The 143079-nt window shown below is 40.0% G+C and overlaps 3 protein-coding genes across 9 annotated transcripts; all 3 read right to left on the bottom strand.

Moving 5' to 3' along the window:
* Nucleotides 1-439: 439 nt before the first annotated feature.
* LOC131086376 (cytochrome P450 26A1) lies at nt 440-3049 on the bottom strand. The gene is made up of 7 exons (XM_058029365.1): nt 2861-3049; nt 2447-2671; nt 2070-2357; nt 1812-1961; nt 1352-1486; nt 983-1135; nt 440-790 (listed from the first exon to the last, which is right to left on the bottom strand). The coding sequence occupies exons 1-7, from the start codon at nt 3047-3049 to the stop codon at nt 449-451; spliced, it is 1482 nt and encodes a 493-aa protein (XP_057885348.1). The 3' UTR covers nt 440-448.
* Nucleotides 3050-6765: 3716 nt separating this feature from the next.
* LOC131086398 (cytochrome P450 26C1) lies at nt 6766-13991 on the bottom strand. Its single transcript, XM_058029393.1, has 6 exons — nt 13800-13991; nt 13501-13725; nt 13105-13380; nt 11317-11472; nt 7400-7906; nt 6766-7128 (listed from the first exon to the last, which is right to left on the bottom strand). Exons 1-6 carry the CDS (start codon nt 13989-13991, stop codon nt 6766-6768), a joined length of 1719 nt encoding a protein of 572 aa, XP_057885376.1.
* A 697-nt stretch (nt 13992-14688) lies between these two features.
* On the bottom strand, nt 14689-102215 carry EXOC6 (exocyst complex component 6). Of its 7 annotated transcripts, XM_058028772.1 has the most exons (24): nt 102094-102215; nt 81218-81389; nt 79883-79930; nt 79679-79769; nt 78730-78775; nt 72432-72636; nt 71207-71362; nt 70496-70564; nt 67052-67135; nt 66912-66958; nt 66401-66521; nt 64427-64498; nt 63731-63828; nt 62527-62632; nt 60564-60673; nt 59411-59522; nt 58472-58606; nt 55333-55512; nt 52234-52263; nt 46528-46669; nt 38733-38806; nt 16655-16767; nt 16301-16312; nt 14689-15821 (listed from the first exon to the last, which is right to left on the bottom strand). In XM_058028772.1, the coding sequence occupies exons 1-24, from the start codon at nt 102213-102215 to the stop codon at nt 15689-15691; spliced, it is 2478 nt and encodes an 825-aa protein (XP_057884755.1). In that variant the 3' UTR covers nt 14689-15688. The 7 variants fall into 7 exon arrangements, with proteins under 7 accessions (XP_057884755.1, XP_057884757.1, XP_057884756.1 ...); XM_058028774.1 differs by lacking the exons at nt 52234-52263; nt 102094-102215 and adding an exon at nt 99889-99982; XM_058028773.1 differs by lacking the exons at nt 16301-16312; nt 102094-102215 and adding an exon at nt 99889-99982.
* Between the last annotated feature and the right edge of the window lie 40864 nt (nt 102216-143079).

The raw sequence follows: 143079 nt of genomic DNA on the forward strand, positions 1-143079 counted from the left end.
TCAAAAATAAACTTTATTGTCCAACTTAAAATTCACACATTAAACATACAATCTAGACACAAATAATACTGAAAACATTCTCAAACAATAACCATTTCAGATAATTTGGATGAGTAGCTAGTTACCATAGTTTTGAATGCTTTTTGGATATTTCTTATACATACACCATCCTGAAATGTCTTCAAATGCTTAGCTGGCCAGCTCTCAGTGATAGTTTTAAATAGGGGAAAATTTATTTCTATAGAAATAACATTATCTAATTATGAATCAGAGACCCATAATTGTAGTGCTTGGGGGAAAAAATATCATAGCCTCTTGAAATACTTAGAAGACATAAATAACTATTGTACATTTAAAAGTTTTAAATATTTAAAGGCCTTTGTTACTATAAAAAGTTACTATGTACATATTAAATGCTATATAGGAATCCATTTGGAGGGTTGAGCTCTCAGATTTGGCCACTGAAACCGATGAATTTGGTAGGCAGATTGTCCACAGGGTACACTATGGGGCCTGTTTTCATTGTAGGAGGTCCATTCAGCAGCTGCCAGTCACAGCTCCGAGCCAACTCCACTGTAAATATTTTTAGAAGGACTTTTGCAAACTCTTTGCCCACGCAGCTCCTCAAGCCCCCACCAAAAGGAATGAAACTGAACCTAGAGGAATCCTCTGGAGATGGAGACATGAAGCGATCTGGGTTAAATTCTTCCTTGTTGGTAAAGAGGTCTGCCACATCATGTGTATCACAGATACTGTAAATAACATTCCAACCTTTAGGGATTTGATAACCCTATAAAAAAAGAACAGAAAGGAGATGTGGAGCACCTTGCTGTGTTAAATAATGTGAAGTGACAGAACAGGACACATCAGTGCACCCCACCTCCCCTCCTGGCTTCCTGCAGGTCACTCTGAGGCAGACAGGCTACATGAACACAAAATACTTTGCAGCTGCTCTGAGGAGTCCTGCCCAAACCTTGCTTACATTTAGCTCAAGGGTCTTGAGTGCAATCCGAAATCCTCCAGGAACAGGCGGGCTCAGCCTGAGGGTCTCTTTGATGACACAGCCTGTGTACTTCAGCTGCTCCAAGACCTCCATGTCCAGCTGCTTCTCTTGGTTGGAACTGCACAGTAACCCCTAGAAAGGAAAATGCTGCCATGACATTCATGAACCACACAGCCAGGGCTCCTGGCACTGCAAAGCAGCTGCCCCTCAGCTACAAGCAGTATTTTTCTGCCACCCCTAAAACAGAGCACCACCTGGATCAAAGGGAGCCCTGTCTGGATATCTGTCCTGGAGGTACCTTCCTCCCACTGCCCCCTCCTGTGAAATGCCTCTGGGGAAGACACAAACCTTGACCTGCAGCTCTTTCCTCACTTTCTGCAGGACTTCATGGTGGAGCCCGAGGAAGGCGATCAGTGACGTGGCAGCACTAGCAGTGGTTTCATGGCCCCCGAACAGCAGCTCTGTGGCAGACTCCTTCAGCTCCTTACACAAAGGATAGAAGAGGCTTAAACCAGGCCTTGAACACAGTACCAGGCCCACTCAACCACTGCAATGCTGTACATCATTCCCAAACTGGAACAGACACCCAGGGGTCTGGATGGAGGTGGTTGGTGGTGCTCACGCTCCCTGTAGACATGTCTCCCCATCCAACAGCCTGACTGCAGCCTCTGCATCCTAGTGCTCAACACTAGCAGGTTTATTTCATGGAGAAAGAGAGCATCTCCTGCTCTCCTTTTTATTATCCACAAGGTAAGTGTGACATTCTTAGGGGGCATGAGAGAAAGAGATTAATCCGGGGGGACCTTACCTGCATGTTGAGCTGCTCGCCGTTACCCTGTGTGTGTTCCATCAGCAGCTGCAGCGCGTCCTTGTAGCCCCCCTCAGGATCCTTGCGGGCCATCTTGGCACGGATGTTCTCCTCGATCTTGGCATGGATGATGTTGCGTGCCCGCAAGCCCTGACCAAGCAGGAGGGAGAGCAGGTTGGGCCTCAGACAGTACTGCCATCCCTGCCCCCGATTCCCGCGCCCTGGCCGCCTATCCTGCTGGCCCGCCGTGAGCCTTACCCGGTAGAGCCCACTGAAGGGCACGTCAATGGGCAGGGAGAAGAGGTTGCGGATCATCTCCTCGAAGGCCTCGACCAGCTGCTGCTCGCCGTCGGGGCTGGCCTGGCGGGGCTGGAAGCCCAGCAGGATTCTCATGGCAATGCGAAACATGAGGCGTTTCACCTCGGGGTACACGAGCAGGCAGGGCCCGGCGGCGCCCAGCCACCGCGCCAGGCAGGCGCTCACCTCCTCCTGGATGACGGGCACGTAGTGCTGCAGGGCGTCCCGGGAGAAGGCCCGCATGATCACCTGCCCGAGGGGACGAGGAGCAACGGGACAGAGGCTCAGCCGCCGCCCCGAGGCGCCGCGCCCGCTCCCCGCCCGCCGTCGGCCCGTACCTTTTTGCGGTGCTTGTGCTGCCCGTTGTGGAGGTTGGAGAGGCAGCCCGAGCCCAGGATGGTCCGCACCGAGGCGGGCCACTGCACGGAGACGAGCCGGTGCTCGCCCAGCAGGATGTGCCGCACGTTCTCGGCGCCCATCACCCGTACCGTGGGCCGCCCAAAGAGGTGAGTCTTGTAGATGAAGCCGTATTTCCTGCGTTTCATCTGCAGGAATTTCCGCCTCTAGACAGGAGATGAGAGGGGGGAAACGATAAAATAAATTTTAGAAAGTATGAGAGGAAGAGGCAGGGAGAGCAGCTCTTTCCCACGGGAGCCTGTCAAAGTTGTCGCTCCTCTCCCTCCCCTGCAGCCCGAGGAGCTCTGGCTCCAGAGGGGCGCCTCTCCGCTCCCCGCGCCATCGCCTGGCCTTACCTGCAGCACCAGCTGCAGCGTCTCCCCGAAGAAGGGGAGCCCCATGGTGCCGGGGGGCAGCGGGAGCGGGCAGCTGGGGTCGCGGCTGCTCACGCAGTACAGGTTCCAGAGCTTGACGGCAGCCAGAAAGAGTAGCAGGGGCAGCAGAAAGGTGCACAGGGCGCTGGCGACCAGGGCGGAGAAGCCCATGACTGGGGAGCGACTCCCGCCCAGCCCCCCGGGAGCTCCGAGTGCGCGGGCTGGGCTCGCCGCGGGCCGCCTTTTATACCCTTCCCAGGTTGCTGCCCACCCCTACCTTGGTCCGATAAATTAGTTCACCCAAAGTTCATCTTTAATTGCGGATTGCGGCCTGGCTCCTCCCCTCGAAATCTTTAACTATTTGCTTTGCGTAGCGCATCCTACCCGCCGCAGACCGCTGCCGGGGAAGGAAAGGTGCTGTCGGGGGCCGGGCTCGCTGACCCTGCACCACGCTCGGTGAGTGGGCTGCGGGACGCCGCCGACAGCTGACAGCCGGTGGTCGGCCACCACCGCCTCCTCGTCTCGGATTTATCGCCGATGCTCGTTCGAGACCAGCGGCTGCAACCAGAAATTCCCGCGCCGGCACCCGGCGGTCCTGCTGTCCGGTCACCTACCCCGCGGCGCTGCCGCCCGGCGCCGATGCGCTCTGCGGAGCTCCTTCGTCCACCCGCCACCGCTGTCGGCTGGGAACGGCGATGTAGCGGCCGGACCCGGGAGACAGCGGGCCGGGACCGTGGGGCAGCCGGAGCGGACGGTGCCCCGTGCTGGGGCAGCCCGGAGACCCCCTGAGCAGAGCTGCCGGGGCATCGGCGGAGGAGCCTCCGCTGTCCCCTGGTTCACCTCGAAAGGCATGGCTTGTATTTCTGCCGGCCGTGGAGGAAGGAGCCGCCGGCAGCAGTCCGTCTCAGACTCCCGATGCAGGTTCAAGCGCGGGTCACCGAGGGAAAAGGAGGTGAGCGCGGAAAGGAAACACCAAACTCGCCGTTCCCAGCTCCTCTCCCCGGGATCCAGTGCCCACCCTCGCCTGAGGCTCTCCGGCATCCCGTCGGGGCTGCCGCGGCCGGGAAGAGGCGCTCGGCACGGCCGGGCACCCCGCCTGCAGCGCGGCGCGGAGGGGCGGGCGGGCACCGGCGCTGCTCTCCGGACGGGAGCGGCGGCTCCGGGCGGGAGGAGCGGGGCAGCGGGAGCGGGGCAGCGGGAGGGCAGCGCTGGCTGGGGCTGCTGCTGCTGCTGCTGCCGGCGCAGGAGCCGCTGGGGAAGGGGCGCCCGGCGCGGACGGCGGCTGCGAAGCGCGGAGCTCTCCGCCGACCACGGTTGCGGCCAATACACTTTTTTTTCTTTACCGTTTTTATCTTTTCCCTCCCTGTTACTTTTGCTTTCTTGTTCCAGACAAGCTCAATAAACGCTGGAAGTTTTGTATGTGTGTCTGTGTAGGGGAGAGGGAGATGTCGCTTTTAATTATTATTTTTCTAACAATCAACGCATCACACGAGACCCGCCCTCCTCTTACGATGCCTTGTTGGAGCGGGGCTGCCCGCCTGCGCAGCCCCTTGCCCAGGAGGGAGCCCCCCGGAGGGTGCTGACTGCCCGGTAGCCCCTCGGGGTTCGCCGCGGGCCCGGCCGGCGCTGGCCGGGAGCGGCGGCCGCGCCCTGACCCGGCGCTCTCCCCTTGCCGGGCGCTGACCTGCTTGTGACCTACAACACGGACCGTGACATCTGCGTGAACCCGGCCGGCAACCGCGCCAAGTTCACTGTCTATCAAAATAACGAGATACGGTGGCCTGAGCACCGATAATTGCCACAGGAAGGCTTTATTATCTTCCCAGCTGTGTATTCCCCAGCCATCGTCTTGAAAAGAATCAAATGGTAAAGAGTGAAAGGGATAATTAAAAACATCTTGGAAGGGGGTCAAGAAATTAACAGCCTAATATGAACAAACTTTGATTACAAGTAACAATTATTACACTTCATTTGTTAAATGCTCGTGTTTATCTGCAAACAAAATCGGTTTATCAGTTTCTTTTTGTTTCTTTTTTTTTTTTTTTTTTTTTAAACTAGATTCATGTTACATTTTTCAGCGGGCTTGCTGGCGCTCAGGGTAATTTTTAAGTGCGCTGCTGGAGGAGCCCTGACCTTCCTGCCCGGGGTGCCGGACGCTGCAGGCCCAGCCCTGCCCAAGTCCTGCCCGCAGTGAGACCCGGAGTCGCCTGCGGTCTCAGCCAGCCAGTAGCTCCTGCTAATTAACGTTAGTCATTGCCACTTGCAGCCACCATCTACTGATTTCACCTCTGATAGGCAAAAAGATTCACCTTTCAGGACAAGGTCAGGAGGGCCAGAGGCTCTGGTTCACTACACGGTCGACTTGCCAATAGCACTTAACTCAGCCCTGCAGTTCAACTTCTTCCAGATTTGACCTGTCAGGTTTGGGAGCCAGGTTTCTGTCCGAGGTAGCGTGGTGGTCGCTGCAGTGCCCCAGCACGGCCAGGCAAGGGGGATTGGCCAGGGCAAGGCCATCTCTAGCACCCAAGCAGACTGATGATAAGAGTTTCAGGAGCCTGGAGAGCTCCCCAGAGCCTTTCCAAAGGGACATTGTCTTTGTGCCATGTTTTGGCCCTCACAGGGCAAGCTGGTTCTTCACACAGAGCACACGGACACCACCAGGCATGGGGTGCTCTGGAGGGACAAGCAGGATTATTTTCCCACTGCATTCACACAGAATGCATGACAGTGGGGAGTAGAAGTGAAGCTGAAAGAAATTTATACACGTGTTGTTGTGGATCAAGGACCTGTGCCCAGCTCTGTTCTCAGTACACAAACAACAGGACTCAGTTAATTTTATTTTACATGGGAGAGAAATACCCTGTAGGGGTACTCAAAAGCCATCTACAAGGGTGCCCTCAGCACCCACGTTTAGCCTTGGGTATCACCCCCTGGATAGATGCATGGAACTGCTGTCCTGACACTTTTCCTGGCAGAGCTGGGCTGACAGAGGTGACAGTCAGTCTGGCCAGTCAGCCAGCTACCACAGGGCCCTGTGGCACCTTGCAAATGTCCCCTCTGCAATGTGAACAGCATCATCAGGAACAAGGGACTTCGTACCACAAATCAGACACATTCAGAAATGTCAGTTTTCTAAACATTTGTTCCCCAAAGCCCCCTCCCCCTGCGTCAGTCCAATCCCATGGCAGGCTGTGGCTGGGGAGGATATCCTGGCGGGACCTCAGAGATGGTTTCATGGCAGACCCCAAACAGCAGCTATGATGTGCAAAAGCACAACATACACAGCTGCTACTAGTGGGTGAATGAGACATATCCTCCTTGTGCCAGCTCTAATGGGAAGTGCATGAATGAGATTAAATATTTACAATAAAAACCACTTTACACCCTATTATTCTAGCTAGAGTTGATGCTGGGTATTGGGCAACTCTGGCTTGTGTTTTCCTGCAGAGCCCTCCGCCTCCCTCTTTTTTCATCTAAAAAGCTACAATGTGCAGGATGTTTCTCCTGCCTCTCCTATAACACACCTACAGGAGATAACCCTGGGAGTCTTAGCTGTGGGTCTGGGAGTTTTGCTCTCCATCCCTGGTAGCTGGAGGCCTGTATGGGGCAGGGGCTGACTGAGCCCCCATGGCACAGGCAGGCACCCTGCCAGCATCCTCAGCAGGTTTTGCCCCAGTGCTCAGGAGTGCTCTGCAGGACACCCTGCTGCAGCACCCTGCACACCCTACCAGCCTGTACACCAGGAGAAGAAAATAGAAAGACCTTTAAGGTTTTGTTGAGCAGTAACCCAGCAGCATTCCCAGCCTGGGGCAGCAGGGACCTGCTCCTGGCAGCTGTGGAGGGGCATCGGCCCCAGGGCTGAGGGGAGCAGTGCACCCCTCACCGGCTCAGGCCTCGTGGCCTCGGCTGGGCTGCAGGGGGTGGAAGTAGAGCTGCAGCCCATCATTGACAGGGTGCACGATGGGCACGGTCTGCATGCGGGGGTAGCCAGGGCTGGCCAGCTCCCAGCGGGCCGTGCTGACCAGCTCGATGGCCAGCAGCTTGAGGATGGCCTGGGCCAGCTCCTTCCCGATGCAGCTGCGGGCCCCTCCGCCGAAGGGGATGTAGTGGAAGCGGCCCGCAGCCTCCGGCCGGCCGGCGCCGAAGCGCTCGGGGTCAAAGCTGCCGGGGGCGCTCTGGTACACAGCTGCTGTCTCATGGGTGTCACGGATGCTGTACATGACGCTCCAGCCCTTGGGGATCTGGTAGCCCTGGGGAAGGCAGAGAAGAGAGAGGAGAGGGCTGTTACATACCTGTGCTACTGGAGGGTGAGCAGAGGGTGCCTGCAGACAGCCCCACTGCACTGCCCACCTGCTCTACAGTTCCTTTTCTCCCCAGCCCACCTGGGACTCACAGAGGCTGCTGGGTGACATTTCCCCTTGAGCTACACTGCCAAGCGCCACCACTGCGCGGGACACAGGGTGCTTGCTCACAAGGCAGGCAGCAGCTCTTTAGCAGCCTGCTGGAGTGCGGGACACTTACATCGAGCTCAAAAGTCTGCAGTGCCGTCCTGTAGCCTCCGGAGACTGGGGGCAGCACTCGCAGCACCTCCTTAATCACACAGTCCAGGTAGCGCAGGCGGCTCAGCTTCTCCAGGCTGATGTCTGCGGGGCAGTGACAGCTTTGCCCCGGCGGTGCCGGGAGCTGGGGGCCGGGGCAGGGGCTGCTCCGGGGCACAGCGGGCTCCAGCACGGCACTGGGCTGGAGGGAATCTTCCTCCACTGGGGCTGGGGGCTGGCTCTGCTCCTTGTGAATGTCGTTGGCCATGGGGCGGGAATGTGGTTTCTCTCTGTCCCTGCTCTGGATGGTCAGGGTGTCCAGGCAGGGTCCTGCAGGGCAGCACTCACTCTGCTGGTACCACTCATGGGACATCAGCTCCTGCCTTATTTTTTCAATCACTGAGGGGTGCTTCAATAGCAGGAGGATCAGAGAGGTGCTAGCACTAGCCGTGGTGAAAAAAGCAGCAAATATGAGCTCAATTGCTGATTCCTGGGAGAGGAGTGAAAATTACAAGTTTGAATAACATTTCAAAGAGATTGTGTCTCAGACTGTTCTCACCTTTTGCAGTTTTCGCCCCTGTGCAGGGGGTCCTGGCCCCCACTCTGCTCTCCCCAAACCCACACCCATCCTGGGTTGGCAGGGACCAATGCATTTCTGTATGAACTGGACATCCACTTGCCAAGGCACTGCTGCAGAACCACAGCTGGAATGAGTACACATTACCTCCAATCCAGCTCTTCTGAGCTTTCCTCAAAAGATTTACCAATTTTAAGGCAGCACTTTACCATGTACTATAGCACATTGAGTGAAGTACATTTCAAGTATTATGCTTTTTATCATCATCTGCCAATTCCCCTCTGCACCCAACTTTTACTTTTCTGTCCAGGCAGTGGATATGGGCAGTGGTTTATGCACAAATTTTAGATGTGCTGGCAGCTAAATGGGTTGTATTTGATCCATCTCCAGTTGTGACTGATCTTACCTGGGAGGGGACTCAAGGCAAGAGTCAAAAGCATGAAGGCCTCTGCTAGAGCAGGTCAGCCTGGGAAGTGCTGTAGCCAGCAGGGAGCACACACCAGGCAAAGGACTTGCTTGCTTTTCAAGCTGTACAGCCTGAAGCACAGCAGAGTTCCCAAAAGCTCCACAGCAGAGGTATCCATAACAAGTTAGGAAGTTCCTCAGCTCAGATACAGCACAGCACAGCCAAATCTGCAATGCGTGCCTTGTCCAAGGTCAGGAGTCCCCTCGCAGCCCCCCAGTCTTTGTGGGGCTGTCTGCAGGGTCTGTATGGAACAGCACTTGCCAGGCTGCTGGGGGCTGTTTGCAGCACCCTCTGACCAACTTTTGCAAATGGTTTCCCAAATGTTAAGGGTTGCCCATGGCATGACACATCTCTGACAGCAAACATAATGCTCAAACCTACAGCACCATCTGAAGGTGCCAGTGGCTCCACAGCACAGGGCTGGGAGTGCTGAGGCCAGAGACAAAAGCCAAGGAGAAGCCAAAGGGAGGAGTACCGGGAACTGTCCCCCTGGAAGGCCTGGGACCTGACTGGTATTACAGAGCACTAATGGCTCCAGCCCAGGGGCAAAATCCCACAGGGACACAGAGCAGTTCCCTTCCACATGACTGTGTCTGGACTTCAAATTGTTCTGACACAATCGGTTCTAAAGAGGTGAAGCCACAAACACAGAGAAGAACACTTGAAGGCTGAAGGTACTTGGATTCAAATCTGATAAAGTTAAGGATAATGTAACAAAGATGACTCTCTGCTACCATCCCTAGTGCCATATATTGGCTGGTCTAGATGCTTTGCCAAAGTGCAGCTCTCAAGGGCATCTTTCAGCTGAAATAAAACCCCTGGAACAACAGATCCCTGTCAGCCCCTATCACACCTCCTGCGGGCATTAGCAGGAATTTTTACATTCACAAGTAACAGACACAGATGAAAAGAAACCTCTCAGTTCCACCACATGCAATTAAACCCCAAGACATTTCAATAGCATGCAAGGAATTTAGGGCAAGCTCTTAGGTTTGAAATAACAGCCCTTATGCTCTTTGCATCAACCTCTGACAGTGCTGCTGCAGAACGTGTGTCACAGCTGCTGTCACAGCTTTCCCTCCCTGCCTCTGCAAGGCCAGCAGAACCAGTGACTGGAAGGCAGGATATTCCCAAGCTGCTTCATCAGTACGGTGCCTGTCCTGCGAGGCAGAATGGGCAGCATTACACCCAGCCAGTGACAGCATTATTATACAGGATGGGTTTTTTAAATGTTCGCAAGGTTTAAAATATTTTAAAACAGTATTGTTGGCAAAGCAACATCTTTTTAATGACCTTTACGTTTCAAGGGCCCTGGTGAGTTCATAGCAGCAGTACAAATCACAGTGTATTTAACAAAATTTCTGGGAAAAGTCTCTTTCCAGATCATTTGAACAAAAAGCAGATTAGTGACTAGTTTGTGCCAGTGTCTGAAGTGTTTGTCAAAGACAGATATATCCACAACTCTGAGACAGCTTTGGACTTTTTATCCAATTACACTGTTTCATTAAATGAGACCTCTACTACTGTTTTATTAGGGTGGAGAATATTGCCATAATTGCAAGCATAGGCAGTTCAGTCTGAAATTAATTTTGTTAAATACAGAAATTTTCTAACCATGAAGGTACATTACAACAAATGAATATGTTATAATTTGAATCAGCTGGCCCAAGGTTGCTGCCATGTCACTCAATCTATGTTACATTTAATATCTTCTTATTCCATTTGTGGTCAGAGTCAGGGATATGATGAGAGATCCTGAAATTATTCTTGCATAATATTAATGTGAATACTAACAGAGATTAATTCATCTTAATCAATCACATTTTGAATCTGTCAATTATTTTTTAAAATCACATTATAATAAAACATTGTTAGATTAAATAATGTAATAAATAATTGTAATAAAATTTATTTAGTAATATATACTAGTTCTAATTATATCTAATAGTTGCTCAAAGTTTTTCAAATATTTTAGATTTAGCGATTGCATTTTTACAAAATATTTATAAAACATTAGTCTTTGGATGGTTATCCTGACATACTTAAACAAATAGTAAAACTACCTTTAAACTATACTCAAATACTTTAAAATCATATCCAGCTGCTGTACCCATGCAAAACTGCTTCAAAACTTCTTGTTTAAATGCAATGCCATCTATCATTCACTGATACCATGTGATCTGGAACTATGAATGATGCAGTACTAAAGACAAATTTTTTTCCTAAGATCTTTGGCAAAACACTCACTTGGTGGTTTTGGCTCATTAAGGGCTCATACTGGGCTCATCCCTATGTCACAGCCATACATCACATTCTTCACAGCAATCCACAAGCTACATGATCGGATGAATGAGGAGGTGATAGGGAATGACCTGGAATCCATCGCTGCATCCCTAGACCTATTCTGGTTAATCACCTCAGAAATTTCTGGGCTCACAGCCCTGAGGAGTCCAGTGATGTGATCTACACCGTGCCCTAGGCTGGGTGCTGGGCTGTGTTTGAGAAGCACACTAGTAGCTCTGAATACTTCCAAGAGAGTGTCCTGGAGGTTACTGAGTGCACAGACATGCAGAGCCTTAACACAGCCACATAACCCTACCAGCACCCTACATCAGGCTAAGGCTGGTGGCCCTGAAGAGGAAAGGTAGAAGGGCATTCATTCCCTTTTAAAAGGTCCCTTCTATGGCAGAGACATAAGACTACAAGGGCATAAGAGTGTGCTGAGTGCAGGAGCTGGTGTCCTCAGCAGCTGGGGGTGGTCCCCAGCTCCCCACAAGCCTCCTCCTGGCCCTCAGCCCACATCTCTCAAACAGCCACTGAGTCAGGAGTGGCACTGCAAGGCAGAGGCTCTCCTTACCTTTAGCTCCTGCATGGTAAATTCTTTGCCATGCTCCTTGGCACTGTTCATTATGAAATCCAGAGCATCGCTGTGGTCTTCTGGGTTGTTTCTCTGCAGTTTTTCCTGTATAGCCTTCTCCATAAACTTATGTAGTATGTCCCGTGCTTTGATTCCCTGTGAGAGGCACACACAGTTCAGGAGAACCTTAGGAACTGTCCCCCATTCTAGAGAGACCAGGGGAACCCAAGTGTAGCAATCCTTAATCCCAGGACCTGTAACAGCAAGAACTGTTTAATCTGCTGCCCAGCTCCAGAGCTTTGCAAGAGGCAGCAGTCTGGGGGGAAATGCTGCACCTTCTGTTGCCTTGCTATTGTGAATCAAATGCAACAAGTCCCAAGAAACTCTCTGGGAGGAAAAGACAACAGTAAACCCATGCTACAAAGTTCAGAGGCATCTGCACTGGGCAAATCTACAGTTGTGTCAGGTCCAAAGGAAGCTTATTCCAAGGGAAAAGAAAAGGTAACAAGAAAACTGAGTCCAAACAGCAAGGCACAAATGGTTTTACATGGGAATAGTGGATAGACACATTAATCACAGTCAGCTCAGTTATGTTGCACTCCAGTGCAGCAAAACATTCCTGTAAGATCTCAGCAAGTCAAGTGATCAGCAATGCCTTTGCAACGTGGGATGATGGAGTCACACTGTATAACTCTCTATAAAAACGTCTCCTGCAAAAGCCACAAGGACCAGAAATTTGAAGTTAAAAATGGCCATGGCCAGATATTGGGAAGAAGATACAAAAGCTTAGATTTGAGGTGGGAAGGATTGGACAAAGTAAACAGGGCAGGGAGCAAGGTGAACGACAAGGGGACCTAAAGGCAAGTTGAAGATGTTGGTCGGGGGCCAGACAGGCTTTGGCTGACCTGAGAGAGGGCAGGGGGATGAAAGCTCCTACTGGTGACAACCTGCAAAGGGAAACTGGACAGGGAAAACAAGAGCTTTGATGAAGAGTAGCAGGGAGGATGGGGGAGAACTGAGATTGTTTGGGTAAGGTGATCCAAAAGGACAGAGCTCACAGTGGAAATAAGAGATGAGGGAAGACCTGTCTAAAGCAGACAGGAGACTTCAGCTGTGGTAAGAATGGAAAACCCAAAGCTAGAGGAGGGAGGAATGTGAGAGGAAGAATGGTACACAGGACCTATACCTAGAGCAGGAGTGTGGAGAGGCAGGCAAAGAGGGACAGAGCAAAGACAGGCAAAGAGGGACAGAGCAGCAGGGAAGAAACTGCAGGTTGAAAGAGGTGGAGGAGACTGTCCCTCTCCCTGGGCTGCCTCTGGGCTGCTGGACTACAAGGGACTGAGGACCATAAGCGGGCCTTAAGTTCTCAGCCTGCCTGACTTTCAGAGGAGGTGCTAAGCTGAGGTGTGCTGTGCCCACCTGTCCTTGTGCTTATGCCCACAGACGCCTCTGCCGTGGGCTGACATGAGTTCAGATCGGTTAGGGTCAGACATGATGGACTCACCAGAGGCAATATGTGGGATGAGGGAGAAGAGGAGCCCTATGCTGAATAATGAGCTGGAGCCAGTGCCCAGAGGCGTTGGAAGCCAGCCAAAAGCAGGTGAGAAGTGCAGAGAGAAGGGGATATGGCTGGGGTAGGTAAGACACCAAGCCCTCAGACCTAGAATGGGGTGTTGCAGATGTCCTGGCCCATCAGAAATGTCCCTTGGTGGACCTAAGGACAGGGGGTCTGTGCCGCCAGGGCCCAGGCGCTGCCCCGGGCAGAGGGAGCAGTGCAGGCGGCAGTACCTTGCGCAGCCCACTGAAGGGTATGTTCAGGGGCAGGGAGAAGAGGTTCTCCACCAGCTGCTCAAAAGTTTTGGCCAGATCCTTGAACTGCTTTTCCTCCAGGCGGAGCCCCAGCAGAATCCGAGCTGCAATGCGGAAAGTTAAGGTTTTAGCGGAGGAATAAACTGCGATAGAGCCTGGCTCCATGCACCAGCCCCGCAGCTCCCAGCTCACAACCTTCTGGATCCGCGGCAGGTAGCTCTCCAGGGCGGCACGGCTGAACACTCTGGCCAGGATCTAGGAGGAGAAGGGGGAAGAGAGGCAGGTAGTTAAAGCGGGGGGGGCACACACGCCACCGAGGCCAGGCGTGGGCGCTGCCTGGGCTGGGTGCCCTGTCAGGGTGGCTGTGAGGCTCACCTTGCGGCGCTGGCGGTGCAGGTCACCCGTGGAGCTGAGCAGAGTGTGGGAGCCCAGGATGATATGGGTGCTTTGGGGCCACTGTGCGCTGACCAACGTGTGCTCACCCAGCAGGATCTTGCGGATGTTCTCAGCGCCTGTCACCCGCACCACAGGCCGGCCCAGGAGGTGGGTCTTGAAGACATTTCCGTACCGCTCCCGCCGAGAGCTGTGGAAGCGGGAGCCCTGGGGACGAGCTGCGGGTCAGCCCGTGGCTCCCGCCAGCCCCTTCCACCCCGCCCCGTCCCCCGGCGCCTCACCTGGAGCAGCCAGTGCAGAGTCTCCCCGAAGAAAGGCCAGCCCATGGAGCCCTTGGGCAAGGGCAAGGCGCTGGCGCGGTCCCGGCTGAGGCTCCAGCGCAGCGCCCACAGGTGCCGGCACAGGGTGATCAGCAGAGCCAGGGCCAGCAGCACCAGCGCCGCCGCCTCGGGCCAGGAGTGCCCGGCCGGCATCCTGCTCCGGCGGCGGGGACGGGCCGGGTGCGGCTGTCAGGCACGGGGGGCCGGCGCCCCGCGACTCGGCTACGGGCGCTGCGCGACGGGCCCTGCCGGCTGCTGCCCGCCCGGCCCCGCTCGCCTCCTGCTGCCGGTTCGCCCCTCGGCCACATTTATATAGATATTGGCCACTTACGCCCGATCCACCTTCGGAGATGACGTATCCGCTGCATATTTAAGCAGCGCGGCCAAGTGCGGTGATTGGCGCGGGAGGGCCGGGGACAGCGGCCGAGGGGCTCGGGGCAGCCCTCGGGGCTGGGGGCCGGCGCCCCTCCCGCCCCCGCCCGGCCCCTCGGGGCGCCCCGAGCCGGAGGCGGGACGGCCGCTCCTGGTGCGGGGCACCCTCTCCGCCCCGCCGGCAGCTCCCGGCGCCCCCTCGGGCCGGCCTGCCCAGGTAGCGAGTCCCGTCCCGGGCTCCCCCGACCAGGGAGCGCCCCAGCCCTGCTCCGCAGCCCCACCGCCCCCGGCTCCCCGGCCTGCAGCGGCAGTCGGGGCAGCCCTGCAGCGCTCCCGGCCCGCACCCCGCCGTCAGGGCCGCGCGGATCCCCGGCCGCCTTCCCCGGGGGAAAATCACCAGTGAGTCGGGACGCGCACAGGTCCCGCGAAACCGGCTCCGAGGTGTGCTCCCGTGTGTGAAATTAAGCAGGAATACGGGTGAGGTTTATATTACTGTATTTAGACCGTCAATAACTTAAAAATACAGCGAAATGTACATTATTTTTACACGTTCCATTTGGTTTGTATTTGTTAGACATTCTCTTAAGTGTCTAAAATAGCCAGGAGGGGACAGTGCAAAGAGACCGGTAGTGGGACAAAATGCCAATCGCTGGGATGGGGCTGGCAGGAGAAAGCGCAAACTAACAAACAGATGCGGCACGAAAACAACAGCGGCAAACCTATTCCTTACTGCAACCTGGGATAAAGAACCCGAGATCTTACAAAAGTACAGTTAGAAATAGTAACCCTGAGGAACAAAACCAAAACGAAACAACATGTCACATTATAAAGAAATCAAATGGTTATTTACATTCACAACCTCAAGATTAAACCCTTTTGGAGAACAAAGCCTGTAAGTCCTAATGCTAAATGGATATCAAGTCTAGTTCTCCGGTAGTTTTCAAAGGTACTAAAAATCAGAAGACCTTTTCATACCTCCAGACTACAAAACCTGGTATACAAAATTATGTCCAATCACTTTAGGGCTAATATACATTTAATGCAGGAAAACAGTAAGCGGCATCTGAAACACAAGTATCTCAAGCTTAAAAACTTTAAATTAGGATTCAACTAGAAAACGGCAACTAAGGGATCATTTCTCAAATAATTCCTACTCGGAGCAAAATTTTGGACACCATATCTGCAGATATTTAAATAACATATTTACAGTTGAGCAGTTCCATGTACAATACGACTGTGCTGGTTTTTATTGTACAACCTCATTTTTCACCATTTGTTTACAATATACAAAATAGTATTCGACCCATTAAAAATACGTACAAAGAATTGTTTGTTGAAGACTACATGTACAATCTATCTACTGCATTTTTCCTTTTCTCGGTCAAACAAAAGTCCTAACTGGTATCACCATTTGCTTAGTAGAAATAGTGGATAAGAAACACCTCTTGGTGTGATGAGATACTGTCGACTTAAGAGGCCTATGTGTGCTGGGACATACCATTCACTAAACTCCTAAGTTGTTTTACTACAGTCTCTATTAGCTTCTGCTTGTCACGGTCATTCTTCCTGAACTGAGCAAAAATGTTGTTCTTTTTGCTGGAGTCCTTCATTCTAGAGAAATAAAAAAGCAAATGACAAACACATCAGAAACATAAATTGAAAAGGAAAAATCTGAGTATTTAGACTGGTTTACTAATGTTCTTCTTTTGATCTTTCTGCTAATAAGAACTGAAAGATTACAAAACCTGTTCACTATGTGTTCTTAAATTAAACTTCTGCAATGCAGAAGCGCAGAATGTGTTTGTTTCAACAAATACTACTTCACAAATAACCTGTAAGTGTTAAGCAAATACCCCTTCAGCAGGACCCTGATCCTACCAATTGCCTTAGGAGAGAAGCAAGTCAGAAAGCCCGTTAGTATCATCTGCTTCCATGGTAAATTTAGACTCAGCGAATGGGTGAATTTTGTTCACCGTCAATAAGGGGCATCTATATTGCTGATTTCCCGTACCAACGGATACAAAAACGAAATTCGGGAAATTAGGCAAGTTACAGAAACAATATTTTGTAACAATATAGGCGATACATACCCTCTGTGAACTCTGCAAAAGACATTTTCATCGCAGGCAGGAGAGGGGAGAAAACACTGTTAGAAAGCGTATTTAAACCACAACGTGTTTTGTTTGATGCGGTGTTTACAGGAGGTTGGTACCGCGCTGCCGGTAACGCGCCCTGCCCTCCCTGCCCGCCCGCCAGACCGGCCGAGACGCCCGCACCGGCTTCACCACGGCCAAAGCTCAGCGTCTCCCCTGCCCCGAGAGGCAATCCGGGAGCCGCCGGCTGCTCCCGCGGCCCGGCCCCGCCGCTCCCGGCAGGGCGGCTCCGGCCCCGGCCCCGGCCCCGCTCCGCATCCCCGCGCCGGCAGCTCCGGCCCCCGCACTTACTTCTCCAGGAGCGTGAGGGCCGTGCTGGGGTTGACCCGCAGGTACTTGGAGGTGGCCTGCCCGTAGTCCGCCAGGTAGGTGGACCAGTCCCACACCATGAAGAGGTCCAGGAGCTGCGGGGGGAGAGGCGGGTGACGGAGTGCGGGAGGCTCTGCGGAGAGAGGCCGGCGCAGCCCCCGCCGAGCCCAGCCACCACCCCCCTTCACCTGCCCATTTTTTCTTTAACGTCTCTCACCTCCCTCAATGTGCAGGGAGGCGGGAGTGCAGGTTTGGCCCTAGAAGGGGATGCTGACGGCTTCACGATTTAGTATTTAGGAACTTGCTTTACCGGGGGGAGCAAGACAGGGATGCTAGTATCTGCTGCTTCTCACACTAATTTAAACGAGGTTCAGGTAGTCCAATTAAATGAATTAAACACCTCCTGGCTGCAGTCTCTATTATAACTGATCCCTGAAACTCAGAGCCAAGCCCTGGGCACACTTCTGGCCCAAACAAACCCAAACACTTCAGTGGAGGAACAAAAAGTCTCCAACCACAATACTACGCTTGGCTGCAGTTTCAAATCATGTCTTGGACTCATGATCTGAGAGCTGCTGTTCAACAATAAACCAGCCTGCTTTTACAATCAGACGCGATACTGAACCTCCAGCACCCTCACGGCCCTCAAAGCCTGATCGCCCCTCCACCATCACGGGGTGCAGGCCAGGCACTGCTGGGCACCCTGCCCAGGCTGCCAGGGGCCAGGGCACAGGCAGCCCTGCTCGGGGATGCCTTTCCCACGGCTACCTGCGCACCAGTGGGCCCCACTGCCATTGACGTCAATGGCGGGGCGCCCCAGCTTCCCCCTGCGTCTGGGGCCTGGCCTTGTCCTGCTGCTGAGGGCTAACAAGGGCTTGTTCTCAGGCTGTCCCGTGTTAGCCAAACCTACTGTTAAAAAAAGCCTTGGGAACCATTAACAACACTTCGCCCCAGCGCGCAGGGCCCAAGGCTGCTCTGCTGAGCTGGGTCCTCAGTGTAACCTAGAGCCCTGCTTGCCCTCAATCAGTAATGCTGGAAAGGTGGGCTGGAACAGGATTTTGTGCAACAAAACTACTTGAAAAAAATGTAACAGACTACTGCAAGTCACATCATTTTGCTATTTCAAGGAAGAACTGTTCACTTCAAACATTTGTTTCTGCTACGCCTGATCAGAGCTGTTAGAGCTGGGACACAACAGTGGCAGCCCCTGCTCCCACAGGCAGAGGTGCAGCAGGTGCTCACCCCTCTGACTTCTCAGGCTACACTAAGAGGAGGGCTGCACCCCAGAGAACCTTACCTTGCCTTAAACTTCTCAGCGTGACAAACTGTCAGAAGAGTCCAGCAATGCTCATGCCCAAAATCATAACACCAATTCATTTACAGAAAAGTCTACATCCAGTCTTCCCAGATTCAAATTTCAATGCCTCTCTTTTGCAAAGTTTTCCACTTCCAAACCACTTTCTTATGTTGCTTTCAAATATAGCGTCTAATTTAAATACATATTTTTCTAATTAATTACTTCTTCCTTATTTGTAGTGTAATTTTTTAGGACTAGGTAGCAACATTTCCTGGCATTATAACGGACCTCTGACACACCTACTCACATTTTAAATTTAACTATTTCATAGAGGTGAAAGGATCTAAAACCCAAGGAGGCAATTTCACTCTCTGCTAACTAGATATCCATTATAAGCACCAAGATCAAATTCAAACAGTTCTTTCCCATAATGCCCTTTCTCAAGATGGTGTCCACAACTCAATTTTACTGAGTTGCTGAGAACATGCCTTCACTCACCACGCAAACAGACTTGGGAAGGCTTGATAACTCAGTTGTGAAACTCACAGCCTCAGTTGCATGTTACTCATCACTTGTTATTACCTGTGTTACACAGTTCGGGTGCCAGTCCTCACAGAGGTAATTTAAAACACAACCAAAAGAGTGGAAAGATAGGACAGGCAGATGCACAAGGCAAGGTGAGGATAAAGCTGACAGGAACCCAAATGATATAATCTGGTGATTAATAACTTATTGCTACTTACAGTGCTACTTGTCATGGGCTTCACACGGGACATGGTCCTTAAGGATGGACCCATGTTCCAGCAGTTGTATTCAGTGAGTAAGAAGTGAAAGATTTCATTTCTTATACCTATTGTACCACTGAAATAGAGGATTCTGGGTAAATCTTAAAGAACCCTGAAGCTCATATGGGTGAAAGGTACCTAAAGTATCCTGCTAGCAATGTGCAGCCAAAGCCATTGATGACTGACACAATTACAGTGCTGACAAGTTCAAAGAAACTTCCCTGACAATATTGCATGAGTGAGTTTCATACAATGCTTTCAAGGGTTGACTCAACTGATTGTGCCATGGCTCTGGGAAATCTCAGTGATAGCGATGACTGGAAGATTACACCTCATTTGTCACCTGGCCAAACACAAGTAAGCATGTAGGGCTCTAAACAGACCATGAAGCCTGTTGTTTTTTAACACAAGGTAAAAAAATGTCACATAGAACATGAAGCATATTCTGTGCACTCCAACACAGTCCTGGCCCTCAAGAATGAACACCTAAAGAGACACTATTGGCAAGGGTGATGTACCCAGAGCTCCTTCCCTGCTCCATGCATGGTCAAAGAGTTGCACACAACCAACCTCATGCTAATAAATCTCTTAAGTTCAAGCAGCTGTCATGACACGAGGCAGGTAGCTCAAAGGCCCAGACATGCAATCAAATGACACATGCCAGTCAGTCACAGCCCCCTTCCCTCCTTCTGTTCATCTCTTCAGGGGCTGTAGTGTGACAATCATGTCCTGGATCAGGATTAAATGTGGCAGGGAGCTGCAGACACTGCTGGAGCCCAGACTGCTGCTGTGCACAATTTTGTCCCCTCACAGCTGCAGTTCTGCAGCGTGGCACACTGCTGTACACAGTGGGCTTGGACAGCAAATACTGCATGCTGTGGGGTGGGAAGAGCTGTCTGGTGTGCAGCTCTTGGGCTCTGTGTCCTGGCCATTCCTATCACCTACATCTGCCCTGGCAGCCAGGCTCAGTGGTTGCACAGCCCAATGCTAGTTGTGTGACAGTAGTTTTTACTGCAGCATCTAGGATCAAATCAAGGCCAAGTTAAAGCAACATTTCCCTACTACTGTTTTATTTATTAAAGCTTTCACTATTACTGAGACAATAACTGAAAATGAAATGTATTGTCTAACAAGGAATGCCCCACACTGGCATACACGGTCAAATATGGGCAAACAGTAGGTCCTGGCAATAAGCATTTCCCAGCCTCAAAAATCAGCCAAAGGCAAGAGAGTTTTATCACATCATACCCGTGCTACTTTAGGTTAGACTGTGCACAACTTGCCTTGAAATTACAATACGAAAAATCTTTATTTTGCACATCCATCTTTCCTAAGTTAACATGTGTGGAAAAAACCTGACAGAAAGGCAGTCTCAGCCCCACATAAGGAGCCACCCAAGGGTGTTTAGTCAGAACCAGCTTATCATGCAGCAAAAACACTGTGAAGCACCAAATAAACTAAATATATGTACTCTGCTACCCAAGAACAATGGCACTGCTGTGCTCTTCATCCCATAATAACCATGAAAAATAAGAATAAGCTCAGACAGGCAATACTATACCGAAGTATTTTATAATGAATATGCTTTTCTAGGAGCAAGGAGCAATTATTCCCTTCTGACTAGGAACAATTTGCAGAGATGTGTGTCTGAGTCATTGTGGAAAAAAAAAGGAACAAGGGAAAAAAGAAGAACAAGCTTCACCCTTTCCTGTACACCGCCAAGAACATCCTATATATTGTCCACTTACTTACATTTACAAGATACAGTTCACACTTCCACCTTATTTAGAAGATTTTGCTTTTTCTAAAGGTGATATAAGGGGAACCTTCATCCAACATCTTGGAACCATCAGGGCTGATGATCAGAGAGCAGCACTTTTCTTCTACTGTACGTGCAACAGTGTTGCTTTCCCAAACCATTACATTATTAGTCACATATATACTTCTAACATTATAGGTAACTTAAGCCTCTGGTTGCTGTACTGCACTTTTATTTTGAATTATACTCTACATTGCTTTGATTCTGTAATTTTCCCTTCATGTGTAGGTATTTTCTAGATGCCTTTTATGTGTAAACATTAGGTGTCTTTGTAGAAATAAACATCACTAGGAAAAGAAAAGGTGTTTATGTGTATTTACGTAAAAGTTTATAGTAATTTCTGACATTACACAGGTAACACTGCTATTTTTAATTGGAAGACTTATTTTAAAAGATACTAAACTATGTTTTGGTTAAAAGGTTTGGTTACTCCTACTGTAAGACCTTGTTAGCTAACAGGATCAGTTAAGACGAAACATTGTAATACTGATGCTATGAGAGAAAGATCTTAAACTTTTAGGGACAGAATTCTGATTTCAAATAGGGCACTTGCACCTATTCCTCAAAGTTAGTTCTCTAGCGTTTTCCCAGTATCTAGGTGATATGGCCGTGTTTGAATAGAAATTACTCTTTATCATTGCTCACTAAAGCTTTGCATTGTATTACCTAAAGTTCAGAGCAGCTCAGCCATAGTCCTGTATTTAGGCCATCTTGTAATTACGTGAGAATTTTGTGCACTGGGAACTGCTGGAATCGACCATCCGGCCCTTTCAATGACATCTGAGCCTCTTGTCACATCCTCAGATATCATACAGATGCCCTTTCCTTTTTACTTTTGGGCAACTGTCAGGAATAATCTTGGAAGAGAATGCAACTTTGGGAAATAGCTATGCACAGAGTGAGCACAGCAACAGACAGAAGAAGGAGACATGAGCTTTGCAGATGGAAATGGGGGCAGTGTCCATTACACCCTGTGCTGGCTATACTACAAAAATCCTAATTGTAAATTATAAAGGTAGCTTAATGCAAGATGGAATGGTGCAAGTTGCAATCTCTTCTGAAGCAGCATGAGCATCAGCAAATAGCTTTGGTTGTACAAATGGCACCAGTGATTCAGGAGCTGGAGATAAAACTGAGTTGTACACTTAATTTCCTACTTACCTTTCAGTAAAGTCAAATATTCCATCCAATGAAAAGTAATTCTTTTAATATATCACTGTCAGTTATGTCAGTTCTGGCCCACTCTCCTTGCTCACAGTATTTCTTATGCTAAACAGTTTATTAACCCCTAATCACCCAGTTACTTCTGGACTTGATTGCATGTGTAATTACCTTTTGTCAGGTACAATTTGCCTGATAAACATGTCAGAACACTTGCTGCTTAGTCTGTTGAAACAGATAAATGCTGTCTTTCCACAGCCTTGGGGCATAATTAACAGGGAAAAAAAAGACAGTTATAAAAACACACAGAAGCTGATTCAGAGAGGCAGGAGTTCACAGCGTGCAGCCCGCCAAGGCCCATCGCCCGGCCCGCTACGCTTGCCTGAGTTCTTATTGAGTTCCAGCCTGCTGTGACAGGGCAAAGGGGGCAGCCCTCAAAAACTGAGATTTAAAGTAGGTTTCCACGTGAACTTCAAAAAAGAGCGGGATGATGCCTGTTTGGGGAAAAAAAAAAAAAAAAGAAGAAGAAGAAAAAGTGAAGCAGATAATGAAATTGGTAGAGTCCCTCTAGGTCATCATTGTGTGTTATACACTCAGATTCTCGGGGATGGGACCAAGAACGGAAAAACTAAAAGAAAGCAGAAGAAAAAAAAAAAATCAGGAAAAGCAAACAGGTCAGGATTAACTAAAAATGCTTTGTGGCATCCTTAGGCTCAATTACTTCTGATTTCTGCCCTGTAGTGTTTGCAGGTTATGTACCCGTGCGCTACGGGGAGTGCGAAAAAAGAAATCCTTACCTGACCTCTGGATAACCCAAACAGGAGATTAGCCCATTTCCAAGCAAAGCAGGTTGTCACACTGTTAGGCCAATTGCTTCTATTGACACTTTGCATAAACATCTTACACAGGGTGATCAGAAAGGACTGTTACGCCATTAATGCTCTTTTTATTTTTTTATACCTAAGTCTTACAGAATAAAGGCCTTTCTGAGTAAGGGATAACAAAAGGGTCAAAAGGTCACAAACATTCTTTTAAGTAGGCAAAAATAAGGGAAGTTTAGATTCATTCAAAAGTGCAAATTGGAAATTTTTTGCATCCTAAACATTCCAGCACGCTCAGCTTTTTCTAATTTCACTTCTAGTAAATTCATTATCTACTTAACTGTGCGTTTTTACTTTTACTTTTAAATAAGGAAAATGCTAAAGTCTTCATTTTAGGAAATAGCAAGCTGTCTAGCCTTCTCAGCTAATCAGTAATCTAAACAGACTTAGACATTACCATTGAAATCCTCGCGAGGATCAGTGTGAAAATATACAGAACCTTTTCTTGAAGTGGGATGACTGAACAGTCTCTCATGTACAGTTTTCACATAATTTACACAGCATGTGGTTTGCACTGTGTACAGCAAAATATTCTATATTTTCTTTTGTTTTGCTTTCGCTTTGATCAGAGATGGAAACAATCTCCCTTTAATAGTATAAAAGCCACCTGCTGGGCATCACAGACTACAGCTAATTGGCAAATTCTTTGAAATTTTGATATAATGGATTTTGACCTCTTTAATTAAAAAAACCCAAAGCCTAGAATACAGTGAACTCTTCTGGGAAATGAATAGTGCCAGGCATATACAACTGCAAGCTACACCTAATCTTTTCTTACGAAAAAACACAGAAGTAACATTACAATTTTTCCCTTGAGGATGCATGGCTTTTGGCCTAGGGAAAAAAAAAGGACTTTTTTCCCTTGAGGATGCATGGCTTTTGGCCTAGGGAAAAAAAAAGACTATTGCTAGCTATGTATCATTTCGGCCCCTAAGACAGAGCAAACACATTAATATTTCAATTATTTATACTTTTATTGGGCTTTGGAGCAAGCAAAGCACCAAACATGAAGGCGACTTTTTAATTTTAAACATAGTAAACTCTCAAAAGCCACTCACAAATGTTCCAGTCCGAAACATTTCCTACTCCAAGGAGCTCACACTGTACCAACCCACCCTGCCTTGTTTTAAGGACAAATGGGTTTCAGGACCCAAAAGGAAGCCTGTCAACCAGAACTGTTGCTGTTTCATAATCTCTGACATAACGTTAACCTTTCAGTGGAGCTATAATCTCATTGCTTTGGGAACTCTGAGGCAGCACTGTCTTTCTTTTGTTAAAACACTTATTTATATTCTGCCCCGCATAATGGGGCCATGGTCCATGACTGGGACTCATGGGCACTGCAGTAACACAGCTACACAACAACAACAACACTGTTTTAATCTTTGCTTAGGTTTTGTGCACAAGTATACATGAACAGGTTACACAGGTATACACTTATTTCCAACAAAAACCATCTGCAAGACCATGAAGATAATACCATCATTATTCACCAAGTTATGTTCCTGTTAATTAAAGCTCCATGAGAACACTTACTAAATTGGAAAACAAAAGATAAAGGACCAGGATCAGAATCAAAACTGGACAAAGACAAGTCTTGTTTACTCTGAACATTTCTTGTTGCAAAGGAACAACAGAACTACTTAAAATGTAGATACCTAAGTCCAGCTTGAAAGAAAAAAAGAGAGTTTGCTAACTGTAGAATAACACCATACCAACCAAACACAATTATCACTTAATCAGTAGGTGTTCATTACTGCTGACAAACATCTTGTTAGCCTGGTTAGCAAGTCTGCCTGCCACTTGCCAAAATATTTTGTTTTATTTAGACCTGGTGACTTATTTTGTGAACGTGGTGAATTTCAGAATCCCTTCTACTGATCACATAACTGGAATAACACAAATTGGTCTTGTATTTCAAAGTGTACATTGCTCTCTTGATTTGTGAATGTCCCCCGTAGTTTATGTCATTTTTCTGAATTGGTACAACAAATGGATTTTCAAAGTGATGTTATGGGGACTTAGCTATGCAATTCCCATTAGTGTCAATGGGGGTCGCACGCTAAATTCCTAGACAATGCTTTGAAAACTGAGCCCTGGATTTTCAAAGGAAGGATAGTCTGTGTTAGAAAGGCAGTGTCTTTCAGTTTTTAAGCCACTGCATTAAAACCTGCCTTTTTCTTTTAAGCACCATACATTTAGAAATTGTGTCCAAATTTGGGACGTTGAAATGTTCACAAGAATGAAATGATTTTGTATTTAAATGCTACCATCTGTTTCAAATTTATAAGTGAAATTGTATCTGTCACTATCTTGAATGTTGGGATACAATCTTCAACACATTCATAAATGTACAATGTATAATGTTATGACAGATGAACCATTGGGATTTGTTGCTATGCTAAGAGAAAACAGAAGTTATTTGTGTTCATATACTTTTATAAGAAAAAATCCTTGCAAGGGACAGAATTCTTTCCTAAAATGTGGATCGTGAATTATGTTTTAAGAAATGCCTGGTCTTGTTACATTCATGATTTTTTTTTTTATTCTTTGGCACTTCAAATGAACTTAGGCCTGCCTATAAAATAGAATACTTGCTGCTGAAGCCACGTGAACAAGCTTGTTGCTGTTACCACAACCAGAAAAACACTCACAACATATAATTTTTACAAATCCCATTAAAACTTCAAGCAGCCCAAGATATAACATCAGAAGACACGGAAAAATAGCTTCTGAGACAAATATAAACAGCTAGGCCCTATGAAACAGGCAGTACAGCAACAAGTAATACCTCTTCAAAGAAGATTTGTTTAATTACAGTGAAAATGTTTATTATGTAGTGTGGTGCTCTTCATCATTAAAGAATAAGCTGGACTAGTAGCAAAAGAACCATTTTTGAGTCTAGAAGCAGAGAAGAGTTTGAAAAGCAGGAGCCTGGCAGACAGTCAGGCTCCAGAGGGCACAGGCTCCGGCCAAATTGCTCCTGTCAAGCGTGTTAGTCCGTACACAAAGTCCCTTCAGACAAAGCATAAAACTATGTCAATGGCAAAATCTGTGTGGATTAAAAATTGTGTATTATGCAATGGTCAGGTCATTCACCATTTTTTCTGGTTTTGAGCTCCTGATGCAGAGGTGTACACATTCAAACAGCACACAGGGGTGACAAGTGCAGCCCCCCAAACAGGCCATCTGCCTCTCACCTGGACAAGACTTTGAAAAGACAATTTCAACTGTTCAAATTATGAAGGATTTAATACAGCAGAGGTAAATCTCAGCTGGCATTTCCACTTGGCATCTGGTTGTTTTTCCAAACACAGGTTTGCCAGTAGTACTTAAATATTGACATCTACTAAAAAGAAATTTTATAGTTTAGTTTATTTGATCTTTAATTTTCTATAGGCACTACTTTTTAAATTGCACTAGACTCACAACAGGTTTGCTTTAAACTATTCACTTGTCTATGAAATAATGCCATAAATAGCATATGATGAGGAACACTGTCCTAAAGTAAACTTCTCAGGGATTAAAACTGTACCATTTGTCTCAATCCTTCCCGTAAAAATCCATCTGAGATGATTCACTATAAAAATGTTGTCAAAAAGTTAAAAATCTAAAGTTAAAATATAACTACCTTCTCTGGTTTAGAGGTGGATCTAATTAAAATTAATTTAATTTGGTGTAACTAGAATAAAATTTAAATACAAAACACACTCACTCCCACTTCCATACTGTGTTCTGGAATTGAACACTCTTGTCCCATCTGCCACATTTAACATTTAGCACTATCCATAAGAGTAACTCCAGATGCCTACAGTCTTACAAGTGTGCATATACACCATACCACAGGAAGTCATTATCTGACAAATGCTGGTTCTAATGACTCCAAAACTGTCCTTGTATACCCACACACCTAATCTAGACAGGCTGCTGTACCCTAGAACTAATCATCTGCAGAGGTCTGCCCAAGTATGCATCTCCAAGTTTAAACTTCAGTCCAGTTACTTCTAGAATTTAAGGAAGGAGCTTTAGATACACAGCCCTGGCATGCAAATGCAAACTGATGCCTATGGGAAGGCAAGTGAACATGGCACAGCTCCATGGCATCAGCTTTGTGCTTACAGAGGAAGAGAAGACTTCAGCTCTTTGTGTGAAGCTGCAGCTCAAGAACAGACCCAGGGCACCACCAGTGCAGGCACTGCTGGGAACTAGGGATTCAGTGAACAGGGCATTTCCCTCTCCCAACTTTCCAGCCATTTCTTGTCATATTCTGACTTGGAAAAAACACCAGAGAAAACTACATCCATGAAATATGCTGAAATTACACTGCTACAGAGATTGATTCAACTTAACAGGAGGGTATACAACAGGTCTACAAGGTTTATGAGCCCTCTTGAATCTGCAGCACTTAAATCTCCACAGAAGTCCATGATCTACAGTGTGTACTATGAATCACATCACTTCCACTGCGATAACCTGAGGTTCTACAGCAGGTAAGGGGAAATAGTTTGGTTCAACACAACAGAGTAATTATTTTTTAATTAACAACTTTCTTTTGGTTTAGTTTCTTTTAGCATCTGTGCATTTCTCAAAAGCTGCACATCTAAAGTAAAAAATTACAGCCACAGTGTGCTAGATTCCTCTCTTAGGCAGCCATTAGAACACTTAGAATTTTATATACGAAGTGTCTGTTTGAAATGCTTCTTCAGAAAGCAGATACAAATACAGTAACTGCTCAATAAAGCATCTCAGCTGATTGTGGGTGCTGAGCCAGAATACGTGAAAAGCCACTGAAATTCAAGACATAACAGGCCACAAACCAGCATAATTTTGTTTGCATCCAGAAACAAAAATCTAGTGCAATCCATAAGGCACACATACTTAGAGATGTGGCCATTGTAAGTTTACTGTAAACAGATAGTTATTTCTTCCAAAGAAGTTCACTCAGGGTATGGCTGCATAACCACCCCTTATAGCAGATGAAGTTACATCCCTTAGGGAAAGCTATGCTAGACCTGAGAACCTATGGACAAGGAATTCAGCAGTCAGTAGCTCAGGAATGTAAATACAGACGACTTAAAAGGAAAGCCAAAATCACTAGGAAAAAATTCTCGTATTCTTTCATGGACAATCTTCACTTTCCTCTTCAGCTACAAGAAAACATTTACTTCCCTATTTATATCTATCAAATGACTCTCAAACCACTTTAGCAAATACTATAGCCCATATAAAATCCTGGTTTTGTTTTGTTAACTTGTCTAGATAACTTGGTTTAACAAAGGCTTCCAAATCCAGCAAGTTGCAACCTGGATACCTCGAAATTTCCTTTTCTAAATTGGGTTTTTGCAAAAAAATCTTCTCCTCGGGCTGTGGTTTGCAAACACATTAGGGAAAACCCCATTTTGCTTAAAGGCAATAATCCAATACAATTTCTTTTCTAAGAAATACACCTTCAAGAAATTATTCTCTTTAGAAGATGCTGTTTTTCCCCTTTAGGTTATGCATTTTCTCCTCAATCCTATGGATAGTATTTTCTTTAAATGTTTTAGCTAAAAAATGATTTCTTATGATTTCCCTGGAAGACCAAATAATTATAAATTATTTTATATGTAATTTGCAATAATTACTCTTAATATTTTAGCTCCAACAGATCCCAGTACACATGGAACTTCTGCTGAGTAATGATGGCAAAATTCAGCCTCTAATGCCTCCTGCAATTTGAAAACATCTTCCCCCGATTTTACTTGCCACTTTGAAATGTTATCCCTTTCTAGGGAGTAATCCTGTGCTAGATTCTTTTGCTTCTTAAACGAACATTATTCTCACCCTTTATTGACTGACCAGATCTATTATCACATGTAAGCAGTGTTAATCCTCTAGTAATTAACACCCTTATTAAAGTAATTTTAACTCAAAGAAGTTTAAATCGCATTATTGGTTTTATTTAATTAAGCTATGAGGGCCGTTTTACAGTGTCACTTGAGTTTTCAGCTTGTGCCTTTCTATATCAGTTACACAGGTCCCCCCGGCAGCCACCTCATCCTGACACGCACAAACCACCCCCACCATCCCACCCAGTTACCAGGGCATTTCTGTCTAGGAGTTATTCAACATTATTCCATTTCACTGTGAACTCTTTCAACTACTCTGCATGTTAATGGATGCAAGATGTAGACACTATACTGAGCATTTTACCATTCCCAGAACTATCATTTGGATGTGCACTGGAATGACAGTATCACATTCACCCTTCCAGAAGACTCAGTATCTTGTTGGTGCCTGAAGTGAAAGAGCCACTTCTCTCCTTTTCATACATCCTAAGCAAGGGCAAACATATTTCTTTAAACTTCAGACTGGCAAAAAGAAACAGAATCTCAATGCATTGGGTTGTGCCACTTACAATGGCCACTTTTTCTGTTACTTTGAAAATAAGTAAGTTTTAAACGTTTAATAAATAAGTTTTAAAATTGTGAGTTTGTGTGTGTCCTACTGCATGTTCCTTTCTATGGGAAAATATCTGATGGCCTATGTTGTCTTACAGATCTCAGGTAAGCTACTCAACTGACACATTTGACACAGGATCAAAAGATAAAAACTGTCTTCTGGTTTAACTGCATCAAGTTACACTTTGCACTCTGGAAAGTGTGGGCTAATTATGTGTCCTTCTGAATGATTTCCTGGAGGCACACTACTAAAACTGGGAAAGCTTGAGTTCTCCTGGGAATAAGGCAAGCCCATGGTTTTAGGGACTTTAAACACCATTAACTGTGTACTGAAAGTCCTTTCTTTTCTTTGGATAAAAACATCTCTTCAAATTTCTACTGTTTAAAAATAGATGTTCTTACTGGGTCTCAGCATAAACCATGGAAAATTATGAACACAGAAAGAGAAAGGTAAGAATAACAAAGTACATTTACAGACACAAATTGACTTTTAATCTTTTTATCACCTCATCCCATCTTTTTAAGTTTTCTCCCCATCATTTAGTGCTTCCATCTACTCATATTTTGATTTATTTCTGCATTTCTGTTATTATTCACTCTTTATTCACACTTTCTGTAACTGCAGGGTCTTTAAGTTGCACTGTTCCTTTGCTACTAATGCTCTAGATAAAGTCCTCTGCAAGGAGGACACAATCTATATGTGAACCTTCCATGTGAACTTTGTTATTCCACTCTTCTTTAAAATAGCACAATTTGTGAACGTATAAATTGCTCCAAACCTGACACACCCATAAGAGCCATAAATGGTAACATATATGACAAGCTGTGCCTAAGAACATGCTGGTTCAGTCATACTGCTTACAGTACAACTAGTGCACTTCATTCAGAAACCAGTTATAACAAACCAGGATGAAATTCAATGATTCTTTTGCCAGCTATTGGTATCTTTGTAATAACTTCATCTCCCAAATTTCACTGACTGACTGAAGGCAGTTTAGCTAGACAGAGTAATACTTTTAAATTTGTATTTCTGCAGTTCTAAGACAGCCAATTGCAAATCAGTGTCTCGTTATGGTACACCCTATATAAACACTTTTGAACATACGATCTTTTTTCTTAAGATACTATGATCCAAATGAATAAACATTCATTAACTACATTTCACCAATTCAAGTCACTGCCTTACTATGTCCATGCAATTCCTTCATTGTGTTGTTATTGTTCTGAAGCTGAGAAAAAGTCTTGTTTTCCTGATGTAAAACACTCCTTTGATTTTACTGGATTTTATATTTGCACCACAGTGACTCACAAAGATGAGATGGACTTTCTTTTTCACAGAAGAAACTAGCAAAAGGAAAAAAATTGGGTATTCTGTCTGCTGCATGTGATTGACAGATAATTTAGAAAAGGAATGAAACCTAAGTATGTTGATTGATGCAACTGAAAAAAATACTGAAGGCAAATCTGTAGGGTTAAAGGGTTAGTAGTGCTGCTCAGTACATACTACATACCAGTGGTACCTCCAGTTTATATAAGGCTGGAGAATGTAAGTAATTTTGGGGCAGAAATTACCTAATACACTAACACAGCTGCCAGTTCTGTGGCTCCCCAATGGGAGAGCAGAACTTAGAAACATTAAGAGAATTCAAATAACATGTAACTTGAAGGAAACCAATAATTTTCTTCTCTTGTCTTGCTCAATTAACAATGTTTCTTCATTACTCATAGGAACCACATATTACTCACAGAATTCAGAGGAAGTACTGGGGAGATGGAGCTCCAAAACTGAACTCCATCCATAATTCAGGGCTACAGAAGGGCCCAGACACAAAAGTGGAGATCTTGCAGCAACTGGCTGTCAGCAGGAAGACAACAGCTTGATATAATGTATTCACAAACTTTGGAAAGTTGTGCACCCAAATCTTTCTTCCTTGCATATACATCATTTATTACATGACAAAGGCAAGGACTGGATGAGAGCAAAACTGCTAGAGAAGAATAACTAAAGAGAATCTTCATTTCATTTAATAACTTCCACTGAATAGAATGCATGTCAGTGATTCGAAGTGTAAGGATTTTGCAAACATAACAGGCACACAGATCAGCTTCTAATTGAAGGAAGATATTTGTTAATTGAGAAATGATCTGGAAGTGAACCTTCTGAAACTTTCCAACAAACAGGTCCTTCTGCAAAAGAATAAAACCTTCTCCAGATAAAGTTTATTTAGTGCCTTCTCTCATAATGTCATTGGAAGTGGCTGCCTCACAAAGTGTTCCACAGCATGCCAGTTATTAAAGAAATTAAGTGTCATGCCCAAGGAAACAGAAGCCTTTGCGTTCTAACATTACATGCAGAGTATTCTAGGGATTTCACTTCAACTACCAAGGATAAAATTTAGGTCCCAGTCTTATATGAATTTCCTCTGTAACTATGGGATGAGCTTTCTTGAATGGAAAGGTTTTCCAGATTATGTGAAGTTTTCATCATAACAACAGCTCTGTAGGTTTTGAATTAATTGATTAACTATTTCTAAACTGTGACTTGCAAAAGTAATGATGACCAAGAAGAGCTTAAAGCTGATTAAATGTGACAGTTGGTAGTATTCAGACAGAGATTCAGATATGTCCATCTAAATAGTCTTGACAGCAGCTTTTGCCAAATTTTTCTTTTCTTCTTTTTTTTTTTTTTTCCTTCATATCTGCTTTGATCAACCTTTCCAGTGAAACTTTTAGTGATTTCCATGATGGTACCATTTAGAAGATGAAACTGCTCTGCACAGTTCTAAGTCAAGTGTTTCACCCACACAAACCAGATCAATATATGTGATTTCCTGTCTCAGTTCCAAAATTATAAAATCACCAAACAACAAAATAAAATGCCCTAAGTGAGGCTTATTCAAAGGGCATTCATCTTATTCAAAGACTGGTATCTGCAGGTCTCCAAGTCAAGCTGAGTCAATGCTTCCCAAGTTCTGTGTAGTTTCTGAATACATAGTACAGATTTCTTGTTGGCTCATTTAGTTCTTGTGTGTATCTCATTAAGTAAGAGGAGAACTCAAAAAATTGTATCCCTTAAATTAACTAAAAGAAACAATAAGGAATTGTCTTATTTTTTATAATTTCCATGATTTAGGTACCTATGCCATTCCTTACTGTTGATGAAGAGATGGCATTCTGCTTACACATTAATACCTCACAGCCTTTTGTGCAATATCCTATACTTTCCTTTGGAGAAACTACTAAGTAGGTTTTTGTCATAGATGGAATGGGGTATCTTGTAGTTAAACACCCATATGTATATCATATTTTTGTTAATTTTGAGGTATTGATAGAGCTAGAGAAGTAACAGCATTTGTACATCGAGGTTTTCAAACCTGTTTTCAAGTATGGCCCCTCATTGTTAGTACACCATGATCTAGAGCAAAAACCTGGTACATGATCAGCATGTTATTGACACTTCTCTGCTGAAGAAAGGAGTATTTACATGAACTGGATACAATCTGTTTCACACTGAATTTGATGAATGATTTAATGTCCCAAAGAATACACAGGCACCTAATACCTAGCATGTGTGCTTTTAGTTTCTGGCACTTACAGGGTAGGAATACTTACTACCAGGAAATTACTAACTTGCCATTCTGCTTTGATTCTGCAAATCCTTATCAAGATAGTGAATCCAAAGCCATGCTTGTTTTTGACCCCCTGCTGCTAATTTCTGTGCATTTGTTTCCCAAGCTTCCTAATTCTTACCAGCTGGCAGGTATAAATCCCATCCCAGTGATGAGCCAGCTTGTTTCTGTGTACAGAGCACTGATTGAGATCTTCCTCACAAATATCTATACACCCAGCTTGTGATCTGAGCCTACTGTGATTAACTACAGGCTTTGCAGAACACAGCTGAGAAGGAGAAATCAAAAGAGATTCCACCGGGGAATATAAGTACTTACAAACAAGTTGTCACATTTGTGTGAAGAATTCCTGTTTACTTGGAAGAATATAGTACTCTGAAGAAATATTGTGTCTTCCCTGCAAGGCAGGTAATGCACATTTTGCCTGCAGTCATACTCAAATAACTTTTGTCATTTTAAACCCAGAGATGCATATGCATGCTACCACTGTATGATGCAAATACATGAGATATTGAACGTCGACTTGTGCCTGCTCTGCTCAGTGTGCCTCAAGCCCTCCTGCCTTAGTAACAAGTCAATTTATGGAGAAAGGAAAGTCCAGGAAGAATTGCCTTCCTCTTCCAGCAAAGTGAGGGTCCATACTCTGAAATCCAGGGAGATGCAACTCCTGCTTTGTTGCTGTCTGAAACCTGAGCTCCTTCATTTAGCTAAATAAGCAGCATTGCACTGAAAACTAGAGAAGCACAAATCCCATTACATAGCAGCCTGAGGCTGGGCTTCACATTACAGATGTAACATGCTCCTCTGCTTCTTCAGAGAAGCTGGGGAGTGCATAACAGGGGGAAAGGGATCAGTAAGCATTGTGAAAGAGCCTCTGTGAAGATGAAAATCTCAGCAACCATTTCCCTCGGGAAGCAAAAGATGAAATGCTCTACACTACTTTCTAATTAAAAATTCAAACTGTTGCCTTATGAAAAATGTCTTACTTTTATCTTCAAACTCTGAAGTTTTTAAGACTTACTCCTGAACATACTGTTGGGGATTTCTCCCTCTTGAAAACTTCTGATGTTTATTCAGTTCAAGACTCAGAACAGAGGTCAGGGTGGGTGTACCCCACTAATTTCAAAGCCTAGGCACTCTGTGGGCTGGCAGCGTGTAAAGGAAGCCAGAGCACACCTTGTGAGCCCTCAGCCTCCAAGACTTATGGCCAACAGGTTTGGGAACAAGCTGCAACTTATTCTCTGAAGGGCTCAAGAGCACTCTCCACAGGGAATACAGATGGCAAGAGCTTTGGCAGGCTGCACGTTTGGGAATCGGAGACAAGCCAGAGCTGAAACGTAGTTACTGCCGCAGGAAATTAATTCAACTTAAACACTGCAAGCATAACAGTGGGGAAGACTGATCTGTCACCCTGCCTTCAGTGTCAGAAAATCCTGTACCAAGGATTGAAGCCCAGTGGTCTGTTACATACTTCCTACCTACCTACCTACCTACCTACCTACCTACCTACCTACCTACCTACCTACCTCAGAGTTACCTCTGAGTTACTTCAGAATGACAATGCTATGTCTCAGTAATGAATGGGAAGAAAGAGGAGGACTATATTAAGTAGTAATAACAACTTCCTCTTTCAAATAAATTTACATTACATTTTTTGCATGGAACAGTACAGTTCACAAGGTTAGCAGTATTTCTCACCAGAAAATACATTCCAGTATAAATGGACAAGCAACCAAATAAACTATCAATGATTCAGAATTAGAAGAAAATGTATTATACTTCTAAATATCAGGATTTGCTGATGGATACATGTTGCATACTACCAATAACTTCAGTTCCTAGAAGTGACACATACTTATGTACACACATCATGAGCAAAAGTCTGACAAAAATGTATCTTCTAATGTTTCTATGATAAATTACTCTCTATATTAATCATATTGATTGTGTCATGACTTTGCGTCCAATTTATCTCTAACATTGAGAAAATACAAAACTGCTGAAAATCTTCTAAAATTTTCCCCCACACTTAAGCAGAGCTTATGGACATTGTGGATCACAGCCCTTGGTCTTCCATCTGAAGGACACCACCATCAGACTGTAAACTCTGTTTGCCATGTGGGTGGAGATACTGTGGTTGCTTAACTCTGCAGTTACTAACAGCCTATGATTATTTTCACTTGAGACTGCTGCCTGATGCAGGACCAACACTGACAGCAGCTGGAAGGTGTTAACAACATGTACTTAAGTGCCAAAAGAACATAGATAAGACACAGTTCTCCTCAACCCAGCAACACAAGGAAATTCCACAAATCATCAAGCTAGATGAGTACTTGTCTGAGATGAGACAGAGGAAGAAGCCACTAAGAAGCAGTGCTGATGGTGGGCAGAAACATGAAGAACAACTTGTCAAGTCAAAAGTGAAACAAAGTCAAGCTGTGTTGGCAGCCTAGTTATATCTCTGCAGGAAATAATTTGATTTGAAGAATAGGTATCTGTTAGCACGCACTCAGTTAAGAATCAGGACATTTGGCCTAGGACAGCAACTGCTGAACTCTCAGCCTACCACAAGGTTATTGTTCTTGTCCACTACATACTACACTGGCTCTCCAAAGAATAACACACAAATTATAATATTCATGTCTTATCCTCACAGTACTTAAGTGTACAGGACATACAAGGAACTGCCTCACGTTCCAGAACTGTAACCCTAGTCTTTAGGCAGTAAAGAACAGATCATAACCAGGAAGAAACTCATTCATGTCAGAGCCTGTGCTTCCTCCTCAGAGACAATTCAAGTAAGACAAACGAAGACTTGTTTACTTTGGAAGGTTAATTCCAATTGACCTAGGATCTGAATTGGTAGCAAAATCCCCAAAGTTTATTCTTCCCTACTTTGGGGAATAAACTGCACTATTTACCCAGGTTCCCTGTACAGACAGTAGCAAGAAATGATTGTCAGAGAGCAAGTTGCAGTGCAAGTTGCAGGAGAGCTGGGTCATCTCCACAAGATGCCAGAGACAGGCTCTGTAAAGCAGCACATGCCACTTTGATAATTGCCTTACTGAGATGGCCCCTCAATGGCTTTAAGTGGGGTCAAAGGGTGCACCTAGGTGTGACCTCAGGTCATATGCTAAGACAAGTGGCATAAGGCATGACACAATTACTGCAGCTGCACAGATCCATGAATCTGCCCCAATTTTCTGCCTGCTAAATTAGCTGGAACTGCAAGTTTCTTTCTAGATGATCAAGTGGGATCAGCTAACCCCACCAAGTCACTTGCATAAGATGCTGAGATACTGTGGTGATAAAAATAGCACAAAAATCTTTATTGACTTGGGTTTCTTCAGGTTACAGAGATCTTTAAAGAGCATGTTAAGTATGACAAAAGTCCTGAGTGGAGAATAGCATAAAGAGACCAAGGTGGCCCAAATGGGACATTGGTTAGTGCTTGCTCCTTTGTGATTTCTGTCCTCTTAGAGCTTCCTGCTACTAACTACTGCTGTCTTCTTAGACACAACTCTTTCTTGTGCCAGCTGTTTCTGTTTGCTCTTCTATGTCTGTGGAAGGAAGAAGGAAAGTGGGCTTGCTGGGGGCAACATGCTGCCTACACACTGTCTCCAGGGAAAGACAGAGGATCAAGAATTGGTTAGGTTGAAAATACCTATGGCAATTCTTCTCAAAGCTGGTCCTCCCTACATGGTAATCATTCAGGTGTAGCTCCTCTCTCTGTCTTCCAAGCTGGCTCCCTGTAAGTCACTTTACTTTGTTAGTAAAACGTGCTAGAATATGCTACTGCCCAATCCTCATTAATCTTACCCACTGCACTGGTACAGCACAGAGGGAGTAGCTGTTGTTGAGATAACTGGCTTCCATTAGCAACCATGTGATTGGCAGGACGATAAAGTCTTTTCCCTTGCAGGTCAGCTGCTTTTCAAGAAGAGGGCAATCCCGCTGATCCATCTTTTAGCTACAGTCTCTCACTGAGTCCCAAATCTCCTGCCTTTTAGCTTTGATATGGTTCAAGCTTTCCCCCTTGTATCAGCCCCTACCTGTCATCAGCTCCTCTGTACCAAACAGCCAATATCAGGAGTTTGACCTCAGGGCACAGTCCGGGTGGGCAGGTAAAACCTGACCACTGGACCTACTTCCTTATCTTTCATATCCTGCAATTCATGAAGAAGTATCAAATTCAAACTAAAAAACAGAAGCATGACCTTTTATAAGAACCTTCTGAAAAAGGCTCTGTTGCCTTTCTAAGTATTCTTGAAAAGAACTGTCATCTACCCTATTAAGACAGAAATGCATCACAAATAAGGAGAAGAGGGAAAGCACTGAAAATCCTTACTAAATGGTAGAAGTTTTTGATGTGTGCTTGAAATACCTTTTGGTGATGCACACAAAAATATAGTAAAGACTAAACCAAATCAAATATGCTAGAGCTGTTCTACATCTGCAAGCTCCAGCTGCAAGCCAATAGAGAGTTGCTCACACTTTTCCTGTTTACAAATTATATTAAGTCAATCAAATTCACATGACCTACAGAGCATCCTCTGTAAAGTGCTTGAGAGAATTCTAAATATAATTGCTAACATAAATGAAGAGCTATCATAAACAACATAATACTTACTTAAGTAACATACTCCCCAGTTAGTGCTTAAAACATACGAAAATCTTTACTTCCTGTAGCCAGGATGTACACACCCCTCTGCATATATGGAAATCATGTTTTCCCTTGAAACAAACATAGGCTCTGCAAGGACTCCACTTAGGCAAATGACAGAAATGGTGCCAAAATCTCAACATCCTTTCCCTTCAAATGAAATGATCTAAGTACAAATTGGAAGCTGTTTAGTTCTTTTAACACTGACAATAAAAACAGAGTTAAAAGAGAATCCAAAAGAGGAAGTCAAGATTTGTGGCATGAACAAGTCTTGTAGCCATAATCCTGTATCCTTCTCACATTGTACACACCTACCCACTGTAGATATTGTTCATTATTATATTACTGTGAGAATGTAACAGACAACCCTAGCTTTTAGTTTTTTCATTTAAAAAGACACAATATTTTACTAAGTCCTTTCTAACTACCACGAGAAATCTAAATACTTTTGCCTCAAGAAGCTTCCCTTCTGAAATGCCCTTTAATAATCTTGTTGTGAAAAAACTACTAAACTATTAAAAGCAAAAATATTCTTACTATATAGACCATTTGGTATTTGGTATAGAATTCTTTCTACTTTCTCTTATTTTTTAATGACTTTGATAGGCTCATAATGGCACTGAAAAATATCACCAACACCTGCAGAAGGGTAAAGATCTCCCATGTGCAGTAAATTATTCATTTCACTATTTATATGATACTTACAATTCTGTGAAATAATAAATCCTTTGTAAAAGCTAACTTCAAGCATGAAAATGTTTTGAAGATTCTTTATAATGGTGGTTGTAAGTCCAAATTGACAAGATTTTAGTAGATTTTAGTCTGGGAAAGCTTTCCTTTTGGCAAGGTCTGTAGAAAAGTGCCTCCAATATTACAGCATTTAAAATATAATTAAATTAAATTTCATGTAGAATAAAGATCATTCAGTTGGAATAAAGCTGTTTCCAACAGTTTAAAAGAATTCTACGCAACAAATTCAGGAAAGGAAATGTTAAATAATACGACGCCTGATTCTGCTATCCAGAGAGTAGTTTTGTAGACAGGAGCAAATGCTCACAATGGAATCAGACCAGCACACACCAGGATGACATGTACACTCTTGCAAAAAGACATCACAGGATCTTCACAAAATTGTCAGGACCAAAATTCAATCCAGTATTCCTGTAACAGTACTACCAGTAGCACAGTGCCCCCTAACCACACATTGGAGAAACAGTTTTATACTAAATTACAGGGAATAGTGCCACTAACAACAATTCAAATAACTGCTTTTCACAACTAATTACATGGGAATGCAAAACCATGAAAGGTTCTTGAATTTAATAACTTCAGCATTGGTCAGAAGGGGAAATTAGAAGGATAAAAAACACCAACTAGTGTCTTACTTGTCTGAGGTCGATGAAAGCTAACTGCAGGGTGTCTCCCTGGAATCCTGGCACAGGCTCAGAACTAGCAAACACTGCAAAGAAAAGGTTAAAATATTACGGATGTAGATTTTTTTAGTCTAACAGAAAAATCAAGCTCTATGCAATATAAATGCTAAGTAGCATAGTTTCATAGGAATAGTTAAACAACTCACAGTGATTTAAACCAAACAAATCAACAAACAACCTTTTGACAGTTTTTCCCATAATCCTAAATAATAATACTTGTAGGAGTATTATTAGAAATTTTGCTTCAAGTTCTAACCCAGTAGTAATGCTACAACCACGGAAACCAAGATGTTTTTTAGCCTGAGGTGCATGATTACTGAAGAATTTCAAAATAATACCAATTCCATGGCTGTCAATGTATTTTCAGACATCTGCCTTTGTTACAGCAAATCTTCACCTCCAGCCAAACAACATTAAAAGACAAGGTGAGAGTTGGTTTCATGTGTAGACAACAGGTAGAAAGCCCTACATGCCATGGTCAGTGCAGAGCTGAAATGCCTGCTCATGCCTTTTAGCCTGCTTATCCGTAATGAACTTCTGCTCATTCTGAACCCAAAATTGGCTGTCAAAATTGCCAAGCAAAATTATATTCATAATACAAAAATGGCAACACTGAAAGTGAAAGAAAGTCAACTACTTGTATAAACCAGGAAAAGATCAATAGTTGTTAAACTTAAGAATAAATGCACTTTTTGTTGTTATTATCCCAGTCACAAGTTAGCAACAAAGACAAACAACAACTGCCTCAGATCCTCACTCAGTTTAGATATCTTATTTCAAAAGAACTTGAGAGTATTTTTCTTATGCCCTTCAGGTAGAACTCTCAACAAAACAAAGTAGATACTACTGCAACAGCTTTAGAGAAGAGCATCCAAGGCAGTGAAAGGTAATATTTTTTTCCAAGTTTGAGAAACAGGTCATTCAATTGTAGAGGAAACAAAACAAATGTATCCAATTTCCAGATCCAGTAACTCTAGTGCTCTTAACATTTAGAAGTTATATGAAATCATTAATATATTTTCTTAAATGGCTAGTTAGAAAACATGGATTATGTTGGAGGTAAAATTCAGAAAACCACTGCTGTCTGAGCTAAGATGATGGTAAAATAATGGCCTCAAACATTTACTTCTGAATGTATGGTTTCAACCTAAAGCAGACTAATGAATTCAGATGGACTATTTCACAAGTCTAAAAATGACTACATGGAACACAATTTTAGACACTTACTTAAATGGTACACGAAACTACTAGGACCATCTCAGAATACTTAAAAATAGCTTAGTAATAGATGGATATGGTATTAGAGAAGCAGCTTTACCAGTAGAAACAGAATTTATTACATGTATTACACTAGTGCAAAAGTTATTTTATGAGAGTCATGTAATAGGAGAATGAATTCAACTGCAATAGAACTTTATTCTTTATCAACTAAAGAAAAAAATAACAATCAAATGCCTTAGGGAGACCATTGTAATGTCACAGACAAGTTCTGATAACATTGGCAAATGCTCACTGATTACTGTATTCAAGTGTGAATTTTAAATTGTCTGGTCTTCCTACTTTATAAGTAACACCAACTTTCTGGAGGTGTTTTAATGGAATTTTAATTGACCACAAACATGCCCTTAAAAAAAAAAAAGAAAGAAAACAGTAGAAAAACATACCTTACATTCAGTATTTTATAGGGAGAGTTTTCTCATAATAAACTCTTTAAATCAGGAAAGACAAAACAGCTTGTACAATCACCAGCCTTCAGAATTACAAAGATGCCTAAGCCTAGGAACCTTAGACACCCTACTGCACAGCCTAGGCTGAAGCCTGTATGTCTGTCTACATGGCTGTCCTCTGCAGGTATCTCATAGCCACTAGGAACACCCTTTCTAAGGACAGCAAAGCTGAGCTCTGAGGCCAGCCAAACCCAGAGTTTAAAACACAACACCACACTCCAGCACGGAATCCTAAGCAAAGCTCCACAGCAAAGAGATGAGAAGAGATACATGAGTTGTGAGCTATGGTAGCACATTAATAAGGAGGATATGCATGGTGGTAAAAAGGAGTCTTTTCTACACCCCTTAAAGCAGAAAGGTAAGGCCCACCACATCATCTGATCTGATCCTAACTTTCTGTTCTTACACAATACACTGTCATCAGCTTCCCCCACCAGAACCTCAGCTCTTCCAGCTACTCCACAATTATAGCTAGCACTGGGAGAAAGAAGATCAATGGCAAAAAAAGGGTTACAGAACTGAAAAATAAATATAACTGAAAACTGTGACCTTTGGAAAGTCTTTTCAGTTAGCTTTTGGCACTTTACACTCCGGGAGATATCTTCCTACAGCAGAATACTCTTACATGCCACAGGGCAAATATTTGCATCTTTTATGTGCTCATCAAGCTAAGAGAGTTTGGAATTTATCCCAATGCATTAAATAATACAGAATAATTACATTTCTCTACTTAATACCTAGCAGCATGGCAGCTGTAGAACAAGAAGTACATAATGTACCAAACCTAATTGTTGTACAAGCTTTGTTCTCTTAAACTACAATTTTATACTACGAATGCATTTACAACATTAGGGACACTCATTATAGCACAAACATTTATTCTCACATTTGGAACATTCTGACAGGTGACTACAATAGAATTTGCCTCATTATTATAATTTCATGAGTTCAGAGGGCAAAAAGATAATCTACTTATGGTAACAGTCAGACAGTTCCCCCTCCACCCTCAGCAAAGGGCTTTTAAGTTTTGCTAACAATTTTACAAAGCTAATTAAATATTTTCTACTGCACAGCATATTAGGGAGATATAAGAACAGGATTAACATTCTTAATGTCTTTGTCCTAAGGGCCCTTTTCTAGATAGTAATGAAACACTGTCATATATACATCTTTTAAAATATTCACCCCCTACAATCATTCTAGGCTTAAAGAGGATTTGCAGGGGTAGGGGGCTGGTTGTTGTTTGGCTTAATATGCATAAAAGCATTCTGGAATTTTATAATATAGGAGAATTAAATGCAAAGATCACTATTAAACTGTCACTCTTAGGGGCAAACAACTGGCTGTTTAGCAGTTTGAATCAAAAACTCAAATATTTGGGAAAAATCAGTTGAAAATATACATTATATGAATCTGGTATTCACAAGGTTTTTGCTAACATCTTCTCTTCCTCTGCTTTGCTGATACTGTGTATTTAGAACAGGAACAATGTGGGTCCTCAGTATGTTAAATCTCAACATACTTCCTTGTAACAGAGAGTTTAGAAATATAAAAAAGATAGGATCAAATGAAACAAATATACAAAAACAGGCTGGGAGGTAACACATAAATTATAATGATTAATATAAATGTTGCAAAGATTACTTCAGTCCATTTTCTTTTTAATATTGTGCTTTGATCTTATAATTACATTTTGTATACAGGATATATGAGAATAGACATATATACATATATGTATTAATGGAGATCTTAAGATAAAGGCTGTATCTACTAAATGGAATTTAAGATATCTTTAACTGTAGATTGCACTGAATTTCTACACAATTCTAGATTTATTAACAGGTCTTCTAATTTTATTGGCTCAAAATCCCATCTTTTAGGCATCATCTGGTTGTGCCTCTCTGTTGGTCTGGGAATTCAGAACCTAATTCTTGACAAATAGTTTTGTTGTTCAGTGGAAGAAATGAAAAACCAAAGTCCAGACTTTGAATCAAAAGCTAAATGAGGACAGTTTAACTCCAGCCTCATAGCATTGGTTCACAGGCGGGACAGCAAAGCTACAGAAGTATTTTTAAAGGAAGAGTAGAGAATCAGGCAACTATCTCAGCCACTTTGCAGCCCTGTTGGATGCTCCAGCTGTTCAAACAGGCCTGGAGGGAGCCTTGCTGAGGGAGCTGCCAGCTGGCCAGGCAGCAGCCCCCGGTGCCAGCAAGGTCTCTGTGCTTCCTGTGCCCCCGCGCTGCCACATGCGGGAGGCAGATGAAGGATGGCCCCCAGCCAGGGAGGTTAACCTGACTGCCCAGAGGGGACAGGAGGCACGTAAAGCAAGGGGCCTCCAGAGAAGAGTATGTGCCTTTTCAAGGAAATACAGTGTCTGAGCTCCCCAGCTTCTGGTATGCCCACCTGGAGACCACTTTTGGTGCTCCGCAGAGAGAGAACACCTTGGTCAGGATGTCACTTGCTCTTGGACACTGCCACTCTCCACGCAGTGGGGGAAAGGAAGGACTGCCAGGAAGGCACACAGAGGGCTGATCAGGAAAATACAGAGTACTTTGCACTAACTCTCCACTAACCCTTGCTTGCTTATAGGCAAGACCCAAAACCTTTTCACCCGTTCATATCTGGGTGAAGAAGGATGCTCACTCACCCATATTTCATTCTGTTAACTAATCCTGCCTCACAATTCATACATAAATAAGAAAAAACAAAAACACTTAGCTCTTCCAACATTTACAACTTTAGATAAGTTTGAATTCCTTAATAAGAACCTGATGTAAGCTAAGCAGATCTGGATGGTGCCTCTGAAAAGCTAATGTTTTATTATGCACACCTTTCTTCCTGTAAAGTGAAATGCAGTAACCCACATTTGAATTTCATCTTCAAGAAACAGAAACACCCCCTTCCCAACCCATTTCCTTCCTTGGGGAACCAAAATGTAATATTCAAGAAAAAGACCACTGTTTGGATTTTATTCAATGGGACTCAGTACATTCTATTTTCTAAACAGTGCTTCACTAATCTCAATCATCCTAGTGAAAATAACCACTAAGAAAGAATGGTACAAAATACAGGGGTAAAACACTGCTCTAGGTTATAAAATTTGCAGAGGAAGTAGAGAAATACTTTCATTAGAACAGGAAAAATTAAAATAAAACTCAAATCTTTTTGGAATGTTTGGAAGGAAACAAAAAACATGCCAGAAGAAGCGTGAGATGATGATGACTTTTTTTTTTAAGAAGAGAACTTACTGACTTTAACAGATTGCTGGATTGTTGTTTGGACTGTTCATTGTTTTTAAACAGAAAAGAAAACAACCTAACAACTTACCATATTTTTCTGATTTTATTTAGATCTCTCCAGTTCATATTAGAAAGAGTAAAATTATGTTTAAGATCAGAAAAAAAATTCTACAATATTGGCAAGAACTTTTAAAACTTTGCCTTCAGATATTAATAATTTTCTACGTGTCATCTAAATTCTTAGTTCAAAATTCATCTGAGTATACTCCATTGTAAATACAATGTCAAACCCATTAATACAATACAGTAGAAAAGTCCCAACAGTTGTGAATTATTCGCCCACTCTAAGCACTAATTGAAATGTCACTGTCGTATCCATTAATCCCACAGCATCAAAGAATAAAGCTGGGGGAGGGTGATGAGCAAGAACATAAATCACAGGCATCACAGTGAGGCATGGAATGTGCCTGTGATGGACCTTATGAATGAAACCACATCAGCAAAGCAGTCTGAGTAAAACCTTGTGTCACTCCTTTATTCCACAGACTGCAAAATGTGGTTTGTTGCAACACACTATTCTGACAAGCTTCCATAATTGTATTTAAGGTGCTCAAAGGGTTTCTGTGCAAAATAATTTTTCCTAACATGCTTTAAAGGCTTTTCACATGGGAAGAAATTAAGTTCATTCTATTAGCCTTGTACAGCCCATGCTAGAAATTACACAGTGGTGGAAGAATGTATTTTCCAGTTTTTAAGTTACTAGCTTTATGAAACTTTCTTATTTTGGCCAAAGCTTTGGTATATCCTGTCCATGCCATATACTCAGAATAACAGCTACATATGAAAAACCATGCAGTCTTACAGTTATATTACCTTTTTATTTTAAAATAATGAAATGTTATCATGTTAGACTAAATAAAACTCTACTAAGATTTCTTCACTGATGAAGTTTCTGCTGTGCATCAACCAAAGATGGTAGACAGAATGGCAACAGAAATTAGGATGACACAAATTAGGGCACATATCAGCCTTTGCCTGAGAAGGAAACGGTCTGAAAACAAGCCAAACACCAGATGACAGCTGGAAACAGTGGAATTTCTCCCTTCTTTGCTGTGAATATATTGCACATACTGTGAAAGTCAACTGCAAGACATGCATTTTATCCCTGTACTGCTAGAAATCCCAGGGTGAAACATGGCATTAGTCATCTACAGAGACTAGTGAAGTACTGTGCTGTTCACAGCTGATATTTTAAATATTAGAAACAGAATAATACTGTAATGGACAAGTTTTCTTCACTGTTACACCATGTGTTCAGAAGGTACTTGATGGTTTAGTGCTTCCATTAATTCAGCTTGTTAAGATGAATGATTATGATGTCAGTGCTACGAATACTGTGTAATTTCTCTTTTAACAACTGGTATCTTTTTTACATATAGGAAGCTACACAAATGCACAAACACACTCCCATGTACCTACCTGAAAAGTACACTGAAAAATTTGCAACATCAAGCATACTAAAAGTAAGAAAAGTCAAACCGTGATCTGCTTGGTTAACGTGTACAATCACAGAATTTTAATGTCACAATTACAAATATTCTATCAATTTGACCCTGATAGTCCTGTCAGTTTGTTCCACGCCCTGAAAGGCCTTAAGGCTGGACAGTGAGGGACTGTCAGAAAGATGCCTGCTCTGCCTGTTACTGAGTTCAGCTGGAATGCAACAAATAAAGCAGGAGAAGGAAAGACAAGTATATGGTTAAAATGTCAAAAACACCCCTAAGTCTGTCCCACAAGAACCTTTTGCGATACTAACCAAATTGCTTGAAATTATATTTTCAGTTTCCCATAGGTGGCTGCTAATGGAGTAGTCACCAAATTTTTTCATGTATCCAAACTAAAAACCTCAGGATATGACTTGAATAACTGCCCCATTTCACAGTTGTCACCAAAATCATTGAGTTCTGTGCTTCAAATACATAACAGCAAAGATACTTTGGGAAAAAAAAAAACCACCAACAAAAAACAACAGAGCAGAAGAATCTGAAAACACACATTGAAAAAATCTCTAGTGAGCCTTTCCACTGTATCTCAGCCACCAACTATACAACCAGTCCTAACACCTATTCATGGAACTTCCTTCCTACAGATACACAGCTCACCCTGAGCCACGAGCTCCATGCAAAACACAAGGTAATTAATCCCGCCTTCAGTGCTGTATTGAACCAGTTTATAAAATAATTCTAATATCATATTTTGAACAGTGACAGCAAAAAAACATCTAATGTTTACTAAATGAGTACTATTATTCTGCATAGTAAAGCAGTAGCAGTTCTAGGAGTGAGGAAATCCTACATAACAGCACATTTAAATATCTGTATCATAATAGATGAACTCAAGAGAAAACATTGGAATTTTATAGACATTCGACTTTTTTTCCTAACCATTAAAACTTAATATTTATGTAGTAGTTTTGGGCAATTTTGCACTAAACTAAATCTTTACTGGATACAGTGGTTATGATCCCATTAGGAGTAACAACAATGTATGTTTCAATTTAGATACTGAAAAAGAAAAAAGAAAAAGAAATGTTGCATTAAAAAAATTTCCCAGGAATGCCAACATACTTACTTATAAATACTTTCACAAGAAGATGTACTGTTAAATTACTTTCAATAAAAGACAAAGTTTTAGTAGATTATGGAAAAGGATCACGATATAGCTTACACTAAATAACTTTTTTCAATATTAAGACAAATATAGATGGGAATATATACTTACATTCACACTGTATCACATCTAAATTAAACTGCTGAATTGCTCCCATGCTTATTTGTTTTAATTCACTGTCCAGTAGCATCTGCATTAGGGACATTGAAAGATGCTGGCAGGCTGACATGCAAGCTGTCTGGGCCACTTTTCCCTAGTAGAAAAAGCAACAAGTTTTACAATAGAAACAAATGATACGTCACTAAAGAACTGCTCATCTGATTGGATTTTAATATACATTCTAAGTCTTAATGATACAAAACTTAGATTAGAAGGAGAGAGATCACACTTCCTGTTATTTCTTTGACCTATTAGATTTGTTTCTATTAGATCAAACAGAGAATTAGATTAAATAGATGTTAAAGCAATTATTGATATTTCTTCCAGCAATCCAACAGTCTTCACGAATACAAGGACATTTCCAAAACAATGGCAATTAAAGTTGCTGAAGCATATGAACAGCTTTGTGGATTTATTTAAATATTTTTAACCCAAACAGAATGAAAGCAAGAATGTACTGAAAATCAACATCAACATGCAGCATATTTTTAACAATAGCAAATTAAATAACCCCCCAACTTCACATAAACCAAAATGACTGCAATTGGTTGAGGCATTTCTTGTAAGAGCTTGTGGTAATTGTTGGTAGTTTAACTACTCAGATTCCATATCAAAGTTTGTTGCTGAATTACTTTAAAAATTCATGCTTATCCATCATCTCAGGTGCTTAATAAATCAGTGCTGTCAGTGATCAACTGCTTACAAAATGAAATGTAGCCCTCTGCTACATTTCAAAATAGAAATAATAGTACAAAATAGAAATAATTTCCCAATCACAGTCTGGCTGGCAATATTGCTCTCCCCATCATCTACATGTAACTGAGACAATTTTCCCAACATGAGGTCAAAGAACAAAACACAAAGTCAGACATTAACCTGAATAAATTATTTAAAATTTAAAGATAACAAAATTCTACCTTAAAGTTAAGAAAACCACTTGAGACCAGATACCAAACCAGATGTCACTATTCTATTCACAGCACTGCCATCTCTTAAAACAGAGTGATCTTGGGTGTCAAATGCAACTACAAGAATCTCTGTAGATTAATGTACTGAAACCACTGCTTTCAACTGATGTGTGTGTTACAATGAAATTGAAACAAAGGTAACAACACATTTACACAAAAGAAATCATAATAACATAACAGAGCTACTGGAGCACATGGCACTATTGTTTTACTTCTATCCATCAGTACAGTGATGTCACCTGCTTCTCTAAAGTAATGGTTCCCTAGCTGTTTTCTGTAAAGTCAGGTTGATCAATTCACTGTTGACTCCCAGAAACACATATAAGTAATGAACAACTATAACGGACAGTTCACAGTCTCAAAAAGTTTGGAAAATTCTGCTCCAGCATCTGAAGAGCCAGATCTTGTCCTTAATATGTCAACTTGCTAAGATGACTGAATTTTCACGTGCAGATAATTTTCATAACAGAAAGCAAATTTGGCCCCAAATATTTCATGCTTTAAAAATCCATTAGTTGTTAAAAGGTAATTAAAATATAATGAATACAATAGAAAGCCTTCAACTCTCCTCACATTCACACTGAAACATTAAATGGCTGCTGCTGATTTTTTTCTAGCATTAGGACACCTTGAACTGTAAGGAGCTTTTTGTCTAAAATGACATGTCAGTTTCTTAATTGAAAATCTCAGAAAAGCAAATAACATATTTGAGCAAAATAGATGAACTGACAACAAAGAATGTAGGAAACAATACAAGAACAGCATGCTTAAAAGTCTCCCAAACCCAACAGCAATTATACTGGGAGACATGCAGCTCTATTCCCCAAGCAGAACAATATCAATATGAATGGGGGGGGGGGGGGGAGAAGAAAAAAAGAATAGGCAAAAAAGGGAGGTGAGAAGGGGACTAAATGGGCCACAGTTCATGTAATTACAGTGTAGTGCATTTGAAATACTTAATGGAAATGTCATTTTGATTTAATGGAACAACTAGTGCATCTCTGTTTAATGTACTGCTCCATCAAATCAGCTCCATGTCCTATTTATGCTGCCACTGTAATGTAATAAAAGTTCAACCAGATTAATAGGTTGTCATGAAAAATTTTAACATTCAGTTTATTTCATATGGAAACAATGTGTACTCATCTGTTATCTTAAATAAATGACAGAATTTTATATTTCTAACAAGCATGTGTAGTTAATTGTTACATTCTGGCAAATATCAATAGTACTGGAGCACAAGATAATGGTTACAATACAGAAATGACACAGCTAAAGCCACTAAGACTTTAAATAAGTATCAATACATGTACATGTAATGTTGGTTTTGAAGTTTCATAAAATGGAAACATCCTAACATATAAACTATTTCCAACTATGTAACTTGAACTACAGGCTTATTGTTCAAATGACACATCAACAAATACTACAAGTTTACTATACACAGTAGATACTTACTAAAAAACACTTAATAGTCTCAAATTTAGAGAAAAAATTAAGCTACGCATATTTATCAAAATGCTGAATTTTAACTAAGAGAAATGTGAACTATACTATGTTATCCTCTTCAAAATTCAGCACTTCCCAGTTCAAATTACATTGGATGTATGATACCCAGAAAAGAATAAAATTAACATTCGTGTTTGAAAAATAGAATCTAGTTAAAAATTCATCTCCAAATTTCCAACATCTACCACATCATCAAATCCTTGCCAAATTTTCATAAAGCATTTTGAAGAGGAAATATAAGGATTTGTGAACATAGTAATAACATTTATTTTTCAGGATTGAACAAATATCAGCTAATTTTAAAACAGTCTTGATGTTTGGGTTTTTTGCCTTTTAAAATTACTATTATTATTTAAGGGGGTGGGGGTGGCCATGGTTATCTAGCTATTAAATACCTATATTCAACAGCATGCAGAGATTCAGCAGGCTTCTCACATTTGCCCCAGTTGCCACCCATTTGGAGACACTACTATTGTCTCTGCTGTGCCTATGCTAATTGCTCCTATCTACAAAACCTATTCTTCCACTCAATCAGTGTAAAGTTTAGGAAACAAGGACCCTATTCTATACTCAAAAACACCTGCTAACAGTGTTAAAGGCAACTTTTTTTTCACCCAGCCTCCACATTTTGCTGAAATACAAGTTTGTAAAAAGAGAAAACCCTTAGACAAACTTCTTATATTTCAAAGGAGCTTGTAAAGAGAATCTGCTGACATATTAAATCCTTTTTTATAGGACCCAAAAGCTTTTCTCCTAAGAACAATTGTAGTAAAGAGACATTTGGCTCCTAGGAAATTCCCAAAGGGTCAGCCATATGCATCCTTCCCCGGCACCTTCGCGGTGCTGCTTTCTAAAGCCCATGCTAGCTGTCTCAAAAGCAGCTTTCATCATTCACTATGGTGTCAGTCAATATGATTTATGGACTGCATTCAACAAAGTCAAAGCATATAGAATGAGAAATATGACTACAATCTGCTAATTTGTTTTGTATTGAGCCACTTAGGAGTCAAAGACCTGATGTCAGGCTGAGACCAGCAACACAATTAACCAGCCAGTGACAGATTCATCCATCCTCCCTGCCAGGCTGTGCCAATCAAAGACAGCATGAAGCAGCAGTTGGAGAAGTCAGTAAGAAAATCCATTCTCTAAGTAGCCTATGGAGGATGTTGATTGACAGTTTTTGAATATAGCTGCAGAAAACCACCACCCCTTCACCCTCACTGCAAGCTGTGAAATTAGGCTTTTGCTGCCAATCACAGAAACAATAAAATAACACAAACTGCCATCCTCAGCATAAAAAGAAAATAAAAAACTTACCCGTTAACTCTAAGATGCTAAGGTGGAGAATTATTATAGCAATATGAAATAACATAATGTTATTCTTTCTGAAAATGCAAATAAATTAAACATACAAATTTTATCACTCAAGGTCAAACACTCCAACTTTTGAACTACTGATAGAATACAAGTACGATAAAAACATGAATGGAAATTTTAAGAATCAATTTTACTTCCAGTCTCTGCCCCAAATGCTACCAAAACAATTAAAAATACCTAACTGAAAGTAATTTGCAACAGTCTTTTTTCAATAGCCACTCTTTTCCAACTTTGTATTGACAGGGCACATATCAAGAATAAAATTTCAGCTAATTCTAAACTTAGATTAAACCACTTACATATAGGCCCACATAATTTCGAGTTAACTGATCTGGAAATACAAAGAAACATTTTTCCCTAACTCTTCAAAACAAAACTAAAAAAGGTAGTTTCTTAATAACAAATTCGATCATCCATTTTATTTCATGAGATTAATGGCTGTATAATGAAGCTTTAATTTGCTTTTTGATTCAAAGCATCTAATGGAACTATCAACTGCAAGACTAACTTAAAATGGGACATAAACGTAATCCCAAAAGACTAAATTCTTCTGAATTCAGAAAACAGAACCATTAAAAACTGCATGACTTTCCAATTATAACCTTCCCAAAGCCACACAGCTTCTGTGTTCTATATTGCTGGAATTCCGCTAGCCCTCAATCATGAAATAACCATCAGCCTGAGACCTACACAATACTAACAGGAAACATTTCTACACAAAACACAGAGCTCATGACACCTATTAGCTTGACAGTTCACCAGCACACTGAGTATCCAGATGATGGAAGTGTTGATTGGAATGAACCAACATTGTCATCTAGTCCAACCTTCTACTTGGAGCACTGCTGCCAACACTACTTCAGGTCCATAGATCTTTTTTCTTAGACCCTTCAAAGTAGCAGAGGATGGGAATTCAGCAGCCTCTTTGTGCAATCTCCTTCAACACTGCACTACTCTCTTTAAGAACACCTTCCCTCTAATATCAAAGCTCCACCTCCCAAGCTTCAACCTGTGACCACAGCTACATCTGAATTTGTCAGTCCAACCAAGAAGTTTGGCTCCACCAGTTCTGTATTTCTTCTTCAAGTTGTAGGCTGCCACTGGATTTCTCCTCAGCCTTCTCTTTAACAGACTATGTACTCCACCTCCCTACAGCTCCACTAATAACTTGTGCTGTAGGCTCTGAACAACTTGGGAGCCCACTGCTAGATTCATTCTCCAGGTTTTAATTATTTAGTAAAATTAACCTCATCACTTTCATTATCATGACAATGTTTATGCCGTATGAAAAAAAATTACAATGCGAAAATAACCAGGGGATAGGAGAATTCTTAAATTCATCAGCTTCTATAAAAAAATTGGAAAAGCAAATAAAGAACACCAGTACACACATTCCCCTGACCCCAGACAAATGTAGCAGAGGAACGATAGAACTTTCACTGATTACTTTATTCAGTTATATCAGTCTATCCTAATTCTGTATGCATGTCTCATAGCTGTATTTTGATACCTGACCTCTCTTTCACAAGGTCTCAGTCTCTAAATTACCTCATTTGGGATGCAAGGCATACCCCATCAACCTTCTGCAAGGTTTTTAGGACTCCTGCTGTCTGTCCCAGTGTATGAAAGCCCAATGTTAGTCATTAACCTGATCCCTGCATGCATCCACACAAGGTACACAGCAAGTTATCAGCAAAACAGAAAGGGTCTTTTTATTAAATGATTAAAAATTGAAGCAATAAGCCTGCAGGCAGTTCATAGTTTTTCTGTTCACATGCTTTTTCTTCACCTTGCATCTACTTACCGACATAGCTGCATGGTCATTGTTGTTATGCTGAGAAGGAAACCAGTAAGGCAGTCAAAACAAAAAAATTAAGATGTACTGTCAACTTCAAAAAAAAAAGAATAAAAAAATTGGTAGCAATAAAAGATAAGAAAAAGCGTACAAAAAGAACAATTATAGCTACATAATAGTGTTTTCTAAACCTCTGAATTTATATAGTATTTTGTTGAAATGTAACAAAGAGATTATAACTTAAATAATACTAATTTGGTGATAACATGTTTTTCTGTAATAAGGAACTGTATGCCAAAATATCAAACTTCAAAGTGTCTGTTGAAATGCCTTTTAAGAACTTTTCATTACAAGAAAGAATATACTTCAAAAGTCTTAGGTTGAAAAATAAATGCTATGTTTACCATTATGGCTTAAAGAGGCTATCTCTGTGTTATTAACATACTTTGTTCAAGCAATATTTAAAATGGCTCAGGATAGTAAGAATCTAAATATAACATGACCCATTAATAAATTTTAACATTAAACTTATGGCTTTATAACTCTGTAGGGTTGAAGAAAGCTGTTTTCTTTTCCAAAATGGTTTCTTAAGTACAGTAAACAAGCACAGAGGAGAAAACTAACACGTAAAACTTGAGACGGGAAAAAAGCTTTGGAGACACAAGACATTTCCAGGGATTCAACAGAGATATCAGACCCCAACTAACTTCTATCACTTTGTGTGCAGATTCAGTACAGTTCATGATCTACCTGATTTAGAGTTCTAATATTCCAATGAAAAGAATAAAAATTGCAAAATCCAGATATACAATGTAAGATGCATTTTTGAAAAGTTATGTCTACATTGGTACAGCAACACTTCAGTACAGCCCCACATAAAAGCACAAAGGGAGACACATCCCTGTGCATTTACACAGCTTATACATACAACAAAAATAAAACAAGATTCTAATGAGAGGAACCCACTAACTGCAACAAAAAAAAAAGTTAAAGAACATATTATAACGCTTCTACAGGCAGACTAGCATTTGAAACAATACCAAAGAGAGAGTCACTGACCCTGGAGTGTGACAACAAAGAACTACTGTGGCCAACTAGGGTCCTTAGTCCTAGCCCAATGCCCTCTAACACAATTGGGTGTGTAAAGGCAGAAGAGAAGAGACCTCTCTAGTTGTTCCACTCTTTTCCTTATTAGAATTATGGCCAGTGTGCTAGGGATTTGGTCTTTGACTGCTAATTACAGAAAAAGTTCTGATAAACTATTTTGAGCAGTGGAATGTTTCTGCCATACAATTACTACGGAAATGACACTGTGACATGATTGGAATAATTCATTAACGAAAATTAATTCTAAAAGTATTCCAAACCTTAATTACAGCATGTGAAAAATCTAGCTCAGTTTATCATTCCAAAAGCACTTACTATTTTAACGAGTTATAGAACCTGGTTCTGGGCTAATCTTGGAAAATACTTTTACTGTATCTTTTTTTTTTTTTTTTTTAACAGAAATAGCTTACTAGTACAAATCTAACTAGAATCACCATAGTGTGCACACATTTTCATATAAACTCCACAGGTCACACACAACATTCACAGGACTGTATATTTCTACAATTGGTCAAGATAGGACAGGGAATGAGATGCAGGATAAGTAAAACATTACAAGATACCTCTTGCCACAGCAGACTACTTATCCATACAGTTCTTCATCCTGCCTGTTACCTGACCAGAGTCTGAAATTACAGGATAACCTCTCTACAGAAACTAGCTTTCTCCAAAGGCTGACTTGTACCCCCAGGCACATAATTCTATACCTTCCACACTTCTTAAGTCTGAATGCCACAGCTGCTTCTTTGCATTCCCTTAACACATTACCTAATTTTGTCTGTGGCTCATTTCTGAACAGCCATTTAGCAGCATACATTCATGACAGACTTCTATACATCTTGCTCTGCAAATTTCACATCCCTTAACTGCCATATCCATATGGCCACTGAGGAGCAGTGCCATTTGTTCACACTGCTTTGTACACTAAGTTACAATGAATTACACTATCTAACAAACTTGCTATTCTTTATCAAAAAACGCTCCACTGATTTGGCACAGAAGCACATGCCTCACATGACACATTCACATCAGTATCACATGATACAGTTGGAGTGGTCTTTGTCTTTGAGTCAGTTAAAAGAACGGGAGACAGAAAAATCACAGCCTCTGTGTAATATCTGGAAGACAAGATCAGCCTGCTATGCCAGCAACTTCAACATCTTGCTGTGCACATAAAGAAATTGTTTCTTTCAGTCTGAAGCCTCAAAACATTCTATGCATTGTGGACTTATTCTTTCTAAGCATTGCAGGTGGGCAAAGCACTCAGACATCAGTGTGACTGTAACAACCAAGGACAAGCTGATAAAAGCAGATGCAGCTTGAATTACTTACTGAAGTTACTCCAGAACTATAAACCTATAAACCATTACGATGGTAAGCCAAATTAGAAATAGTCTTTTTTATCTAAAAGCAAGGGGAAATCAGACAACACAATGTAACAATTCATACATAAGACAGGTTAACAGAACCCTTTTTCCTGACACAAAATAACACAGGATATTTGAATATGAGCAAGAATTCGTTCAATGAAGGTCGGCTAACCAGAATCAAGTAACTTTTTATGATCAAAAATATTTAGCTAAAAACCTTGGAGAACACAACACAATCTTATGCACAAATGGAGGATTTACACCAATTCTGCATTTTTTGAACCAATGCATGTGCACACAAAACGAACATGGTACACCAAAAAGGCTCTAGAAAACTGCATGAGTTCTTACACTATGTAAACTAGTTGCTGGTAACAATATTTAGACTAAAGTATTCGAAAGTATTTTTTAAGTATTCTGATGGGTGAGCTCCAACATAGTGATATACATTTGACAATATTTCTCTACTGAGAAAAGCTTAAAAATACATCTTTCTCTGCTGAGAAAAGCTTAAAAATACATGTCAGCATGTGCACAAATAAAAAACCAGAACCTTTTGTTCAATCCTTACTGTTTTAAAACAAAATGATGATCAAATAGTTTGAAATTAAACTTAATTTTGAACACTTACAGGTAAATGAGTAAAAACTTGAAACGTGCTTCTTAAGAAGTTAATTAGGTCCATTAAGTATCCACTGGCTCTTCCATCTGACTCAGACATTGTCCAATCATAATCAGCAATCTGAATAAATTCATCTATTTTTTGGTTAAGTTTTGTATATATTTCTCCTTCTGCAGCATGCCTTGCATCCTGAAAAAAAAAGTATGCAATGCTTGTCAGAATTCTAAAATATTATTAAATGAAGATAAAATTATATCCATCAATGAAACTGAAGTCTTGTGTTTTTCTTAGATTAAAAAATATTTTATTGGATTTGGTACTTTAATGTACTTCAAAAAACACCTTTAATTCTGCCTTACAAATTTATCAATCCTGACACAAAGTTGATTTTTCTTTTATGAAGAAAATAATAAAAGAATCTAATAATTTTGTCTTTTATTGACTGAGCTCAAGCAATCACATGTTTTTTATGCAATTATTGTCTTAAAGCTGCACACCTGGAGAATACTCATAATTTTTCATCCTCCTTTAGATATCCTGATCATCACATACCATGATGCAGAGCACTCCCCTACTCGCTCCTACTTTGCCACACCCCGGATTCTACTTTTTGGAACAGCAAATCCTGCATTTAGTGAGAGCTGAGTTTACAATGCTGTCTCTGCCTCTTTTGTACAGGGGACTTCCTCAGAGATCCAACAGGACCTATGAGCACGTGCTTGTGTGTGTGCTGCTGGAAAGTTGCACTTTTGCCAGCCTGGAGTTTAAAGATATTGAGATCTTTCTAATTTGGTCTCAACATAAAATTTTCTTAACTGATATGGAGAAATAATTCAAGTAAGACATCTGATTTAAACCAAATGGATTGGCTGCTTAAGGTTTTTAGAGGGTAAAAATAGTCTGGATACACTGAAGTAACCAAAAAGCAGATGAAACTCCCATTGCTACTTTCCTCTAGAAGAAAGCAATCCAAAAAACATGGCATTTGAGAAAAGCATAAATAAGAAATGCAAAAAGAAAAAATAAAAATTTATGAGCTTAAAGGTGTCCTCACATTGAGTGTGCCAGATTTAGTCTTCAATCAGGCCCTGGGCTGAGACGCACTTCAGGAGTAAACAAGAAAGTACGCAGCCCTGCCATAAATAAATATCAAAGTATGATTCCCTAAAAATAGCATTTTTACTGTCAAATCAACTTGAGAAAGGCTCCACTGAACAGCTCTCCAAATCCAACATGCAAGAATCTGGCAACCTGTCATCATGTCAAAGGAGTATGTGGATACCCACAATTTTGTAGACGGTAATGACTAAGAAAGTTTCAATTAAAGTCAAGTCTACATTTAAAGTTTCTGATTAACAACAAAACCTCAGTTGCAACAATTTATAATGATGGGACTTGCAAATGTATCTGCCTAGGCTTAGAGCAAAATTTCTTAATTTTTTTTGTTTGGGTTTGGATTTTTTTTTTTTATTTTAAAGCAAAGTCATTCATGGAGTGGTCGTATCACCTTTAACAATTAAAATTATTTTCTGGCAATGGCAAGACTAGTCCTTCTGCTTTTGTCTTCCATTAAAAAATACAGTGTAGATGTAAAAGCTCATCTCATGGAATGTGAACCTGACCAATGCTGCTAACAAAAGGAGATTTTTGACCACTCTGAAAGAATGGAGGTGACACAATTTGCCACTAGGAGATGAATTTAATAACAGCAGAACATACCAAACTCTGTGAGGGCCCAGTTGGGGAACTGTGAGCAGTTTTTCATTACAATAGAAAATGGAAGAAAGAGGGATTAAAAGAAAAGAATTTTCCACTATAATTGGAGAACATCGTGCTAACAAGATCTCCAGGCAAGTAGACAGGAAGGAAACCACACACACAAAAAAGCCCTTCTGTTTGTCAGCATTTGTCCCATATTTTTCCAAAGTGCAAACTCACTAAGAACGGACACAGTATTGGATCCCTCCAACAGAACTTAGTTTGTAGGAGTGTTAAACATAACTGCTAAACAGCATAAGCAACCTACAAAGAATGTAGCTCAACTTGCAAATGCACTTCTTAAATGAAATTCAAAGATAAAGAATATTTCACCTCTTACTGAAATCAAAGACTATGGCTGTATTAAGTGGTTTTGAATGCATGTTTGATTGGTAAAAAGATAATGAATTACCCTTAGAGGAAAATAGCTATAGATACACAAATTCTAAGACACAACAAGCAAACTAGACACCCTAGACCAAAATTAGGGAAACTGCTGGGAGGGCAATAGTAACCAAGTATGGTTGCTAGGCCACATCCCTTCTGTTTTGCCTTATGCACTAATCATTAGCAAAACAAGCAACAGCCAATGGGAGAATCGTTAGCTATCAACTGGAAATATGAAGTGTCTTGCAATTATTCCACCTCACCCACCTTTTAACATCTATGCCAGAGGGTATATTACAGTAGGATAGACCACATATTGCATCAAGAGATAAAATGAATTGCAGAAAACAGAACTCTCTCAATAGGATTAATTCTTTATCCCATAAATACAAGAAATCACTCTCCTTTGTTTCAGTGTGCATGGAAAAAATACCAAATACCTAAAGTTCAAGTTGCAGCTGCTGTAGAATCCCTGATGACTTTTACTTTGGTTTTGTGGCTTAAATTACAAAAATATCCTAGAATCATTTTAGTTCAAGCACTAGTTGCTAATACTTCTTTTATACCAATACTTACACCCTTTGAAAATACATCAAAAAATAATTCTATTGTAGAATAAAAAATAGACACAAACATTTTAGATCAAGGTAGCTGTTTTGCTTGATTGCATTCAGAAAACAGGAGAAGTTCCACAAACTGGAGCTTAATTTAGTAAAAGCTTCTGGGAAGTTAAGCTTTAACTGTCACTTCACAACTTAATAAAAAATGCACTTGAAAGATAATATTGAGGTTTCTCATGTACTAACATATTCTACCTCATACTAGTAACATAAAAATCCACTGTTTAACTACTCAGTGTTCAACTGAATGCTTAAGAGTTTGGAATTATTTTAGAGACAAAGATGAGAAGACAAGCAGCTTTGCTCTTACCCTTCTTGTTTTAAAATGCTTCATTCACATAAATTTTCAGACATAGTCATATAATGGATGAGATATACCATACCTTAAATGTAGAAAGTCCATAAAGTCTTGCAGTGTGAACAGTCAATTGTGAAATATTTGTAATGTTAGATATAAAATCCTCAAGGTATTTACAGGCTTGCTCCAAGTGTGTTGTGTTTATGATTATTTGAACAAGCTACAAGAGACAAAAATTCTTGTAAAAATCTTTTTATATCACCTATTGTCATTTAATTTTGTAAATGGTTACTTCTTTCAGGAAGAATGCTACTAGAAATTCATTTCAGTATTTCAGGTTACCACCTATTTCCTGTTAGTTTTCAAGTTTGCTTTTAAATACCACTAAGGAGTAATAATGTAGCTTAAATACAAATTATGCCATTTCAAAAACGATTTCAGTGAAATCTACCTACCCAGTGAAATAAATCAAATTGATAGTTTAGAATTAAAAAAGGGACAATAAAGGAAAATATATTGCTGAAATAAAATCACTAATTTGTACCATTTGATTTTTTTAAATTTACTGCTCTTAAATAGTCATAACACTGTCTGCAGAATTATACATTCAAGTATATCTTATATTCCATTCCACTCTATTTTTTATAGAAAGAAGCTCAACATTAGTGGTATTAACTGATAGACAGAACACACAAATCATGCTCTGCATGTGAACAAAAGTATAAATGTCTTTGGCTTATTTCCTGCAACTCTCAGTTTATCATAAAAAACACAAAATTCTTTCATTCTCATGTCTCTCTCAAAAGGCATCCCTGGGCCCAACTAGACCCAACACTGTATTGTTCTTATGTATGTAACAGATATTGATGCTTTTTATACTTATTCTCATTTTTAATTGTTAAACAAACAGTACTTGATTTTCTCATACTGCGGTGTCAATGTCTGTGTATCTACATTTACCAAATTAGTTTTAGCATGGATTGTTTTAAAACCCATAGTTTTGAATATGTGTTTCAAAACTTACCTCTGTTAAACCTATATGAGGTTTTTTAATTAGGTTCTGTAAACAACTACTTAGAGTTCTTGTAAGCAGCAAATTTGTAGATTTTCTGAGCATATCATCTATTTCTGTTGAACTGAAAAAAAATATTATTTTTATAATTATGCTGCATGTAGCAATACTTTGACAGCAATACTTAACTTAAATTTCTTCCCTGTTAAGGGTACTTTCAATGCTAAGAATTCTCTGTGTGCATTTAAATTCTGGCTGCTCCAAGTTTTCCGTGGTCTAGCAGATAGAACACCTCTTTCACCTACCAAATTATCCATTAACTGCAATTCAACACTGAAGCAAAATCTGTTATTTTTAGATTTTGGACATGTTTATTGACACAGATGTTAGTAAAGAGTAATTTGTGGGTTTTAATGAGTTACTAAGGAGGTCAACATGTGCTCATTAGTACGTGTAAATTATAAACAGTATCAATTAAGAATGTGTGAAAGAGAGTAATTTACATCTTTAACAGTGCAGAAATGGGTGACAAGGCCACAAATCCCTTCCAGATTTCAGATCTCTGAATTCTATTTTGTCCAATTAAAACTAAGCTTTTGAAGGCCAGAAGAGGAAAGGAAATGGGTGAATTGTGAATTGTGTTTTCCCTCAGAACAAGGGGGGATAGGAAAGGGAATGAACATGGAGACAGCACATTTTTTTTGCAGGAGAAATCATTGCTAAGGAAACTCAAAGGATTGAGTAATGAAACACAAGGAAGTAGTCAGGGATACTAAACAATTACTTCTGAAATGGTCAGTATCAAAGTATTCTTTTCAATCTTTACATGCTTTGTTAAATAAATAAATTCTCTAGATTATTCTAACTGGTCAATTCTGTTTAAGGAACCTCAGCAGTGTTTTAAACTGTTTACCCCATCAAGCTACACTCACCAATGCACATGTTGCATAGTATCTACATACCCACATATGGATAAATACATGCTACAGCATTGGGAATCATAGACTAAATATATATGAAGAATTATATATGTAAATTATTAAACAAGCACAGCGAGAAAGTACACAACAAAATGAAAAAAATTTTCATTTTAGTATATGTATTTTTAGGCCACCTGAAAAGTACAAGGTACTTTGCAGCCACACTCCTGACAGTTCAAGCTTACCTGCGGTGAAGTGACTCTGAAAACTTAAGGCTTGCATAAATAAATTCCTTCACCTGCATATAAATCTGAGGCACTGACTGAGACATTGGAAGCTTCTTTGGAAAGGATTGCTGAGGAAATAAGAGATCATACTGATTCCAACAAGAACTTGGAACTAAACCCAACAACTAGAAAGCCATTTAACATTATCAACATTTTAATCTAACTAAACCTTTTCTGATCTCCATCAAATACAAAGCTGCATGTGTTGAGCTGACTTCTAAATCTGTTTAAATAGCTTATAAGCAGAAGAGAATTTTATCACTTTAAATTACAATAAAGTTTGGAGATTTTATGTAGTTCAAGATGCCCCTGGAGAAAGCAATTTACAAATATACATTAAAAAGCAGGTCTCAAACTGCTTTTAATCTGAATGAATAATGTATATGTAAACAGGATAATAGGTTCAAAAATACAAACTTTTCTTTCACAAACAAAACAGTGCAAAAAAAAAAAAAGTTTGAGAAGTTCAACACTTCTGGGATTCTCAAAGTAGCTTGAGAATGCTTAGACTATTTTTTAAAATTCACAAAACCAAGGCAGTTTGAATTATTTTCAGGAATTTGGATTAACATGTGGGAAATAGTAATATGTTTATAATAATAAAATCATGCTTCTTACTTGAATCTTAAAGCTGATACTGTATTTGGGAGAACAAAAGTGAATAAATTCACTTAAACCTACACAGACTAAATAGGTATTTCTGCACTGAACACATAATTTTTGCCACTTACAAAAAAACTATTTTTCTGTTTATGACTAATGCATGAGAAAAATAATTAACACCTGGTATCATCCATGAATAATTCAATTTATCTTTAGGAAAAACGCATCCATCAACAGCAGCCAAAGCTTTGTAGTAATCATACATATATGTACAGCAGATAAAACTATTCAGTAGAAATTAAAAATTTCTGCACTTTATTAGCAAAATATTCCCTGCTAAATAGTATCCAGGGTATAGTATATTTCCAATACTGTAAGGGATTTCCATTCTATTTAACTTATTTTAGTACTATAATGGATAAGTAATTTAATTTGATGGAGGAATGCACCCAGAAAGCACTCTGGAATCTCATTCAAAAATCAGCATAAAAACCTCCTTTAATTTTTCATTTTCATTGCAGCACTGTATTAATGACACGCAGCTGTTACAATTGCTGGCAAATCCCTGCTGAACCACAGAATTAAAACAGCTTTTCACTTTTGCAGGTATTTGTAGCAATGGATCTTGTATAAAACAGTTTCCCCCTACAGCAGCTACTCCCACTGTCATGTGGTTCTTAGACTCAGTGCTCCTCTATAGATTCCATCACGAGCCTCTTACTTCTCCATTGGTGTTTCTAAAATCATACTTGAATAGCAGAACAGGTTAATCATCTTTCTGTGAACACAATCTGTAGTGAAAGAATGGCTGAGGCTACAAAAGGACATCCTACTGCAGTGCTATTACAGTAGAATTATTCACAGTCCCTTCACGTTTATTTTGCCCCACATGCTCAAACACAAATATTTAAATTAAAAGTGAAATACAGAAATCATTGTCTCCAACCAATCTCTATTTTACATGTATTTTTGCAATACAACAGTTATACTGAGTAATTAAACATGAGTTGCAACAAAATTTAGCTACAGACAGATTGCATTATAATTACATAAGGACTTTATCAATTAAACTCTATTATTAATTTGTTTACAAAACAATGGGTTTCATTATTCACTCAAACATCTGAGCAAATGAACTCAACCTTTCATTTTTATACTTACTTATGACAAGATAATTACACACAGAGAAGGTGATTAAGCCTCTTAATAGACCTAGCTTTTCAAATTTTAATTGTTTTTTAATTATAGAAATCATTACTGTCCCTAGTGTCTTCAACTGGATTTCCACAAACTTTAATAACATAAAAGTTTCCCTTACCTTATCAAGTTCTGGATCTTGAAAAGGAAATTTGCTAATAACAATTCTGTATTCCTCTTCATTTGCTACAGGGATAGGGCTGTAGTTGTCTGCTTCAAAAATATCCCTGGTGAGCAAGTGAAGTGAAAAAAATGTGGACATGTAACTTATAGTATTTTCTGGTGTTAAAATGTGTAAATAAATATCAATTTTCTCACCACACTTAGGTCTGCAACTTCAAAAATTTTTAAGAACTTTACACATCCCAAGTATTATTGATTACTTTGGAAATACATCATATATTTTAACTCTTTACAGCATGTCTAATCATAGAGGACAAAAATACCCAGAAGTGTTTTCATATGTGCTTAATACAGCAAAGGAACCTTACAGCAACTAATTCACTCCAGAATAAACCATAATATACCTACTGATTAAGGAAACCTGCACTTTTCCTACACTAAAGCTGATATTCAGAGTGTCTCACTCTGGCACCAGAGCTACATATGGTCAATGGAGATGACTGAGACAGCTTCAAACAGGAGATGGCCACCTTGTTTGGGCACCCTCTGCACTTCTGTACTAGTCAAATGTCTGTAACAGAATCACAGAGAACTGGAGAATATTAAATGGTCAATTTAATAGTAAGGTTTTGTGTAATAAAATATTTTATAGCAAACAATTTTTGCACATTGAGACATCACACCCTATCTGCAAGGAGGCTTTGGAGGCCAGTCTCAGGCTGATCTATTCCTGAGTTTAAGTTTTTTTCAATCAAATGATCCCAAGGAAGTGGTGGAAAACATCCTTCATTAAAAAAACACGAAGACATAGTGGCAATGTCAGTAGCTTGTCAGGCAGATGTGCATATCAGCCAACAGCAGATATTAAGACAACCTAAATCAGGAAACTAAAGCCCTACTGCAATAACCTGGAATTATCAGATTCCTAAAGAAGAGAAACAGATGTCTCTCTCCTGCTTGTCTCTCTGATAATGTCCCTTTGGAGACCTTCCCTCTTTCCATTAACTAGAGAAGCAGTACTTGATGTCTCTCCTTCTAATTAGTAGTCACATGTGATGAGTATCTTAGTCCTAACCAACCTGAGATTCATACACAACAACACCTGAGTTCACAAATTCTTTCTGAATTACATCATAAAAACTTGAGCTCTGACAAAAACAATAAATGCAATACAAAAGGCACAACTATTTTGATTTACTAACCTGAACAATCCAGACCACTTTTTAAGAAGTGTTTCATTGTATTGGTCTCTAATTTCAAATAAAAGATCAAATAGTCGGTTCACAGGAAAACCATAGCCCTAAAGGATGAAAATGAAGAGGAGATAGTTCAAGAACCAATACACTTAATTCCTCTCACAACACCTCACAAGTCTGAGGTAAGACTTATATTCAATCTTATAATCTCTATAACACAAATTACAGTACTTTTAGCACACTACTACATGTTGATTTATTAAAATTTTACCAAAGTATTTATCCTATGCACTGGAAAATTTGCCCCATTTCTCCTTGTTTGTTAAAAACTGCAAGAATACTTTCTAATGATGCTCACTTAGTCTTTCAGCTAAAGAGTTAATGACTACTGGAATGGTGTTAATTTTTATGATGAGAAGTAAAGCATTTTTAAAAGACAAGAGCATACACAAATTACAAAACTAACACTAATTTTGCACAGAGATGAATAACTGATGCTTGCTGGATAGCCCAGAACACATATGTTCAGTTCATAATAATGAAAATAAGGACCTAAGGCAAGAAATAATTTTTTTTAATATTAATATGTGCAATTTTGGGTTTGATTTGTATATATGATTTATGAAAACACAAACATTGCAGTCACCTAAAGGTAAAACCTGTCTACAAGAATTTCAGGTAAATTAGTAATACAGTGTGTACCTGCAAAGTATCAGCAAATACTACAATGAGATTCTTCAGTTCCAGAACAAGGTCAGGATCACTGCAATATGACTGAAAGTGAGAAATTCTGATTTTATTAAAAGAATTTAAAATATGGGACATACATTTTCAAAGAATAGTATCATAGGTTAAACTCTCCAGCCTTAGTGAAAAACAATTTAGACTCGTTTGTCTTTACTTAGTCCAGCTACATAAAAGTATTTGTTAAATTTTTATATAACTATCAATGGTGTAATAGTTCAGAAAAAGTCAACTAAAATATGTGATTCAGTAAGTACTAGCAAGGTGTACTGAGATTGAAAATCAACAAACTACATTTATTTTAGTGGAACACTAAAATAAGCACATTTGGTGGAGTCAGTGTCAAAGAGGTTCCACAGGACATTCTTTTGACCACCAAGCTTAGGTCTAACTAATGCTGCACCACCTCAGACAGTTTTTTCCAGTTGTATGGGTGAAACTTAATACAATATTTTCTAAATAATTTCAAATTTAAATTGGATTAATTGGATGATAAAAGGTCAAGACATGAAGTTATTTACTAGGTGACTGAAACTGAAATTTGATTTTTAGAGGAGTAGAGTCATACAACTAAGGCTTTCACCTCAGCTTCACTATTTGAAATACTGGATAAAGTTAAAAAATTCTATTAAAATAATTTAAAGCTGCATGAGAATAAGTATTGGTTGAAGACAATATACACCTGTTTCACCTTTCTTGAAGTTTTGCTCTTGGTATACTTTATTAAAAGGAAGAGTATGGTTTATTTATCTAAACATTAGTCTTCAGCAGGATGATGTTAGAGAGATTCTGATTGAATTGAGTTTGATGGGAGTTATGTATATAGAGAAGAAATAGTGACCAAGAACATGACAAGACTTTGAAGAGTTCTTTAGAGGCTACATTATTTTCAACCTTTAAATTATCATATTCTTATATAAGTTTATAAATCCACATGGAGATAATTAACTAGCAAAGTATTTAGCTTTTAAAATTGCTGGATGAATATATCTCAATAATCCTCTCAAAAGAAGTAAAAAACTATGAGAACATCTCACGTACCACTAATGCTAATAAATGATAACTATGGTTGTAATCTCAACTTTTTCCCCATTTTTCCCCAGGATATATGAAATATAAAATGCTTCTGGAATTAAAAATCATTTTTAATAAAAATAAAAAACAACACTGCATAAAGAAAATGCTGCTGGCAAACCTTCAAAGGGGAAAGATAAAGTTCTTGTATTTTTTCTGACAGTAAAAGTTACACCAATAGTAAACATGGAAGCAATTTATTATCAGTCAGTCTGAGTGAACAATGTGTACTCCAGTGGTTTTTCACAGAGGAATAAGAAAGAGCATCCAGCATCACTGCAGCTAAGGTAGGAATATAACTTTAGGAGACACACTTGAATGCACTGAAATACCCAAGTGATACAGAATTTCTCTAATACCTTTACTTCAACATAAACATAACACGACTAGAGCATTGAAGAGAGAGCTGCAAGGGTTTTGCTGCTGGAGTTTATTTTGGAAACACAGCATTTGGAATGATAATTAGGAACTATTTCCTGGTGGTGCTTTCAGTGCTGAACTATTCAATCTGATCTAATGAAGAGGTCAGTTGAGACTAATGAGGAAGGATTGCAATAATAACAGCAGATTAACTCTGCATATTCTAAACTGCTGGACTAAGAGAAGGTTTGGAAGACCCAGTGAGTTGTAAATCAGTGGAGGATTATGCAAATAGCCCATGGCTGTGGATCACAGCCTGATACTGTTGGGAAAAACAAAAGCTTGGCAGGCTCCCTCCCAAATCTGAGCAATTTTTAATCACAAGAAGAAGAAAACATGAGGTGTAATTTTTCACTCTGTTGCTATCCCAGCTTTAAACACACAGAGCTCTGAAGTAAGAGGATTTAAACTGCAATACTGATAAGGCTTCTCACTTACTGAATGTGTTCTAAGAACAGCAATGATCTTGGAAAGGGCCATGTTCCAGAGTTCATCAGTGTATGTCCTGGTTACCAATCCTTGGGTTACATGTAAAATGTGGTCTTCTACTACAAAGAAACTAGAACAAAATAATACTGAAATTATTAAGCTGTTTCTAACATTAGAACAAGTACTACCTTTCACATTCAAGCATAGCCAAAACCCTCCCCACTGGAGCAGCGACACTTTGGTAGGTTTGGTGTTGTGCTTCATCCAGAATGAAGGAAAAATGTGAAAAGTTTGTTTCATGCCATCTGGAGCCCAGGCTGCTGGAGGGCCCTTGTAGGGCCTCCTGCTGGCAGGATCTGGATGCTCTTTCCTGCTCAGATCCTGCAATAACCACCCACACATGATTTGTGCAGAAACTGAATCCTGCTGCAGAAGAAAGTTCTTGGACAACAGGAGAACACAGGTTGAATTAAGAATCAACACAGTAAAAGTGAAATAAATTTTCATTTAGAAAACTTACCCTACAATTTGACTGAAGTATCTTCTATAGCCTTCTACTGTTTCATGCTTTCAATGAAAAAGAAAACAAGTTCAGGAACAAAAATACCACTAGGCATTAGCTTCAACTCAAATCAATGCAAAACTGAAAGTATTGATTACCATGCTTGACTGTGGTTGCAGAACTAATCTTGCTTGTTTCCTCCTTTGTTTTCTGTAGTAATTTTCAAATATTTCTCCATCACCCTAAAAAAAGACATAAGTAGTTCAAAAAAAGAATACTGACTCAGTGTGAAAAAGGCCCTTCTTAATTTAAAGGTAGAATTCTCTTAAACTAAGCACATTTTTTGCATTTATTCCACATGTAAGCCTCCAGCTGACACCAGCAAAGTTTTGCAAGCATGAAATACTCAGAAATTACCTTTTTCTGTAGAGAAGCCTACAGGCTGTACTGTAAATAGAAGTTTTGCTCACATGCCTACATTTTGCCAAGCAACACCATGCATTTTAAACAGTATGTCCATTTTTAAACTACAACTTTCAGAGTATATTAATACTCATAGACATGGCATATTCCCTATTACTGTAATAACTGAAACTCATTGTATCCTAAAACATTTCTCTAGGTTATTCAAGAAAGTAACTGCATTATAAAGTTGTTACAAAAATGCTTCTCTGAATGTATGACACATCTGAATACTCAGCTGCATCAGCTTTGCCTGAAGAAAGACACAAATGAGATTTATTGAATATTTGTTTATTCTTTCTGGATTTATAAAGAGCGTGGAATTAGATTTTTTTCCTATCATGATCCTCAAAACTACAATACCTTCTGTGCCTAATGATTATGAGGAATTCAACTGACATCCTATTCATCTCATTAAGATGACCATTCTGTAGAAACCATCTGTCCATTTGAAATCAGTGCTACATTGACTCATCTATCTACTAAACCATATGCAATTTGTATGCAAGCAAAATAAAGCAGCTTAGCATTTTTAAGGTTCGTTTTGGCTTTATGAGCCTATTATTAGGCCACTGCTATTTAGAATTCCATTACTTGGTCTTCCAAAAAGTCTCCAAATTATTACAGACATTTTATCCTACTGATCCAGCATTACCTACCTAAGCTTTACAAAATATAAATTTAGTTAATAATGAATATTTAGTTAACAACGAATATCTAGGTATATTTAGAAATACTGCTAACCTAAGAAAGCCTAAAAGAGAGACTTTGCTTAAAAACAAAAAAATCCACTCAAAACCAAGATGCAAATTTACTAGCACTGTCTACTGCAGCAGAACTTTACACAGTATGCTCCAATTCATACAAACATAAAGATCACAGATACAACCATTCACCTCCCAAACATTCACAGCCCAAACATTCAGTGCAGTTTTCAGATTGTTGACTTCTACCTCCAGTATCAAATCTCCAGCCAGTCCTGACAAAAGCTTCTTGAGTGAAAAGGACTAGCTGTTCTTCTCAAATCCACACCACAAGTGGAGATGTAAAATATCTCATGATTATTTATAGACCACACTATACTATGCAGGCACAATTAACAATTCAGTTTGAACTACATGTGCTGAAGCAATCAGCAGAATACACCAACAGCCCTGATGGTTCACTTACTGAATCAGCAAAGCCTAGGCAAGATAAAATGTAAAAAAGCAATGCATTTGTTTTGCCCAGCTTCCAAAGCTACATGTTTACATTAATTACTGATTACAGTTTCCATCAACAGAAACAATAAATCAGTTCATGTTTTGTTATAAATTTTAGGAATATTGCTAATATATCAAATCCTATTTCACACCACTTGTTTTACATTGATACAGTGTTTTATGAAAAGGTAACAGTACAAGCAAAAGGGGCAGGGGTATCTTCACCAGAATTTATATATACAGCATCTCACACAATACAAAAAAAAAAACTTTATGTTTCTCATAAGTTTCTAGTCTAAAGAAAGGTTACTGGCCCGTAAATACGCTCCGTGTTTGGTATGTATGTATCTTGCTATCACTAGGTTGGAATCACAAGCTGTGTAATACTCTGAGGTATATAAAAAAACCATGCTTTCTGTTTCAACATGAAGCAGCAGAGTAGAAAATTTCTATACTGTATGAAATTAGAATATTTTCCACAATTTTGTAGCAGAGACAGAATTCATTAAGAACATAACACTTGCTGCAGGATTCTAATTATAGAAATGAAAAACCATCTGGTATCAACTCCCCTTCTTTGCCATCATCAAGTTCTCTAAACTCAACACAAGGTAAATGAGAAGGACTCCCAAAAGTTGCTAATGCACAACTCTAGATAATGCTATCACGGCTGATTAAGGAAATTATACTGGCAGGAAATACAGGAATCTACATCAACAACCCTTTTTGATATCAGGGATCACTCCAAGTTGTTTTCTGTCTCAAGTAAATTTGAATCTGGAAAACTTTCAGTGTAAACCCAAAAAGCATATCTTTGGATCAAGGGTGATTGGAACTTCAGGATCCTTGTCAAAGTGAAAAATATAATTATGTATTACTTTTAAATGTCACCCGTCAATTTTACTTCCTCTTCCTTTATTATACTAAAGGAAGAAGCAGCAGCTGTTGTCAACTGGTATGCTTAGTTTTACACATTCCTTTTAATGTGTTATTTCACACTGCTCTCTGTTAAAATAAACAGTTCACTCTTTCAATAGTTCTGGCAGCCTGACTTTCTGTTCCTCCCAACTTTTCAGTGAGACAAACAATTAATGATGGTTTTGTTTGCATTTTTTTCTTAATAATAAAAAAAAAAGTTCCAGTGAAATTACATTTTAAACAGTATTTCAATATGCAAGCTTTCATGTACCACAGCTGCAAGTATTCCATAAAAAGAAGACAACCTAGCCTGAATGCTTGAAGGCAGGTGCATCTGAGACTGTAGGATTAGCAATACTTACAAGTACATCACCTATGTGTCACTGGTACTTGAATTCTATAAGTAATCTGACTTCAAAAGTAAATGAGACACAGGAAAGAAAAAAAAAAACCAACAAATAATTCAGTACCATGTTTCCAAAAAATGTTTTCTTCCTTTTAAGCTTGTGCACTGAATCTCTTTAACAGAAGCTAAAATAGGCAATTGTGTCTCTGCCATTGAATCCAATCTAATCTGCCTGGGCACACCCTGTCAGAATCTCCAGATTTTGCTTCTTATTTTTGCTACTACTCTAATTTCCACAAGATTCAGACTGAATATTCCTATGTTTTGTAACATTCATCCAAATATTTGGCTAACATGGAACACTTGTGGGAACTGTGAAAGTGTAGATACCAGTATTAAGGCAAACATGCATATTTTACATATATACTTTGCATATTTTACAAATATACTTAGGTAATAAATGAGTTCTGGAGTGTCCTTTATTATGCATACAAAAGAACACATGAACTCATGTCCTGAGTACCCACACCCATCTCAGCTGGTTCATCCAGAACTACTAATACTAGAAGCAATACATTTGCCTGTTTGGGAACTATTAAGAGTATGAAGAATGTGAAAATGAATATGTAACTTCAAAAATTTAATTCTCTTTTTAAGGTCACTTTAACACATACCAGAACAGAGTAGATGTGCAAACACCTATAGACTGGAGAAAAGTCTACAAGATCTTGGGCAGTTAAAACCTGAAGAAGGAAAGGAAAAACAAGAGTATTGAAACATGTATGCATATAATCTGCAAAATGGGACATATTACCTACAGAACTTGTCTACATAATAAGGACTCAAAAATAGCTGACTTCTATTGGAAAACAATAAAACAATTGCTCCAATCTCTCTTCCTTTTGCATTACAGTCATAAACTTTACTTGTGTTATAATACCACACTCCTTTCTCTGTGTTTCCAGAGCTTTAAAGGTCTAAATACTCACTGTTCTATTTAATTTAGGAATATTGAGTACTTGACACATGAAAGAGTACTTAGCTAAGCTGAGGTCATCAACACCAAATGCAGGATTTAGCAACACCAGAATATTCCAGTGGACCACATAACACTAACAGTGGGCAGGCAATATATGATGTAAGTTGCAACTGAATTCCAGAATAACTGGAAGTCCTGTGTAACTGAATGTCCTCAAACATAATGCTAAAGCTAGCATTAATACAAATAATATTTTAGCAGTAATTTTTCACCCTCAACTGCTGATCTGAACTGGTACACCTTGAAGGTCTTCTGTGTATTTTTCTAACTAACCATCTAAACAAAGTGTAAAGACAGTGAATTTTGTTCATTTTGTATAAGATTAACTGATTTAGTACAAAATTACCTCCTCATCATGCTCATCCTCATCTTCAAATGTTCGCTTCAATGTGATTTCATTCTTGGATTCCAAAATCCTGTTTCTACCTAAATGCATATTCCGACCATAGTTTACGTTATTCTGCTTCTGAAGAGCAGAGCTAAAGGTTTTCTGCTGCTGTGCCTGTTTTAAGAGTAGAATCAAGTAAGAGGCATGCAAATCAAATTTCAATACTGATGAGTATATGCTAGGACATGAAAAACAGGTGTTGCAATTGAATACATATCAGTATAACTACAAGATGCAAGCACACCCTCAGCCTACACCAGTGATTTTGCCTTTAATTAGTTTGGGATGATAAATGAATTCAAAAGTGAATCCTGCATAACTTTTCCCTAACCCTCAGAATGACATTTTAATGGCAGAAAAAAAATTTAAAATCAATATACAATTTATCTGATCATAAACTGCAGAGAATCAATATTTAAATGAAAAACAGGTATCTGAGTTCCCAGATACTTTTTTTGTGTCTTCAGTTAAGTCTAAGTGAGCAGTCAGCTATAGAAATCAAAGGCACCATATTGCCCTTACTATTGAAGGCAGCACAGCATAACCTTTCAATTAAATCTTATTTATAATAATCAATGCTGCATTTTACAAGAACCTTAGATGACAAAACGGCAACCCAACCTGAATTCTGTCAACAAGAAGTCAAATTAAAACCTTATTTGCTCTCTGAACAAATTTTAAAAGCATTAACTTCTCTAAAGCTGGCCTAGTAGTAGTGCTCTCAAGTGCAGACTATTTTGTGATGGATCAAGGCCTCCAGCTGTCTCAGTCTCCTTCTGGTTCTTACCTCAGTCTTCTGTATGAGTAGCACTTTAGAGAGAACTAGGCTGTTATCTCAACACTTCTTTTGTCTAATTCATCCAGGCCAGCTGGCCAGATAGGCTGCTCTTTGTTTTGGTGCAGTAGCTGCTGAGATACAGACTGTCCAGGAGTTGACTACTCAAAGTACTTCATAATTTCTTGAAACCTGAGATATACAGCATCTCTCCTTCCTTTCTCAGGGAGGAAACTACTTCTTGTCTAGGACACTGATAGAAACTACACATGTTTGTATTTCACAGCTCTCCACCTTTACTCAGAGGTCTGTGGGATGACTGTAATCTCTGAGGGGTAACTTCAGACTAATGAAACTGAAATGTTCAGTAAACAACAGGACTGAAGTCATTCTGTTTGGCTGGCTTACCTGTTTCATGGCAGTTTCCCCAATTCTGTCAGAATGCTTTCGAATACTCTCTAAGAAATCCTTAAGATCTGACATGGATATTTCTTTTATTTCTTCACGCAGTTTTGGAAGATTTTCCATCATTATCTGGCAAAAGCGGTATTGGCTAACTCTAGGAAGATACAGATTTTCCAGCTGCTCCATTGTTTTCAAAGCAGAATAGTATCTATAAAGAGATTAAAATAAAATTATGCAGCTTCTTATAAAAAGTTGGTAAAATAAATTTTCAAATATATATCAATATCACACATGGAATCAATATTAATTTACTGTATTCTAATAAATAAATCTAATTAATTTACTCTATTCTCAGAAAAATTAACAATCAAAAGGTCATCCATATAATGCTTTTGTTTGGGAAAAAACCCAGTGAAGAGCCACTCAGCCAAGTCAAACTTTAAGTAGACTCCTATAGTATTAACAGTTTTGATCAATAGTCCAACTATGCTGGACTATCAGTCTGCATCCTGCAGAATGGAGACACTGAAGCCATAAACATTACCTGCCCTTCTAGAATGAACTGATTAGGGGTTTTTTTATGATTTGGAGTTTTTTTCTGAAACACAAACTGCCAATCACCCAACACTGCACCAAACAATGGAAAAAAATCTTGAAAAAGCATGCCTACATATATCTGCTGTCTTCAGGCATATGTGAACACAGGCACACATCTACACCCACCCTCTTTCCACCATGCTTAGTCAGAAAATACATGTACACACCTATCCTGACCAATGTTTTTTTCCAGCAGTGTATCATATTTTGCTGTAAACCACAAACCTATTAGCTCTTCTGACAAAACACAGTCTATCCCATCCAGAAAACAACTACATTGAATCAACAAAGTTACATTATAAACAAATCTGTGATCTCAACCACAGTTTAAAGAGAGGCACAGGAACCAGGCTAAACATGAGTAGGACAGCAGCCAATTGCAGATGTGACAATAATTTCCCTTTATGTAGTATTCTTACCAGCTACTCAGCCCTGGAGGGAGTTGGGAAAATGAATTTAGTTTGTCCAATTAGAACAGAATAAGGTAAACCAATGTCTTCTACCTTGTCTTAAACGGGAAAAGCAGAAACACACAGATCAGATGGAGTCAACTTGCTGCAAGTTCCAGCCCTTTCTTTTCACAAATGTGGAGTAATATCCTTCACCTTTTATTTCATAATTTTAATTCCTTTTCCTTCCTTAAAGTCTGACTGTTTTTAAAAATTACCAAATGATTTTGAGGGAAAAAGCTGAATAAGAGGAAAATCCCTTCAAATGAGAAAACCTAGACATGTCTTTTATGGTTCTTTAGTTTCTAGATATTACTTTTTAAATATAGTAAGTAAACACTTTCAAAAAACGTAATTCAAGCTTCTGGTTTCCTTGAGTAGACAAGCAATAACAAATGACTAACACTAGAACCATGATTTCTTGTTCAATTCTGAAATTAAGACAGTGTTTTGAACCTTCTTAATCAAGACATTTCTAAGTTAACAACTCAGCATAGCTGGAGGATGGGAAAAATCCTCTCTTTTATTCCAGAACAGAGCTGCTTTCAGAAGACTGCAAATAAAGAGGTTTCAAGTGTAAATTAGGAGCTTTTGTTTGTTATATGCTTGGTTTATATAAAACATACATAAGGTGACAGGAATGTTGCACACAAGAAAAGGTCTGGGGGCTTTATGTGTGCGGGTTTTGTTTTCCTAAATAGAAAATGGCCACGAGTGCCACATGGTGAGACTTCTGGGGAATAAAACCATAATACCGTCAAAATCTTATAAAGGCTTTTTATTTAAATTATACAGATCAGCTTATCAGAACACTGTTAGTTCATCTGGAAGGGTTTTTGACTGCTGGCTCTAAGATCAGAATTAACATAATCCATTCTAGAGTCCCTTACTAATTACATATATATGGAGCTCAGGACCTTGCCCTTTTAACATCTGCTCTGATAAAGCACTGAAGTCTTATTCATTTGAAGGTCATCTGCAGGTCAGGATTTAAACCAAAAAGTTTTGGATATCATTTCACAGAGTGATATATTTACATATTTAGATTTTAAAACTTTCCATAGATTTAACTCAATAATGAAGGTTTTGACAATATTATTAGTTCTCATCATGTATTATCAATCACATAAGGTGAAGATTGCCCATTTGACTACAAATTAATTAAAGAAGTATCTTCAAAGTTTTTTTTCATATAAACACAGCATTCTTCTATCTACTCTTCTGAGCTGATCTTGGGACAATATGCTCCTCAATGCAAAATTTGTAATTTTTTTCAAACTGAAGACACAAGTTTGAAACACCAGTATGGGTCACATGATAAGACTGTGCAGAACTGATCCATTTCAACATCAGAACAAGAAAATTGTACAATGTATCTTACTAAAATTATAAAAATGGAACCTTTAATACCAGCAAGAATCAGGAAAGAAAAAATCAACTTACAACACAAAAGTAAATTTAAAAAAACCTCACAACAAAGAAACAACCACCACCTCTCAACCCCCCAAAAATTAATATTAGTGTTTTGCATCATCTTATTCTTTGCAAAATGCCCCAGGCACAAAAGAGTCAGGTCTGTACAGAATATAAAATATCAACACACAAAAATCCCAAAATTAAAAGAAAATTACCATTATCTTAGTATATATTAAGTATTTCTTTATGCTCTAAATTATAAAGAGAACTTTTAAGATTTTTATCACCAGAGTGTTGTTTGGAGGAAGTAAACAGAAGTACCATAACTTACTAAAAAAGCCCCATCAAGTTAAACTACAGCAGTAAAGAAATTACACAAATCAGGAGCAAGATGAACTCAAAGACTGAATTTTACTCAGAGTACCTTATTTGCACACAAGCTTATTAAGTAAAAAACATGTAGTTATATCTCAAAATTTCCTGCTGAAAAAACACAAGAGATATAGCCCTCATTTTATTTTAATTAAGGAAACAAACCTAGTTTACAAAGAAAAAATAGTAGCATTCTCCAATTTTAGGACTTCCCTTAGAGGAAACACTGTATAGTCCAGCTTAGTACATTTCCACTGAGTAAATACCTAAAACTTTGCTACCAAACACATTTAAGGGAGTTCTTTGGGATTTTTCAATACTTTTACTGAAAATTCAAGCTCGAATTGTGTAAGTGCATAGCCCCACTAGGCTGTTGGGAGAGCAGCAAAGAAGCCACTCTTCTCCTTTGTGCTTCCTCAGCTAAGACTTTAAACCCTCTGCAGCTCTTTCCAGCCAACTGTGTCTGTTTAGAGTAGATTCTGCAGTTACTTCCTCTCACTACTACACTTCTTGTCAACTTGTGTTATCCATGGCTCAGGACACAGATAAATAGGATACAGAGCCTTTCACCTCTAGGTCATCAGTTCAAACGTTACCCATGTTGGTAAAGAACCAAAAGTTGCTATCAATAGATGGTTTTTGGACCCCTCTGTAAACCTCTATTTCACCTGCACAAACCAGCATGTATTCCAGATCCAAAATCCTGCATTATCTTAAAGGAGGTCTGCCATGGAAAAAGGAAATGAAATTCCAAACTTTTTTCAGTAACAACTATCCCACAAGCATATATAATACCCACACTTTTGTTTTCCCTTACTTTAAACATTAGAATTGAGATTTTTATTCATGGTGCAAGACTGTAAGACAATGGAATAATAAAAATATGTTCTAAAAAGCCACAAGCAGAGAAAGTCAAGATGTCTTTTTATTAAAAAAGAGCAGCGAAAGCTTTGCTGCATTAACAAATCTCAATGAAGATTTATGAGAAATTATCCTTGCCTAAAATAAACAGTCCTTATTGCCTTGTTATGTCTCGGGTTGTGACTGCTACTCTGACTCTTCCATGAAAAACCTTCACAGCAAAACTTAGGAAGATCAATTTTGAATTCCCTTTTATGTGCACACATCAGCTGTCAGGTCTTTGCACTGACACTATGATGTTCTTGCAGTTGCTCTATCTTTTAGTAGTGATAAAAGCCAGAATACATGTACTCTGCTGAGCCACAAGGAAATTACCAGTTGAATTACCTGCAAGTTCCATGGAATAGCCACCTGTAGGCTGTATTATAGGGAATTGGAAAGTCACAGGCAAAATAATAACTGTAGCATAGCTAATGAAAGAGTTATCTGAGCTGCAGCAGTAGCCTGCAGCAGAGTCTAAGCCTTCTTCACTCCATGTGATTTCAAGGCATGGTACATCAAAGCTATGGCATCTCCCCTCTCCTTTAGATCTCTTTATGGTATGACAATAACATGTCCAAACCCCTCAATTCAGGAGTCCTTTGACTTTTAAGACTTCCTGTCTGGCAACAACTTCCAGGGGAAAATTGTCAGATAGAAGTCTTTAAGATTTGAAGAGTACTGATGGCGTCTAAGAAAGCACATCCACCATCAGTGGACTTTACAAAAGCACTAGCAAATACAGAATCAAAATGCTAAAAACCATCAGCAATTTTATCTCACCTAAATGATCTTTACATGATGACATTAGGAACTACAACTTTCCCTACAACTCTAAAACCAGGAATGCTGCTTGCCTTGCCTGACAGAGCAAGGGTAGGCAGCATGCAGGCACTGAATCCAGTGTTTTCAATATTTTCAGAACACTAAATGTAGCATTGTCCACAATAGACCTTGCACAGGGAAGTGGTGTCATTCAGACAGCACACTCTTCAGTCAGATCTCTGACTGGAGTAGCAAGGGGTCTGTTTACATCTTTCTGCAGAGCTGCTCCAGGAACACTGCAACAACATGCTGCTGCTACTATTGCTATGTGCCAGCTACTCCAAGCAGATGCTGGAACAGTGTCCTGTTCAGAGGTAACACTGTATAGCAGTCAAGCTGATGAGATCTACCACACTGGTTCACACATAGCAAGTTTTAATTTTAATAAGAGACACCATAGTGCTATAGCTGTAAGGTCATTCTTAAAGCTTCTGTATTTCTGCAGGAGACCTCCTGGAAAGCAAACATGCATAGGTATCATATAACACATATATGACAGTCAAAGATGCATCAGATCTGCTGCAATGTCCATAGATCTGATGTGTACAGTTAATCTGAAGCATTTTGGACATGTCTGCACACAGGCTTTAGAGCTGATTGCTCACACAGTGGCTGCTGTTGAGGGTTTTCAGATGTCCAACAGTATGGTAGGAGGTGGAGGTTACCCAGAAACCAAAATCCAGACAAACAGTTCAAAAGTAAATCTGTATTACACAGCAGCCCTGCAGCCAACTGACTGTGCGCAGCTAGTTCCAAATGAAACAGGGCTGTCCAGACAGACTTGTCAGCAGGAGCTCCCTGCAGTGGTGCCAAATGCACAAAGAGGCACCACCAGCAACCAGGAGCCCAGAAAGGCACAGAGCACTGGTGTGACTGAGGCGCTGTGAAAAGCAGGCAGGGATCACGGTGGCAGTGATGATGGGGAAATCATGAAGTAGAAAACAGCAGCAGTGGTATTGCTGGGGTGGTGTGTGAGGTGCAGGCAGCAGCCCCAGTGGGACAGGATGCAGATAAAGCAGGGGCAGGGGCAGCCAAGCTGCCATGGAGGGAGGGAGAGCTGGGGATTCTGGGACTAGAGCAGCAGTGAGCAGCTCCCTGAGAAAATGAAAAGTGGTGATACGATAGGAAGGAGCAGCTGGTCATGCATCAGTTATAAACTATTATCCTAGAAGTTAATTTATAATTATAGTTTTAATTCTTATTAACAAGTCAATTTGTCAAAGAGGGAAAACCCCCAAACAACACATTATCTTCACTTCATTCCCATAGTCCCATTTAGACAAAAAGCATAGAGAAACCAGATAGGTCTAAAGAAAGGTATAAGGAGTAAAATGTCCTTTCTTCTGGTATTATGCATTTAATTTAAATATATCACGATATATTAATCAGATAGTAATGTACTCTAAAAGACCTTCAGTCTCTAAGGGTCTTATTTTTCTTGCTCCTTAAAGTGCTTTATAAATAAAAACCAGTAAATTTAATTTCATATTTTATAATAATAATTTCACTACATGTCATACCCATTTAAGTAAGCACTATTTCTCATGGCAATCAGTAAGGTCCTAGAAGTTCTTTAATGCATTTTCAAATGTTCTTAAAACACAGTTTAGTGTTAGGAAACAAAGAGTACACATATACCACGCTACAGACTAAGAACACTTACTTGTCTACATAAGTGTTTGCTATTCTGTCAATTTACACACAAATGTTACTTTTTTTCTCATAGAAATAAGTTTACTCACCTTTTTACACTCATCTGTTCTTTTAGTTTGCTGTACATTTCCAGCACTGCATAAAAGCAAGCAGATTAACTTGTGAGTCATATTGTGGCTTTAGTTAATAAAAGAGGAAAATATGTACTGTAAAGGGCAAAATTAGAAATAGAAAAGGATATGCTATATTTACCTTATTTAATTCCTACTGTAGCATAAACGTGATAAACCTAGCAAAAAATTTTCTAGAATGCAGCTGAAAGTATGAAAACAATAACTGAACCCTTAACAGCTTTTAAATTAAAAAGAATTAAGGTTAACCAAAACCAGACAAAACTATACATATCAAGCATATTCATTCACTTACTACATGCCACAACCTGATCTGCATTACCAGTCCATGGTCTGTCTCCACAAAAAGGCAACAGTACCACCTACTGTACTCAGAACACGTCAACAAGACTTTATAAAGAAAAATTTTCAAATGCACTTTACACCAATATGACAAACAAGATAAAACCCTCATGGAGCTGTGTGCAATCCTACAATATTACTTTCCTGAAAAAACATTTAGAGCCTTTTTGCTTATTTCAAAACACCTGCAGTAACACAGAGCTAAAAGAACAATGTTGAAAGAACATCATTAGTATTTTCCCCACTCTTCAAGCACTAAAACCCACCCTCTCAAGCAACAAATTATTTTTTTACCATATTAAAAATATTACTCATCCAAAGCTGTACGTGGCTACCTGGTTTGCACCATTTAAACGTCTCACTGCTTATGACATTGTTGCAATTGCTCTGTGTCAAATATTGCAAAAGATACGGAACCTTCATGTTGACATCTTTTAAAAACCTATTCGTTTTTTCATTAAGCTGGATGTTACAGGACCAGAACTTAGAAAAAATAGAAGACTTTTCCTTTTGGCTATTGAGACTTTATTTAATTTGCCATCATATTTCACTGTAGGTCACTCACCTGGAAGACACAACTGTAGTTTTTCCACAACTGTTGTAATATTCCGCTGTTGAACTCTGCATCGTATGATTTCCTCTGTTTGGGCTATCACCTTAAAGGTTTTTTATTTAAAAAAAGGAAAGAAAATCACACTTAAATTATGCAAATAAACTTATTTTGCGACAAATATTCAAAATGTCCATATAGGAAGCATCATTTTCTCACCTCTTTCCCAGCATCCTGAAGCCTTCGGTTGGTATCAGTAACTTGGACCTTAAAAATAATTTCACCTTTGTTAGACAAATATGCATATATTGCCCTGATGTGACTGCTCACCCTTGTAATCAGATCATGCTTCCTGAGAAACTTAGAACAAAGAAATGCAAATTCAAATTAACTCTACAGCTTGAACTTGAACTTTTGATCGCAAAGGGCTTTTGTTAAATTCAATTACTTATGACAGTTCTTTCTAACAGATTCTGTGGCAAACTTCTCAAATTTACTTGGGATTTTTGAACTTTCCTTGTTTCTGTAGGTCTGTCAAACAATTCAAATCATTGACCCAATTGACCACTGGTCCCTTTTTGATAACCTCAATGAGCTCTATGGGCCATTCATTGTCTGTAAGAAATGGTGATTGCATTTTATGGTAATTAAACATTCATACTTTGCTGAATGCAAACACTGGGTGGTTGATTAACATCAAACGTGGAAATCTCCAAACCACAGCAACATTTTAATGCTGCAGGTGCAGGCGAAGCTCAACCTCAGATTTTCCCACATAGTAAGTGACTCATTAGGTCATCATAATAAGGAAGCACATTCTAGTTTATTAAAAATCTCATTAATTTCTGAACAAAGATGCTCAATGACCTCATTGATGCTGTATTTGGTCTCTTGTTATCTGAATATCCTTTATATAATGGTCTTCTAATCATAACCTCTGATGAACTATGCTCATTCTGTCTGGTGGGCATATTTTGCTCTCAAAAGTGTAAGGAGAGCTAAAAGGGACGGATCTCGTAATTCACTATTCTGCATTCTGATCTGTGAGGAAATCTTGGTTCTCATATCTCATGAAAACTACTAACATCACCTACTCTGCTGCTCATTATAAAGTAAAGAACAGTGGTTTTTTCCATGCATAATTGTGGCATTTTTAGTTTTCTAATAAGGACTTTCGATTCTTCTAAGGTCTGACATATAAAACATGATTAAGAAAAGACCTTTTTAAGAAATACTGTGTTTATCATTTGCTGTCCTTTATCTTCTGAGAAAGGCTTTATAAAAAGGCAAAATAATTTGGTAGCATTTTCTGACAACATACATTTAAAAAATCAAAATGAGATCTAATAAAATATTCAGCTTTGTAAATATAAATTACTGTATCAGGCAACATGGTTCTAATCACAAATCCTGATGAATTCACTTGTAAAAATTTACTGTGAACATCAGAGTGCATGTGATAAACACTAAATTAATCTTCAGCAGAAGAGTCCAGTCCCTTCTTTTAGATTCAACGACAGTGATATATGAAACTCTGAAAAGCTTGTTCCTTACCTTTAGCTTTTCTGCATCAGCCCTAACTTTAAGAAGTTCTGTAATAGCATCCACAAAGCCCTGATGGTGAAAATTGCACATCTTCTCTATCTCCCTGTCATGGTTACGTATGCAGGCATCAAGCTTTTCCATAAACTTCTGATGTGCATTTGGTTGGTCATCATATACAGACCTATTAAATATAAATAAGAAAATAAAAGTTTACTTTTTTCACCAGTTGAAAATAGCATGTATGCAACCATCTTTATTGAAACCTATCTGTCTTAACAAGAAAATAAAAGCAAGCAAACTTGATGTTGGTGGCATCCTTTGGTGGATCCACTCCATCAAAATCAGCATTGAAGAAAAGATGGCACAAAACTGAGAACTGATGGCACAAAACCCAGCCCTTATGGCATTAATCCAGGTGCTTAACCAGTTACATCATGGTTGACCTGAGCCTCACTGGTTTGTTATTTATGCCCTAATGCTCAAATATGGGTACAAAAGAATTAGTTTCTCCAACCACCTCAAATAGCATGGATCGCTTTTCCATCAAATTCCACTCTTTGCTAAATATAAAGAAGTGCAAACATACAAATTTGCTTTCCTGGTATTCCTAACAGCAGAGTTATCCAACTCAATCAGGCTTGGGGGCCCGCAGCCGGAATAACCGGAGCAGCGCGCGGGAAAAGGCAACCCCCAAGGCTCCATCCCTGCCCAACAGCTCCCAGGCCAAAACCATGACGTGCACACACCTAAGGCTGCCTCCTCCACAGCACCTAACTGCTGCAAGGGCTACAATCAGGTCTTCTGGCTTACTTTACTAATTCTCAAATAATTCGCTCAGAACTCCAGCAGGAAACATGACTTGGGAGAAATTAGTGGTGCAGGTTGTTAAGCAGCATCAGAAACAGAAATCTGCATGGAAAAATGCACGAGCATGAGAAGGGGCAAAGGAGGCAGAGGGAAATTTAAGGCTTTAGACTTTGGCAGAGTAAGCAAGAAAAGAGGCTTTATATAGAACTGTACCAAAATCAAAGGTATGGAGTCTCCCAACAAAGGCTAGGTATAGACAGTTCCAAAAATTGATTAATACTTTGACACAGCAACAACAGCAAAGATTGGTAGTTCTGAAGTAGCTTTTCACATAGAATGAGAACAGAAATATGAGAATGATTTAATCATACATATACAAACACATTTGTATGGCAAACTACAAGTGTTAAAAAAAAGTTACTAAAAATCTTTAAATTGCTTTTTTAGCCTCTTATTTCCTTTCACAATTATAAAGTTTTCTCTAGATATTTACAAGGAGAAGCTGATTAAGAAAAAATCAAAGTTCAAAAATATTCACGAAAAGAAAAGAAAAGAAAAGAAAAGAAAAGAAAAGAAAAGAAAAGAAAAGAAAAGAAAAGAAAAGAAAAGAAAAGAAAAGAAAAGAAAAGAAAAGAAAAGAAAAGAAAAGAAAAGAAAAGAAAAGAAAAGAAAAGAAAAGAAAAGAAAAGAAAAGAAAAGAAAAGAAAAGGCTGAAATTCCAAGCGTTTCAATGTTACTTGCAGAAGGAGAAGACCCAAGCAACCATGAGTCAAAGCCTCTAAAACCCTTAAGTAGTAAGAAACTACTTCCCTCCTAATCTTCTTGGAGAAGTGTGGTTTCCCATATTCTTCAAGATTCTCTTTTCTAACCAGACATCTGGACTTTGCTGAGATCTGAGTTCATTATCAGCACAACAAACCTACAGCTGAATGTCTGACAGGAACATGACCTTTCAAAGAAGAAAAGCTGCAGAAGAGACTGAAAAGACTCTTGTTATAAAATTCTTTATACTTCCCGAGTTCCTTTTGACCTTGTACAATATATTCAGAGAAGCAACTGAACCCAAGTGACAGAAGAAAGGCAATATGCTGTCCTACATGGCTAAGGAAGAAAGTCAATTCCTTACACTCTGCTTGTTATAGATACTTATTCAGGGGAAAAATCTACCAAATAAAAGTTTCCAGTAATACCCCCTTATGATGGGAAAATAGGGCTATGGTACTGAAAGCAGGCTCTTTCCTCCAAAGTGCACCAGAGGAAAAATAAGATTGTTCACCCATCAAGTTTATCCTTCACTGTTTCTACCACCACAGTTTGAAATGACACCTGGAAGGAGCAAATGTGTGCCCAGAAGTGTCTCCTCCTGAGGCTCCTGCCAGACTGCCTGAAAGGGCTCCCTCAAGGCTGCCCAGGATGAGCTTTAAAGGGCTCTGGTGCATGGTCAGAAGTGACCTGCATCACCAGGGGAAACACCCACATGCACAACTCAGTGCTGGCTGGAGGGAGAAGCAGCATCCTGGCCTGGGAGGAAAGAAAGGTACAAGACACAGTGGGCACTGAGTGAGGCTTCCTTAGGCAGCCTGATGTTCTGCATGAGAATGCACAGGGACAAGAATGTGGGCCATAGCACTGTCACCTGGACAGAAATGGGGAAGGGATTAGAAAAAGGTTCAATGACTGATGTGCCAGCACTCCAAAACACCCATTACAGCCATATGAGTGCTGTTCCATTAAGAAAAGGGTCAGAGATGCTGGAAGCTGCAGGGTGGACACAGAGGGGCATCCAACCGTCTTCAGAGCTCTTGGAGAAGAAAAAAAGATTAGGAGGACCAGATAAAAGATAAGGAGGACCAAAGTGTGTTCACAGATATCTGGCAAGCATTAGCTTCCTCAAATTGGGCTGGACTCACTACCTACACTGCACTGTATGCTAAAGAAAAAAAACAAAACAAACCAAAACAAATAAAAACTTCAAAGAAAAAAAAGTTCAAATTATTACTGCTTCTTTAGCCTTTTGTTTAAGGGTGGAAGAAGCCTCCAAATTTAGGTCTCCTTCCAGTGTTCTCAAAGAAAAGTGAGAAAGGAGCATCATTATCACAAAGACAGGGGACTTCTATCTATCACTATGTGCCCAAACTGTAAATTGTGTCATGTAAGCATAAATGAAAGCAGCAGTAAAACTCAGTAAAGAAAATATAATTAAAATGAGAATGAGACTACAAAAAGATGGTACAAGAGGAACCACCAAACTTTCTTTGATGGTAGCAATGCACTGTGTGTGTGGTTTTGGACTTAACTATTGCCTGATGATTTGGGGGTATCCAATTGCTGCCTTGATAACTTTCTATCTATTTCACATCTGTGCCAAGACTTTCAGACATATTCTTACAATACTGACAAAAGGAAATCCTTTGCAATCAAAAGATTTCTCTTTAAAATGTTATCAAAAAATTCCAGAAAACACAGCCGGAAGTTCTGAACTACATACAATGTAGCACAGGCAACAGACTTTCCACTGTTATAAATATATGTGCTGATTATGTTTTCCTCGATATTAAGGCTGCTTATACTTAAATTTAATTATAGTAAAGTACTGGTTTTTAATCTCAGGGGTAGTAACACAATATTTAATTGAAAATAATACAGGGAATAAATGTTCAAAATAAGGGGGAAGAAAGTAATACTGTGTATCTCCCAACACCTTAATCACAAGATTACCCTACCTTCTTAAAACAATAGTTACTATTTTGTCTTGTACATTGTACCCTTTTCTGTAAGGATACTAGTAAAATTGTGACCTGTGATTTAAACCAGTACTTTGTCAGACCTCCCTAAAATGCACTAGTAGTATAAATTCCATGTTAATTACGTACGTAAACAGCTCCATCTTGTGGGAACAACAAATCAACGCTCGTCAGCACATGAGACAGAACTGCTTGCCTTTACAGAAATAAATCGTCAGTGTATTTTTAAAAAAACTCACACTTCGTATCACAACTTTCTCATCTAGGTGAGAAGAAGATGAATAAACAGGTTTATTGACTCCCTGAGGACACTGTCCTCTGAGGACAGCTCACACACGCAGTTTCAGAGGCTTCAGAATAATGTCTGGCCTAAAACACCAGCCTTCTTGAAAATTTAAGTGTACACCGGAGAGCCAGGTCATCTTTGGCCACAGACAGAAATTAGGCTTTTTCTCAAACCTGCAAACACAACTGAGGAAATACACACCTGACTTACCTTTTAGGGAACACCACACGTCATAGTTCATTTCTGATACTGAAACTCATTTTCCATACATGCACTTATTTCAAAGATTACCTACAGCTATCTAAATAAAGTTATTTCTACCTCTTAATAATTATCTGAAAGTGTACATTTCAACAGATTATGACACTGCTAGAGATGCTGATAAAAATTCTCCACTTTTGAGAGCTAAATTATCAAGCAGACAAATCACCAATACTGCAATATCTTGGAGAGACATGAAATTTTAAAAGCATCCTAGAGATAATTCTTTAAAATTACAAGACAAAATTAACTGAATTACAACACACAGACTTCTGCTGGAAAGCAAGTGAGGAAGCAGTAACCTTTCCAGCTCCATTTCTTCAGGAGATGACAATTACATGCAATTATGTCTACCCTAAAAATCACTCTCTCACTGTAAATTGTTTCACATCCAGCAGTAGCAAGTGTCATTCCTAGGATACCTAAGGAATTTTTACATGTGTAATACACAGTTCTTTCAGGTTTTGTTTACATTTATACACCTCTGAATGAAGAGCCCCAAGGATCCTCTTCAGCTTTATGGGCCCCTGAAGTGGACGCTGATGGTCTGAAATACAGCACAAATTTGAACCATGTCAAGCTGAAAGATATTATTAGTTTTTATTAAAACTGCTTTCAACCTCTGATCTGCACAACTATAGACTACTAGTGGTTGATTCATATCATGAAACTCTGACAGGAAAGTTTTTTTCTTGGTATGAGTCTTCAGACTGGATTAAAAAAAAAGGAGAAAATCACTAATGCTGGAGACAGAAGTTTCTATTTGATTTTGGCACCCAAAAAAACCAAACCAACATAACATCATCAATTTTCAATCTGGAATGAGAGAGCTTTAACTTGAGTGACTACTCAACCACCACTACAGCAAATCATTTTGGTATTGGTTTCTCTCCTCAGCAACATGGCAAGCAGGGAACCCATGAAGAACAGAAGCAGAGCTGAGCAACTTTCCTGGTAATGTGCAGATATCTGTTTATATTCCCAGAAATCTGTATATAAACTGAGACTTTTTTGGGGTTTTTTTTTTTAACTCATTCCAACAATTGGATGAGTCATATTAATGCCAGTCTAGGTAAAAAGAAGAGAGTGTAGAAAGCACTTGAAAAAGGCAAAAAAATAAACTAGGAGCAGTCAGAGAGTGATCTAAAGGAGAAAAACGTCTGAGTTCACTGGATACATTTTATTGCAATGGGGATATTTTTACCTTGATCTTTCTTACCAAGCAGACTGAAGGGAGAGCAACAAGCATAAACAGATTTGAATTCCGGTCTCAAGAAATTATGAAGGAGGATTTGCAGATATGCAACCATTTTCCAATTGAAAACAAAAAAATAAGTTTACTTTATACTGTAATAAACTTTCCTAAAACTTTTACTTTCAAAACTGAAACACAATATGAAAAACATGTATTTAATAGGTCTTATTGATGACTTTTGTGTTTACATGCAAAAATATACTGAAGCACCAGAGGGCACCATCCCATGCACAAAAATACCAACAGTTAAGTAATCAAAAAATCTCCAGAGAACTAAAACTTAACATGCCAAGAATTCCACACAACCTTTAAAAAAATATTCAAAATAAATTATCCTGAAATCATCTATTCCATAATGACAACTCCATCCATACATATTATCACTCTAAGTGAGCACCATAAACCATCTTCACAAATGGTTACAGGCTCCCTTCAAAATCATATTTCTGGTATAATTTCACACAAATATTTCTGTGCATGCAATCAGGATAGATGTCCTTAAATGTCTGAGTGTAGGCAGGAGTAAAAGAGGATGAGAATTTCAGCAATGAGGAGGGAAATAAAAAGTTAGAAGCAAAAAAAAAAATTGTATAAGCCCCAGAATTAATTTAATACATTGAGTGGACTACTGGAAGGGCAGACAATGGAAGTGCATATAGACCATTAACTGTAAAAGAAGAGGAGCCCAAAATAATTTTTAGAAGTTTAGCAAATACCCCAAATTTGCTTTTTCCCCTCCTTATCTCCAGTCTAGCTCCACATCAATGGCCTCAAGACCAGAAAATTACAATAACCAGACCTAAGTAAAACTTCTACTGTAGTCTTCTTGTTTTAGCATAAAAAAATAGATTTCAAGAATAATCAGAATGGGAACTAAATTAACTTTTTCTCATATCTATAGCGATAGCTGTAACTTTTCAAAGGAGAGATGAACTACTCAGGAACCCAGGCTTTAGGCCAAAAAAAATGAACTTGAAGAGTTTATTTTATTAAAAATAAAATCTCCATACTTTCATAAGAAAATAGTAATTCAGAAGATAATATGAATTCCTGGTTGGTGATAACTCTCTCACTTAAAAATCATTACTAGAACAGTCTACTAGATAATGATAAAGTAATATTTAATAAATCCCACTGGAGTTTTTTAAAAATTACTATTTCTTAAAGGTTCTGGGATTATTTTGTGTGTTCTTTTAAATGGGCAATGGTTCAACTTTTAATTGCAATCCATATTCAGGAAAGACAAACGTGAGCTTATGGAGCATTACTGTAAACTTTTTTGAGAGAACAATTCTTCTAGTAATCATTTATAATAAGTTCTAGCAGCAGCACAGACTTTTAAAACAGATCATGTATTTTAAAATAGTCAAAAAAAAAAACATGTTAGAAAAAAAAAAAAAACAGCAATCTTTTTACAGGACAAAGAAACTTTTTATTAATGACTTGCCACCTTTCACCATTTTTCACACCTCCCCCAAACCATCCTGTTCTGTCCCATTTCTAGGATGAATTGCAGGTTTCCCCACCCCTGCCTATATTACCACAAAGTCTTTCATTTCCTGATTGCACAAGACATATGAAGCAATTAAAAACTGTATGTACACATTCCTTTCAGGATACTGATAACCACTCAGTAAGTGTCAATCAGTTACAGCTTCATGAATGCTGTGACAATGACAGGAATTACACATATCTGTACAACAGCTGTATGAGTTTGACATGGAATGTAAGTCTGACCATGCAACTTCTGACCTTCAACAGAAGCAAGAGAAAAAGATTCATTTGTAGAGCTTCAAATGAAGCATCATGAGGGGAAAAAGTTATAATTACTTTGATCAATTAAATGAGGCACAAAAAAAAAAAAATCTGCCCAAATATGCACTTTTTATTCAATTTTTCAAAGTAATACTTTCAACAAAACGCACACACAAATGTACCAACTCTCAAATGAAGAAAATGTGCTTATGGATAATCATGATTTTAGAATTCATATCTTGCTACCAAAGCCAATTTTGTCCTGATGCTAGAGATGCTCCCAACTAGTTCCCATAGACACACTGCAAGAAGTAATCCCCTAGATGTTCTCCCTATTTCTCTTTTCATTGAAATAAAATCTCAAAATTAAACAACACTAAGCTATACTAAATAAAATTCAAAAACAAAGTAATATTTACAATTCAAATATGCATTATGAGTTCAGTGGGATCAGTGCAAGCAGAAAACACTAACATTGCAAATTAAGATTCTGCCCTTAAAACAGCCCTGTCACGCTGTGACTATAACCATGGCATCCCTAACCATGATACTGTATCACACACTCCATTTGAGCTGCAATTTCACAGGAAACACTGCAGAAACTTCCTTTGTCCTACAATATACAAAGATATTTTCTGTTTACACAAGCTGCAAACTTTGTAGGGATTTTTCCATGGAGTAATTTCATATAGGTGGTTGCATACACCCTAAGAAGCTTTATAAAATAATGTCCAGGTGTTTCCTGTAATTCAATTGCAGTTATGGTAATAAGCACATTTCTTAAAACCTAAGCAGCCTTTCAGTGCCAGATGCTACCTATGCTCCAGTTCTGCCATTCTTACTCATAATTACATCTCACCACTCTATTTAAAAGCTCACATTACATGCCAGAACAACACAGAACTCAGCTATGGCCTATTCAGAGAAAAGATTTTATTAATCTTAGTTCAGCTGTTATGCTTTGCTTGCCTGGTTTTCCTGGATGTGCAATTTCTGTCAATTGTTCTCACTAATCGTATCCTGTTTCTATGAGCAGGAAAGGGCCAGTACAGTTTGTTAGTTAACATTACTTCCTATAAGCAGGGTCCTTATTCTGTAGTAGCAGCACTGGAGCATTCATTGTTCGTGCTGGATAAGCAATGGATCACGCTGAAGGCTGTTAATGGACATCCTCTGCAGCCAAGCACCAACTGATAATCAGCACACCCACATTTGCAATAGACTTCCTCCTTCCTGTTTTTACACTGCTGACCAAGGAGATGCCTCTTCCTGCTGAGCCTTTGTGCGACTTACTGATGTATGAAGTAAGAAACTGAAAAACAAGTGCTGTGCTACCACTTTTTTTCCTAATTTTGTGTTGTAATAGTAGATAAAAAGGCAGCAAAGGAAACGGCAGCTTTGCTCGCTTTGGTGCTGGCATCGCCACCCAATGAAGTGCCAAGTTTGGCCATCTGCTTCACATACCTACATGGATACAAGGGGATGTAGCTGGAACCCTGGAACCTATGCTATTTCATAGAATATAAAGTAGGAAAGTGAAGTCTGATAGCAATATTTTTATCTTCCTTTAATACTTCCAGAGACTTTTGTTACATAAATTATCTTTTAGGAGCAACGGATTAATCTGTAAACCAAATTGTGAGCTTCCAAGTTCTTTTAAAAAATTTAATGAGATTTCTATTACACATGTACAAGAAATAATTAGGCCTCTATTACAACCTCTAGGTAATCTGTCAACTTTATCTAGAGCATTTGAGACGTAATCTTCAAGATAAATACACATCCATTTTTTTAAAGAAAATTAATTTCATATTTCAACAATCTCATATGTCTGTTCCCAAGACATATGAAATAGAACAGAATATTTAATGTCAGAAATGTGCAGGTTACTTATTTCAATAGGCTTTGAATATCGACACTATACAGATTTTCAGAAATTTAAGAAGTTCCAGATAAAATAAAACACCCAGTAATTAAAAAGCTACAAAACCAATTGGATTAAGAATGTATTCTATTATATACAGATCAAACCAGACAATCCTATCCTGCACCACACTCCTCTGCAAACATATAACCAAAACATGTATTTTACAAAGATTTTATATTATTCACTTTTTTAAACTTTATGAGCTCACATAGCCTATATATAAAAAAATCATCATGTATTTAATTCATGTAAAACAACAGCCTGGGCTGTATATTTTTTGCATATCTCCAAGGACCACTGAAGAAAGTAAAACATGACTTCTAAAAAAAGTCTGTTTTCAATTCAGAAGCTGAACTGAAACTCAGTGTTTCTCTCAGTTAGGAAGCCATTAAGAGTGTTGATGCAACTGACTAACTCCAATTCTTTACCTGCTTGATGAACAAAGAAAATCTGTTCATTTCTTTGCAGCTTCCTAAGTTTATGAAACATACCAGAACAAATATAAAGTATAAAACAGTATGCCCTATGTTTTATATTGAAATTAACTGAAAAAAAAACTTGTAAGAAAACATTGCTTCTATGAACAAAATGGGGTAAAAATCCTTCAAAGCCACTCTATGCCTAAGGAAGTGTACAAACTGTGAAAGTCCCAAAACTCGATAGGTTAAACATTTCCTTTTGAAGCTGAAATGTCTCAAAAGCATCGCCCAGGTACATATATGACAGTATATGCTTTATTAATTTTGTATTACTCTGATTCCCAGGAGAATTGCAAGTTACACTCACTGCAATTTTGCAAGCAAATTACTTTCCCTGAGACACAGTGAAAATCCCATTCACAGTATTAGAACTGAACACTTTTCTCATGCTATATAAATAAATAAAAAAAAAATCCCCAGTGTCTTTTAGGTCCTCTCTGTCCAATCCCACGTCTTTCCATCAAGGCTGATGCACTCTAAAATCTGTTTCCTTCCTTCTTAATACCTCTGTCAGTGATTAAGTTCCCTACTAGTTTGCTATTACTGGCAAAGGTTGAGATACGGGAAGGGCCTCAGCCAGGCTTGATGAGAGATCATTAACTCCTTCCTGCACAGGAAGGACCCAGTTTTTCAGGAGTACAGATAGTTCTGTACTAGACATGTACCAGATGAGGAAAAGCTGCATTGTTGAAAGTACTTCATCAAGCTGAGCCTCAAATTGAACTGTTATTGTTATACCAAGCTCTGTGGTGACAGGGATTGGGTCTGGGCATTTCAAACATCACCAGAAAATAGCCAGAAAGACCAGCCACAGCTGGATTTCTCAACTAGCCACAGCAAGCCCTTCAGAAAGATAAAATCTCATGTGACTACCTGATGCAAAGCTAGGACTGTATTTCTGAATGAGTTAGTACCTAATAGTTTACTACAACCCATAAAAATAGTTTCCTATTTGCAAATCCTTTTCTGGCACTATCTTAAAAGCATTATTCAAGACATATTAATCCTCTTCAATTTGAATGAGCTTATTTTAGTAGTATAATGCATAAATGCAACATGACAAAACCTGCAAATACACCAGTACTTAACAGTCAAAACCAGACATATTTAACTGAATTATGTTACAGTTCCTCAGGTAGATATCAATGGTTCAGACACACACAAAGAAAGCTGGAGCACAGGCTATGCTGTTGGCTTTCCAAAAAGATTCACAAGGAAGTAAGCACACACGTGACTGGCATTTGTGAAGGATGTAAAATTATGTACTTCCTATGCACATGGCAGGTCCAAAATCTGGGTCACCAGACATTGAATAAAATCAGCTTGACAAACAAGTCAATGAAGAGATGACAGGAATAAGAACTGGCTTTTCTGAATTTAACTGAGGTAAGAGTGCACAAGCATAAGCCGTTCATATGAAGAGAAGGCTAAATTTTAATGAAACAATGACACAAACTACATAAAACATCTATTAAGTACACTATTCTGATGATGATGTATCAGATGATTCCTCTTTTTTAAAAGCTTTCATGTATTTTGAAATTTGTTTCCTAAACACTGGGACAAGCTCTTTGGTAATGCCTGTGAAATTGGAGAGAGCTGTTTCAGAACAATTCACACAGGTTACTGCCTTGGTTAAAGCTTCACTTGGCAGTTGCCCATTTGGAAAACACTGCAAGAACTGAGTCAGAAGCTGATGTGTGAACAGCTAAAAGATCAAGATAACCTGATTTGCAGACACATATTTCATGACAAACTTAATCAGCATTGAACCTAAAGATTTTTTCAAAACAAAAAAAATTGCAGCGCAGACATGACTGTGAACAGTTTCAGGCTTTATAAAAACCTGAAAAGTAATATGTTGAAACTTGCAGCAATGCAAGTGATTCCTTATAAAACACTTTTGCTACCAATGGCAAATTTGACCAGGCTACAGAAAAATCAGAACTGCAGTTCTGCTGCTGAATGACAGATTAATCAGTCTACAGCACAGACTCTTCAAATGCCCTTTTGACTCTATATAATGGACTAGGCAATAAAAAAAAATTGCTCCTTCATAGCAATATACATCACATAGGCAGTTGCTTTATGGGACTGTTGTCTTTCAATTTAAGTACTTGGAATACCATCAAATCCTACACCAAGTGACAAAATCTGCAACTGACTCTACAAGCAATCCTCTATTTTTTTAGGATACACTGGTTCACAGCAAGCAGGTCATTCTCCTTACTCCATAACAATCCACTTACTAAGTAGAAATTAGCTATTATAATAAAGATAAACTGATGGATAAATACATGTGCTAGTTTGGGCTGGGGTAGAGTTAATTTTTTTCACAGTGGCTGGTATGGGGCTGTGTTTTGGATTTGTGCTGCACACAGGGCTGATAACACAGACACGTTGTTGTGATTGCTGAGCAGGGCTCAGACAGAGCCAAGGCCTTTTTGTGCTGCCACACTGGCCAGGAGGCCGGGGGGAGACACAGCCAGGACAGGTGACCCCAACTGACCAAAGGGCTGCTCCAGAGCAGATGGCATCGTGCTCAGTACATACAGTGGGGGAACAAGGAGGAAGGGAGGAGACATTTGGAGTGATGACATTTTGCCACAATAACCCCTGCAGTGCTACAGGCAAGGACAGAGCAGCTGGACAGTGCTCAGGCAGAAAGGGACCTGGGGGTCGACAGCCAAGTGAACATGAGCCAGAGTGTGCTCTGGCGGCCGAGAAGACCAAAGGCATCCTGGCCAGTATCAGGAGCAGCGTGGCCAGCAGGAGCAGGGAGATCACCCTGTGCTTGGCACTGCTGGGGCCACACCCTGAGTGCTGTGTCCAGCTCTGGCCCCTCAGTTTGGGAAGGACATTGAGACGCTCGAGTGCATCCAGAGGAGAGAACGAGGCTGGAGAGGGGCTGGGAACACAAACCCTGAGAGAAACCACTGAGGGAGCTGGGGGTATTTAGCCTGGAGAAAAGGAGACTCAGGGGAGACTTTATCACTCTCTACAACTCCCTGAAAAGTGGTTGTAATTAGGTGGGGTTGGTCTCTTTCTCCAGGCAGCAACTGACAGAACCAGAGGACACAGCCTTAAGCTGCACCAGGGGAAGTTTAGTTTAGAGATCAGGAAAGAATTCATCACTGAAAGAGTGACTGGGCACTGGAATCGTCTGTCCAGAGAGGTGGAGGAGTCATTGTCCCTGGATGTATTTAAAAAAGAGACTGGATGTGGCACTTAGTGCCATGGTTTAGTTAATGAGGAGGTGTTAGGTCACAGGTTGGACTCAATGATCTCAAAGGTCTTTTCCAACCTAGTTCATTCTGTGATTCTGTGTTCCAGAATAACCACTACTTGTGATGGGGCCCTGCTGTCATGGACATGACTGAACACCTGCCTCTCCCATGGGATGCAGTGAGTTCAGTCCTTGCTTTGCTTGTGTGTGCAGCCTTTGCTTCTCCTAGTAAACTGCTTTTACCCCAGCCCACAGGTTTTCCAGCTTCTATCCTTCTGATTCTCTCCCCCATACTGCAGGTGGGGGAGTGAATGAGCAGCTAGATGGGCTCAGCTGCTGGCTAGGGTTAAACCACAACAATATACATGAAAGTACAGTCCTGATCCAAAAGAGACCACAGCTATCACACAAGGATTTTCCAGTTCTTTGGGGCTACTTTGTAACTTCTGTCTGAAAGAGAACCCAGGAATAAAAGGCATTAACTTGAAAATTAAGAAGGGCTTGAAGACAGACCATTAATAAAGACAGGGTCTATTGATTTTCAAACCAATAGCTTACAATTCTATAAAAGATTACCATACCATTTGAAATCAAAATATATGATCAAACCATTAAAATTCTCATCTAAAGCACTGGCTGATGATCACAGAGTATTCTTATGTCTGCTCTATATTTAAAACAAGACTAAGCTATAGACAAAAACGCTATTTGCTGGCTCATGCTCCAAAACCAAAATATTGAAAACACTGAAAAATTACTTTAGACAATCCTACCAGACAAGTAAGACCACAGGAGAAAAATGAAGGCAACCACATTTTGTTATTGGATAACCACATCATAAATCCCAACAGACCATAGGCAGAAAAAGTATTTCCCTGACTGCAATTGTGTAATGCTGTAAAATCTTCCCACATTTTCAGATTTCATTCATACTGCCTATGCTACCACTTACTAACTGTGGTGCTGAAGACACAGAATCACATACCTAAATCATGCCTGCTGGTAACTGCAATGTGCACTTTCAGTAAAACAGAAGTTACATAACATTTAGGCACTTCGCTCATTTTGCTTTGGACAGGCCCCCCTCAATGAATACAAGAATATCTCCAAAATACAAACTACAGACCCCAGTCTGGGCAAAGCACCTGCAGTTTCAAAGTGTACCACAACCCAGTAAAAGCAGCAGAATTAAACTCTCATTCCATATCTCTAACTCTGAATTTTCTCAGGACCTTGATCAGTAAAGGACAAAATTGCTTATTTTTCTAATGATGCCTTACTAAAGTGTAGCTTTCACTTTTAGCTTTTCTGCAACACAAGGACAGAAGCCCAGAATGAACAGCTATCAATTAACACTTCAGCCAAACTCATTTATGATATCCAACCTCCAAACTCTGCTTAATCTGAACAATAAAAATGCAGCACTATACAGAAATGATTCTGCTTTGCAGTCTCAGCTCAGTGCTGCTTTTACCAGTGCAATGCAGTCCTAGACCAGGGGAAGGTGACTGTAGCATACTGCAGCATCAGGCAGAAATGCATCAACTGAACGGTGCTTGTGGCTGTGATTTGTTCAGCCAGAGACAACAGGACAGAGAAATGTCTTCACAAGAGGCTCTCTAAGAACTCTTCAAAGATGTTTCATGGGCAGCACAACTTAGAGCAGCCTACAAGACACTCTAACATCTACCAGGCAACGGCTTGGTGATGACAGATTTCAGGAAGAGAGAATTGAATTAAAAGCAATTTTACACTGACTTTTTGAGGAGCACTTTCCAAGCTGTGATTGTCAGTTAAAGCTACAGAGCACATTCTGCTTATAGACAAATACATCAACAGACACAGCACCTCCTTATCAACTTCACCTTAGCAACAGAATTTCCATTATCAAATTCCCCACAGCTTTTTATATTTAATTTTACTTTTGTATTTTTGTTCAGTCAACATATTGTGGGCATGGAGGTACTCCCCTGACAGGCTGTGTATGGGAGCCACAGAACACCGCAGACTCAGTGACGCAAAGCTCACAAGATGAAGTGTTTAGAGAAAGTCTACCATATGCTTATGAAATATTTTGCCAAGCTAGAGTTTAAGAGTTAATTCATCTATTTAAAAAAAAAAAAAAAAGGTTTAAAATACTACACACTACTACAGACTCAAAGAAACTCTTATCTATAGCACACAGGGCCCTGGCAGAACAACTTCTACTCTGTCGAGTTCCACTTTGACCTTTTTCAACCAACCATAAACTAACCATCAAATAAGGTCAATCATTTTCTTCTGAAGAGAATCTGTCTTACTAGCTACCACAGCCTGTCCAGCTGACTATTCAAGAAGTGTTAAAACCCAGAGTTCAGTGAGGGCCTTAAGTTTTTTGTTATTAAGTTTCTGACTTTTCTGTTGTTGTTGAGAGGATTATGGGAACTGCTTTTCTTTCTTTTTGTCTTTATCCATTTCCTTTCTAAAGATTAGAAATGAGATAGTTGTCCCTGAGAGAAACTCAAAAGTATGTATGCAACATGAATTACATTATATTAACATGTTCTATAAAAAGGTGAGAGTGATGAGCCTTTAACAAGTTTTGTCATTAATCTCATTTTGTTAGCCATTAAAGCCAAAAAGATGCTGATAAAAGCTTCACAGAGTCTGATGAAAAAAAAATAATCCTGGCTTGCTATAGACACAGTCTGCCTATTTAATGAAAGGCATGTTGGCTTAGGTCTCATTTATAATGATTCAGCATGTGTCACTGAATTTAGAGATGCAAGTAAAATAGCAGCAAATTTAAATCAATAAATCCATCCAGTTAAAATGTAAAAAGAAAATTAATTTAATCCAATACAATCTCTTCCTCTCTTGAGATGCAGAGCAGTCTTTAGGAGCTAACTCTCCTAAACAGTAAATAATCCCAATTGCACTAGCTGTATGCTGATTCCTCCTATAAAGGACCTGCATTTCATATTCCTCTTTATGGGTAGATCTCAGCAGTAGAAAATCACCTGCAGAATCAGTCTGTATTTTATTCCTTACCAGTAAATTATACACAAAAACATTATATATCTATAAATGTTATTATTTTTTGTATCATAAAAACAAGTGCTGCCACTCTTGTAGCAGGGCAGGAAACAGCACCCTGGCAGGAGCAGCTATACCCAAACAGCAAGCAAAACATTGAAGAAAAATAAGAGCAAAAATGTGTTTCCATGGAACCTACATACAGCCCACAAGAAAAATGTACACTTCCTTTGTGAAGCATGGATGCATTATGAAGACATTAATATCTTGATATTAACAATTAAGGGTAAGTCAGATCTTGCATATTCTACATTCTTCAGCATTTAATATTACCTCATGCTCCTTATCCAAACCACTCACCTCAAGCCCCCGCTTTTGTTTTATTTAAGTAGGTATGTTGGTATTTTATTTGATGTGGCAATGCTATAAATATTCTCCCAGCATTATAACCCAGAGATAACAAAAATATTCCATTTCACATAACGAAATTAATGTAATCTCAGTCATTACATGAGACAACTGGCTTCAATAGCTTCTGTGACTGGAAATCAATGGATCACTTCATGTTGTAGCCTTATGCAACTGCACGTAGAATTACTCAACTCATTTCTTTGATTCACATTGTTTAACGAGTAAAAACCTAGATCTCATGAAGAAAATAATGCTCCATTTTACATTCATGCTTCTTTCATTGAAATAGATCTTGTAATTTGATGTGGGATTTCAGACTTTTCAGTTTCACACAGCAATTCACAAATTGTAACATACAGCTGAGCAGACAGCTCAAGATTTGATCTTAAATACTGCTGCTCTTAGGGAGTAGAAGCATACTTCTGTGGTGTTTGCTGGACTTCTTTCAAAACACTCAGCCAGGTGTAACCACTCTTTCACCTAAATTTTTTTATTGGTAATTGAACACTACGGTTAAATCAGACCAACATCCACTTTTTCCCTAAAAATCCTGAAAGTCAGCAATGTAAAATTCCCTTACTCGAAAATCGGTGATAGGATAGAAACATGCAAAAAATAAGAAATTAAGGTTTAGAATTTATAAAGACATCAGCACATTTTAAATGCTTGATATGGATAAGAGATTCATATGGTCCCTTCCCCATCCACACCTGTGGACGCCTTCTTCTGCTGTGTAGCCCAACACTCTGTTCTTTCTACAGGTTACTCTGATATAAGCTCTATACTGAAGACGGTGATGAAAGTGCAATTATATTTAATATTTTGTTGTGGTTTTTTGCAGGCATCAGCTTCAACCTGCCTGGGCTTGTTAAGTGATTAACATGGTGAAACTGCCTCCAGGGACAACTTAATTCTGAAAGCATCCCAGCTACTTTCCATCAGCCTAAGCCCACAGACTCCCACAGGTGAGGCTCCTTGCGATGCTCAGCTTCAGCATCTCCACACTGAATTCCCAAAAGCAGCGGTGCTTAAGGAACATGAGAGAAGGTCAGAGCGCAGTTTGCTCCAAGCTGACCTCCAAGACCAGACTGAGCCAGCAAGCAGTCCCCATGCGATGTCTAGAGGAGCCCACCACATTCCCCATGGGGGCTCTCAGAGGATTGATCAGCCCCAGCCTCACACAAATGCCCAGACTGCCACCTCCCAGCTGTGGAGGATCCACTGTAGACACATGTAGCTAACCTCAAAATCAGCTGCTATGATGGGCAAAATGACCCACTTGGCATCATGTAACAGGAACTTCTCTTCCACCATTTCTCAGGACCGCATTCCCACCCATGTAGCCCACGTTCATCCTTTCCCAGCCCTGTCCACACTCTGCAGCAGGCACCATTCCCACTGCAGGAAAAGCCAGCAGCACCATGCTCACTGCTTTGCAGCACGCTGCCACACAAACTGCCTTTTCCAGTTTTCTGCACACAGGCTCACTGTATCTTTTCAAGGAGATATCATTCACAGTTCTCTCTCCCCCGTCTGGCTAGTGCTTATGGTTTTTTTTACTTATTTCAGACATCTTTAATCGGGGAAGCACCAGCAAAGCTCCACGATGAAGATCCCCTTTCCCCTGTTTCCTCTACAACCCAATTCATTCTCCACAGGCCCTGCCTTTATCTCCCCAGCTCCAACTGAAAGGTACCTCCACATTCACCTCTAACAGGAAAGGTTATGCAAAACCTTTTTTTCAAAATGCAGGCTAAGCCATTTAGCAGCACGTAGAATTGGAGGAAAAAGACAGAAAACCAAACCATTGCAGTCATGGCACACCAGACATTCTCTAAACACTGTCACATTTCCAAGTAAACAGACCAGGGTAGTGGGTTTCAGACCGCATCATGAGAGGTTGATATCGGAGCACTGCAACACCCACCCACGATACGGTTCCGGCCCCGTTCTCAGCACAGACCCGGCGGTACCGGCACACCCAGGGAGCTGCCCGTGCCCAAGTGCGGGCGGCAGAGCCCGGCACTGGCTTACGGCGGGCGCCCCAAGCCCGGCCACCCGCGCCGGGCCCAGGGCCGCCTCGTCCCGAGGCCGCACTCCAGCCCCGCCGGGGCCGTGCCCGGCGCTTCCCCGGCAGACAATGCCAGGGAGCGGCCAGCCCGGAGCCGGGCCACGGCCGCCGTCTCCGCTCGGTCGCCTTTCCCTGTCAGAGCGGCGGCACGGCTTGACAGCCCCGCTCCCTGCCCGCGCCGCACCGGCCCCTTCCCTCCGCCCCGCAGCGCCCGGGACGGGGGGCGGCGGCCGGGCCCCCACGGAGCGGCAGCGGGGGCCGCGCGTCCCCTCCGCACCCACCGTGGCCGCTCCCACCTGCGGCGCTGCGGGCGGCCCCGGGCCGTCCCTGGGGAGCAGCTGTCAGAAAGCGCGGCCGGGCCGCGCCGCGGCTCCCAGGCCGGCGGGCGGGCAGGGCGTGGGAGCTTCACCCGCCGGCGGCGCCACGGCCCCCGCGCCCCGCACCTCAGGGTGGGTCCCACGCAGGCCGTGTCGGTGCTCTCGATCTCCTGCAGGATCCGATCATGCTCGGGGAGACTCTCCGCCATCTTGGATGGGAGGGACCCGGCGGCCGCGCCGCTGCGGGAGGCGCCGAGGGAGGAGCGGCCGCGGAGCCGGGCGGGGGCCGGCGCGAGCCGCCGGGGAGGGTTCGCCGGTGCGCGCCGGGCGCGGGGCGGCCGGGAGGAGGGAGGGGCTGCGGCAGGTGAGGGGGCGCGGGTCGCGCCAGGCCGCGCCCTTCGGGCTTGCACCAGTTCGGCAGGGCTGCGCTGCCCTTGTTAGGGGCAGAGCTAAGTCGGGGAGCCCGGCAAAGCCCCTCCGTTCCCATGGCATCTCCGAGCGCTGGTGTCCGGCAGAGACCGCGGGCAGCTGCATCTGCCCGGCGCCTGCCCGTGCGACCCGCTCGGGGCACTGTGACAAACGAGGGACGCGCAAAGTGCGGCCCCTCTCCCAGACCGACCGGCTGCCCGCCGCGCTGCACAGACGCCTTAAAGGCTTACAGGGTTCAACAGGACCTTTTCCACTGAGCTAGTTCTGGTTTGGTCTTGTGGCTAGTTCATGGTGTGGTCTTGTTTTATTTTTATTATTATTATTTTGTTTGTTTTGATTCCACCGCTCCCGCACACGCTGACCGTGCCCGTCCCGGCAGGGAGGGAAGCACCGACCCCTGAGGCGGAGGCTCTGCCGGGTTTCTGCATTCAGGTTATGTCAGTCGTCATTCCTTCCATTCTTTACACGATAGAAACTTGGGGGTCGGGGTAAAATAGAACAAAACCAAGACAAACCAAAAAAGTGCACCTCTATGTGCAGTGGCTTGCTGTATTTCACTAGAAACTAGCATAATGTTTCCTAGTGCTTTGTACAGCAAAGCTTCATGTGTCAACGAAGGAGGAATAACCTATTTTTTATGTAAATTTTACACTTTGTGGCCTGTGGCCGGGGATTAACTAATCCTTGGGTTTTGCATGCTCAGGAGACAGGATGCACCTGCTTTCTGGGCAAAGTTATCTGCACACAAGTGGGAAGTTTGTGTAAAGCAATAGGCCAGATATGTAAAACTTCAGGGTGATGTGTAGCTACTTTTTCCAGTAAGGAACTGACAGCATTTGACAAATGTGAATGCATCAAGGTCTACAATTTCATTTGGCATCCTTCCAGTCACTATTATCAAGCTTATCATCTGTCCTGCCCTGGTGCAACTACACCTGTACACGAGTTAATAAATGGCACCAAAGATGATGCATGTCTTGTCTGTGCCTGTGCCTTTATCATATTCAGTGTTGATTCAGATTGTTCATTCACCTACTAAATCAACAAGGACTATTCTGAATGTAGACAAGTGCTTACAAATTGCATAATAAAAAAAAAGGAAAAATCCTACCACTTGTAGTATTTCCTTCAAGAAATCACTCAAATGCAGTAACAATTTTCCCACATTATTTTTTTTTCACATCACCAAAATACTGAAGTTATAGATTGACACATTTTTCGGGGTAAATTTAATTTTCTTTTTTTAGCCTGATGGTTACTGCAACCTGACGCCTACAGTGCCAGGCAGGCTATTTTTAAAACTCTTCTACAAATACTGACAATATACCTAGACAAATTACATTACAATCTTATATATAATTACTTTTTTTAAGGACAAATATGCAGGGGAATTTTTTCAGTTGCACTTTTACTAATTAACAGTTTCCATAAGCTACAAACAAAACAAAAATAATTAAATCTTCAGACGTTTAGAAATATCAACGGTAAAACCTTAAGTAGTTCTGTCTTTGGTGATTAAAACAAAAGTTGCATTTATTAAAAATTTAATAATAAGAAGCAGTAAATTATTTTTTAAAATGTAGCTGTTGACTTTAAAAACGTTGCTACACAAAAGAGAACATTTCCCTTTGTTTTCATTTTTAAGAGCACTTTCTTTTTCACAAATCTGCAGCCAGCCATCAGAATCAGATCGCTTTGTCCAGGTGAAAAGAAAGAGCAGAGTAGGTGACCTTGGCTTGTACTTTTTCACTGAGGGCCAATCACATTGAAATTAAACTCAACTTTCTTGTAGGCTTCAGGGTCAGGAAAACAAAGTTTCTAATATATTTTGCTGACTGAAAGAACAGCTATAGAAGGAACAATCCATCATGAAGAGTATAATACTATTAAAAAGAAGCATACCTTATGGTGGTTCCAAGAGGCAGCTCAAAGGACTGGATCTCAGCAAGGGCATTTTCATATATCTGATCTTTGTTTTCTTCTAGATACAATTCTGAGAGATTTGACTTGCTTTTCCTTGCCATAGAGTCGCATAAAACTAATCTAACTTTAGGAGAGGACTTTTATTCTGATTATTAGAGTTGACTAAGTGGCTCTCTAGTCAGCAAAACCAAGCATAAAAAAAAGATCCTGTGCTAACCTCGTGACTCCTGAGGACTTTGTGTCCAAGAATGGTGCACAGCTGCTCTTTTCCTGTCTGCTGGTATCATTTGCCTCGTATGCACTACCCAGGCCTGCACAGTCTTTTGTGTGTGTGTCCAATATATATTAGTCTTAACAACAAATTTCCTGCCAAAATAATATTTTTACATCTTTGAAATAAATATTAAACCTGAAATTTAATAATTTTGAAAACATAACTTTAAAGGAATTTCAGGCACTAGACATCAATGCTTAATTTCTCTGTTAAGTTTTATGAGATTAAAATTATTATTTTTTAAAGTATATTTTCCTTTTGCTATATAAAAAGCTTGCACACAAGGACTTAGCTGCATTTATGAAAAAGGTTTATGGATCTCCTAAAGCAGATTAGAAAAACAGAGAAACACTTTTGTTCTCATAATTTTCCTTTTCAGCATTAGTAGTTGCTACTTCTAATAACAAATTGCAGAAAAAGCTCTGAGATAACTGTGGGGTTTATGTGTCTGAGCAAAAAAAAAAGCTGTTACTAATTTATTACCTGCATGGAAAAAATTGGATGACATGTTGGGACCAGTGCTGCTGTCATATCATTTTCATGATGATGGCAAAGAAAACACCTTGCACAACTGCCATGAATTACTTTAATTTCAGGCAGTCATTTCAAACATGAGACTGGAGTTCTAGATCTTTAAGTTTAAAGAACTGTTTAGAAGCCTAATTCAATATAATTTGGATAATCAATATATTTTGGGGTTTTAAAATATTGCCAGGGGTTTAATCAAAATTTGGCTTCTAAGCTCAGTACTGCTCCTGACAAAATTGACTAATTCAGACACTCGTGATGCAGTCAACAGTTAAGTGCAGGAAAACAGAGATTACTCCTTTAGGAGCAGGGTGATAATCAGTTTATTCACTTCTCTGTGCCCAGTGGGAACACTGAGGAGATGAGTTCACATCAGCAGCAGTGGGAAAGAACACTAAAGGCTGCAGTGAGTTAAGGTTACAAATTTGCAGTGTGTTTCCTTGAAGAAGCTGCTTTAATTACCAGTTTATTTTTGAATCAAAATTAAGCAAATGCTCTGTTAGCATTATTATGCAATACACTTCCTGCTTTCATGTTCTACATGGAGTTGAGAGTAATTATTACACTTTTCACCAGAAATGGGAGCCTGTGATTGACCCATTCAGCCACTGGATGTCACACAAACGCAGATGAAAGGATGGATGTGGAAACTACTAATTTCTAATCTTAACAGTCATCGGATTTAGAATTAATTTAACAACTATAAAGTGACAGTGTGAAAGTAAACTGCAAATATTATAACAAGATTAAGCTTATTCGTGTGATAGAACAAAGTACATCTACTGCCACACTGGAAGAGCAGAGGCAGGGCAGGTAAATCAGAGATGCCTCAGACATCTACACCCAGCCATCACACACTGTGGCTGGCAATAAAAATAGAATGCAGTGATGGAAGCATGATGATTTATACAAAATGCTTTTATGAATGTATTTATGTGATTTTAAATTAGTTCCATTCTTACAGAGGCTTTGGATAAAATTTCTTCTTCCTCCTCTCCCAAACATTTAAACAGTAGCTTACTTTAGGATATCGGCTAACCAAAATAAACAGGACTCTGAATCTGTTGTGCCAATGTTCTTGCTGGTATCACAGCTGCCTGGAAATAAATGTGTTTAATAACAAAGCAAAACAATGTAAGAAGAAGCAAACAAATACAAAGGGGAATGACCAAGGAATAGGCAGATGTTACAGTCTCCAGTTGTGGCAGTGGTTGTTGAAGTACCTTGGTTCTCTGGACAGGATTGCCCCAAGCCTGGCTGCTCAGCTCTCCAGAGTGTTTTACACCCCCACTGAACCTAAGACCATGACATCCAGATGATGATCCAAGGTACAGTGGTGGATTTGTATCTGACCTCAGATCTGTGGGCAGGAGTACATTAAACCTGCCAGAAGCCCTTCCTGCTGCAGCTGACCCTGCTTCTACCCCGTGCTGTCTGTCCAGCCTGTGCTCCGCTTCCCCACGTCTGCCAGCTGCTCCTCCCCACTGCAATTCCAGTGCTGGTCAGATGTGCCCAACATCTACAGCTTTCAGTCACACAGGAGCTTCTCCTGTTTCCAGCTGAGCTCAGGGCCACTCTCAAAAGGCTTTAGGGAACTGCCTCGTTCAAGGAAATAAAGTATCTTTGTAAAAAGACAAAGGGACAAATTCAGTATAGGCACTTGACATCCGCTTCTGGCAGAACAGTGTAGCTTTGCTTCACAACTATACGTAACATACTTGGAGGCTGCAACTAAATAGTTTGTCACCAAAGACAATACTAAGTAATTTTTTTTTTATTTATGGTACTCTCCATGCAGAAAAGGACAAGAGATGTTATCATTTCTGAGGCATCATACTTGTACTAAGTACTTGTACTAGTTCAGATTTAATCAGGTCAAGAAGCCTGAGGAGACTTCTTCTAGAAGTCCCCAGCAGAAAATGAGAAGGTATTTTCTGTGCTGGCTAAATTCATACTATTTCTGTGAAGGAAGTATTTCATTATCTGGACAGGCAGAAACCTCAGGCCCTGTAAGATATAGAGCTGTTGCCATTGTTCCAATCATCCTGAGATTTTCCTTTGAAAAAATGATCCAAAGCACCTATTTCTTGCTGAAGGTGTAAAAATGGTTCACAGCTCAGAAGAGAGCAAGAGGGGAAATTGAGGCAAATTATCAACAATATTGTGAAACAGGATGCAGAGGCTTATCTAAAGCAAAACCACTTTCACCACGTCCTTTCTCCCCTTCCTCCCCTAATTCCTACTCTTCCCCAACCCTACTGGGATGCCAGAGGGCCAAGAACTGCTGGTTTAAATCTTTCCTGCCTGTGTTGATACTTTAAAAATACATTTTACCCACATGACCATTACAAAAAGTGTAATGAGCTGTAGAGTAGGGTCCTTACTGGGTATGCAATTCCAGTGCAGATTACTTCCTTTTTTTGCAATTGCCAATGCACAATAAGCAGCTTTGAGTCTGTTTCATTTTCTTTCCCAGTTGGATTGGAATCCATTTTGAATGAATCATGGAAAAGAGAGAAGGGGAAAATATTCACCCTCAAATGGAATTACTATAGATAATTTTCACATGCAATGCCATCCATAACAAATTACTTCATTGGTCATTGCCTAGATATCTCCTCTTTACATCCCTCCACAAGGACAACAATGCCATTAGTCATTTCTCTGGCATCTCCTGCTCTGCTACTGCCTTCTTTCCTGGGCTCATCCCCAAACTGGACCCTTGCAAACCAGCTCATTCTCCCTAGAAACTGAACTGACTGCTTCTATTCCCCTTGTGTCTGTTTTTCTGATGGCCAGACCCATTTCTGCCTCTCAGATGAAGCATGGTAGCAACAACCCTATCAAATGATTCTTGAGGAAAACAGGCAGATGAGGAGATGATGGAATTACCACTGCAATTTTTTGCCTTTTCTTTTTGCCTAATATACAGCCAGTACATTTGATATCAGCAGGGAGATTACCTTTTTTAATTTCAGACCATTTAAGTGAATGATGTTTTCTGAATAGTAGTCAAAATCATAAATACATTGTTTTTTTGCTTTAAATACACTAGATTTAAGAATTGGACAGAGTATATAACAATCTTCACCAAAATACTGAATGAACAGTGTTCACATTTGGGGGTTCACATGGGGCTTTTTTTATGGTAAATTGTCAGAACAGCACACATCTCTCCTGTTAGGAGGGCAGTGCATCACTAACTGCTTTTGGCATTTCACTGACATCTTGCAAGTGCCTAAAAATATCTGGAGAGATCCTTAGCTGGTGCTGATGTTATCTTTGTAAGAGTCAATAAAGTAATCAAAACTACTGGTTGAACAGAGGCGCTTCAGTCTTATATATATATATATATATATATATATATATATATATGTAATGATATTATATATATATATAATGTGTTTATATAATGCTAGTTGCCATTGAAGAACAAATACTATTTCATTTTCATTTAAATGCTATGCTAAAAAACATATTTTTTTAGCATAGCATTTGAATGATGCTACAAAGTAGCATCTTTATCATTCCACAGAACAAAACACTGATGCACAAAAATTTTTCTCTCTGCTTACCAGTGCTTTTAAGGAACAGGCATTGACTAAAACCCTGAGTCAAGGGCACGCCCTGGGAGCCTGAGGGCTTTGCTTCTTTATAGGCAGTGGGGAGCTCTATTACAGATTGTTTTCTGGAGGACATTACTGTCCTTGAACAGGAGGGCTTTTATTTCTCCACACTTTTAAGAGCATCCAATCTTAGATGGCCACAATGTTTGTATTCCTTATGTAACCCAGGAGAACTTTCCTGAGAAAAACAGCCCCTGTTCTAGTCTGGGATATGAACAAGTCAGAAATTAAAACTACTTTTGATGTTAGGATGAGTACATGATGGACATCTGACTGGTGATGGCCAAGTGGTCCCAGCTTGATGAGTTGCTCTGTCAGCTGAGCCACGGTGAGTGAGAGACACGGTGCCCACTCTGAGTCTGTTCGCACTGCAAACTGAATTGCTTTAATTGAAACTACTATGAACAACCCACTAACAAGTTTGATCATTTTTATCATGGCCTTTATTCTTTTAATACTTCAGGAAGAAAAAAAACCAACCTTATCTGAATATAGGCTTGAATCACTTTAGCTAATAATTAATTAAACTAAGTATCTCCATAGGCATTTTCAGTCTCTCAGGTTCTTATTTCAGTTTAGTTAGAACTCTACCTAATTGATTTAAGTAATAACTCTGCCTTAGAAAGGAATATTATCAGATAGTTTTTTGCTCCAGTTCTGTGCAGGTCAGGCTTATGCTTCTGCTACATTCTCCATTTGTGCTCCCTGAAGTTTGCAAGAGGGAACAGTTAGCATTAGGTTATCACTGCATGATGGTTGGTATTTAATTGTTCTTCTAGTCAGATCTGGCCAGAGGAAATCTTCAGTATTCATTTTGCTGAAGAGCCCATGCCTATTCAGTAGTGTTAACAGCAATCAGGAAATTTAAAGGAAGTACCTTGACTATCTGCTGCTTAGATAGCTGGGTCTTATTACTATGAAAAAAAAAAAAAAAAAAAAAAAAAAAGAAAAACCAACCAAGGAAGCAACATTGCCAAATAATACTATACTTCAAGAAAAAAATCTCTTTTCCAGTAAATGAGTACAAGAATCATTGTTTAAAGTGTCACACCACACTAGCTGCTTTTTTGTAATATTTCCTAGCTATATTCAATTAACATGGCACGTTAGACCTTGTAAATCAACACTATTAGCTTTGAAAGGAACCGCTTGTTTTTTGAGAACATTCCAGGCCACAAACACTTTTTCCAGTGAAAACTGAACAATTACAATAAGACTCTGTTTTGGTATGAAAATAGGAAATGATGCTAAACAAAAGGGAATGTTTATTTAGAAATTCCAAGGCCATTAATTTATATTAAGAAACTGTTTGTGCTCAGAGACTGTAATCAAAAGGTGATGTGAATCATTGATCACAAAAGGACTTTATAGATAAGGACCAAGTGCAGTTCTGGGTGATTGTATTATATATTAACAACTTTCATGAGCAGCTTTTGCTGATTCATTTGGCAGGAAGTGAGCTGCCAAGAGAGATTTCTAGAGGAGGAACAATCAACAATATTTTCATATAAAATAACCTCCAGTTACTGTATTGTTCTCACAACATTTGATAATGAATGCTTTCCTGTTCAAGAAAAAAATGCATAAATCACAAAAACAAAGGCAAATCTGGTTTAGTGTTACACTGCTATAAATACACATATAGACAAAGTAAGGACACTGATCAATTAAAAAATTGGAAACCTGCTGAGTACTCCTTGTGAAATTGCTGCGCTGTTTGGAATTAAAGATTTGGTAAATGCTATTCTTTTTTAGAGGAAAAAAAAGTCACACCTTTGTCTTTCTTCTTGGTTTGGAAGCTCACTGGCCATGACACACCTGGGATTTTATGCAAAAAGCAATACTTGGTTTCCATTCAGGAGAGCAGGACCTCCACAGACACCAGGTCTGAGCCACCAGGCCAGCCCCAGGAGCAGTTCCAGAGCGGCCCATGGCACAGGGACAGCTTGGCCCTCCAAGCAAGCTGCCCTGAGCAGCACAGCCAGCCAAGGAGGGTCCCCACTGCTGCACCACGGTGAGGAGAGCTGGGGGCCTGTGTTACACAAGGTGCACCAGGGACAGTCCACAGCAAGGGGACACAGCGAGCCTGGGAGTCCTCTGCCATCCAGCCCGTGCCGAGGATGCTTTGCACACATTGCCAGCAGGCATCATTCAGCTTTCTTAAACCCTGTCATTGCTACCACTGGTACAAATAGAGAAAAAAGAATACAAATGCCTTCAACTAATCTTAGTTATAACTTGATGTGTGATGGCAATGCCCAAATGCAGTAAATTTGGGAACTCATGGTAAAGGAAAGAGAACAGGAGAGAAAGCATGGACCAAGGAGCTTCTGAGAGTAAAAGATGCTGCAGTATATCTTATAGACACTTGTAGTTCTGCTCTAGCTGGGTCCTGGTTAGATGTTATTCACAACCAGTTGCACAATTCTTTAACTCAAACTTTCCTATTGTAAGATTTTGATGTACTACAGTACTTGTCCTTAAATGCATGGTAACAAATCAGGGGCAGATTTAGGAGGCAATCTATTAGAATGACTAAGAAAAGTTTTAAAGAAATTAAGAAGGAAAAAAACAGAAGCCAAATATGTTGGCAGTTGTGGATTTTCATTCAGCACAGACCTGGCAGAGCTCTGGTACTTTATCTTCCTTTTTTTTCCTTATGAAACATTTCATGTTTCATAATGTTTCAGCTATTTGTTTCAGCTAATGTTTCATAATGTTTCAGCCATTCTCTGATTCAGGAAATACTAATTAGGCCACCATGGAAAGCAAAGGCAACTCTTGCTAAGGAAAAGTGCTGTATAATAGGCTGTCATGAAATTCCACTAATTCTACCACCAGAGGAAGTACTGATTATCAAAAACCTGCCAGCCAAACATAAAAAATAAAAAATATTCTAAAGTAAGGATTTAAAGGGTTTTTAAAATTAGAATATCTTGAAATATTTTGTTCAGTAAGGAAAATCTATTAGCATAACTGGAGTCTGAAATCAAGATAGAGTTTGTATACAGTTAATGTAAATTCAGACTTTAGAAAATGGTTTAAAATATCACACATTGATGCCAAATAAATACTCACACTCTCACTTCTGCTGGTTGATCTCATCCTGAGAACACAGATAACAATCCATTGTAAGATTAAGGCTGTCCTGATAATGTAGCTCATCTGAGTGACAACAACAAGAAGCTATAGTCTGCTCATCAAGCACTGCAGGAAAGACAAGATTAAATAATTAATCATGGCAAAACCCAGCCAGTGGGAATATCAGAAATTCCTGACTTAAGAACCATTGTTAATAACATAAAATATTTGAAGCCATTTGCACACTGAAATTTACCAAGGCAATGAGGATACTATAAAACAAAATTGCACAATTGTAGACAACAAATTGCATTCTACAATGTAAGCAGATTTTGGTAATTAAAAAATGTGAAGTCCAAATGACGATTTAAATTATATTTCCCCCTTTGCATACAGCAGTCTACCTGAGATACTAAGATTTCAGGAAATATTAGCTATTCAGTGGAATTAATTAATTAGAAATTCAGATATTTAACATATCCTATCTCCAATTAGCCAGGAAAGACATTAAAGATATCTGAGCCACATTAAGAATAAAACAAAAACATTTTTCACATCAGATTTTACATTAGGAAGCAAAAGGGATGCACTGAAAAGGTTAGAACAGATTAATTCCTCTTTTCATAGTCCAGAGAGGTACATTTATAAGACAAACTAACAAAAGGCACAGAGAAGATGCATTTCATGGAAAACGGGGTAATAATGAACTTTTAGCAGTACTGGAAGGATTCAGATTTGAGCTGCAAATAGGGAGTCTGATAATGTTAGAAAGCAAACAATTATCTCAGAAGAATTGCTAGTGATAATTTAAAAGATGTTTCTATTTTCTCTTCTCTTACTTTATTACTACTGGATGAAACTGTCCTGCAGTTGAATGGTCCTCTTATTTATTTCAAAAATTGACAAGCTGAAATAAAGGGTGATGTAATATACTTACATATACATACACCACTTATATGTCAGCCATTACCTGCCACCATCCTCCCCCATCTCTCAGTGTAACACAAGCTTTACATTTACAGTTTCCTTTTCCTCTTAAAGGCAATGTATCATTTTCAGAGGTTATGAGCCCAACAATGTAAATTTTGCAACTTGAAATGTAGCATGTAACATTGTCTCCCATGTCTGCTTCAAACCCTTAGGGGAAATTTTGCCTGTCTGAGACAAAAAGCAATTAAGCCTTCAGTTTTAAAGGGTTTTTTTCCAATGCTTTGACTACAAACTTTCAAAAGTCACAGAGGTATTTTCCTTGCCCAAGACAAGCAACCGACAGACTTGGAGCCCACCACAGACCACTGCCCAGGCACAATGGGGAAGGAAAATCAGTCTTACCTCTGAATTTTCCTGTGTGTTTAAATCAGACACTTAATGATTTTTGTTTAATGTAGGGTTTGAGTTTGAATAGTACTTTAAGCACTGAACTGTCCCCTTAATGTTTGGAGGGGATTAAGTTCAGAGTTCATTGTGTTGTCTGTCATTTTAAAAAGATTAGATAGTTTAGTTCGGCTCCTAGTGGCCATGTAAAAGTCTCTGTATTTATTGACTGTCTGGAGTCATTATCAAAGCCTCTAAAACCAATCGACACCTTGTAAACAGAGGTGCCATTATTTTAGTGATCCTGATAAGATTTACATGATATCCACATTTTTGTTATGATCGATTTAACTGTTAGAGATATTCATACTGTAAGAGCTTATGTGTGACACATGATTACCAATTCCATTAGCAAATTAGGCTTTATATTGGTTTGGAAAATACAAATTAATGTAGCCCATCCTAGTCTGTGTCAGAAGTAACTTGTAGTTTGGATCAGGAAAATTCTGAAAGGTTTCAAATATTCTCACAGCAGAAAAAGATCTTTTCGAAGGGAGGAAATGATAATTTAAACTTGGGGATCATTCTGGTGACTATTAGTAGACTGAGAAACAGTATCATGTGGAAGAGTCTGATGTCATGAAAGAATAGATTTTCTTTTACGTAGGAAGAAAGGTGTGCACCATTAGACTACTACTATACAATTGTTAAATTGCATGAATTATTTTTTTTCCAGTAGTTATACAAAAATCAAGTTGAATTAGAGACTTCAGAGTCATTCTCTAGAAATGACTGAAGGGTTTTGGTTGTTTCATAAAGGGGCAAAACTGTCAATTGAACAATCACATTGTAAATATCACTGACAACCAGTCCCACTTCTGATGCCCCAGGACTTCCATTTGTAAGTCAGATGCTCCAAATACAGCAATAGATTGCAGTCTTTCTGAAAGAGAATGATGCATTTCACTGTATTTATGTAGAAGATGTGTTATAAAATCATAAAGCATAACTGACAGAACAAGAAAGTTCCATTGGATTTGAAAAATTTGGCATAATTTTTACAATCATGCTGTCATGGAAATGCTTTTTTCACCATTCATGTGAGGAGGCAAGTAAAGGTACTCCAGGGGAGGTAAGAGCATTTTTTAGACCTGATTATACAGTTGGTTAAAAAAAATCCAGTTTTTCAATGCCCAACTTATGCTGTGTGTATCATGGTAGGGCTCTCACATAAACTGATTTTACAGAAAGCCTTTTCCTATTGAACTTCAGCTTACATTGTGCAACAAGTCATTTTTTCGTGGTGACCTGTCTGCTGAACATTTGTTTGCTGACATTTGATAAATACTTGCTACTTCAGATGTTAATCAAAGGTGTTAATAAATCAAATCAGTTTGTTAAAACCTGGTGTGTTGACAGTGCCAAGGTATCCTGTAATCTGTGTCAAAAGGATCAATAGAAGCACATGAAAACATTACCACTGTGGGACAATATTGATTTTTGTCTTAGAAATACTTACTTAGCTCCTGAACTAAATCATTAAAATCAATGAAAAATCTTCCATTGACTTCAGCAGGCATTGGGTCAGGTATTTAGACTGACAATTTTTGTTTCAGGCACTGGTTTTAAGTTTGCAGGAGCAGAGCAGAATGGGGGCCTGATCCTTGATGGCAAGTTCCAGGCATGTGTGTGATGCAAATTACAAGAAGCAGCTCTGGGAACAGCTCCATTGCGCAGTTTCTCAGGAAATACAAATTTAGAAGGTTTGCATGATAGACTAAAGTTTAATTCCCCTCCATTATTACTACTTCAGTTTGTGTGACTTGGTTTTTCAAATTTAAATCATGATTTTCATCATTTTGAAACACAATGTTTAAGTAATGCACCTTCCCATTAGAATTATTTCTCAAAGAATTTATGGCCTTCAAGGTAAAGGTTTGTGTAATGGGATAACAACCATAACAACTACACAATACCATCATTAAGGGTACTTCAGTTGCATTTACTTTCCCAGTGCTTGAATTTATTGCTATACTGTAAAGTCTCTATTCAGAAAAAAAATATGTTTAGTTCCATTTACAGAGCTGACTTTGCCTAAGAGAGATTAGAAGTAAAATTATTTGAGATAGAATCAAAGAATTCCATCTTTTTAATTAGTCTGTTAAAGGCAGGAGCACCTAAAACAAATATTTAACTCTGTTGTTGAACACTACTGCCAAAGTCATGAAGAGGAAATTTATAGGGAGCTCTAAAGTCACTTGACAATTATTTCCTTGGGTTATGACTTCTCAAATTGCTGTTTATTGCCAATAGCACTACATTTCAACATAAATAGGATTCATGGGATTAGTGCACTGTCCTGGTAAGGATGTTTAATCTTCACTTTAAATGAAATATGGTAATTGAACCCCTTTCTTCTTGTGTAAGAAGTGCCTTTAAACAAGGTTGGCTGGTTTTGTACACACTAATGAATCTCTAGCTAAAATACCTTTTTGGTCAGAAGCCAGGCTTGCCTTGTTACCCGATGTTCTCTGTAGATATAAAGCATGAGGTGAAGAGGGAAAAGAGGAAGGGAAATGTTCTAATAAGAAGAATTAACCAGTACTACTTAAAATACTTCATCATCAACAGGATTAAAAATGAGAGAGAAATAATAAACTTCGGTCAATAAATACCTAGTTCAAATCCAGACAGTTATGTGTTTTAAAAGAAAGTAATTTGAACATTCTTGTTTTGTTTTAATTAGTTTAATAAACTCCTCTTTTTTTTTTTTTTTTCTTCCCTTTTTTCCTTTTTGGCAGCTGGACTGAAGCCCAGCTTAGCTTAGCAGAGAGACAGAGACAGGATTACCTCTCAGTTTCAGGATGACCACTTGCAAGCAGGCTTAAAGAAAACTAATCATTCACAATAGGATTTGCTTTTTCAGAGCTGAAACAGTTTCAAAACATCCAGAAAAATAAGGGACCCCATCTCCCTGCCTGCTACTTCAACATTTCTTCTGGTTGCAAGATAGTAAGTGTTTTAAGATCACTTTAAATGGTTGAGTGCTTCACTGAGATCCTTATTGCTAGGGCCTCTTGGAGTCCCATGCCAGTGGCAGTCAACATCTTTGAGAGTCTCAGAACACTTTTTCCTGAGCCCTTCAATTCTTCCTTAGCTACAGGGGTCATTGCAGGACCCTTCCAGGACCAGTATCCCTCACCTGGGCATCCCCAGCACAACATTCTCACCCAGACAGGTGCTCATGTGGGGAGGCTCTGGGGGCACAGCACAGCTCACTGCACACATCCAGTCTCCTGCTGTGCTGTGTGCCTCATTCCTCCTGATCACTGACACCCAGATGGCTTCTGCCATGCCCTGAGCCATGCCCAGGGTTTGCAGTGAGGAAAACTGCTTGTTGCAGGTGACAGCTGCCCGTACAACACAACAGAAGTGTCTGGACAATGCTCTCAGGCACATGGTGTGACGCGGGGATGCTCCTGTGCAGGACCAAGAGTTGGACTTGCTGATCTTTGAGGGTCCTTTCCCATTCAGGATATTTTATGAATCTGTGATGATTCTGGCTGGTGTACTTGTATTTACCTTTTGATAATGGTACAGTACAGCAGACCTGGTGAGATACTCCTCATTGCACTTGCTCGTTAATTTAAGAGTAAATCACTCATTGACTAGTGCCAAAAATTCAGAGTTAAGGATGGAGATGGCATTTATGCAGTTAACCAAATCTATATGCACACTCAGCCATCAGTTGTTAAGTGCTGGACATTCCCAATTTCTAGAGGTCTAGACAGGCTGTAAAAAAGGGAGTGTTTTGCAGAGTCCTGGTTTTTATAGGCTTAGAAGCACCATACTCACAAACTGAAAGCAGAGAGATATACACAAACCCTCAAAAACCAAACCAACCCCCAAAAGCAATTCCTCAAAACAGCTTTACAAGAGGATTTTGAAACAATGATTGGTGTGAAAAATGTTTGTCACCCACAAAAACTCTTGTCTAGCATAAACCACCACATATTCATAAATCAGACTGTTGATAACCATACAGGCATAGGTCTTCTATACACAGTTCACCAGATGTGAACTTACTGCAACAAGGACTACTGTCAAACTCTTAAAAATTGTGGAACTAACTTTGAAGTTCTTATTGTTGGTTTATATTCAATATCAAATCAAATTTTAGGACCTCACCCACTGTTGTAATGCAATGCAACTGTTCAGAGACATATGTGGCCTATGCATCATATCCAGTCAAAACCCAAACATGTTTGCTTAGGTTTTCAAAGGTCTTGTGTCAATTGTACATCACAACACCTCAGTAACCAATAAATTTTTTTTTGGCAAACGTTCATCTAAGAATGATAAGTGTACCAAGTACTGAAAGCTACATCATCTTACCATGGTTTACTCAACTTCTGGTTTTCTTAGTGCTTCTGAAGCAGCTAGAAACAATTCCAGGTTCCAGGTTTTGCATCTACAACAAAAGTACTTAGGTTGGATGTCAAAGTGGCTTCAAGTTCAAAGTAATCTTTCATTTGTCACTAGAACTTACTGCAATGAAAATGCCTTTGACCTCAACTTCAGTCTTTTTGACTAAATTCACATGTGGATACAGATGTTCTTTCTTGTAGACAGCTTTTCAAAACCACATAATATAAAACTGGACAACACTATGAAAATTTAAAAATAGAATAATATAGTAATTGTATGATGGTAATTTATTTATACAGGTACATAGCTAAGATTCAAAAGATAGCTTAGTCATTGTCAAATGATGAAGGCAAATGACTCAGTGAGTACAATAGCACTTTATAAAGAGCTTAGTCATTTGCTTGAGAATAATTTTTAAATTATTCTTTTTAAGTGCAATGGACAAATATGTAAACCATTACACAGCAATGTTATAATAAACTTTGATACTTGTCTTTTTAACCGCTGAGGCAGCTGTGATTAAATTTTTTCTGGGAAGGCTTTTTTTTCTTGCAATGTGCTTTGCTGAGTAGTTTGCTGCAATTAGTTTTGTTTGTATTGTTTGAATTTCTAACTAATAGGATGTTCACTATTAAATGTTTTAATTTTTGTATTTATTTAGCCCTTTCAAAAATTTGAGTCATGAAATCTAGCAGGATATATTCGAAGTGCTTACTCATGAAAATAGGTAATGTGTTAATAATTTATTATTCATACCTGTAATAAGTTACACCCTTGCCTCCTAGTATCTTTTGGCTAAAGAAAGACCATGGAATTTGATGTGGTCATAATGTAACAGCTGAGGATTCTTGTAGTACTAAAAAATCCTTGTCAACACCTGGCTCTGTGCTACACTTATTCTATTCATTTTTGCAAATACAAGTCCCAAAGAGCATAACTTTCACTAAAACTGGCGGGTGAATTGATTCACCATTCCCCAAGATAACAAGCACATTCTTCAGATCATTAACTGGAGTCAAGGTTGATGAGAAGCTGTGGCTACCCTTCAGACATTCATTTATACTTTTCAAATTCACCATTCTCCTGTGCATCTGGGAACACAGCTCTCCATGTGCAGAACACCCAGACTGGGTCACCAGATAGTGGCTATGTGAGATGGCAAGTTCATCTCCAGAGCCAGGATCTCTAACCTTAGGGTCAGATCATCCCTTCTGTGCTTGAATTCAGAGCCAGACATGTAACTTATAGATGCACTGCCCAGCAAGTCACACAGCTAAATACAAACATGAATATGCTCATTGCTCAAGACTTGCTAACTTTTAGATCTTAAAGAAAAAAAATAAATTCAAATGTCTTACTGGAGACAGTACATCTTCAGGGAGTCCCTGCAAAGCCCCACTGAAGATGGGCTGTGTAGCACATCCCACTCCAGGTCACCTGGCCAGCAGTGGCACTGTCACAACACACACTCACAGAGCTGCTTAGGACAGGGAAATGTTTCTCCAGAAACAAACACTGCTTGTTCTCCAGCAGGTTGAAACAAGATAAAAATAATGATTTGGGAAACAAACCCCAATCCTATGTTTGTCTAAATGTGACAGCATTTTGTTGTTCTTAAAGAGCCTCTCTGTGCTCACAAACAACTCCGATCACCACAGCAGTGTGGAACCACAGATTAACTATTGGAAATAGAGAATAGAGAAAAGCTACAGAATATTCTAAGTTGGAAGGGGCTTACAAGGATCATTGAGTCCAACCCTTTAGTGAATGGCCTGTACATGGATTGGACCCATGATCTCCCTGCTCCAGCCAACTCCCAGGTGGGTGCCTGAAGCAGAGACTCATTGCACCAAACTCCTTATCCAGTATCAAACTCCAAATGAGTGGCAAGGCAGAAAATTGAACCCAGATTTCCCAAGTCCTAGCTCAGGATTCTCAGCAAAAAAAAGACCTATGCTTTGCAAAATTGGGGGTCTCTAATTTATTTCTGGTACTTTTGGGTTCTGATGAGGCTGGAAATATTCCAGCAAAAGAAGGAAATGGAGATGAGTATGAAAAATGAAACAGGTATACATGTAACCAAACTTCTTTGGCAACCTTAAGCTTGGTTTAAACTTAGAAAGTTTTTTTTCTGGACAAATTAATCTCTAAATAAAAGTCTATGACTTCTGATATGAATTTCCTTTTTAAAGTAGGTTAATACCTGTACCTAAAAATATGAAAGAGAAGAAATTTAGGAAGTCAGACATTTGAGGTTTTATCTTAACTTATTGCTGAGCATAATCTTATAGAGCATTGTTGCCCAAAATGCTGGATCTGTTGCCCAGGGCAAAAATTTCCTGACCTCTCCATAAACTGGATCAAGGAATGAGAACAGCAGAAAATATATTGGATACAACTGCTTTTCTTTTTTTATTGTCCCTTTCCAGGCTGGCTGGCTGCTGGGTCAGACAGCTATTGCTCCTGGTGCACAAAAGGCAGCAGAAAATTATGGCACAAAGATTGAAAGGGGACTGTGCTTTTTCATACCATGTATCTGCCACAAGTAGCTAATCTAACACCAAACTCCATTAAGTGAGAAAAATTTGGTCCCAGATTAAGGTAGCCATTTGTCTTGGACTGAGATGAGAAGGGTCTCTCTCCTTGGCTCTTATTTTCCTGAAGTAATTTTCCAGGCTGGTACCACCATGAGTGTGCAAATATTGTGGTCTTCTGAGAAGCTTCTGTGGGATAGGAAAATCCATCTCTGACAGAGTCATTGAGTAAAAACACACAAACTGAGGTCGTGGGTCCACCATTAGGCTGTGTTGTAGGATAAGTTCAGACCTGATCAGGCGTGATGGTTTACCATGATCACATACATCTTGGTAAATCTGTTACATTTAATTTCAAAAAGAATTACATAAAAAGAACTTTAACATTTCCAGAAAGACTGTGTGCTGTGCTTTATGTTATGGAGCCTACATTTCTAATCAGGTACAAGGTTCCAGGAACTCAAATTTATCTACTAGAACCACAGACAGAAATTTACACACATTGTATAGAAGTTTGTCTGCATACTCCACTGTAATTGCTTCAGCTTCCAGAAGGCAGCAAATTGCTAAGATAGGTGTTTTTCAGTTTAGCACCATGCTCCCAACAAGATGAAAACAGCTTGTGGTAAATATAATAGCTAGCAGCCAGAACAATGGCAATTAGGACAACAGCCTAAATCTCGTGGCGGCTGTGGAAAATGTGTGAACGGTCTTGCTAGTGCAGTGATAAGAAGTTTAAATTAACATTCATTAGCATCTCCGGGAGTCCTACAGCAGCCCAAGCCAAGAAATCATTAAGCTGGTGCTTCTTCCTTCTGGCTAACCTTGCTTGGATTTAAGCAGAGCTGACATGACCTTACATCCGGCTCCACGTGGGGATATGGGGCTCTGAATGAGGACTGAAAAACCCCAAACTGGATGACACTAACGCCACTCCCCCACCCCCGCAAAAAAATACAACCCCTCTAAAAATAAAAATAAACAACTTTTAAAAGAACCACCAAAGGATTTCTATTTAAAGGCATTGGCTTAATTAGAAAGATTAATTAGTAATTCAGTTGTTCAGACCTTTTATGCACACTCGAGTCCATGAGTCCACAAGCCACAGACTCCCCAGAGATGTGGACCTGCTGTACATCCTCACTGACAGGGGGTACCATCATCTATTTAAATATTTAAGACTTTATGAATAAAAAAAAAAAAAAAAAAAAAAAAAAAAACAAAAATTCAAAAAAGGGGCAGTTGAGTTGTAGAGCACAGTTGTAGGGTAGTGTGAGGTTCCACAAAACAGAACTACGCAAAACTTCCAGTTTTCACTGTGCAAATGTGTATGTGAATAACTATATGGCTGATTAGTAGCTGTAAAGTCTTTTTCACAGAACTGATTATCCATATTGACTAATAAAAGCAAGGTTTCCCTCACAGCAGTGAAAAGGGACATATTCTTCATGAGGCAACAGTGCACATTTACTTCCTGCAAAGTGCTGCTATTTTCGAAGTAAAACTATTTTGAAGAGCAGGACAAGTTGTTTTGAGGTATGTTCTTGACTTTCACTTTTGCTATATAATCTAACTGAAAGAAAAAGGGAGAAAAGTTCAACTTCTTTAAAAAAGTCCTTGGCTTTATGCACTTTCCTGTTTTCTGGCCAGAAGTGAGAGTTCACTCCTCACAAGGACTGACAAGGCTCAAAGTTACAGCACACAGCAGCATGTCCTGCATTTTTCAAAAATTTCTTTAGCTCTACTGAGTGCTAAGGCCCACACCACCCCTCCTGTGCAAAACGTGGTAGGAGGCAGCAACCAAAGGCAGGAAGACAAAAGGAGGAGCCCCCCAGGGTTCCTTGGCATAGGAGGCAGAGTGGACACCAGCAGAATTGGGAAACTCGATTATTTCCCAGCTTGCACTCAAAGACTGACAGGATTCTGCCAGCACCTGCCAGGAGATCCCTGCAGCTTTGGGGGCCCTGTGCTCAGATGGGATGGCTCTGCTCAGGTTCTGCTCAGGTCACACTGCTGACTGGCTCCCCCAGCAGCTGCTTAATGGGATTTGGAGCAATCTCCTGATCATGTTCATCAACTAATATACAGTTTAAATAATTGGAAAAGGGAGAAGGAAAAAGCCCTCAATCTGTTTCTGTGTCCACCTTCTAAGAATAACAACTTTTTTTTTTCTTTCTCCAGTGAAAAAAAGAGATGTGAAGAGAAGAGACACTTTTACTTTGTCTTTTACTGCTGAGTCATTTAAACCTCTTTTTCCTCCCTTGAACAGTACTAGGAGATTTTACTAATCAGAGGGCGAGTCACATCATGGATGTTGGAGTGGATACTATCCTAATTTCATATTCTCAGTTTTGCATCTATCACATGGTTAAAACACCCACCAGAAGTGTGTGGGAAGGAGCAGAAGCAGAGCTGAAGCTGCAGCTACCCAGCCGGGGCTGTGCAGTGCCTGGACTCTTATCAGCCAGCACGGAGGCAGCTTGTGAGGAGCAGGAGGGCCAACAGAGCTGGGTGAGGTCCTGCAGGGGCGTGGGGCAGGGTGCTGGCAAAAACCAGAGTCAGCGCAGAGGAGCTGTGCTGGGAGCAGAAGTGTTGCTCCACAGTTTGAATAGACTTCCTGTGACAACATCTGGCACTGCAGCCTGCCCTGCTGCAAAGGGAACGCTGGCAAGCCTGGGGAAAATAGAAACAGAGCCACCAAGGTGGGAGAGCATGTTCCTAACCTGCACCCAACCTCCTGCACTAACTGTTGGGATTTGTTACAGCCTCATTGAGCTCATTTGACACACAGTTGTCTAGATAACCATCTACCATTTCAGATTTGTGGGAGCAATAGCCAGCTGAAAAGACAAGGATTCAAAACTTTAGAATTCTTTTTTTTTTTTTTTTTGTCACATAAGCAGACAACCCAACAGTGTACACCAAGTAAATCCCATCTGAGTCTGGGATTTTTGAGGTTTTTTTGATTGTTGAAGCAATATTTTTGTTTTCGTTGTAGTTTACATAGTAAAAACAAGCAAACCGTGTCACTGTTTAAAAAGTGATAAATTTAAAAACAAGAAGTGAAACAGTGCAGATACCTGAAACTACACCAATTCTGCTAGCTTTGCTACACTACCAACAGAAATAGTCCTGTCCTGTTTAGATAGACTTTGTTTTGCTACATGACTGCATATGCAGTGAAGTGATATCAAGTCCTGAGGGTCCACTCCTTTGATGAGTTAAGCACACAAAGGCCCACATTTTGATGCAATCTGATATCATATATTTAAGTCCTAGACAAACTGCAACTGTGAGGAAGTGATAAACAGAACTTCCTGCACAAAGCTGCCTGAGATAACACTTTCCATGGACTGGAAAAAAAGAGACATGATTGCTACAGAACTAAAAGGGAACTGTTCTGCTCTTAATAAATAACCCTTTCTTTTTCACGTGGCTGTTGCAAAAGCCAAAGCACAAGTGACTAAGATTCAGTAAGCTGCGAAGCAGTTCTCCTCACACATTGCTGAAATGATTCTTTGAGGAACTACACTTACTTCTGAGCTCCAGATCCATGTTCTCCCAAAGGCTTCTGTGCTGCAGCTGCTGCCCTGCAATTCAGAAACCTCCTAGCTAATATTTTTACTTACGTTTTAAAGAATGTTTTAAAGAAAACTAAACTAAAAACTTTAGTCAAAAGGAGGGGTTGTTTAAAGAATAAGGCTAGATTTGTTTTCTATGAGGAAAAAATCCTGTAGGAAATAGGATTAATTCCTTCTCATGGAATTTCCTCCCAATTTTGCACCAATGTCACCTCAAATTCCAATAAATTTGTTATGTTTATAATCACTTTGAATTCATTTTGTGATTCTTTGAGCAGCCAAGTTTTCCTCACACTGAAAGTCACAGGGGAAATGAGCTTCAAATGTGAGTATTTAACATGCACCAGAAGTTGTTTGGGTTTTTTATTAGAATTTAGAAAATGTTTAAAATATGGAGGTATTTCTTCATATGCAAACTGACTAGAGCACAAAATAAAAACCCATGGAAGTTAAAGGTTCAAAGCATGTGCAATTTCTAATACAAAGCATCAAGAATTCATAGTCAACTGTTAAAGGGTGAACCAACACTTGAAAACTACTTACACATTATCAAAAGCACAGAGAAATCCCTGAAGCCTGGAAGATATTCCACAGGTGCTTCTGCAACAGCTCACCTGCTATGCAGACATCTTCTCTCACCTCACAGGGGAATGTCCTGGAACCAGCCTGGACATCAGAGGCACCAGAAGGCTCCACTCTGGCCATTACAACCTGTTCTGTACAAAGTATTTCTGCTAACATTCATCAGTTCTGTGCATTTCTTTTGAACCTCCTTTTTTGAGGAGCTCAGACTGTGTTACCAGTGAGAGAACAACTGCAGTATATTAAAAATCAATCCAATGCTACCTATTTTTGAAACATTTAAAAAACTTCTCTGGCTACTGCAAGTTTGAGAAGCAATAAGGTCAGCACAATCATCAATTAAATTAATGTGACATTTTACTGGTGATATTCTCAAGGACTTGCCTGTACAGTGTTTCTTGACACATAAAGAGCCATAATATCATCATTTCTTCTGGTCCTTCCTGGTGCTGTTTGGGTCTGCACCTTCCTGTGTCCCTGCAGGCAGCTGCGGTCAGAGCAGGGCTGAGGATGCCCACAGCACAACCCTGCTGAGCCCAGGCAAGCCAAGGCACAGCTATACAGGGCTTCCAGTCTGTGAAACACCAAGATATAGAAAACAAACCATCTTTCCAGCAGCCTTTTCCTTTGTCCTGTTTCAGAGGGCTGGGTTAGAGCAGAGCCACAGCGATGGGGCACAGCCCCTGCAGGAATCTGTGCGGCAGGCAGGGAGGAGAAGAGGAGAATCAGATTTACTCTGGAGAAATGGTAAATGAAAGCACAGTCCAGTGATTGCTGATAACTGTGCTGTCAGGGTGTGTGGCTGCAGAAAATAGCAGGCCTAATGATTCTTTTTCTGATAGCCTCTTAACACTTGAGCAAAGAACCAAATGCTGTGGATGACTACAGGCTTATGTGATTTATGAGACAGTAACTATCATAGTGGCAGCAATAAGTAAAAATGTTTAAAATAAATAATAAAATACACTAGTACTTGTCAATTTAGGCCTTTTTCCATTGTTTCTACATTATATTAGAAATGTGGAAACTCACTCATTTTTTATCAAATTCAAAATTTATTGCTTTCCCTTTAATCTTCCATATTTGCTAATTTTATTCTGAGCTCTTGTACATTGCCTTCCCTGGAAAGATTTCTCTTGCAGATACATTAATGCAATCAGTTAGATAACAATTTATATGTATCAGTTGCAAGTTGTTTTTGAATAAAAAATAATTCAGATACTTTTTTTGGGGAAGTCAAGGACTGCTTATTCACTTGGGAATTATGGTAAAAATTTTTGAACAAACATTTTTATCGTTGTCAAAACAAGTTTCATTTTCATTATACTAAGTTATCTTGAAACCAATATTTAGTATAACACTTGAGTGACTAGCTTATTGTTACTTAGATAGCCCAGTGATAGGCAGCTTAGAAAGAGCAGAAATGGGTCATAGACTAAACTTAAGTGGCAAACATTCTCAGTCTCCTCCTCCTTTACAATGAATACAACTGAAAATCTTCACATTGGTGGTAATCTCTTAATGGGCTTGAGCTCTTTATCTTGGCTATGAATTAATTATTGATTTTTCAACTGCAAATACAAGCCTGCCGTGCAGACACTTGGGGCTACAGAAGGAGTGCTCATCTGATGTGAATCAGTGGACAGAGGAATATTGTGCGTCAGCAACCGATCCTTAAAATAAATAAAATGTCACTTAAATTTTGTAAAAACAACAAACAAAAACCCATTTGATTTTTAGTGCTGCAAATGGAACACTCTGCCAACTTTGCTCTGCATAACAAGTCTCAGAAAGCTCTCCTGGGAATGTTTATATTGTGTTTCTATCCAGACTTCATATTTGCTTTGAATTGTGACAACAGTTTGACCGTTTTCATGTTAAAAGTTTCCTGCCTTTGTCATGAAAGGCGCTTTTCATCAATATAGACAAGAGTCATAACAGGAACTCAGGGATACTGCTGCAAACTCTATGAGCACCTGCCTGGAAGTGCTTGAGCCCCAGCACCAGCCCTACATTCCCCCTCAGCCCAGGCCTTGAGCAGTGGCAGTGCCCCAAATGCCCCTGAGAGAAGCAGAGGGCGCCCAGACCCAAACCCTGCTGCTGCTGCTGCCCCTCTGGGCGGGCCAAGGGCTGGGCAAGAGGCACCACAAGGGGAAGGACAAAGAGAGCTTGGAGCAGGAACCTGAGTGCAAAGGATGGCAGAGAAAGGGCTCTGCTAAAATCCTCTTGGAGATGCCTGTCCCACACCCCAGCCCATTTTGGTCAGCATTTATGGTGATGAAGGTGGCTCTCTCAAATACAGCCTGGCAGAGGATTTCAGAATGGGCTGTAACGGTTCTGCTAATCTTAACTGCACATGTCAGAGCCACTGAGAATGCCACAGAAATGCTGATAACATTAAGCTAGCTGTGCTATCAGTTACAAAAGATATCTATGTGTTTAAAAATTCGGGGAAGAATATTGTTCGTTTTCTGTTCCAGTATGACAGAATAAGAATTTTGGCAGGCATGTTCAGGTCCCTCTGCACCATAAAAAGCAAGCAGTACAAAACATTTTGAAGAGGTTTTCATCTACCTCAATACACATACATATGTATGCATAAATGGAAAAATCTTGGAAAGTAAGAACTCACATACATACTTGCATGCCAGTTTGTGTTTTGATTTTTTACATTGAACATTGCAGACTAGTTTGCTGTTTCCACACATATGCCCTAAGTCGAGTAAATTATTCATGTCCCCATATATTGAAATATACTGACTTCCCCTTATGGAAAATTCTACTTGAAAGATAAGACCATGCACAAGATTGAAATAATACTGATCAGGCAGAAGTCACAGTGTCTTTGACTAGAAGAATTAGTTACCTCAAAATTCCATTGCAATGAAGAGACATCAGAAAGTATGATTGGCCTTTTAGATTGTTTTAGTTGAGTAACAAATAGACTGAACTTCCTTTTTTTTCAAAGTGTAGTCAAATAGTGATTATGCAAAGTGTACAATTCTAAACAGCTAATTAAGCAGCAAACCCAAATCTTTACAGCTGAATAAGCTGCTTTAAAAAAGAGGAAAAAAAAGAAAAAAAAAAGCCAGAAAACCTGTTACTTGTGTGCAAGTTTAAAAAAAAAAGTCGTCAGCTTCTCTAGCAATTCATCTCTCCACACAGTTTTTTCTGTACAAAACCCAACGATCTACAGGATTCAGTATATTTTCCTGTCAGAGAACTCTGTCTGAAGCTCCCAGGGGAGACAGTGTTTCCTAATCAAGAAAGTTAACCATCAAGAAGGTAAAAGTATAATGCAAACTACTGTGACACAACTGAGCTTTCCAGTATCTCTGCTCAGGACTAAAACCTAATTACGTCACGCTGAAGAAACGAGAGCACCTCAAATTTTCCAAAGGTCATTTTAACGTGACCTATGAGTTGTGTGTGCTTTCTTTCCATCATATACATACAGAAAAAAGAACAAAATACAGAAATAAGTTTTAATAATATTCACATACTTTAGGTGACATGGCAGGATCTCCTAATAACTGCATAGTAAAAGACAATTTTGAACATTTTCCTTGAAGTAGACTAGACTTTGTAGGACCATGTAATTCCACTGGGTTTAAAGAGCTATCCAGCACAGTGAAAAAGCATACTCCAAACTGGTGTATTTGTCTATGCTTCCCATGCAGTGACCTTTATAATGTTATCATAGACTTCTCTGGCAAAGCCAAGAGCAGTGGCAGGGTTTGTTTTCAGTGCCTACTTGAAAAGTCCTGGGATTCTCTGGACATTGATCAGTCGAGTGTAATTTCTTTAAACTTCAGCAAAAAGCTACCAACTCTCAACTTGTAGTGCTTTTTTTGAAACCTGAAGAGAACCTGAAGTGAATCAATTGTTGGTCGAGCACACATTAGTCCGTCACAGAAGGTTAGCCCCTCAACTGTGTAATTTAATGCCTTTAGCTGCTCATTATGCACACTAATGGACAAACTGCACTATGAGAAAACAGCCATCACTACCCAGGACCCGTTTTACCAGCAATAGCATTTGCAGTACTTTCTTTTTAATCACATGTGGACTGTTTCTTTCCAGCTACCATTACTGTAGGCAGTTGTGTTCAGAGCTGAACAAAAGCTAGCAAGCTTCACAGGAACAGGTATCAAAAACCCTTTATGAGGGAACCCTTATTAACCTCTTGCCTGGATTAGGACACTTAGTTATTAAGCCTATTTTATCAATTCCATTTTCAGAAACCTCCCAGCATTTGTTTAAACCTTTTCTTCACATTTACATTTGTTTAACAGCGCACTATATTATGATGCAAGTCATCCATTGCTGTTAGGATATATACACTTCTAAATAAAACAAAAAAGTAATTCTGAAAAAATACTTCTGCAATTAAAAAAAAAAAAAAAAAAAAACACAAAACAGTTTTCCCATCTTTCCCATCTTTTATGATAGAAATACCACTTTGGATAATGGGCACTATTGCTAGATCTTTACCTTAGCAGCCAGGAATGCTGATTCAAGTACTTTGCTTATATTATCCTGTTATCTGGGAGTGGGGTCTTCAACAGTACAGAAAACTATGTGAGACATTCTTGATACTCTTTACTATACTTTACTATGTCTCCAAGGTGTTAAGTGAAGTCTGTCACTGTCCCAGAAAAGTTCCTTAACTCTGTGGCTTTCACAAACTTATATAACCCATTTATCTTCCAATTCACCTGGGGATTACAGAAAACCTCAGCTGAGTCGCAGTTTTTAATGAGCTTACCCGGAGCTCAGGGCTGAGATACCGAGATTGCTCCTCCTCTGCAAGGCCATAGCTCAGACAGGGCTACAAAGACAGCAGGGTCAGAGCACAAGCCAGACCTTCTTCCCTTCCATCCCTAGCCAGACAGCCAGGAAAAGGCTCACTCCAGGATTTGTGTGTTCATTGTTTCCTAAACATGGTGGATCACTGAATTTCAGCTAACCCTCAACACCAAACTCTCACCTGTGCTGAAGGTTAAAATGCACGGTTAACAAACATGGTGAGGTTACGTGCCTCAAAGGGCTTGCTCAGGTTACCTATCATTACCTGGAGAAGCTTTGCTGAGAATTAGATTTCCCAGCATTTAATTTAAATTTAAGCTAACCTGAATGCCTCCAGGACTGAAAGGTGCAGCCCTGGACCTGCTCAGATGAGAGCTCTTAGCCTGCCTCTTCTGAGTATGAGCAGTCAGGAAACTCTGCAGCCACTTAGCTCAGGGAACTTCTGCTGAAAATTAACCTGAAAAAACACAAATAAAGTGGTTAGTTTCCACTAGTGTGAGTCTTCACAAGGTGTGTGGGAACAATGACTGGGGAGAAAAGGGCCAGAAGAGCTACTTTGGCTGCAACTTCTTAAAGTAATGGTGGGACCATCAGGAAGGGACTGAGAGCTGTGCCCGGGCTTAGTGGGAGCTCTTTGCCATGACTTAAAACCGGGTTGTTTTGAAATAGTAGGTTTGCTGTATGTTTCTACGCTGCCTCCTGCTGAGGATGCTAAAGAGCTCAGCAAAGCCCACAAACAGCTCCTTGGCAGGTATTATCACTCCTGTTCTACAGGATTGAGGATGTGGACAGAGTTTGGATTGTTTGCCTGAAGCAAAAAGCAAGTTAGTGGAAGGGAGACAGAAAAACAAAGCCACTGATCCTTGATTCCCACCGCTATGTTAATTAATAAGTCGATTGTGACCAACATGCAGAACATGGAGAAGTGCCCCCTGAGCATTTACCATCAGGTTAGGCAAATGAGCAGCTGCAATACAGCAGCGCCTGCTCTGCTGCACAGGCAGGGAGAGCCGAGCACGCAGCGCCAGCCCCGCGGGGCTCTGCGCCCTCCCTTAGGGCTGGTGACACCAAACAAGGGGAGGCAGCCCAGGGAAGCCACAAGGTACGATTTAGACATGGATAACCACCCAGCAGACCCCAACATCAGGTTCACATCTTGAGGGCGCAGGGTGTTGGCCGCTCTCCGCCTTGTCCTGCCATGGTGGGGCTCTGTCCCCGGCACAGAGCCACGGAGGGAGCCACTGTTGTGTCATCCCTGGCAAGACAAGAGGAGTGTGCATTGCTCTCTGCGGCTGTTGTTAAATTGTACCACTCCCAGATGGGAAGCAGCTAAAATTATAAAGCTATTGAAGGAGGAGGAAGAGTTTTATTTATTCTGATTTACAAATACACATTATGAAAGGGTACAAAAATCTTTGTCATTGTTTTAAAGCTCGTATGAAGCCTTGCAAAAATATATATCGCAATGGAGAAAGCAATACTTTACTGCTTTAATAGAGTGGTAAAAATCAGATTAACACCCACTTTATCATAGTTTCTGAGCCTGCACTTCTGCCTTTCATTCACACCACTTTGTATTGACGTGAAGGATGGCACACACTGTGGGGTAATGGATATTCAGATCTCACCTGTTCTAAAGGGAGTTGCTAGTTGGCTGTTAAGTATTTTTATCTTGTGGTTTTATAGCCTCCCCTGTCACAAGCAAACAAGGCGCTTCTGCCCTTGAAACCATGAAGGCTGCAGAGTTAACATGGCCCTTTGAGGTGGCACCAGAGAGGTAACAACGGCTGATGTGCACAAAGCATGTGGCCACCATGTCAGATTTGGTGTGTACTGACTCATTTTCACCTGTTTTAAGTATTAATAGTGGTGTTTGTAAGTATTTTTTTCTTTTTGTAGAAGTCATCTTAACATACTAATGTATGGAATTCTGTTTTCATCTCTCAAAAATTTCCAGCTGAGGACCCATTTATAAAATATGCTTAATTAAAAAAAAATCCTAACTCTTTTTTCATCTAGTCCCAAAATATTTCATTTATCTAGACTTTGGGCAAAGTCTACTGTTCATTTTTGAAAAAAAATATCACACACAAGAAAGACTTGGGCAGAAATGAGGCACTGAGACATAAAAGTGTGCAATGCAGCTCCTCCCCTAACACCTGGGGCAGATTTAATTCCCTGGCATTGACCCTTTGCTGTGTGTATGAGCAGACAGACCTTTCCCAACCTGATCACTGTTACCACCTCAACACATCTTAGATATCTTGTCTCACAAGTTTTCTATCTGGTGCTCTAGGAGAGGTTTTTTTACTCCTCAAAAGCACTTCTAACCACTAATAGAAATGCTGGTTTATTGGCCCAGAAAATTGACTCATCAGAATCAGGAATTTCTGTGAGGGCCTTGCAGCAGTGATGGCAGCCACAGGGGATGGGGACATGCCACACAGCAAACCTGGGGGCTCCAGTGACCCATTGCTTCAGGGTCTCTGTGTCCAGCTCATTCACAGGGGCTCACAGACCCTGCAGTTGTTCTTGTTCTGCTTTGGCAGAAGCCCAGGTACAAGAGCAGTGACAAGAATGGGACAGTACCTCTCTTGGAGGAGAGGGGTAGCCCGTGTCCTGGCAGACAACAGTTCAGTTCTTCATCACTTCCCAGACTCCAGGGGAATACCAGTCTGGAGATCTTAATCAAGGAAGCATCTGGATGTCCAGTTTTACTGCCTTTCCCAACTAGCTAGCATGCCAAGGGCTTCCTTTCAGTTCCTACCCCAGGATGTGCATGAAACCAACCCATGACATTTAGACAAAATAAAGCCATAAAAGGGAGCACAGCAATGTCTGAAACCATTCACTGGGCATGGGTTGCCATCCAAAGTGATGTACATTATGAGAGCATTTCCAGGCAGGAACAGGAGCTGAAAATGTAGGCTTCAACATCTCATCAGTGCCACAGGGTTTAGCAGCTCCTCTTTCTTTAAGTTTCCCGCTGCATAATACCCCAGGCACAGACACTAGCAACCATTGTGAGAGTGACAATAAATAACCTGTATTAATCATGGAGCTTTATAAAATAAAATAAACACTGTAAGAGTAATAATTTCCTATGTCATTTTATCCTCTGAACTTTCTGGAGTTGGTTGAACTGGCATGTAACAGATATTTGCTCAGGCTTGTTTTCAGATGCATCCTCACGGATTCAGAATAAACAACACAGAAACAGTGCAGGAACTTGGAGCTTCCACTGCCATGACCAAGAGCAGAACATAACCCACTGAAGGACATCCTGGGGCCAGACTTGGGAAATGCTTAGAAGATCCAACACAACCAAACCCTTTCAGGCAGGAGTGCCATACTATAAACAATATATTAAAGGCAACTTCCTTAAACCTTTCCTGGAAAGAAATTTATGTCATAGTTAAAGGCATTTCCCAAACATTTTCATCTTTGTTCTTTCAATCTTTGATAGTGTGGGAAGGAAATCAGACAGCTTGTGGATATTGCTGCTACCCTTCAATTCTACTGATAATAGTTGTGGAAACATACACATAAGAATAACTTCCTGAATGAAACAATATTTAGCGCATATAGAGGCCTTTGTTCTTGCTGCCCAAAGAATATACAGTTATACACAATTATAGTGACTTTTACATGACCACTAGGATGTGTGAATGCTTTCTTTGAAAAAAAAAAAAAGCAGCCAAATCAGGTGGGTTTTTCCACACAGAAGGGACAAACAGATATGTGCCAGCTCCATTTTTCTTAAGCCAGTTTTATCATAACAGGAAGTATTGCTCATTTTAAAATTGATGCTGAATTATCTTGCAAAAAAACTATGATGAACAGTGGACAGAGCTTTCCCCTTTTATTTTAATACCTTGAAAAGATTTTTAAAAAGAAGCAGCCAATGTGTATCTAGCTGAAACACATTCAGTCACAGGACTGAAGACATAGAGGTTTGATAATCCTGCCCTCACAATTAAAGACAATCTGCATGGTTTTTGTTTTTTTTTTTTACTCAGGCATAAAAAGAAGAGAAACTTATGACAAATATACCTGTCACAGCAAGATGATAAAAATACCAAGCAGTTAAGTTTTCCCCTGTGTTTAGACTTTCTAATTTTGTAAGACAGTAACAACTGGGGAATATTAAAATGGCCATATTGGGTCAGACCAAAACTCCACGTAAGCAAGTATCCTCCAGCTGTTACAACTGTGCTGGATAATTAAATAAGAGGACAAAAACAAAACAACGGGAGAAAAATAAATGTGAACAAAACAGAGCAAGATGAAATAACTTCTTACAACTGCATACACATACCTACTTTCCATCAGAAATGCTAAAGGGCAAGAAGGACCCAAGCACCAGTCCTCACAGAAGGTCTCCAGAAGGAAAGCAAGGGAGCAAACTAGACCAGAAGAAGTAAATTAAGACAAAAGAGACAACAGGTGTTCCTTGTTTTTGTTTGTGTCAGGTGAGTAGAAGGATTGGCATTTCCCGAAGCAAAACTCAGATCCCATAAGAAATTCTGGGGAGTGTAACTTTATTAAGCTTAGCTTTTCCCTCCTCTACACTGGAACATGAAGAGATTATTATATGCTCATATCTCATCTGTACTGTATATTCAGCAATTTTATTTTCCAGGTTACATGATTTTGACTTTGCCCATGTTAATGTAAGTGCTGTCTTTAATGCCTCTTTAATTTCAAATCAATACAAAATTCTGATGTTACCTAATTGGTCAAAACCCACATAATTTTCCCCTTCCAAGCCAGTATATAACACAGTTATCCAACACATCTCAACAGGATGACTTGAATCTGTCATTGAATGGAAACAAAGCATGCTTATTGCTTTTTCCAAATTTTAGTGTATATATATATATATGTGTGTGTATGTGTGTGTGTTTGGTGTTTAAGATTAAGCGCCCTTTTTTCTCTTTTTTTTCCTTTTTTTTTTTTTTTTTTTTGTTACTTTAGTAGAACATGTTTTGTTTTAAAGAGGGATTTTGTTGACTGTGTTTCTGCTCTGGTTGCCAAAGTTAAGAGAAGTCTTTGGTTTCTTATATCAGACATTACAAATTTCAAGTACAAAGATTCTAATTTCCCTCACTCTGCACACCTTGCATAGTTATTCACTCTAATCCTACATTTGAATTCATTGCATCAGATATTTATAAAATTAATTACATCAGAAATGAGACCTGCAAATTTAAATCTGTGCTGTTTTGAGGTACTTTATGCCATATGAGAGAACCATAATAGATTTCACCATGTAACAAAACCAATGGTTTATTTCATCTATTTCAGCCTAAGATGGCAAGGACATAATCATACCTGCTTCTCCATCCTGCCAGTTGCCTGGGCAAGCAGTACCCATTTAAAAGATTGGGGCATGTGAGGAACAGTGTCAGTGTTTAATTAGAGAATCAAAATAAAAATAACCCCTATGCATTAACCCATTGGCTTTAAAGTTTGAATAAACCTAAGTGGTTTTTAAGTTGAAGTTTGTAAAACATCCTGATGACTGCTCCTTTATTCTTTCTGAGTATACTTGAGATTTTAACCTTTATCTATATTTATAATTTTATTCTAAATCTTAACCTAAGAATGTCTCTTCCTTTGGTTTCCTGACTGGAAGACTGAGCTGTGTTATTACTGGGATGAGACATTGCTGATAGTCAAATCTTCAGGAGGAGGCCAGCATGACTTTGTCCACCACATAGGCAGGGAGGGATTTTATTCCGAAATTCAGTGGAGGCAGTTAGGCTAAAACCAAATACTTTTGAAAATCTCATCCTAGTCGGGGTATTTCATCCTCCGTTTTGCTCTATTAGGTGAGTACACAGAGTTTTGGGGTCTGGTTCTAGACCTGCCCCATCTAAATGGTGGTTATGTATATAATACACTGGCCAGGCACCATGCTGGCCCATCAGCCAACGAGTGTGGCACCAGCAGCAGGGGTAGTGTGGGAAATCAGAGGAGACAAGAAGTGAAAAAAGAAGTTGCATGAGTTCTTCCTGCCCTTGGTTTGTGTCTTTTTTTTTTTTTTTTTTTTTTTTTTTTTTTTTTTTGGTGACTCCACCCACATCATCGCCCCATTAAAGCTGTGGCCGGGGCAACCCTGAGAAGTGTGCATGTGAACAGGAGCATCTTCAGCACATCAGAGGACTTCAAAGCATAACATTCACCATTTCCAGTAACAATGTTAAAACTGTGAGTTGCCCTGTTCCAGAAAATTCAGAAAATTGAGAAAAGCATATTTGTTTTACACATCACATAAGTTCTTATTTTCATTATGATACTTTTAGTCTCTAGCTGCACATTTTCTGATTTCTCTTTGACAGTGTATCAGGGTCTTTGCACTTCTTTTCTTTTTTCTTTTTTTTTTTTTTTTTTTTTTTTTTTTTTTTATGAAAGACCAGATTATCACACAAGAGCAAGAAACAAGACTGAAAATGAGCTCTAAAACCTGGTGCAATAAAGAGTGCACTGCGAGGAGCTGGCGACACCTCTGCTGTGTGACCCTGGGCAAGCCTGTGCCTTTTTGCTCCCTTTCCGCTGAGTAAATAGATGCCAGAGGGGCAGCTCTCTGTGTACCAAGCTCACACGTGAAAGCTGCTGAGACAGTGAGATCACAGAGACCTTTGCTTTGGTGTCATCATCCTGGAAAGGCAGAAGTACTGAATCAAAGGCATCAGGTCTTTCATGTGAATAAAGTGCTGATCCCACAAGCTCTGAGGCCTCTGCTGACTGGCCCTGCTGAGCACAGAAGAGCTGCCTTTCCACCAGGTCAGCAAACAAAAGGTGCTGTTCCAGTGGTCCCAGAGGTTGATGCCACCTCTGCAGGCTCCCATGAGAATGTCGATCTCCACGCCAGCGCAAGTGCTGACCTCAACCCACCACACAGATAATTTTGTCTTGATGAGGACCCAGAAACATGTGTTATATTAGAGAATTTGTAGCTCCAGTTGTTGGGCCTGGGGAATGGGAGGAAAGCAGCTACCTGGGCTTGTCAAACACCTGTTATGCATGTTGGTGTTGGCAGAAGGGAAGCTCTTTATATCACTTTTAGCTACACAGATGACTCCATTTCCTAGCTGGAAGATGACTCCCAGCCCCCAGAGCGTCTCAGCCCCTCCTCCTAGGCCCTGCAGGGAGGAGAGGCTCTCTGAGAGCCCCCAAATGCTGCCACAGCATCCAGCAAAGGCAGAGCCACTGCGCCCCTGGGGACAGCGCTGCGGGCGGAAGGGTGAGCCCAGGGAAGGAAGGAGTGGGTGGACTGCAAGCATGCACAAATATGCATGATTCTCCTCCCACCTTCTAGTGGGTCTCACTGGAGAAATTGCTTTAATTCTCCATCTTCTGCCCTTCCCAAAGCAGAGGCATTAACTAAAGCCCTGTGGCCTAAATTGCCACTGGTGCCAGGGGAGGATTGTCGTACCCTTGGGCTGGTCATGGCTGAGCACTATCAGCAGGGATAGTGCAGAAACAGAGATAAGTGGCACTTGAATTTCTTGTTGTGTCCTCAGATTTCAGACATCTCCGCAGAGTATAAGCTGTCAGTGTTGGAACTATTTTTCCTTCAGTTTAGGTGGGGGAAAAATTAATTCATGCCTGTTCATTGAAAAGCACTGTTTTCAGCATCCTGAGTAGCTGACTCCACATACTTTCCTTACCAAAATCCAGCCACCAAAGGCAAATGATCATTTAGATCATGCAGACGCTGGCATTGGCTTCACTGGGATCAATCAAAAAAAAAGGGAAGAAAATGGGCAGGGTGAATTGTACTCTTCACAAATCAGTGACTTCACTGTCCTTGCACTTCTGGAGACAGGGCAAAGTTCAGGCTTGACCTGAAATTCTGCAATTCATTTTGTTTAGATAATTGTAAAAATATGCCAGTCTTCCTAAACAGATGCACATATCCTATTTCTCATGGTGTTACTACACTGGACACAGAGGCTGTTGTGCAACTCACTCACTAATTATCCAAGGGGCTTCAGCCACTCCTGCAGGAAGCCATTCCCTGCCAGTGCAGGTGAGGGACCAAGCACTGCTTGTTGGAGTAGCCCTTCTTGCTGGTGTCACACTTGTCTTTTTATTATTATTTTACTGATTTTGATAGAGCTAGTAAAGCTCTGATTCTGTGAGCAGAGCCTGATGAAATGGAACGTGGCAGGGGAGGAACAGAACTCCCTGTCTCGTTTTTAACTCCTCAGGCTGTGCCAGCTGCCCCAGCAGTGCTGCAGCCCACACAGCATCCACTTCTAAACCCACGAAAGATGGAGGTGGATTAGAAATAAGTATTAAATAGTTCTGCTGCATTTATAACAAGACATTCCCAATTCCAGGTATTTTGAGCACAAGGTACCTGGCACTGGCAAATCCACACTATAAGTAAGAGTTGGGGTGCAGGGCAACATGTTGTCCATTCTGATAGCCCTGCCTGGGTAAAGGCACACACCTGGAGCAGGTTTTAGAGCTAGAGGATTCTCTAGAATCATCTTGTCTGGTCAGCAGGGACCATATAATTTGGTCCTCTTCAGTTTTGTCATTTTTTGTGGAAAACCTTTTTTTTTTTTTACTACCAGCGGATTAAGAAATTTTTTAAAAATGCCCAAGCAAGGGGAAAAAAAGGCCCTTTGAAGATGAAACTAAAAATAAGAGAAGAAATGGAAATCCAGTGGTAGTTTTAACTCTAGTTTCAGCTACCTTGACAGAAAAAATGCAGTATTTAGATAGCTTTTGGCCTCCTAGTCAATTTAAGCTATTTTTGTACAATTAAAACCTGATTTATAGTCGTGAACTTATCTACTGTAATAGAGCCAAATGAACTTTAGAGATCAACTTGTTATAAAATTATCAAAACCAAAGGTTTTAGGCAAAAGACAGCAGATCCCTCTCCATAGCAGCACAAGTGCTACAAGAGGCAGCTGTAATGGCATAAATGGACATTTTATCAGCTTTCTGTCAGGGACTGACAAAATCATGTCAAATGAGGCATTAAAGCTCTAGTTTTGAAAAGTGTGATAAATACCAGCCAATCTACTGACATAATATATTGTGAGTCAAATATTTAGTTTTGCATTAAATCTAAATCCAACATTAGAGCATTTCCTCTTGATTAAAAAGGATAAAATGTAGATGTTATTTTATGCTTCAGTTCCCACATGTAATTAATGCTCAACATTCAGAGCTCTTTCTTACATTATAAATGTGTCAGTAAACATGTCAAGGAAAGAGGGGAGGCACAAAGGAAACAAGTGCAAAATCTATATGCTTAATTCATATTCCTCCATTTGCAGTGGCTAATATGTTATTGCAGAGCCTATTTGCAGACACTTGCCCTGCCAGTGAGCAGCTAACTTCCCTGATTGCTTGTATAAACAGTCTTCCAGATCAGGAGACAGACGTTGTAAGGGAGTTCATAGCTAATTTAATTTCAGTATCATTAGGAATTAAAAGCAGGGCATCAATAGATTCACAATAAATGTTGGCTAGGCAATGTAAGCATTGCATGATGTGACTATTAAAAGCCTTAGTATTTGTGAGTGATCACATGGAAAGGTTTTTGAGAAAGTTTATCATCTTGAGAATAAGATGCACCAAGTTAGAGAATAGATTGCTGCAGAGATATGATGAAACATTTCAGTGTTTTTGTATCATATATTACTGATCTTAGTGGGCAAGGGAAAATTCTGCTTTTAAATGTATATATATGTATAGGCTAGTTAATGACCTACTCATATCTAGAAATAAAATGAGACAAATCCTCATGAATCACTGAAATATATTTATTCATTATACATTATATTTCCAGCATTATGCTTCAGCTGATTCTTGGAAGACAGAAGTTAGAGAAATGTGTTTTATAAACAAGTACTATGACCTCAGACTCTTGTAGTTTCAGGAAGCACTGCACTGTAATTGCTCCTTTTCTAGAGAATATGTTTTAGAGAACTTAAATGCAATCCAGCACTGTGTAAGCTGGCGTGAGTTCAAGTCAAATGAAAAACACAAAATAAGTAAACACCTGCCAGCTTCATTTTAGGAAATATGTTGATTTATTTGTTAGGGAAAAGGTCTCTCTAGGCTTACTAATTTTGACACATAAATCAGCATTAAGTACAACCTGCAGGACTTGGTATAGCTCCTGCTACCAGAAAAATAGTTCTTCCTACTCTGAAGAACATGAAAAATCACTGAAAATAAGAACAGAATAAAAATAAGTAAACACACAAACACAACAAAAGAAGAAAAATACAAACTAAGGAGACCTTAAAAGGTGGAGTTCAGGATTATTCAATTATTTTTACTGATATATTAAAGAAAATTAAATACCTTGATACTTCTATTTTATTTCAAAAATAGAAATTAAATGGATTATTAAATGGATGGCTGTATATCAATCTTCAGGGTGCAGGTTACAAGATATTGGGCACCTAAGAAGCTGGATGAACTTTATTGCCAATCAAACCCCTCAAAAGTTGTTTACCAAGAGTAGCAAGGCAGCCTCTGCCAGTGCTCAGGTCTGCAAGGGGGAGGCGAAGGCGCACAGGAGTGATGCCCTCATACAATTCACCCTTTTGGTGGGTAGATGTTTTTATTCAGTTTCCTCATTTTCTTATCTGAAAACCACAAAGACCCTAAGCAGAACCATAGCTCAGAACAGTTGTGCAAATATTTGGCCCCAGGCACTTTCCTGAGCTGGCTCCTGTAGTTCATCCCTGCAGGATCTCCTGGAGCACAGGGCTCTGCTCACAGGAAACCTTCAGGCTCTCCTTTCCACCAGGATGGCTTTTCTGGCCCACCCACCAAGTAGGAAGTCAACCCACTGTTGATATCAGCTATCACCAGGAATTACCTTTGAATCAGTGATTAAAATGGTTCAATTGTTCCTGTAAAATGTCACAGCCAAATCTGCTATAATTCCAAAAGCTGCCGTGGTAAACCAAGTTACACAGGCTCTACCCTGTCCAAAAATGAATTTGTGCTACTTTAACCTGAGAAAAGCTGCAGGACCATTTTGGACAGACTGGTTGATCACAATAACACAGGCACAACAAATTTCTCTGGCTTGACAGTAACAGTGAGTCTTGGAAGAGCTTTACACAGCTTCTACTCTTTCTGCACATTTCTGCAGTCAATAAACAACAGTGCAGGGCCAAAACCTCCCCAAACCCTAAAAAGGCAATACCTAAAAAATGGAAAACAAACCCAAACTCCAGACCCTGAGTAGTTTTGCTCTCTGAAAGACCTAAATTGATGTTGTTTTCTTAAAAATCAAGTTTTGTCCTTTTCCTGCCCATTGTCTTGTGTTACAATAAAAAATACTTTCTGGCACCTACAAAATATTAAGGAAGACTCCATGTGAATGTCCTCAAATTTGGGTTGATTTATATCATCACTTATATCACTGCCTTGTGCAGAATGTAATTGCCAATTTACATGACATCAAAATGCAACACTAGCAGTTTTATTTGGCTTGCACTTTGCACCTCAATTCAAGTACCTAAAAACCTAAGTAACAACCACACCAGTAGTGTAGGACCTACTGATGGATGGGAACTTCAAGCAATAATAGGTAATGATAGAAAGATAATTACATTTCCCAACAAGTTTGGAGGCATGTGCTCCAAGACTGGGGAACTGGCACGTTTCCTTGTCAGTGCTGTGTGCTTTTGTCCCCTTTTCATATTTTGACAGTCATTTTTCACTCCAAAGAGATTTTAAGTGGCACATGGACTGGCACAGAACCAGAATCAGTGGGAATATCCCCAAAAACTGGGAAATCTTGGTGCTACAGAGTTTCTTCTAAATTATTTCTCTACAGCTACTATGTCTCATTAACCCTTTGTGAAGGGGGAAAAACACAACCCAGCTCTTCCTTAATTTCTCCTTTTGGGACTTGTTCATAACCTCATCATATCTTTGCACTGAGAGAAAAACGTGTCTAGCTCCTTTCTGAGAGTTCATCAAGTTCATGTGGCTGAAGTCACATTGCTTGCAGGAATGAAGAAATTGATCCCAGATTCCTTCTGCATGGAAACCAGTTGTCTTTCTCTGAACTGATTTAAAAACCAAATTAAGTACACGAGGACAGAACCCTCGGCACACAGGTTCTGGAAAAGGCTTCCTACATTACTGTGTGAACATTGACTGATCACTTGCCCTTTCTGGGACAGGCATCCTGCAAAATGAAAATGTGTTAACCTGAAAGAATGTCTTCCTATGATGTTTGGAAATACAAAAAATGCCTCTGATTGCTAGCAGTGCACAGTACTCTGGCATATAGAATCCAGGAGGTGCTCTGCCAAGTCCTCTACCAGCAACTTCCCAAGGAACAAGGAGAGGCCCAGCATGAGCTGTCCTTGCTGCTCTGGAGTCCTCCTTGTGCTGCCAGGCTGGCACCTCCAGCATTTTCACAGCATGGGGCTTCTTCCTCCACAGAGATGCCAGATGCTGTCTTAGTTTATATTTATTCTTAATACAACCTCTGTTATGTGACAGGCACTGAAATTAATCTTGTATTTATATTTGAAACAGCTTTAATATTAAAAAATCATTATTTTCTACTTGTATTTTCCACCCTGTTGATAAGATTCATTCGAATAGAAGAAACCTTAAAATATTTAGAAGTTTAAGGATCATTTAAGCAAACATAAAAACATATTTCATATGCTTTTTTGCCCTTACATACCTGGTGCATGGTAGTAGTTCAAAATCTCTCACATGGAGAAAGCTTATTCAGATGCTAAAAATATCACATGTTTACACGTGTAAATCACCATTAGCAAATGATTTTCCTAATGCTTTAGACAATATAGTAGCAAAGTGCAGCTGCTTCAGCCAGAATGGTATTTTAGTGATTTTTAAGAACTTAATGAGATCAGGTAATTGACTAGTGAAGCTAAAAATTTTACCTTCAATTAAACAATCAACAGTTCAGTACATCAACATAATCATCTTTGCCCCTCCACCTCTCCGTTATTAAATCAATACGTGGGTAGCAGTTGTCTAAGAAACCACTTCCTCTGTGTTTCTAAACCAGTGTTCAGGACCCATTTTAAAGCATTTATTCAATCTGTCTGGTGTAATTTGCAAATAATGGAAAGTATGTAGTAATGCAGATTCCATAATCAACTAAGAAAAAATAAGGCCTTAATCCATTTGTTATTTAATGACATTATTTTTCCTACATTTGTTCTGGTGCAACCACCAAATAACTTAATATTTTACATACATTTTTAAGTATCATCATGTGTGCCTCATTTGCCAGTGCTAGATTATTCCTCACATATATAGGAAATAAGATTGTACAGGTTGTGTTCATGAATTTTGTGATTGATAGCTCAGGAGACAGTCATGAGGCAAAAGTATCATCGTGGAAAAAAAACACAAAATAACTGAAAATTATTTTGCCAGGAAACCCCTTCCAAGGGTTATATAACAACACAGCAATCTCATTTTGGAGTGGTTGATGATGAATCAATATAAACCACCCTCCCCAACCACATCTGTGCATGTAAGATGTTTATTACTTCAAGCCCAGGAAACTTCTGCTGCCTTGCAAAAGACTCTGAAGCTGGCCAGTTGCATCCTACCACACAGGACTTTCTGAGAAGTTCTGGTGTCATGTTATACACAGGCCTCTGTGGCATAATTCTCTTCCCTAGAAAAACCTGCACATTTGTTTCCATGTGCAGGTAGCATTTCTTTTGCTACAGCAAAAGTATCAGGTGAAAGTGAAAAGGGGAGAAAAAACATGTACTTTTCCATGTAAGTTTTTTGATTAAGACATAAATATATTTTCAAGTATACAGATATTCAGCATCTGCCCTTTCTGTGAGTGTACCCTGACTGCCCAGACACACCCAAAGGCTGTGGGGTAGGGGTAGCTGGTGGAGCAAACCAGCACCAAGCATGAAAAATATTCATTGTGAGAGTAACACGGGCAGAAAATGGGTGTCTTTTATTCAGTTATTGCAGTGTCAGCATTCTCTTCCCCTACCACAGTATGGGAAGTGGTGAACAGCACAAAGACTATCTGCATACATTTCTGACTGAGATTTTCAAGAGCAACTAGTGTTCTGATGGGGTCCAGTCCTCCCCAAAACAGAGTTATCATGAAGATAAATGATTCTGGGGAAGTGCTGTACATCTCCTGCCTGTTAACAGAGGTGAGTTCAGGTGGCAGAGACAGCCAAGAGCTGCTGCCATCTTTGCTGCTGCCACTGTTGCTGCTATTCCACTGAACCAAATTAGGATGCTTCACTTGGAGTAAAATGCTCCTGAAGTTGCAGGGGGTATTGCACCAAGGAGACAATATTATACAGGTGCACGAGTGGTGACCAAGCCAATGTCGGTGCGAGCCTCCAGGGCCAAAGGCACAGAGAAGGCTTTAGCTCTGCAGGGCAGACCTGATCCATCTCCTAGGGATTGTACTGACCACTAGTTTCTCCCAAAATCTTACTTAAATGGAAAACTTCAGTCTGGTCCCTGACAGACTGTCAGATCAGTGTCTGCCCTTTACCCAAAACAATAATTTTTCATTATCTGACAAACTTTAGAAGAAATTTTTGGTTTTCTCCACTGCCTGCATCAGTATGTCATGGGGGCTGCAGAGCTACTGTCCCATCCCATAATTTTTGCCTCTGAGCCCCTGAAGCCCCTGCTACTACACCTCAACTCCCTTGGCTGTTCTCACTGTGACTTCTACAGCCCCGTGTTTGTTTTCAGCCAACAGAGCAACTCATTCGCAGTTCCTGCCACATCTAACTGGCACTGACATGCTCAGAGACAAATTTAATCTGGTGCCTTGCTGCCATGGAGCACAGAATCAACCAACAAAACGCCCTCAATGAGCCAAACTTGCTCTGAAGTGCTGGTGGGGCTGCAACACCCATCAGCCAAAATTAACCAAATTAGTGCAGAGCTGTTCCTTAAAGCGTTATTGTCTCCAAACTCCTCACAGCAACTTGGGCCAGTTCCAAGGTATGTTTGGGAAGAACTTCCAGGATAAGTCCTTGGAAGGTGGCCTCAGCCACTAGCCCATCCTCTTGCAGAACTGGGTCCTTATATACCTTAGGACTACAACAGATCTCTTCTATGGGCTCTGTGTGCTAGATTAGGTTTTTGGCTGTGTAAGAGGGTTTCTTATTACAGAGAAGGAAGTGGAAGAACTGATGTGTATAAAATAAAGTTACTTCTTCCCCTTTTAACCTGTGATTTTTATCCTGATAGCTGCAGTAAGTAATTGAGATACAATTGCAGGGTAGTGGGCAGTCCTGACTCATTTTAAAATGGCTCTACCCTCATGTGGGTGTACTCCAGGACAAGAACTCTCAGTATGTCTAGACTAGGATAAAAGCTGTGTTTTTAAAGGTACTGGCTAACAAGGTTTGACTACCACAATTTGAAACCTTGCATAGACAGGACAAGACAAATGCTAAAAGGTGTTCAAAAGTGTTTGCTAAGTCATTCTAAAAATACAGCTTTGATACTTGTCTAGACAAGGACAGAATGCTCCTTACAATGGCATGCCCACTGCACCAGCCAAGGGGTATCATAGGAAAGGATCAGCAAGAATTTTCTCCACATAGGTCTTCAAAGCAATGGCACAGATTGAAGTTCAGGGAAACCCTGAAGGGTCAGTCTAGACAACAAGGGGAAAAGGATCCTTTTTTTTTCAGTAGATTTGGTTCAGTCAGGAACTCTTTTTTCAAAAGCAAGACCCACTAAGAGTCTACTGATATAATCTGCCGAGTTTTAGCAGGTCATATTCTGGGCTCCTTGCTGACTGCAACTCAGCCTACTAAAATCATGTTAAAAGTTTTGAGGTCTATGTGTCTGTCAGATGGGATTTTTAGTCCTTAAATAAGCTTGATTGAATTAGGCCTCCTGGAAATGGCCCCTTCCCTAAGGCTGATGAGATGGCAGCTCATTTTTCATGCCCATTCCATCTTTTAGCCCAAATCATTTGCCTAAACTGTAGAACAAACGTGAAGTTCAGTTTGTCTTTAGGGTCAGTATTTCCAACTGACTGTGAGCACCAATTAATTTCCTACAGGCCACCACAGCAATTCGTTTTGACTTTGACTTTGTTTTCACCAAAATGTACTCAGACAAAATCCTTGAAAAATCTGCTCCTTTGAACAGCTACTTGAAAATGTCCAGCCCACATGCTTGCACACATACCCACTATAACA

This window comes from Melospiza georgiana, chromosome 8 (assembly GCF_028018845.1).
Source record: "Melospiza georgiana isolate bMelGeo1 chromosome 8, bMelGeo1.pri, whole genome shotgun sequence".
Taxonomy (NCBI): Eukaryota; Metazoa; Chordata; class Aves; order Passeriformes; family Passerellidae; genus Melospiza; species Melospiza georgiana.

Bases quoted from the DNA above. Each gene is read 5' to 3' on its own strand.
- LOC131086376 (XM_058029365.1), bottom strand. From the start codon at position 3,049: ATGGGCTTCTCCGCCCTGGTCGCCAGCGCCCTGTGCACCTTTCTGCTG. The intron at 2,672-2,860 runs GTAAGGCCAGGC...TCTCCTGTCTAG, and splicing joins CGCTGCAGCTGGTGCTGCAG to AGGCGGAAATTCCTGCAGAT. The intron at 1,487-1,811 runs GTAAGGTCCCCC...CCTTTGTGTAAG, and splicing joins GCGAGCAGCTCAACATGCAG to GAGCTGAAGGAGTCTGCCAC.
- LOC131086398 (XM_058029393.1), bottom strand. From the start codon at position 13,991: ATGCCGGCCGGGCACTCCTGGCCCGAGGCGGCGGCGCTGGTGCTGCTG. The intron at 11,473-13,104 runs GTACTGCCGCCT...TGCCTCTCACAG, and splicing joins CCTTCAGTGGGCTGCGCAAG to GGAATCAAAGCACGGGACAT. The intron at 7,129-7,399 runs GTAAGTGTCCCG...TGCCTTCCCCAG, and splicing joins TGCAGACTTTTGAGCTCGAT to GGCTACCAGATCCCCAAGGG.
- EXOC6 (XM_058028772.1), bottom strand. From the start codon at position 102,215: ATGGCAAGGAAAAGCAAGTCAAATCTCTCAGAATTGTATCTAGAAGAA. The intron at 62,633-63,730 runs GTTAGTAAATCA...CTTGCTCACCAG, and splicing joins AAGTGGTCTGGATTGTTCAG to GGATATTTTTGAAGCAGACA. The intron at 58,607-59,410 runs GTAAGTTTTGAA...TGTCTCTTGTAG, and splicing joins CTCATATAGGTTTAACAGAG to CTTGTTCAAATAATCATAAA.